General features: G+C 38.0%; 2 pseudogenes; both read right to left on the bottom strand.

Moving 5' to 3' along the window:
- Positions 1–15610: 15610 nt before the first annotated feature.
- Positions 15611–15769, bottom strand: LOC127492506 (U2 spliceosomal RNA; annotated as a pseudogene).
- A 42291-nt stretch (positions 15770–58060) lies between these two features.
- On the bottom strand, positions 58061–121193 carry LOC103349381 (ribosome biogenesis protein BMS1 homolog pseudogene; annotated as a pseudogene).
- Positions 121194–144179: the final 22986 nt, after the last annotated feature.

Below are 144179 nucleotides of genomic sequence, written 5' to 3'. Positions count from 1 at the left end.
TTGAAAAACAGTAATGGCTTGGCTCAGTACCATAGCATTGTTTGAATTGTAGGTAGATTTTGAAAGTAAACGTCAGTGTTAGTATTGCTGTTTTATTGTGTTTTTCTTGTATTTTTCCTCTTGAACAACTGTAAAGGAAGAATTTGCCTTGAACTAAATGAACAAGACTGCAGGAGAAACTGGTTTCCGTGCAGAGAGGATAACAGATAACAGGAGCAGATCTTTTAACTTGTTGATTGGTGGCTGGATACATGAGCCTGAATTATCTCTTTTTCTCTTCTAACAACTCCACAAACTGGGAACTAATATCATACACATTTGCACTTTAAAAGCCAAAATCTGAAAGGGTCAGTAAACTAATATGACTTGAGCCAATTGGTGTTGTATGTGCTGGCTAGTATTTGAAATCAAGGATATTTTACTGATCAGACTGATATTAAGACCTGCACATCATATTGGTTATTACATACTACTATTGAATTGAGAGATATTTTAAGTTTCTTGAATTCAAAGCAGCCAAACATACATCTGCTAGGGGATCTTGGTAGTTTCTTTTATTAGTATTATTAAATAAAAGATTTTATTTTATCTTTTTTTAGAAATGTTTTATTTAGCACATATAAATTTCTTTTTTTTAACTTTTATTTAGTAAATATAAATTTCCAAAGTACAGTTTATGGATTACAATGGCTCCCCCCCGATAACTTCCCTCCCATCCACAACCCTCCCATCTCCTGCTCCCTTTCCCATTCCATTCACATCAAGATTCATTTTCAATTATCTTTATATACAGGAGATCAATTTAGTATATACTAAGTAAAGATTTCAATAGTTTGCACCCACACAGAAACATAAAGTGAAAAATACTGTTTTGAGTACTAGTTATAGCATTAATTCACATTGGACAACACATTAAGGAAAGAGATCCTACATGGGGAGTAAGTGCACAGTGACTCCTGTTGTTGACTTAACAAATTGACACTCTTGTTTATGGCGTCAGTAATCACCCCAGGATCTAGTCATGAGTTTCCAAGGCTATGGAAGCCTTTTGAGTTCGCCAACTTCGATCTTATTTAGAAAAGGTCATAGTCAAAGTGGAAGTTCTCTCCTCCCTTCAGAGAAAGGTACCTCCTTCTTTGATGGCCCGTTCTGTCCACTGGGATCTCACCCACAGAGATCTTTCATTTAGGTCCTCTTTTTTTCCAGAGTGTCTTGCATATAAATTTCATGAGTACATCTTTAGACATACAGTGATTCTTCCCACCATACCCATCCTCCCACCCCCACTCACTTCCCCTTCTTCCTCCTTCTCCCATTCCCAATCCCATTCTCCATTGATTCATTTCAATTAACTTTATACACAGATGCCAACTCTATACTAAGTAAATATTCTATTTGCACACACGCACTCACTAAATATAAAAAACTTCTTGAGAATAAGCTTTACAGTTGAACCTTATAGTATGACTCATTTAGGACAGAGGTCTTGCATGGGGAGTAAGTGCACAGTGATTCCTGCTGTTAATTTAACAATTAACACTTATGTATGATGTCAGTGATCACCAAAGGCTCTTGCCATGAATTGCCGGGATATGGAAGCCTTTTGAGATCACAGTCTCTATCAGTTTTTAGGCAAGGCCAAAGGCAAAGTGTAAGATCTCTCCTCCCTTAAGAGAAAAGTAAGACCTTCTTTCATGGTCCCCTCTTTCCACTGGGGACTCACTCACTGAGATCCTTCATGTAGAACACTTTTTTTTTTTTTTTTGCCAGTGTCTTGACTTTCCATGCCTGAAATGCTCTCATGGGTTTTTCAGCCAGACAAGAATGCCTTAAGGGCTGATTGTAAGGTCAGAGTGTTATTTATAGAGATTATCATTCTATGAGTCTGCTGGGCGGACTGCTTCCCATGTTGGAGCATTCTCTCCTTTTTATTTCTATCTATTCTTATTGTTGGACACTAGATCATACTTATATAATCCCTTTAATCCTTAGTTCTATCTATATGCTCACTTTAATACTTAATTTGGTCACTTTAATACTTGAGATGGCATTTCTAGCACTCAGCTTAATGGGATTTGGGATGCCATGGGAAGTTTTTAAGCTATACACATAAAACAAGTCCATAGGCATGTATGCAAAAATATAAAGCTTTACAGTTACACACTTCCTCCTCCCTCTATTATTCTGACTCTTATTTTTCCCGAGATCTATTTTTCAATTGACTTTATACTAAATATGATTAATTCTATGTTAATAAAGACTTAAACCGATAGTATTCAGAAAGAAAAAAAAGAAAAATATTTCTGTTGCTCAACAGTCACAATAAGGACTGTTCAGGTCAGTGCTTTTTAAAGTGTTCAAAGTGTCAGTTTCACTTCTTTAGGTTTACTTTTGGGTGCTCTATTAGTTCTCGCTGATCAAGGAGAACATATAGCATTTTTCTCTTTGGGACTGCTTTATTTCACTAAGTATGATGTTTTCTAGAATGATCCATTTTGTTGCAAATGCCCCAATTTCATTTTTTACAGCTATGTAGTATTCCATGGTGTACATATCCAATAATTTCTTTATCCAATCTTCATCTGATGGGCATTTAGGTTGATTCCATGTTTTAGCTATTGTGAATTGAGATGCAATAAACATGGGGGTGCAGATAACTCCTTAATTTGCTAATTTCATTTCCCTTGGATAAATTCTCAGGAGTGGGATGGCTGGGTTGTATGGTAAGAGTATATTCAGATTTCTGAGGCATCTAAAAACTGTCTTTCATGGTGGTTTTACCAGTTTATACTCCCATCAACTGTGGATTAGAGTACCTTTCCCCATATCTTTGCCAGCATTTGTTATTTGTTGATTTCTCTATGAAAGCCATTCTAACTAGGCTGAGGTGAAACCTTATTGTGGTTTTGATTTGCATTTCCCTGCTTGCTAATGAACCTGAGCATTTTTTCATGTGTCTGTTGGCCATTTGGATTTCCTCTTTTGAAAAATGTCTGTTTAAGTCCTTTGCCAACTTCTTAATTGGATTATTTGTTTTGTTGTTGTGGAATTTCTTAACCTCTTTGAATATTCTGGATATTAACCCTTTATCTGTTGCATAGTTTGCAAATAATTGCTCCCATTCTGTCAGTTGCCTCCTCACTTTCCTGACTGTTTCTTTTGCAGTACAGAAACCTCAATTTGATGTAATCCCATTTGTCAATTTTGGCTTTGATTGCTTGTGCCTCTGGGGTATTTTCCAAGAAGTCTTTGCCTATGCCAATGTCTTGTAGGGTTTCTCCAATGCTAATAATTTGATGGTATTAGGTCATAGCTTTAGGTCTTTAATCCATTTTGAATGGATTTTTATGTAAGGTGTAAGGTAGGGGTCCTGCTTCATTCTTCTACATATGGAAATCCAGTTTTTTTCAGCACCATTTGTTAAAGAGACTGTCCTTGCTCCAGGGATTGGTTCTAGCTCCTTGGTCAAATATAAGTTGGTTATAGATGCTCTAATTGATTTCTCTAGTTTCTATTCTGTTCCATTGGTTTATCTATCCATTTTTGTACCAGTATAAGGCTGTTTTGATTATAGCTGCCTTGTAATATGTCTTGAAATCTGGTATTGTAATGCCTCCGGCTTTGTTTTTGTGGTATAAGTTTGTTTGAGCTATTCAAGGTCTCCTGTGTTTCCAAGTGAATTTCAGCATGATTTTTTCTAGATCTGAGAAGAATGACTTTGGCATTTTAATTGGTATTGCATTGAATCTGTAAATTGCCCTCAGAATGATCGACAATTTGATAATATTGATTCTTCCAACCTATGAACACGGAAGTTTTTTCCATTTTTTGTTTCTTCTTCTATTTCTTTCTTAAGTGTTTTGTATTTCTCTTCATAAAGATCTTTGACTTCCTTTGTTAAGTTTATTCCTAGGTATCTGATTTTTGTAGCTATTGTGATTGGGATTGATATTAGAAGTCCTTTCTCAGCCATGGCATTGTCTGTATACAAAGGCTGTTGTTTTTTGGGTAGTGATTTAAATTCTGCTACTTTTCCAAACTCTTCTATGAGTTCCAATAGTCTCTTGGTGGAGTCTTTTGGATACCCTATATATGGGGTCATGCCATCTGCACATAGGGATAGTTGGACTTCCTATTTTCCAATTTGAATCTCTTTGATTTCTTTTTCTTTTCTAATGGCTCTGGATAGAACTTCCAGGACTATATTGAATAGTAATGGTGAAATTGTGCATCTTTGTCTGGTTCCAAATCTCAGTGGGAATGTTTCTAACTTTTCCCCATTCAATAGGACACTGGCCTTGACTGTGTTGAGGAATGTTACTTCAAAATCCAATTTACTTAGAGTTTTCATCATGAAAGGATGTTGCATTTTATCAAATGCTTTCTCTGCATCTATTGAAATGATCATATGGTTTTTGTTCTTCAGTTTGTTGATGTGGTGTATCACATTGATTGATTTGTGAATGTTGAAACATTCCTGCATACCAGGCATAAATTTCACTTGGTCTGGATGGATAATCTTTTCCTCTGTGTGTAGCACATCCTTGACCATTTTTTGGGGGGCTAGGAAAGTAGTTATGAATTCTTTCTGTTTATGTTTTTGTGAAAGATCTTTGTTTCTCCTTCATTCATAAAGGAGAGTTCTGCAGGGTACAGTATCCTGGGTTGAAAATTTTTTTCTCTTAACACTTGGAATATATCTCGCCACCCTCTCCTTGCCTGTAGGGTTTCTAATTAGAAGTCAAGAGTGAGTCTAATTGGATTTATCCTGAATGTGGTTTGGCATTTCTCTCGTGCACATTTTAAGATCTTCTCTTTACATTTTACTGTAGAGAGATTTACCACAATCTGTCGTGGTGAAGATCTTTTCTGTGCATGTCTATTGAGAGTTCTCTGTACCTCCTGCACTTGGATGTCTCTTTCTCCATATTGGGGAGGTTTTCTGTAATAATTTCATTAAGAAGTTCTTCTAGTCCTTTCTCTCTTTCCACGCCTCTGGAACTTCCAGGATCTGTATGTTGGGTTGCTTGGTAGTAGCTTGCAAATCTCCAACCATGTTTTTAAGTTTCCTGATTTGTTCTTCTGTTTTATTTTATGACGGTAATATTTCCAGAAATTTGTCTTCTAGTTCTGATATCCTTTCTTCTGTCTTACTTATTCTGCTGTTAAGGCTTTCCACTGTATTTTTTTATTTGATCTATTGAATTTTTCATTTCTAGTATTTCATTCTGACGTTCCTTTCATATCTCAATTTCTTGGGAGCAGTTTCCATTTAGATTGTGAATTTGCTTCTGATTGCTTCTAAGTAATCTGGTGATTAATTTTCTGAATTCTGTTTCAGGCATATCCTCGATTTCTTCATCTCTAGCTTCTATTATTGAAGAGTCGTAGTGTTCCTTTGAAGGGTTCATATTGTCTTCCTTATTCTTATTTTGGATTCTTGCTTTTTTGGCATATGTGTGTATATATATATATATACACACACATAAAATATAATATATATATGTATATATATATATATAAATTTTTCTGGTGAAATTCTCTTGTGAGATTTCTCTGTTATGAGCTGCTATGTGTTTGTGCTTTTCAAGTGGAAGCACAGAGCGCCGTCTCCAGGAGCCCTGTTTACTTTTCAATTGGGATGGGGACAGGTATGAGCTTTGGTACACTTACCCCACCTATTGAGACCCAGTTTGCTTCTCAATGATTGATGAAATGGGCTTGAGTTTCCTTGTTGCACTGCTTGGGTGGTGAAGAGGTTCCTCTGAGATGCTGTGGATCCCACTCCTGAGTGGGAGGTGTGGCGGGGGGGTGGCTCCTGCAGTTGATGTGTGTGTGCTTGGGAGGCCAAGTCCTATGCTGGAGAATGTAAACATTCAAGATGGCTTCTCTTGGCTGGCTGCAACTGCAGGAGAAGGAGGAGAGGGAGACAGTTGGGGAAGTGCGTGATCTCTCTGTTTGCTTTTCTATGCCTTCCCTTTTTTTCTCACGTTGAACTTTTCAAAAGCAGTTCACCTATCTCCCCCTCCTACTGCTACTTGCAGCTCCTTGGACCCCCAATTCCCCATCTAACCTGGTCTGCTGGGGGCTGGCACCCTCTGCCTCGACAATTCATACCTCTTCCATCTCCTCTGCTTCTTCTCCTTATTTGCTCTTTCATTGTGGTCCTGCTCAGTCTGTATTGGCCTCCTGGGTTCCTATCATAAATTTCCCATGACTCTATCTCTGGCATGTAACTTCTCTCTCTTTTAACTATCTATTTTGCCCCACATGACTTGCATCATCCTATTGCTAAGCCAGCATCTTGTGGACCCCTCTTGGTAGTTCTTTGAAGATTCACATTTGTTACTCTTGTGCTTAGGAAAACAATGCATTCATCTCTCAGTTATCTATTTCCAAGTATTCCTAAAATCTCCAGAGATTTCCTACCTCTTCTTCCTGGGTCAGTTAAGGGGATCTGGCATTCTTTCCATCTTTTAACACACTATTTTCACCTGTACAGCATAGGACATTGCATTCCTTTCAGCCCCAAGCCTGTGCAGTACTTTCTGCAGACTATGAATTTGTATTAATAATGTTCTTCCCTGTGATGAGGCGTCATCCTTCTTGATCTTGGCTTTGATTCTTCTCTGTTTTCTCAAAACTTTTCTCTTTTACCATTTTTCTTTGGCTTCTTCTTCTATGTACTTGAATTTTTCCTGTTCCTGAATAAGCCAGAACATTCTTAAAAAATAGCTTTTCTCAAATTCCTTCACTTGAAGGGAGACATCAATTAGTAGTTACAAAACATGTTTTACTCCAAAGCATCTTAGGTTTCAAGTGTAGCCACAGACTTTTTCTCCCCCAGAACTTTCCTTACCCTGTGCCAAGTAAATAGCATGGAGCAGAGGGAGAACACTAGAGAGAAATGGAAGTTAAATGTAGACTGGGTAATCACCCCATCACTAGGGCTTGGGTGCTCTGCAGATGAGTTTCATCTTGATTTAATGGACTAGCCTGGGAAATACAACAACCCATGAATCACTGGAACTAATGATTGTTCTTCCCTCTTTGCCTCTGTGCCACTCTCAGACTTGATTTCTTTGGTACTCAGATGAGCTAGGGGGAAGTACATCCCAGGCTGCAACAAGGAAAGAGTCCGTTAATTCTGGATCCTGAAAGTGCACTGTTAGTTTGGTGCAGATTGTACCAGTAAGCTTTGACTTCTCAGAAATCTCTCTCTCTCTCTCCCCCTCTCTCTTTCTCTCTCTCTCTCTTTCCTCTCTCTCTCCCTCTCTCTTTCTCTCTCTCTCTTTCCTCTCTCTCTCTCTCTCTCTCTCTCTCAGTGAGGCTTCCCAGAAACCCATCCATTCAGCTCACCCCTGAATGCACTTTGAGCAACTGGCTGCCTCTCCCATAAGTACGTTATTAATGGTCTCTTTTCAAAAGCAGAGATAGTGCCTTGGAAAATGCGGTATTGATTTTCCCCTTCTTTCTCACTGTTTCAATCACTGCTCGTTTGAATGGCTTTCATTTTTAGCAACAACGAGAGAATCTTCGAAGAAAAGTGGTTTATAGGATCAGCCTGAAATAAAATCACCGCTCAATTTAAGCTCTGAAAAATACTATTGATATTTTAATAGAAGTTTAGAGAATCTATTGCAAGCTCAATAATAGCTACAAGGAGTTTATACACAGAAATCATACTTAGGGATCGTTTTATTTCTTAGATAGTATGTGTTAACAACAAATAAAGGTTTAAAGCTTCATTCACTTCCATAGTATATATATCAAGAGTCTCAAGGGTGTGGAAATGTTCAGAGTACTTCAGAAGGGGTGAAAATCTTTCTACAACTCAAATGATTTGTCTCTAATTGGCCCTTGTAGAAAGTTTCTGGGGATGGTTTTCTCTAAGTTCTCTACTTGCCTCTTGTGGCAACCAGGAAGTCCAAGCTATCTTACAGCTAAAAGATCTAGAAATCATTTAGTTAAATGAATGTGTTGCTCAAATGAGACAAGTGAAGCCCAGGTTATGATGTGATTTGATAAAGATGGGACAGTCACACACTCCTGTCCAAATGCCTCTCTATGGGTACTTGGGGTCCTTTCCCCTACCTAGACCTTGCTGTCTTCTCTCCTTCTCCAGTTCACTTCCATATTGTTAATAATTCCTATGGATTTTTTTCCATTCTAAATTTTCTGTGCTACACAGACATACTCATTTATGAAGTAGAACAGTGATATTACCATAATAATTGTCTTATTTCTTAGCAAGAGGTGACTGTTAACTTTAATGATGATGTTAAGAACCTCCTCTTCCAGGAAACATGTCCTTTAACTTTAGTCTATATTGATATCTCTCATTTTATTCAATCCTACAAATAATTGAAAATGCATATTAAACTACATCTTTATTTGTCCTTAAGTGTTCTATGTTTATGCCAGGACCTCAAGCGAGGAATTAGAAACCAACGTTGATTAAATGAATAGATATTGACTATGTGACTAATACGTGCGGGAAGCAACCTACCAAATGTTAAGAAGACTATGAATAGAATAAACAATACCATTTTTCTTAGATTATTTGCGGTTAATACAGGCTCTTTTTTTTAAATACTGAAAAAATCTTTTATAGGACAATCATTATATGGAAGAAGTAGTAGAAAGGAAATACAAAAAGATTCAAAAGCATAAGAATGTAGGACTTACTAATGTATTGGTCTTAGGGTGCTTGGAAAATATAGTGAAATTTAGTTCTTTTTTTAAAAAAATTAATTTATTTGTTTGAAAGGCAGAGTACAAGAGAGAGAGGGAGTGGGGAGAGAGAAAGAGAGATAGAGATCCTCTGTCCACTGGTTCACTCCCCAAATGACTGCAACTGCCAGAGCTGTGCTGATCTGAAGCCAGGGGCAAAGAGTTTCCTCTGGGCCTCCCACATGGGTGCAGGGGCCCAAGCACTTGTGCCATCTTCCACTGCCTTCCCAGGCCCATTAGCAGGGAGCTGGATAGCAAGTGAAGCAGCTGGATCTCAGACTGGCAGCCATATGGGATGCCAGTGCTGTGGCAGCTTTACCCACTACACCACAGCACCAGCCAAAAGTTCTTAAATTATGACAAAAGGAGAGGATATACGTTGAAAAATACAATGTCCCAAATTTGAAGAATCAAACATTTTATATTTATTACTCAGACAAGGAAGTGAAACCTTGATTAGAATAGAAAGAAGCATATCCATTCATTGTACAATCAACAAACATTACTTGGCAATTCACTGCAGGTAAAACATTGTTCTAGGCTCCAAGAGACAACTGTGAAATGGTGGTGGAGTAGGAGCTATTGCAATGAATTCCAGACTATCATGATTGCTATGAAAATAGAAAGTAGAGGTCAGATTCAGAAATGTTGGGGAAAGTGTGGCTGATTGAACATGGAAGGCAAGAGAGCCAGTGTAACATAAAGCACTCATTGGGCTGCAATCAATAGGAGGAGAGGAAGTAGGAAGAACTAAGTTGAAGTTTGTGTGGATACAAGAGGAGCACTCATGGATTAGGATTTGGCTACTGATGGACTGTTTGCTGGAAGATTTCTCTTCTGTGCTTGTTCTATTTAGCCCCTCCTCATTACTTCGCCTTCCATAGAGCTGTTTGATTAAATGGGTCTTCAGACACAGAGGTTTCCTGACCTTCTTTGTTCTGGCATGAATACTGTTCAGGCTCTTCAAAGATACAGAGATCATTGTCATCAGAAACCAGGCAAATTTCCATGGGAAATGAAGCCTCTTAGTATCATTACAATGGTTTTTACAAGGTCTACTTGGTCCTCTCTTTTTTTACTAGAACATTCATATTATTTTTAAAAATTATTTATTTGTTTTCATTTACTTGAAAGGGAGAGAGAGAGAGAACCATCTGCTGGTTCATCACTCCCCAATTGCCTGCAAAATAAAGACTGCACCAGGCTGAAGCCAGGAGCCAGAAACTCCAGCCAGCTCTCCGCATGGGTGGCAAGTGTCCAAGCACAGGAGCCTTTACCTGCTTCTTCCCAGGGTGCACCTTAACAGGAAGCTGTATCTGAAGTGCAGCAGGACTTAACTCAGGGAATCTGACACTAAATGTGCATGTGCCAAACAGCACCTTAACTATTGCACCAAAACCTGCTCCCTGAGTCATTGCTTTGCATTTTAAAAATTTTATTTAAGGTATACAACTTTCATGTATTTCTTATAAACAGATTTAGGAACATAGCGATACTTCCCACCCTACCCTCCCTCCCACCCACACTCCCACCCTTCTTTCTCTTCTTCTCCTATTCTCACTTGTAATTTTTACAAAGATCTATTTTCAGTTTACTTTGCACTCATAAGATTAACTCTACACTAAGTAAATTGTTCAATCAATAGTATGGAAAAAAAAAAAACACTGTAACACTTCTCTTCAACAGTAGAGACAAGCAGTGTAAACAAGCATTGGATTTCAAAATATCAATTTCACTCCTATACATTACATTTTAGGTACTCTGTTGGTTACCACAGATCATGGAAAATATGATATTTGTCTTTTGGGGACTGGTTTATTTCACTAAATATAATGGCTTTTAGTTTCTGGTCACCTCTTACCAGGAACCTACACTGGGATTTGTGGGGAAGTTTTATAGTAACAAATGGTGTAGGATTGTCCTACTTTTTTTTCCCTCTGTGTATATATTTTCTGGGAGCCATGAAGGGAAATTGTCTTAGCAGCTGCTATTTTCATTCTTTGCCAAATAGAGGAGAGCTCAATATAATACAGCCATAGATGAAGGGGCCCTGCTTCCTATTTCTATGTGTTTATCATGATGTGATTTAGGACCTAACTAGAGTTCTCTCAAAAATCTCCCACAAATTTATTCTGCATTCTAGATCAATTCATAAAATATAGACAGGTAAAGAGAAAATAAGGCTCCTCAGGGAAAGACATTCCCTTCAGAGAAATATAAGTCACTATTTGAAAAATAATATAGAAAAAAATGAGAATAAAAAGAATAAAGAGGTGATGACCCATTAGAAGAACACATCCATTCTGTTACAAGACTATGGTTGTTGCTTTAAATGTGCAACCTCATTTAATATGTCACATGAAGAAATTAGTGTTCAGCAAAAAACAAACAAACAAACAAAAAACAAAAGCATCACATAACTTGTCAATGTCTAGGATTGATGACTGCATCTCTCTCTCTCTCTCTCTCTCTCTTTCTCTCTCACTCTCTCTCATCATTGTTTTACTATGAAGAAAAAGTAATATTCATCCTAAGTGAAAAGTGCACTGTTGGTGTAACATCCTACAGTGATTGGAAGGAAATTGGCTGACTAGAAACACTGCAATATGTAGAATACTATGATCTCTGTTCTAGGAAGTCCAGCACAAACTACAAATGCTCAGTTCATTAAGGACTTGAAAACAAGCTAGAATAAATATATTTTATGTTCTGCAAACAAACTATGCTACAATTATGAAATAAACCCAAATTACATTTTGTTTTTTTTTTTTTTAAGATTTATTTATTTTATTTGAACAGCAGAGTTACACAGAAAGAGAAAAAGAGACAGGGAGAGAGAGAGAGAGAGAGAGAGAGAGAGGTCTTCCATCTGCTGGTTCACTCCCCAGTTGGCAACAGCCAGAGCTGTGCCAATCCGAAGCCAGGAGCCAGGAGCTTCTTCCGGTTCTCCCATGTGTGTGCAGGGGCCCATGGACTTGGGCCATCTTCTACTGCTTTTTCAGGCCATAGCAGAGAGCTGGATCGGAAGTGGAGCAGCCAGAATTCGAACCAGCACCCATATAGGATGCCAGCTTTACCTGATATGCCACTGTGCTGCCCCCCGCCAAATTACATTTCGTATCTATCTGAGATTAATTGGGTTTGCTATTTTGGATACACATACCATAATATCATTCCTCAGAACAGAGAAATAGAACTTTTGGTGGTGTGAGACTAAAGATGTGAACCCAGGCTGAAGGATTTTGTTGTCATTATTTTTGTTGTTATTACTGTTTTATCTAAGATACAGTCAAGTAGCAGAGTCTTAGAGAATTTTTAAATTCTATTTTCCTTTCTGGGTGTAAAATTTTCCTTAAAAATTAAATTTAAAAAAATTGAAATTAAAAAGATAAAATTAAAAAGAAAAAAAAAGGTTTTACTATTGCCTATAGGACTTTTTACAAATGATTTACTTCACCTGGATGTTGACGGCCTTGTAATATTTAAGCACAATCTGCACTTCCTTTCTTCAGATCAGCAATATTTATTATAGATATAAGTTATGCCAGAGTTTTCCCTCAGTGTTTTGAAAGCCATAAATATCTTTCTTATTCCCATATATCTTTGCAGAACAGTTTTATCTGCAAACATTTATTGAAAATGTTAATTATAAAACTGGCTGTGGGGTACATGGAAACTTGTGACGTGCTTTGTAAATCTAAAAGTATTATAAAATTTAAAGTTTATTAAAGATTAAAATACTCCGTGAAGTATTTTTAACCATGGGAATAATATACTAAGAGTCAGAGATGCAAAGATTATTAGGCTGTGTTATTGAGAGCATCATGAGCAGGCAGAGGGAGCAGCTAAACTAGGATACAAGTACAACAAAGGGTTCATTCACTCTCACACATGCCTTGATGCTAGTAGAGGCACAGGGGCTGAATCTTCATAGCCTCCAATCAACCACTTATTGGATGTGGCTTTTCCTAGGATGGGGTAGTGACCTTGATCAAGACAACCCCCATCAACCAAGGCTGACTGCTGATAAGGACTTCAGCTACAGAGTATTTGTAGCCAATATTCCAACTGCTGAATGGCACACACAGCACCTGTTTTCTTCTAGGTATTTGGCGAATAAAAATTTATCATGATAATTATGCAAGTTACTGCCGTTCCTTCTACTATGGGAGATGAGAGTATTCAAATAAGTAAACAAAAAATGTACAAAACAGTTAAAATAAGCATTTTCACCCAAGAATAAAACACTGTGAATGTACCAAGGTAAGGAACCATATACTGACCGTGAATTATCATACTGTTCCTTCACAAATAACAGGAACTTCATAATCTTTATTTATTGGTGAAGTTTCATGGAACCTAACATCTGGTTAACAATGTAAGAACAATTCACCATCACAAGTAGCTAAAGCAATGATTCTAATAAGCACTTTTTAAAAAGAATTATTTACTTATTTGAAAAGTAGAGCTACAGAGAGAGAGAAGGAAAGACAGGGAGAGAGATCTTCCATTGCTGGCTCACTCCTCAAATGGCTGCAACAGCCAGGGCTGTCTAGGCTGAAACCAGGAGCCAAGAGCTTCTTCCAGGTCTCCCATGTGAGTGCAGGGGTACAGGGACCTTGCCCATCCTCTGCTGCTTTCCCAGGCACATTGGCAGGAAGCTGAATGGAAAGTGGAGCAGCTGGGATCTGAAGCATCACCCATATGGAATGCCCGCACTGCAGGCCACAGCTTAATCAGCTGCACCACAGCACCAGCCCCCCAAAAGCTCTATCTTAATAGAAGCTAGATATTTTCCAAAACATTGACAGTCTGAAGCACATACTCAGAGAAAAAGGCACTAACCAGAAATTGGACTCTCTTATTCTACTGGAAATAGCAAGGACTTAAAGCCAGCCCCAAATGGATTCAAGTTAATGTGCTACACACTATCAATCAGCAATGAAGCCTTAATAGAGTAATGAACATCTCTAAAATAATAGTTTTTCACCGGCAAGCAGTCAAATATTTCTTATGTTTCAGAGTCATTGTAAGCATTATATAAAATAAAGCTAGATTCCAGCAAATGGCAGACAAATTTGACATGGGTCTTGCTGGAGGTACAAACCCCAGCAAGTACACACACAATAATACAAAGTCATGATTAAACTTAAATAATGGGAATTGCTAGGCATCAGAAGGGGGAAATTAAAGCCAAGCATGCTTTAGTAAGTGGCAACTTGTAATTTAATATTTATAGTGGGACATTAAATAAAGTTTCGGGCTTTCATGAACGTGCACAAGTTGAGATACTGGGCACAGCATCCTTTTCATGAAAACAAAATGAAAGAAGTTATTTGAATTAGAAAAAACTATCTGCTGAGGTAAGAAAAAAGTAACTTTGTCTCTGTGTAGGGTTTAAAGTAGGAAAAAAAATAATCTCCCATAAGGCAGCAAATATCCTAGGTTAAACCACAATCCTTACTATGAAGGTATTCCAAATACACATGTTGATGTTAAAACTGGCACAAAAATCAAAACAAGTCCTGGAGTTTCCAGCAGAAGCTAATCACAAATCTCTCTGTGGTACTATATCCATAACCTAGTAAAAGCTTGAGTCCTACTATCTCTGATATAAAAGTAAAAGAATCTCTCAGCCAAATTACATACATGAGGAAATGATCAACGGTATAATGACCAAGATAGACTAGATTAACAAGCAACATCAAACTCAATCTAAAATTTATGAGTCCCCAAAAATCCAGAAGGAAAAACCAAGGAATAATAAAAATGAGTAACAAATTCAAAACACCTGTTAAATGATAGCTATAAAGTCAAGGTTATCTATAATTTCATTTGTGTAAATCAACTGAGTATTCCAATAAATAAAGAGTTTCAAAAACTTCTATTTACAAAAATTAAGTTTTCTATATTTTGATGAAAATTACAGGTGAAATGTTAAGAAAATATATGACATTCTTATGCTAACAACTAATACCAGACACAGTGAGCTTTAATGCAAGTTTTACCAAAGAGAAAGGGATCAATAAACCAGGAAGAATAAAAGAATATTAAAAATAAAATGAAATGAAAAAAGGAGGAAGGAGGGTTGCAGGAAGGGTGGGAAGTATCATTATGTGTTTAAAATTGTATATATGAAATATTTTCTCTTTATATGAATAACAAGAGACTCAAAGTACATATACCAAAAATAGACTAGGAAAATCTAAACTCCAGACCCAGTCTTGGCTTTTCTTAGCATTTGGAAGTGAACCCATAGAAGGAAAGTCTCTCTCTCTCTCTCTCTCTCTTTCTCTCTCTCTTTCTCTTTCTCTTTCTCTTTCTCTTTCTCTTTCTCTTTCTCTTTCTCTTTCTCTTTCTCTTTCTGTCTGCACTAACAAGTAGAAGAAAACAAATAAGTAAGCATAAAAAAAATCTGGTGCCGAAAGGAAATAACACACCTTATGTTATTAGAGGGGAATGTATTGACTTAATCAATGATTCTCAATCAAGGCTAATTTTACCACTAAAAGGACATCTGGAAATATCTGGAGGCAATTTTGGCTGTAATTTGGGGAATGCTAATAGTATGTACTGGTTAAGGCCTGAAATTCTACAATGCATCAAAAATCACCTGAGCCAATATGGAAAGAGCACCAGGGTTGAGTCATCCTACCTTAAATGCAAGCATTAGAAGACAAAAGAAATGAAGGTTGAAAATTGGTGAAAAGAAACAGCAAATCAAACTAAAAGGAAATTAGAATAAAAACTACAGAAATAGGGAAGATTAAGTTGATAAATCAATGAAGTAGAAAGTGGATATATAATACAAAAATTTAGAGTCAACTGTTGAGTTTTGAACTGATTTTAGAGCAACCATGAAGATTCAGCCCAAAAGATAAATTTCAAACATATATTCATAATGTTTGTGTGTGTGTATGAAGGATTCTATACACACTATAGGTAAAACATTACTATGAAGCCTTATACCAATAAACTTAACAGTGTGAATGTAAAGATACTATGCTTGATCTTAGCCAAAAGGCCGAGAAGCGATTGTGTATGAATGTAAAGAAATAATTTTCTCAATGAAACAGCCACTTAAAGATAATAGAAGAGCAAATTAAAAATCATCCAAATAGGTCAATATCATTGGTGGAAAATCAAATAGTGCAGCTTCTAATGAAACCAGCATGGAGGTCCTTTAAAAACAATAATAGAACAACCATATGATGCTGCAGTCCCAGTTGTGAATACATATATACACAAAAGAATTAAAATTAGGGCTTGAATAGCTATTAACACTCTTATGTTCATTATAGTGTTATTAATAATAGCCAAGATATCAAAATAACCTAAATGTCTACTGATAGATGAATGCATAAAGAGATTATAGTATACACTTACAGTGCAACATTATTCAACCTTAAAAACAGAAGAGAATCCTGTCTTATGTAACATAGTGGTTAACCTTGGAGAACATTATGCTAAGTGGAATTAATCAGTTACAGGGGATAAATATTGCATAATTCCATTGACATGAAGTATTGAAAATAGACAAGCCCATAGCCAGATACTTGAAGAGTGGCTGCCAGGGTCTGGGAGTGGGGTGAATATGGAATTGTTGTTCATTGTCATAAAGTTGCAATTAGAAATATGATCTACTAGTGATCTACTATAGTATTATATAAATACATTTTAAATAATGTTTGATATGCTTGAAGCTTTGTATCCAAACATTTACACTTTTACAAAATTTGTATTTAAAACTTCCGAAGACATCAGGCCTAGATAACTTTACTGGTGAATTCTTTCAAAAATTTTAGAAAAAGCATAACCTCTATGTTATATAACTTCTTCAGAGAAGAGGGGAATATATCCCAATTTTATGTCACAAGTACAACCTGAATAACAAATCAGACAGAAATATCAAAAGCAAATCAAAACAAAAGCACAGTTACAGAACAATCTCCAGTCTCCGATCATCATGGATTCAAGCATCTTAAAGATAATTGCTACAGTTTGAACAAAACTTGGCTTCTCAACTCATGCAGATAGTTAATGTCCTAAGCATAAGAAATTAATGGTTAATGGACAAATGGTAGAGACTTAATTCATATGGGACAGCTGAAGGCAGGGCCTTTAGGAAATGATTAGATTGGAATAAAGTGCTAGAATGGAGGTGCTACAATTGAATCATGATAGCTTTAAAAAGAGAAGGTGAGGTGGCGGGGAGGAGAGGGGGTATGCGTTGTGGCATAGTGGGTCAAGCTGCCACCTGTAATGCTGGCATCCCATATGGGCACTGGTTCACGTTCCTGCTATTCTACTTCCTATCCAGTTCCCTGCTGATGGGCCTGGGAAAGCAAAGGAGGATGACCCAAATGCTTGGGCCCCTGCACCCACATGGAAGACCAGGAAGAAGCTTCTGGCTCCTGATTTCAGTCTGGCCCATCCCTGGCTGTTGAAGCTATTTGGAGAGTGAACCAGGGATGGAAGATTCTCTCTATGTGTCTCTCTCTGCTTGCCTTTCACCCTCTCTGTAACAGTGCCTTTCAATAAATAAAATAAATCTTAAAATAAAAATAAAAAGAGAAGTGGGGTGGGAATTGTGGCATAGTAAGTCAAGTCAAAACCTACAATCTCATAAGAGTGCCAGTTTGTATCCTAGCTGCCCCACTTCCAATCCAGCTCCCTAATGGCCTGGGAAAAATAAACCCAAGACAGAGTATATGTTTGGACCACTGCACCCACACAGGAGACTCAGATGAAGCTCCTGGTTCCTGCTTCAGCCTGTCCCAACCCTCGCTGTTGTGGCCATCTGAATAGTGAACCAATAAATGGAAGATCTCTCTCTCTCTCTCTCTCTTTTTCCCTCTCTTATCTCTCTCTATAACTCTACCTTTCAAATAAATAAATATTTTAAATAAGTATTTTAAATAAATAAGTAAGTAAACAAATAAAAAGAGGAAAATAGGAAGAATGAGAATGTTCCCTATCTCTCTGCTTTCTGCCTCATCATGTGTTCTTTCATTGCCAGCCTCCAAAATTATCTAACATCACACCAACAATGCCACACGATTGGACTAGAAACTTCCAAAGTTATGAGTGAAAATAAACCTTTTTTTTATAGGCTAGCTCTTCTCAGTTATTTTATTTGTAGTAATGAAAAGCTGAATAGTACAATAAAATTTTAAAAATCCAAAATGATGTTAAATTGATAATTCATCTTCATCAATTTAGGTTTCTTCAAGAAAATCCAGATATGTTAACATTCAAAGTTATAATATTTCACACATTACTATAAAATCAGAGAATAATTATGTGATGAAATCTATAGATCTGTAACAAAAATATTTAGCTAAATACCTATTCAAGATAAGAAGAAATTTCAGCAAACTAAAAATAGAGATAATTTTATCAAATAATAAAGAATATTTATAAAATCTACCATGGACATATACTTAATTATAAAGTCACAGTGCTGGCACTATGGGGCAGTGGGTTAAGTCGTTGCCTCATTGCCTGCATCTCATTTGCTTGCCAGTTCTAGTTCTGGCTGTCCTACCTTTGATCCAGTTCCCTGTAAATACACCTGATAAAGCAGTGGAAGATGGCCCAAGTACTTGGGCCCTGAACACACCTGGGAAACCTGGATGAAGCTCCTGGCTCCTGGCTTCGGCTTGGTTCAGCCCTAACCATTGCTTCTATATGGGGAGTGAACCAGAAGACAGATCTCTCTCTCTCTCTCTCTCTCTCTCTCTGCCTCTCCCTCTCTCTCTGTAACTCTGTCTTTCAAATAAATAAATAAATATTTTAAAAAATTGTCATAGCTTTCTTCTGGAGATTGGGAATCAGATAGATAGATATAGAGAATAATAAAAGGAGAAAATTACAAACTCATATCTTTCAGCAGAATATACACATAATTCTTAGCAAAATACTAGCAAATTGAATTCAATAATTAAAATAAATACCAAGTAGGTTTCTCACAGAAATTCAAGATTACTTTAAAATTTTGAAAAATCAAGGTATCCCATCACAGTTGTAGACTAAATAAAATGTATGTGCTGTTTTTGATGGATGCAGAAAAAAATTGATAAATTAACAAATTCTTAGCTATCTAGGAATAGAGTGAATTTCATCACTCTGGTAAAGGACATCTATGAAAAACTGGCAGCTTACATCATACTTAATAGTAAAACATTGAGAGTTTCATCCTCAAGATAGAAAATGGGCTGAAGTTCTCACACGCACCAGTTCCAGTGAACATTCAACCTCACCAATAAAATATATCAAGAATAAAGGTTTCTTTTTAAGTTTTAAAGGTTAAAAAGCAAAAGTACAACTAACTGCATTTACATGACAGCCAGTATACAAAAGGTCTTACAACTTAGATATAGATAAAATAAATTAATAAGTCAATCTAGGTATATCAAAAGATATAAGGTCAATATACAAAAATCAATTGTGATTTTAACTGCTAACAGCACAAAAGTTGAGAATAAAATTTAAAAGTCTGTATCCAATAATATAAGAATACATATCAGTACTATAAAAAATTGGTTATAAAGAAAGCTACAAGAAGAAAGGAAGAAAAAATGTAGAAACAAGCAAGAAAAAAAGTTTGAATTTAGCTTAGTAATTTAAAACCCAGCAAAAGCTACTTGAGGATATAAAAGTAAAATAAATACTTTTTTTAAGACAGATGAAAACTGCAGACATCTGGAAAAGGACAATTCTGGAACTGATAATTCATTTTCCATTTAAATTAATGTCTGTGAAAACAATCAGATACTATTAATTTTATATAGTATATGGAAGCATGATAACAAGTTGATATTTGAAATCTGCATGTTGAAAACCATTGTGTTTAATAAGCAAGTAAGAGTATCAGCATGTGTTAAAGAAACAGGATGAAAAGGTGACTGAATAGAGCATGAATGAGAGACACAGGATTTAAGACCCCAGTTCCAGCAGAACTATTCCTTTCCCAGTTAGGACTCTGTCTCTCTCATTCTCTTTTAAAATATTTTTAATTTCATTTTACAATTATTTTTAACATTTTTCTACATTCACTTCAAATGTAGGCATTTTATACATATACAAATATGTTAAATATATTTTTTCTTGATAACAGAGGTATTAATTTAACAGAGTGAAGGACTCACAGTGATCACAATGTGAGAAAAGAAGAATGAATTGTAATTAAAAATGTTAGATCAGGGTGGACTTTGTGGCATAGTGGAATAAGCAGACAGTAGGGACACCTCATCCCCTATCAGATTACTGTTTGAGTCTCTGCTATTCTGCTTCCCGTTCAGTTTCCTGCTAATGCTCCTGGGAAGCAGAGGATGATGGCTCAAGTTCTTGGGTTCCTGCCACCCACGTAGGAGACCAGGATGGAATTCCTGGCTACTGGCTCCAGCCTGGACCAAGCCCAGCTGTTGCAGCCCTCTGGAGAGTGAACCAGAAGGATGGAAGATTACTATCTCTGTCACTGTACCCTTCAAGTAAACAAATAAGTAAAGCTTTGAAAATTAAAAAAAAAAGTATCAACTGGGCTACTATCTCTTGAAATAATAAATAGAAAAATCATTATTATTGTAACTTTGGAACTGATCTTTTTCAAATAATGGAAACTTAGAGTCAAATAAATAAGTAAAATGAAGATAATTGCACTTATTTGTGGGCAGTAGAAACAATACTTGGAAAATGTTACTTAGGTACTCTTTCACAACATCTTTGTACTCAGCAAAAGTCAGACAAAACTGCAACTCTCTTGTCTCCTAATAAATGGGAAGATGAGATGGAGATGTCCTTGGGAATGATCTCAAGTTCTTTTTGTTGCTTTGACTTTGTGGGTATTTTATGGCCTCGCTCTCTTCTTGAATTCAGGATAAAATCTAAGTGCCATTTACTTAGCTCTGCAAATTGCTTAGACTCCAACTATGATATCTCCCAGGAAAAGCTATGTTTCACAGTAGTGCAGAACAAAACAAGTGGGAAATGCACATGTGGGCAGATGGTGGTCCGGATTCCCACTTAGCAATATATGATTCCACACTCAAATTCTAACATTGATTTTACCCCAGATTAAAGTAATTGCCCAATTACCTTCTTTTGCTCCACTCTATATACCATTTTGTTGGTTGTCTAATCAGAACTCTAAAGCCTGTAAAGTAATACAAAAAGCATTTTTAAGGTGCTAAGTCAGTAAAGGAATATTTGCATCTAATGATTGCAGGAATGAAAATATTTTCATGTGCCTCTGTAATAGAAAATAAATCTTTTTTTGAAGATTTATTTCATTTATTTGAAATACAGAGTTATATAGAGAGAGGTAGGGAAAGAGAGAGAGGTCTTCCATCTGCTGGTTCACTCCCCAGATGGCCGCAAATGGCCGGTGCTGTGCTGATCCGAAGCCAGGAGCTTCCTCCATGTCTCCCACATGGGTGCAGTGATCCAGAGGGTGGAAGACTTTTCTCTCTTTCTCTTTCTCTCTGTCTTTCTCTGTCTGTACCTCTCTCACTGTCACTCTGCTTTTCAAATAAATAAAAATAAATAAACTTTAAAAAGAACAGGTTTTTGCAAGAAAGATTTGGATTGAACTTCAATGATGTGGCACCACAGTGTATCAACATCCCCTAAATATGAACCTTGAAGACTCTGAAGCCTGACAATGTAGGTCCTCTCCCCAAGATGTCATGCAGCCCAATTCACAAAGTCTTTGAAGTTGGGTAATCTGAGATTTGATTCATGCCACCCAAGTGGTAATCTTTCCTCTGACATGGCTGAGAAGTGGTCTTTAGGCTTTGCCTTAAATGTCTTCAGCAACAGGCTGCTCATTTAATTGACAAGGCAGATTGTTCCTTGGTTAGACAGCTCTAATTGTTGGAAACTTCTTTCTTAAATTGAAGCAAAATCAGCATCCCTGTAATTTCCACCCAATGATCCTTGTCCTGCCTACCAGTGCCATACAGAATGAATTGACTTCCCCCTTCAAATGACAGCCATCTGCGTGGGCAAGCTGACTCCTTCAATAGACTGTGCAGTGTAGGGGCAATGTAGCACTGTGATGCAGTCTGAAATCCTCGCTTCAGTTTTCCAGGCTCAGTTGTCATTTCCTAAGTGCAAACCACTTATCTGTCTGAGTCTCAGGCTTCAGATGGGTGTAATGGAGGTAAGGCTATGTGTATAGCACTTTTTCTTGGTTTTATATAAAGTATACTAACAAATTTACATGGCTGTACCTTCTTAACTGTAATACATGCTGCAAATACGAGCTAGTGCAAGCAAGTCTTAATACTGAATAATCCACTTTTAAATTTTTCCTTCAGAATTCTGCTTCCATTGTGTCATACTGTTAGATTTTCTCCAGTGAAATATTTCAATGCTGAAGTCAAATTCCCTTTGATTGTCATTGCCATCTTTAATGCAGCTGGCTTTATTTTCGTTAGAGAGCAGGGAAAGCTAAGTTTCATCAAACTAAGTGAAAAATGAAGTATTTTCTCATTTTGTTTACTCACCTAAACTTAAGTGTTCATCTGTACATTATAAAGGCATTATACTTCCATATCCTTAATTGATATTAAAGATTATTTTCAACATAGATGAGTTCATAGCAATATGATATGGATTGCAGGCCAAAGGGAAAAATAATTACCAAGAGTAGGAAGGCATCTGATTGTTGCTTATTTTCTCTAAATCTCTCTGAATTGATTTTTTTCATCAAAAACCATGCCCAAAACTTAAACATAGAAATATCTACCTAGGAAATAGTCAAGGCTACTGTTTAGAGGCCTAATGACAATAATTTCTTAACTGTAAATGATTCAGGACAGTAACTTAATCAACAAGATTTATGATCCATTTAAAACACATGTGGCTTTGTTCAGCATTCTAGGGTAACATGATTATTAAATATGATAGCATTTGCATTGTGAACTACTATAATTTGGTGAAAAATTTCTCCTTTTAATTCTAAAGGGAATTCACTGAAAATACAAATAAATTTAAACTGTCACATATAAGTTACATAACAGGATATATGTGCATAAGATATAACAAAAAGTAAATTGCTTATGTTAAGCATAGGACACATACAAACAGAAAAATTGTTAGTAATAAAAAAGAGAAAATAGTGAAAAACTAAGTTAAGAAGATAAAGTGGGAGAATAAACAACAAATTCAAAAAGTTTGTTGGAGGGCCAGCACAGCCTGCAAGTTACGATGCTGCTTGTGCTGCTGGCATCCCAAGTCAGAGTATTGGTTTGACTTCTGGCATCTCTGCATCATTAGTTCCTTGTTAACGTACCTGGGAAGGCAGCGGATGATGTTCCGAGTCTTGGGCTCTTGCCACCCACGTGGGAGATCACAAGGAGTTCGTGGCTCATGGCTTTGGCCTGGTCCAGTCCTGGTTATTTCGAGCATTTGTGAGTGAACAAGTAGATGAAAGATTTCTTGTTTCTCTCTCTCTCTCTCTCTCTCTCCCTCCCTCCCTCCCTCCCTCCCTCCCTCTCTCTGCCTTTCAAATGTATATACTTATTTTTAAAGTTTGAGGAAATAAGATCTAGAAGTTGCACTTGAGGAACATTAATGTCATGGTCTCAAAGGCCATAGTTTGTAGTGTAGGCTCCAAGGCCATAGTTTGTTACTTTGTGGCACACATTTCAAAGCAGAATAGGATGTGGATTAGAACCATGAAGGCAAGTAAAGAGATGGCATATTATTAATCCTAGAAGTTAGAATGAGTTAGGAAAGAAAAAATTGCAAGCATAAAGGACCAGTGATATCTCAACATTAAAATATCCCTATAGGCAAAAGCCAAAATAAATCCCTTCAGAAACAAGAACATGTAAAAACTGAGTAAAAAAACTGAGAAATAGTCCTGAAAATTCAAATGAGTCAAATCACCTGTGGCAGATAAGAAAAACTTGGGTGCATCATTTAGAATTAGATTCAGCTTTATAGAATAAAATAATATAAAGTACAAAAAGTACTTTAAACATAACAAAAATTTATTTTCATATAATTTTTAGAAAGTTCATATATAGGCAATTCCAGACTATCCATAATCCATGAGTTAGTCACTTGTTCCATGTCAATCTCTCTAGGAAAAGATCATATTAATATTCAAAATGACTGTTTCAGCTTCAGGCATCATGTAAGAATTTCAAAAAGCAAGGTAGAGTACTAATATTCCATAGTGCATGTATACCATATTCTACTATTCAACCATTAAAAAAAGAATGAAATCTTGTCTTTTGCAACAAAATGGATGCACTGAAAACCATTATGCCTAGTGAAATAAGCCACTCCCCAAAAGACAAATGTTATGTTTTCTTTAATATAAGAAAGTGAATATGGAATAAAAAATGTATAGGAATGAAATGGACAATTTGAGATTTGATTTTTTTATTCCTTGATTATACTCTTGTGGAACTCTGGTCTATTTTTTTAATTGTGGATATTATGGTTAGTAGAGCATTAAACCTCTGATTATAGGGTGGATTAAAATTATGTTTTTGTAAAAATTAAAAAAAGAAAGGAAGTAAGAAGGTTTGGGGAGAAGAATGAGGGAGGGAAGTGTTGTTATCTTCTTATAATTGTGTCTATGAAATACATGCAATTTTTTCTCTTTATACTAGTAAAATTAAAAGTACAATTTTCCTCCTCTATTTAAGGACTCATCCCAGAAACCACACAAAACATTTTTAATTTCATTTCATTAGACCAAATATTCTTATATGGTGACATATTTATAAGCAAGCTAGGAAATGTGCTCAGATACATTCAGTGAAAAATGGATAGTAAGCAATTAATCTCTGCCATACATTATGACATATGACTATCAAAATGTATTATTACCTGACATGTGTTAAGTGTTCACTGTGTGTCCAAATCTTGATCAAACTATCATGTGTGGGTTGTCATTGTACAGTAATTCTAACAGTTACGAACTATAATGCATAATAAATCAGGAACTTGGGACAAAAGCATGGAACCTAGTTCAAATGCATACGCTTAACAAAGGGCAAGAGAATATTTAACTTGGGGCTGCCATATTCCAGAGACTGGAAGCATAACACTTACAGTGCCATTTCTCTGAGCATGTGAAAAAGATAGACATTCCCAACAGGCCATCTTTGATAACTGGGGCAAGATTCTTCCTAAGTCAGGTAGCCTATAAACATATTCTATTAATCAGCTAATTTCACCATTATGGCCCTCTCAGAACCTACAGGTTAGGCAGAGTCTGTGTGTATAAAAATAATTGGAGTTGAACCAGTATTCAGTTCTAGAGAAAGGAGAGACCATGAGAGACAAAGGTAGAAGGGGAAGATAGGCAAGAAGGTAGTGAGAAACATGGTATACTTTAAAGACTGAGAAATATGACTGAATTTGGAAGAGGAAGAGGAAGCAATGTGAAAAAAATATATACATTAATACCATTGTGCCAGTAAAGGGATCACTACCTTTAGCCTATTCTCTGTAACTGTCCAAATAGCTAGAGACAGTATTCCTTCATAGGCAACGCATGAGTTTACATAGATAGAAAAGAATTTAAAAGGGAAATGATCATGGAAATTCTGTGAATTTGGAAGAGAAATTTGAAGCCTTTCATCTCTTATGAAAAAGAACATTCCAGCTCCCTAGTCTTGACAGCCAGTGTCTTTGTGTGAGTCTGACCTGGCAGTCAAACAGGTAGTTCAAAAATATGTAGTGGGTGAAAAAATGAAAGAAAGAAAGAGAGAAACTGGGCAATTACATTTATCTCTTGTAAAATCTGTAATAATTTCTGTAATCTAAAAGCTTTTAGGTCCAACCTTTGTTTGATGGTGAGATTCACAATGACAATTGTAAAGAAATGAGAAGTAATACATCCTCCTTCATGGTAATTGTTGGATGCAGAATAAAATTCTCAGATAATTTTAGCACTGCTGGTGCTCAGGCCTTGGGTAAATTAGCTGCCACATCTTAGTCCATTGGAATGATTATAGCTGGCTAAAATACACAGTAATAGTAGGAATAGCTCTGTAAAACTCCTGGGTAATGTTTAGTTATAGGCCACTCTGTAGTACTTAGAAATAATTAAGGGCATTGGTGAGAAAGGACAACTAGTGGTAGGATAGCAACAAATCAGAGGGAGGGTGGATTTCAACAAATGTCAATAATCATATATTCCTAAAGTTATACTTATGAAATGCATGAAGTTTGTATTTCTTAAATACAAGGTTTCTTAGGAAAAAAAAAAATAATACTCAGTTACTGAAAAAAAAATGTCAATGTCAGTGATCCTTAGACTATCACAGAACTACCTTGAAAAACTAAAAAAAAAAAAAATCTTCGTTAGTTGGCAATTTATTTTGAAGAGCTTCAATGAGCAGTTTAAATAAAACTCTTTTTTTCAGATCCTTCCTGAACCAAGCCTTCAGGACATGTAGAAATAAACATAAGATTCCTTAATTCCCTATTAGATGTCTTGTATTCACAAAGGAGTTTAAGACCACGTGATGATGCCCGAGATTTCAGTGGTCAGCAGGATGGACTAACCTCCCATTGTAAGTGCTTGAAGTATGACAAGACTGTTATACTTGAATTCTTACACTCTGGCTTATACATATTTATGTGAGTACTACAAAAGTTAATAATAAAATGGAATTAAATGATCAACTTATTTTGATGCAAAAAATTTGAAAGCCATGTATAAAGTTTTTCATAATACATTTTCCATGACATTTTGGAAGAGCTTTGTATGCATGCATTTCAATATTTTTTTGAAAAATTAATGTATATTTTCACTCCATTTTCCATTAACTTTATGCAGTACACTTGTACTTCATATATATCTATATATACATGGACAGAAAGAATGAGAACATATGACTGTATGCTCAGCCTATAAGGAAAATTTATGAACAAGTGGAGGTTGCTGTCATTCGAATTTTATAGAAGGAATGGAGACTCAAATTCCTCTTGTCTCCAAAGCTGAACAAGGTAAAGTGCTTTTACCATTATTTCATCTACTCTACTGGAAATTACAAGCTCTGTTCAATTTGAGAAACCATTTCTACAAGGTCATCTTCTCCAGTTTATTCTCTATAATATGTTAGAGGCTTGAACCAATAGGAAGAGCTATAATATTTGTAAAAGTTTCTTATTCAGGCAGGCGCCGCGGCTCAATAGGCTAATCCTTCGCCTGCAGCACCGGCACACCGGGTTCTAGTCCCGGTCCAGGCACCGGATTCTGTCTTGGTTGTCCCTCTTCCAGGCCAGCTCTCTGCTGTGACCCAGGAGTGCAGTGGAGGATGGCCCAAGTGCTTGGGCCCTGCACCCGCATGGGAGACCAGGAGAAGCACCTGGCTCCTGGCTTTGGATCAGCGCAGCGCGCTGGCCGCAGTGGCCATTGGAGGGTGAACCAACAGCAAAGGAAGACCTTTCTCTCTGTCTCTCTCTCTCACGGTCCACTCCGCCTGTCAAAAAAACAAAAAGTTTCTTATTCAAAACCTTTTGAAAAACAAAATGACACAGGTACACACAGGTCTACATGGCAAAGACAGCCAGTACTTCAGTTGCAAATGGATCCTAAAACATGTGTTGATTAATAGATGCTAATTACTTATAGTTAGTCGTAAGAAGTTTTGATGTTCTGTTGCACAGTAGCGTGCCTATAGACAATAGCAATTTACTATACATTTCTTTTTTTTTAAAGATCTATTTATTTATTTGAAAGGCAGAGTTACAGAGAGGCAGAAGCAGAGAGAGAAGTCTTCAATCTGCTGGTTCACTCCCCAGATGGCAGCAACAGCTGGAGCTGTGTTGATCCAAAGCCATGAGCCAGGAGCTTCATCTAGGTCTCCCATGAGTGCACAGGGGACCAAGGACTTGGGTCATTCTCTACTGCTTTCCTAAGCCATTGCAGAGAGCTGGATCAGAAGTGGAGCAGCTAGGACTCAAACCGGCACCTATATGGGATGCCGGTACTACAGGTGGTGGTTTTACCCACTATACCACAGTGCCAGCCCTATATATTTCTCTTTAAAAAGAAAAAGGATACTGAATGTTTTCATCATAAATAAATTTTAAATGTTTAAGATTTTCATGTATACTTAGCGCTGTGGTTAGACATTATAGAAACATACAATTATCAGAACATCACATGGTATCCCTTAAACATGTATAATTGTTATGGGTCAGTTAAACATAAAAAGAATTATTAGAGAAAAAAATCTTTAAACTCAAAGTTTCTGGAGAATTTGAATTAATCTCACAACCTACCCCTCACTTTAAGTAGCATGCACATTTCATTGAACACACTGCCAAGAATTTTCTGTTCAAGATTTCAAGCCACTAGTTGGGATTGTTGTCAGAAACCCCAGGCTGTATATCCTAACTGATAACACTACTGCTCAGTAATGTTGGTAGTTGGCTAGAATGACCATGCAGTTCTTCCATGGCTGTCTGACATCATTGCACTCTCCAAAGAAACAGAATTTGCCAAAAGATTCCATTTCCTTGGTGGCAATTTTGTTACCATAGCATCTTCCCATGTCTTTTACCCACTTGACTTTCTTGGATCCTTTAAAATCCCCACTCTCTGCCACTTCTCATCCCTCATCTCCCAATTTCTTGTTCTTGGGAAGACAGCTCACGGTTGTGTAATGGTATCTTTATTTTCCAAAACAAAAACAGAGAAATTGTTTTTAAATGCTCAATAATTCAGGGAACAAATTACTTCCAATAAGTTGTCCTGATAATGCATTCCTTTTTGGAAATTTGGAAACATAAACACAAAGTAGATTTCTCTCTCAGCAGTTTGTCCTGAAAGCCTTCCTAAGATTTTTATCATTTTGTGCACTTTGTTTCTAAATGTGTCTTATTATCACATATTATCAAAGAGCCAATTCAATAAAAAGATACAGACTCAACAATCTCCACATGTCCATTAGAATAAACATGAGGATACATTGCCGGGTATTTTATTAACTACCATTTCTGTGAAGAGCTTACAGAATAGCCAAATCACATTCTTCCTTTTACAGGAGCCTAGAGAAAAAGTCATTTGGAATTTGGAGGAGGTACAAAGATCTTATCATTTGTTCCATCTGGGTACTTTATGGGGATGTTCAGACATTCATTTTTTTAAATTTGTTTAATATTTTCCCTTCCTACTCAGAACTCTATAAATGAAGCCTGCAGCCTGCATAAAATATTTTTGAGACATTATTCTTGAGAAAGATGAGAACTTCGTATAATCATCTTCATGTTTGCATCAATACAAAATCTGAGACATTGTCTGAAGGAAACACAAAAGTAACCAAAATATTCCCTTAGTTGTTTTGAAGTTATAAGTTATTTTATAATTTCCATATTTTTTCTCTATAGATCTCTTTTCAATAATGTATTTGGTAAAAATTGCTTATAACAAGACTCAAAGTGCTCCTTGCAAAATATTATCATAGCTCCTGTATTAGGAATCACATAATAAATATGACTACAAAAGGCTATTGTAATTTTGAGTTGAAATGTGTGTAAGGACAATAGATATTAAAGAATTTTTGTTGGTATCAGTGTATTTAAATTTTTTGGTTAATTCATTTATTATGCTTGAAAGGCAGTGAAGAGAGACAGACCAACAGACACAGAGATGCCCCATTTGCTGGTTCACTCTCCAAATGCTCACAACAGCCAGGGGTTGGTTCAGACTGAGGTTAGGAGCTAGCAACCCAATCCAACTTTCCCACGTGGGAGGTAGGGACCAAATTACTTGAGCCATCACCTGCTACTTCCTAGAATAAGCATTATTGGGACACTAGAATCAGGAGTGAAGCTGAGACTCAAACCCAGGTGTTTGGGATGTGGGCATCAGAAACAGCATCTTACTTCACCAAATTCCCACCCCAATATCAGTGTGTTTAAAGTCTTATAGTTATGGGGTACACTCAAGAAAATAATATAACAACAGCTACCTTAAATGGAAAACAAATAATGTGAATCTAGGTAGATATCTTTATGAACAACAATAAAAAGCTGTTTAAGTTCCTTGAAATAAGTATGGGTGTCTCTATTCACAGTGCAAGTGAAATCAATATTTCATAAAATGGAACTGAAGAAAATACTCATTACAATGAAGTTCAAAGGCAAAAAAAAACCAACAGCCACTCAAAGAAAAGTTTTGGCACATGTAGGTAGGCTGTGGAGCTGCTGTTACTATCGGCATTCTAAGAGAATGCACCCTGATATGTTTTGAACTTTGCCTTTCAAAACCCTTGGAGGCTGTTTCATACACATTGTGAAAATGTTGACATGACCTAACTGTTTTTAGAGGGGGAAGGAAAGAAGAGGAAAATATACATTAGCTCTAAAGAGAAAACCAGCTAGTTTAGTGATTTCAGATTATTCAAAGACTCATTGAGATGAAGACCTTTTATATAGCACCAAAAATGTCAGTTCTTGCTCACTCCAGGCCATCTGTGCATCAAGTGATAAGATCTTAGAAGATGTTAATGGGCTGATGGTAAATTAGAAAAGATAAAGAATCAATTCTCATCCCTACTGAAAGGAGAGGATTCCAAAGAAGTCAGGGAAAATGATGGGCATGTAGCCTCAGGGTAATGATGCCTGCCTTTGTTAAGGAGCTCCCACTCCTGAATGCAGACCCTGGGAGGCAGAGATGATGCCTTAAATAATTACCCATGTGGGAGACCTGGATTAAGTTCCTAGCTCCTGCATACAGCCTGGCCCGTCCTGACTGTTGCGGGTATTTGAGGAGTGAACTAGCAGATGGCAGTTTTCTTTGTCTATCTCTCTGACTTTGAAATAAATTATTTTTGAAAGTTGTGTCCTATAGAATTTACTTCTTAAAATAATAATATAAAGCCTTGAATATTTGATATTTCAGTGTTGAAGGAAGTCCGGCTGTTTAAGGGTTAAATTGGCAGTTATCATTATCTTCATTTTGTAGGTGAAGGAAAAATGAGGACCCGAGTAGTGCTAGGTTTTGTCTGTGATGACACACTCAGTGGGTGCTGAGATTCCAAATGCTATGATTCCTGGCCCAGAGAGCTTTTCAGCCTGAAACCTTATTTTCTCATTTGAAGAAAACAAATTAGAAAGTACTGAAATAAATGTGTCATAATCCCTCAAAAAGTCAACAACAAAAACCCTTAAGATTACAAAATGCCTTTTTGTCCAGTTGGCTGACCTGAAAGGAGAGGAGAAATATTTCCAGAGATAAGAAAGAGAGGAGCAGAGAGGGGAGAGGACAGGAAGTGAGGCGAGGAAAAGAAAAGAGAAACTTACAGAAACAGTTCTCACTAAAATCCACAGGAGGACTTCCTTTGGATTCCATTCACGTCTTTCTGAACACTTCCCTCATCCTAGTCCTCAGACACTCCAGGTATCAAACACTATTTCTCTCCTACAAAATAGTGGGGTCCAGGGGAGGTAATTTTCTTCTAGAATAGGCGAAATGCAAGATGAGCCTGATAATATTGTCTCGTTAAGCAAAGAGGCATGCAAAGTATGCAGTTGTGTCAAAGGACACAGAAATTGACTTGCAGGAACTCTCAGTGTCCAAAGCTAGGGCAATATAACCATCATCATCATCATCATCCTAACTTCAATAGGAACACATCAAAAAATTAAAAATATTAGAGTGTCATTTGGTAAAGTCAACAACAGGAGTCACTGTGCACTTACTCCTCATGTAGGATCTCTATCCTTAATGTGCTGTACATTGAGATTTAATGCTATAACGAGTACTCAAACAATATATTTCACTTTGTGTTTCTATGGGGGTGCAAACTGTTGAAATCCTTACTTAATGCATACTAAACTGATCCTCTGTAAAAAAAAAAAAAAAAAAAAAAAGAAATTATCAATTCCCAACTTGACTCTCACTGGGATTAAACATGACAATAGGTCTGCTCTGATTTCATCATCATTTTAAAAAATCATCTATTATTTTTCACTTTATGTTTCTGTGTGGGAGCAAACTGTTGAAATCCATACTTAATGTATACTAAGCTGATCTTCTGTATATTAAGATAATCGAAAATGAATCTTGATGTGAATGGAAGGGGAGAGGGAGTGGGAAAGGGGAGGGTTGTGGGTGGGAGGGACGGTACGGGGGGAAAGCCATTGTAATCCATAAGTCGTACTTTGGAAATTTATATGCATTAAATAAAAGTTTAAAAAAAATATTAGAGTGTCATGATTTTTAAAAAAATCTCACTTATTAATATTGGAGTTTGCCTACACATCAACTCATTGATCTAAAATCAAAAATAAAGCAGAATATTATGGATGTACCTTCTTAGGACTGCATCTCAGTGTAACCAGAGAAGTGATAGGGGAAAGTTCTTCTTTGGAGCAAAAAATACAACTTTTAATTGAAGAAGAATTAATATATCCTTGCATTTTCCCATATGAAACAATGGACTCAGGTAGTATTCATGAATGGTTGCTTAACCCCTTTAGATGGAACTTTGAGAACTTCATAAAGAATGGATTGTATTTACATAATTGGAACCCACTGATCAATCTCAATGTTATAAAAGGTAGTAAGATCAGATATTTGGTTTTGTTTATAATGCAATATTAACCACCCATGCCTTACTCTAGCTGGAGAAAAAATAATAATCTTTAACCTAACTAAGCCTGTAGAGCCAACTGCCAGTTTTCAAGATAAATAGAGCCTATGAAAACATGTTAAATGATATCACAAGGACAGAGTTCATCAAATAAAATGTGGGAAATTCTATAGGATAAATGACCCAGCTTTTTCAAGAAATAAATGGAATTCAAAATAAAAGAATACAGAAGAGAGTTTGTTTTGGCTTGCTATAAATTAAAAGAAACTTTAGGGTCATATCAAAAAAATTATGATGTATAAAATTTTATTTAAATAAACATTTTTGTGAGGCCAAGTAAAATTTAGTACAAATTTTTATTAGGTGATTTTAAGATATTTTGAACTTGTGTTTTTTGAAAAGCTTTCCCTGTTAGAGATATATGATGAAAAAAAAAAAAAAAGAGAGAGATATGATGAAGTATTTAAGTATTTGGGCAGAGATACGTGGCAATTCACCATATCAAAATTTATGTAACATTTCTCTTTTGACAGTGATCAAAAGTGTTCCCAAATCCTTACTATTATAAATAACACTATAATATCCATATGGATGCCTTCAGAATGTTTACTTCCTTAAATTATTCTCCTGAAAGACATGTTCAGATATGGCTACCAGTCCAAAATATATAAAAATGTATTTATTTTCTATATCATTTTATATGATATTTTCCAAAAAGTTGATTATCCACAACACAATGCATTAAAATAGTATTATCTTCCCATCTCATATCCAGATAAACGAAGCTTAGGGAAGAATTTATTGTTGTCTGAGGGTCAGGCAGTGAAAAATAGAATCCAAGTGCAGAAGAGACAGGCATGTGACTTGGAGTGTGTGATTGCCATTAAACAGTACTGTTTCATCAAAGGTTATACCAGGACAAAGAGTACAACCAAAGCTGCATTTTTTGGCAGTGGTTTAAAAAACATTGTGTATTCTCATGAAAGCTATATCAGAAATAATGATAAAAATACTTGTCTGGAACCCCAAACACTTATTAAATCAGCAGTCACTGAAATGAAACAACCCAAGACAGGTGCACCTGGATAGACCCTGAGAGACCATGAAGCCCTGCATTAAGGCAAGATAAAAAATGTAAGCATGTGTTTTACTACAGTAGGGTTAATTTTCTCATTCTCAGGACAATGATTTCCTTTTTATTAAGAGGATCCAAGTTTCTACATGCTAAAGGGTGTCTGGTTATTCAATTTCTAATACACTGCTGAGCTTTATTTGATTACTTAGGATTTTTTTTCATTTATGCTTATTTGTGAAATTATTAGAAAATTACTAGCTTTATATGTCACTGCCTTTCCCTTCTGATTTGGTTTATAATTGCCTGTTTTATGGGCTTCAATTCATTAATTTCGCTTCAATATATTGTTTCTTTGATTGGAAATATTTTTTACAAGGTGTAAATGTAAGTTATTTAATTTTTTTATTATTTTGGGGCAAACTTATCCTATGATATTTTATAAATTAATTTAGGAGCAGGCATTTGATCTGGGCGTTCTGATGCTGGTTAAGACATGCTTGCCCCATATTACAGTGGCTGGATTTGATACCTCGCTCTGCTCCAGACTCCAGCTTCCTGCTATAGTGCACCCTGTAAAACAGCAGTGATGCCTCACATGTTTGGATTCCTGCTATCCACACTGGAGAACTGGATGGAGTTCCTAGCTCCCAGCTTCAGCTCAGCAGAGCCCCAGCTGTTGTATTTGTGGAGTAGACCACTGAATGAGTACTCACTTTCTTCTCTCTCTCTGTCTTCCATATAAATAAATAAAAGTTTTTTTAAAATTAACTTAAGGTATTTACATTCATTTAATAGCTTTTACTGAAAAATTTTAGACTATCTTATTTTTGATTTTTATATTCATCTTCTTGAATCCATTTTGTCTTCCTTCTTTATTTTTAATTGATTAAAATTTTTCCTTATTTCCTCACTTACCTCATTTTTTAATAGTGATATTTATTTATCTTTTTAAAAAAGTGATAAAACACACACAGAATTTTTTTTATTTTTATTTATTTAAACTTTTATTTAATGAATATAAATTTCCAAAGTACGATTTATGGATTACAATGGCTTCCCCCACATACCGTCCCTCCCACCCACAACCCTCCCCTTTCCCACTCCCTCTCCCCTTCCATTCACATCAAGATTCATTTTCGATTATCTTAATATACAGAAGATCAGCTTAGTATACATTAAGTAAGGATTTCAACAGTTTGCTCCCACACAGAAACATAAAGTGAAAAATAATAGATGATTTTTTTTAAATGATGATGAAATCAGATCAGACCTATTGTCATGTTTAATCCCAGTGAGAGTCAAGTTGGGAGTTGATAATTTCTTTTTTTTTTTTTTTATGGAGGATCAGTTTAGTATACATTAAGTAAAGATTTCAACAGTTTGCGCCCCCATAGAAACACAAAGTGAAATATATTATTTGAGTACTTGTTATAGCATTAAATCTCAATACACAGCACATTAAGGACAGAGATCCTACATGAGGAGTAAGTGCACAGTGACTCCTGTTGTTGACTTTACCAATTGACACTCCTGTCTATGGCATCAGTAATCTCCCTATGCTCCAGTCATGAGTTTCCAAGGCTATGGAAGCCCTCTGAGTTTTCTGATTCTTATCTTGTTTAGACACGGTCATAGTCAAAGTGGAGGTTCTCTCCTCCCTTCAGAGAAAGGCACCTCCCTCTTTGAAGACCTGTTCTTTCCACTGGGATCTCACTCGCAGAGATCTTTTGCCAGAGTGTCTTGGCTTTCCATGCCTGAAATACTCTCATGGGCTTTTCAGCCAGATCCGAATGCCTTTAGGGCTGATTCTGAGGCCAGAGTGCTGTTTAGGACATCCACCATTCTATGAGTCTGCTGAGTATCTCACTTCCCATGTTGGATCACTCTCCCCTTTATTTATTCTATCGGTTAGTGTTAGCAGGTACTAGACTTGTTTATGTGCTCCCTTTGACTCTTAGTCCTTTCATTATGATCAATTGTGAACTGAAATTGATCACTTGGACTAGTGAGATGGCATTGGTACATGCCACCTTGATGGGATTGAATTGGAATCCCCTGGTATGTTTCTAACTCTACCATTTGGGGCAAGTCAGCTTGAACATGTCCCAAATTATACATCTCTTCCCTCTCTTATTTCCACTCTTATGTTTAACAGGGATCACATTTCAGTTAATTTTCAACACTTAAGAATAACTGTGTATTAATTACAGAATTAAACCAGTCATATTAAGTAGAACAGACAAAAAAAACTACTAAGAGGGATAATGTATTAAGTTGTTCATTAACAGTCAGGGCTATGCTGATCAAGCCACCGTTTCCCATAGTGTCCACCTCACTCCAACAGGTTTCCCTCTTGGTGTTCAGTCAGTCGTCACCGATCAGGGAGAACATATGGTATTTGTCCCTTTGGGACTGGCTTATTTCACTCAGCATGATGTGTTCCAGATTCCTCCATTTTGTTGCAAATGACTGGATTTCGTTGTTTCTTACTGCGGTATAGTATTCTAAAGAGTACATATCCCATAATTTCTTTATCCAGTCTACCGTTGATGGGCATTTAGGTTGGTTCCAGGTCTTAGCTATTGTGAATTGAGCTGCAATAAACATTAGGGTGCAGACCGCTTTTTTGTTTGCCAATTTAAATTCCTTTGGGTAAATTCCAAGGAGTGGGATGGCTGGGTCGAACGGTAGGGTTATCTTCAGGTTTCTGAGGAATCTCCAGACTGACTTCCATAGTGGCTTGACCAGTTTGCATTCCCACCAACAGTGGGTTAGTATCCCTTTTTCCCCACATCCTCGCCAGCATCTGTTGTTGGTAGATTTCTGAACACACAGAATATTTTTTAAAAATCACAGATAACATTACAATACTTACAAATTGTGCTATGCATGTCGACTATTTCATTTGACATTAATATTGCTTCTGTCGCTTTTTATAATGTTTGATACATTTCTCACGTTCATCATTTAAATTTTCTAAATGTTTATATTTTAGAGGTGTATAAAAAAGCAAATATTTGAACTTTTAGCTTCAGCTAGAGCAGTTGGTGCACTTGTAATTTTATAATTCCTCATGCATTTTGAGTTAATTTGTTTATTTTGTGTTTTCTATTTGTGTGTTTTTATCTGATTTATTACCTTCTCTCGGATTGATTATTTGAATCAGAGCTCTGTTTTTCCTTCAATTAATTTGGAAGCAATAATACAACGCTTAATTTAAACTTAATTTATCAATGACATGATCTTCCTCTCAGAATATATGTGACTCTCTTTTCATTAACTCCTTTCATCAATTGCTTATCTGTGTTTTAATTTAATCCTACTTTAGCACAATTAAGACAAGATTACAATTGTTTTACACAGTTAATTTTTGTTTATGTAAATCTGCAAATTTGCCCCTTTATATATTATGTACTGTTCCTTGTTTCTCACATCTGACATTTAGAACACTCTATCTTTTCTTGAAAAATATATTCATTTTACACTTATCTTGGAAGTACACGCTGCTGAACATCAAATTCTAGGTTCTCAGATACATTCAGGAAACCACAAAGAACATTCATCTGTCTTCTGCTTTCCACCAAGAACCTTGAGAGCTGAGCTACAGGCCTCAATGCTATTCCTTTAAGAGGTATCTTTTTCTTCTTTCTTGTTCTCTAGCTGTTTTTAAGATCTCCTCTTCATCTTTGGGGTTCTTGAAGTTTATTGTAATGACTTTTTTGCTCTTCTCTGAGAGAGAGCTTCTCTAATATGTGGATCAGTATCTTTTATCAGTTCTAGGAAGTTCTTAATCATTATTCTTTCACAAATTAGCTTTACCACATTCTCTCCTTTGTCTATTTTGTTGGAACATTTATTCAACAACTGTAAGTTCTTAGTCTATTTCTCTTAGCCCTCTTTTTTTCCCATTTTACACCCATCTTTATTACTTTAAAAATTGTTTCTTCTGACTTTTTCCCAAGTCTCTCTTTAAGTAAATCAAGTCAGCAGTTAAATGCAATTATTGAGTCTGAAACATTCTTACGTATTTATAGTCATTTCCGCTAAAACCCCACCCCAGGCCACGAGTGATCAGATTTCCATTTTATTGATTTTATGTTGTCTTTTCCAGAACTTACAAAAACGGACTCATTCACTATTTTCACCTTGTAGTCTGGCTTCCCCTTTTCAGTATAATGTTTTTGAGATTCATCCATGTTCTTTCATGTATTTATAGTTTATTCCTTTTAATTAAATAGGATTATATTATATGACTATAACATACTTTTAAATTTATTCTCCTGTTAAGAGGCTTTAAGGCTGTTTTCAGATTGGGGATATAAGGGGAATTCTTATACATGCTAAATATCCAAGATTAGAATTTCCCAGTTATTTAGTCACCAAATGTTTAACCTCATAAAGAACTTCCTAAATAAATTCAAAAGTAGCTGTTCAATTTTATAGTTTTGGAGTGAGAATTTGATGCAGTGGTTAACGTTACCCCTTGGGGCACTTGTGTCTCGTATTGGAGTGCCTGGGTTCAAGTCCTCATCTGTCTCTTAAATCCAGATTCTTGCTAATGAGCACTCTTGGAAGCAGCAGGTGATACCTTGAGTACCTGTGTCCATGCCACTCATGTGGGGTATTCAGATTGAGTTCCAGGCTCCCTGAGTCAGACTGACCCAACCCCAGCTGTTAGAGACATTTTCAGAGTAAACAAATGAAGGGAAGATCTCTCTCTGTTAGTCTTTGTCTCTACCCATCAGTTAAATGAATAAAAAACCTTTAAAATCAATTTTACATCTCCACTGGCAATGTATGTTCTCTAATGTTCCATTATATCACTTTCATTTTGTATTACCAGGTTGTTTTTTAAAAAATTATTCTTCTCAATTAAATATATGGCTATTGGTCAGCTTTTCATCACTTTAACAAATACCTGAGAGAAGCTAGCTATGAAGGAAGCTTATTCCAGCTTTCAGTTCTGGAGTTCACAGCCCATGATAGAGTAGATTCCATCTGAAGAGGCCAAAGAATGGCAATGGTGGAGCATTGGCAGCAGAGGGATCACACAGTAAGCCACTCAGACTCACAAAACCAATTCTCTCCTGAGAATTACCTTCTGAAGGTGCACCTCAGTGCTCTAACGATCTGCTGCTAAATTCAGCTCCTAAACATAATTGAATCAAGTATATATATACCTACTAGAATCACCAACTCATGACCCTCACCTTTAAAGTTCCACATGACTTTAGGAGTGTCCCAATTATAGAAATGGTAGAATTCCTATATGGCATTTATTTGCATTTTCCTGATGCAAATTGTTGATGCATATTGTTGCACATATCTGCCTCGGGTATTCATTTATCTTCTTTTATGAAATGTTGATTCAAATCATTTGCCCACATTGTTTATAATAGCCAATATTGTTAAAATGACAGTTTCCTCTAATTGCCCTATATATTTTATGTAATTACAATTGTAGCCAGTACCCTGGTAGGCTATTTTGTTTTATTGACAGTTTAAAATATTATTATTAAATTAATATGGAAACACTAAAGATACAGAATAACAAAATTAGTGGAGGAGGCACTTTCAAAATTCAATTCAAGAAGACAATTAGGTCATTTTAAAATATGCAAAGATTTGAAAGACACATGACCGAAAATAAACAAATGGCAAAGAGGTATGTCAAAAGATGTAATTCATTATTACCCATGAAACAAATGTAAGAAAATGAGCTTTGCTACATATTACTAGCAAGAACATGATCATACCCAAGGCAATGAGTATAAAACTGTTAGGGTGAGGCCCGCGCTGTGGCTCACTTGGCTAATCCTTCACCTGTGGCACAGGCACCCCGGGTTCTAGTTCTGGTTGGGGCACTGGGTGCTAGTCCTGGTTGCTCCTCTTCCAGTCCAGCTCTCTGCTGTGGCCCAGGAAGGCAGTGGAGGATGGCCCAAGTGCTTGGGTCCCTAAACCCGCATGGGAGACCGAGCGGGAGGAAGCACCCGTCTCCTGGCTTCGGATCGGCGCAGCGCTGGCACGGACCGTAGCAACCATTAGGGGAGTGAACCAACAGAAGGAAGACCTTTCTCTCTGTCTCTCTCTCAATGTATCTCTCTCTCTCTCTCTCTCTCTAACTGTCTAACTCTGCCTGGCAAAAAAAAAAAAAAAAAAAAAAAAAACCTGTTAGGGTGAGACTTTAAGAAAGGGAAAACATTTAAGGAGTTCTCAGAATCTCTATGATCCAGCATTCAGTAACCAAATAATCACTTCTGGAAGTCAAATAAAAATTAGTAGGCATAAAAAGAACAGGAAGCATCTCCATAACCAGGAGAAACCTAGTTAACTGAAACACAGAAATGAAAGTGCTGATAGAATTAAAAGGCATAGATATTAAAATGCCTGTAATGAAAACGATCAATGCCCTGATTGTTCCTCTTGGAGATGGTGCAGATCCACAAACAGGGTCCACAAGAGGTCTATCATAGGCTCACTGTGAAGCATGTTCATGTCTTCCTGCTTCTTGAAAAACTCAACTCCCTCAAGTCCTCCCAGAAATAGTTCACTGACAATTTGTTTAAACTTCCTGATAAGCAAATGCTACCCTCCACCATCTGCTGGCTTCTAGTAGTGAGCTTAGCTTTGGATTTCAGCTTTGTAAACCATATTTCAGTCTCATTTCCCACAAATGAAGAATTCCTGGTCATTTCTGTCTGTGTTCATGAATCAGATCCCGCCAGAATCACAGTTCTAACCTTGATTATTAATTTGTGGTTGTTTCATTTCTTTTCTTTTTTAAGATTTATATTTATTTGAAAGGCAAAGAGAGAGAGAGACAGAGAGAGAGAGAGAAATCTTCCAATTGCTGGTGCACTCCCCAAATGGCTACAATGACCAGGGCTGGGCCCTCCCAAGCCAGGACCATCATTCAGTTCACCCTAGATTAGAAGGAATCGGACACAGAGAAAAGAAAGTACAATTTTTCAGTCTATTATTTTGTGGAGAGAAGAAATGATCGAATATATGTGAATCCTTCTACCAACCCCAAGATAAGGAAAGAGATCAATGAATAGATAGGAATATACAAAAGAGTTCTTGCTTGGCACTCCAACTAGAGTCCTTAGAGAATTCTCCATAGCAGGCAGTGCTACATCAGGTTAGAGAAGCCCAAGAACAGCCCAAGACGAGAGAGCAACATGGCCAGATGAAAAGTAAGGTACATGTGTGCTTACAAGGTTGGCTTATTTTTCCATGTGGCGCTGATACTGAGTTGAGAGACAAGGTGCATGCAATTAGGTCTGCTCTGGGAAGAAGGATGCAAGTTCATCCTGCCACAGTAATGAAGGCTGAGTCAGTGATTCAAGAGTAAGTGTGGTACCCACAAGAACAGAGAGGAGATGAGGTAGTCAGCAGTGAAATCAACAAGCACCTTTTTTTGGCAGAACGTGCATACTAGCATACCATCCAGAGATGTGAGGACAAAAACCACTCATCAGAAGACTCATTATCAGACCAGAAGTCCTCTTCCTCTCAAACTAATGAAGCTGTCAAATATGGAGGACCTTCCAAAAATTCATTAAAAGCACATTTTTATAAAAAAAACTATGCATGAATTTCAATTTTTGAACCAAATGTCTTTTTTTGAAGATTTTATTTATTTATTCAAAAGGCAGAGTTGCAGGGGGAGAGAGAGAGAGAGAGAGAAAGAGAGAGAGAGAGATCTTCCACCTGCTGGTTCACTCCCCAGATGGCTATAAAGGCCAGTGTTGGGCCATCTGAAATCAGGAGTCAGGAGTTTCCTCCAAGTCTCCAACATGGATGTAGGAGCCCAAGGACTTGGGCCATTTTCCACTGCTTCCCCAGGCCCATTAGCAGAGAGCCGGATTGGAAGTGGAGCAACTGGGACTCAAACTGGCACTCCCAATGGATGCAGGCACTGCAGACAGTGGCTTAACCCATTGCTCCACAGTGCCAGCTCCCTAACAAACATGATTTTTTTAATTCCATTTTTCCATGAACTTTTGAGAACAGTCTCATATAGTTTCCTGTTACTTCAATGAGCTACATTTGGTTTTGCACTTTCACCCATCATTATTATTATGTACGTATACATGCACATGTATACACATACAAGAAACAAAGGAAAAGAGAATGTTTTAGGATTGGTTTTGTTAGAAAAATCAGGTTTTATGTCAGTAAATATCTAATACTTTTCTGTGTCTTTACTAAAAGCATGAGCTCCTTGTCCAGAGAATTTCATTCAGTGTTACACATAAAAGGAAAATTAAAAGTGATCAATAAATATTTGTCAAATGAACATTAGAAATTGCCACTTCCTTCAGTCTTCAATTTACAAATTACATACTTATGTCAAAGCATGCTCTATAATTACTGGTAGAACAAGAAAAAAATTCATAACTACTGAATTTCTGTTAAAGATGACTATGTTTTGCTTTTTTAAAAAAGATTTATTTATTTATTTTGAAGGCAGAGAGGAAGAGAGAGAGAGGGAGAGAGTTAGCAAAATATGTTTTGCTTTAATGCATCATCTCATTTTATCCTCACAACTATCTAATGATGTATACATCATACTTATTTTTCAAAGAAGCCACTGATCCCTTCCTTATTCCATGTGAGATCATAACAGTTTGACAAAATGAACAGTTCAATTCATATATCTAATGTCACAGAGAGCAAAAAGCCAATAAAAATGATAAAATATGTGTTAGTGTGGATTTAATCTGCAGTCAGGTGTTTTCATATGTAATATAATATCCTCACTAGATGATTTTTAAAATTATGCAAGATGTTAATGTAGGGGCTGACATTGTTGCACAGCAGGTTAAGCCACCAACTGAGATGATAGGATCTTATATCAGAGCTCTGGTTCAAGACCTGAGTGTTCCACTTCTGATCCAGCTCGCAGCTAATGCTCTTGGGAAAGCAGCTAAAGATGGTCCAAGTGCCTGTCACACTGATCTGGGAAGACCCAGATGGCAATCTTGGCTCTCTGCATTGGCTTAGTCCAGACCTGGGCTCTGCAGCCACCTAGGGAATCAACCAGTAAATGGAAGATATCTCTCCATCCCTCTCTCTCTCTCTTCCTCTCTCCCTCCCTACCTCCCTCCTACCCTCAGTCTCTGTCATTTAGCCTTTCAAGTAATTAAATGCACCTTTAAAAAAAAGATGTCACTGTAGAGAATTTACCAGAGTAACTAGCACATCAGAAACAACCAAAATTGCTATCTATATACTTCTTAATGATTGTTCATTTCCTATCTGTTAAATTCTGATTATTCAATCTTAAGCCAGATACATCTTGGATATGCAACCATTGCTGCACACATCTCACTACTAGAATGTCTGGATCTTGAGTGGCATCAAAGTCTGGAATATAGTCACAAACCTCATTGGCACTTCCTGGCTCAATAAATGCACAGTATATCATGCAAATTGATGAGGAGGGAAGCCAAGGCCGAGTGAAATGATGAAAGACCTAGGGAAGGAAAGCTAATTTGCCACTAATTTCTAAAATATTGGCTAGAGATTTGTTCAGCTTCGCAGGGACACTACAGGGATTCAGGCATCACCAAGTCATTCTTCAGGGAAGATTAGAGATTCCTGGATGATTTTCTTCTTTATTTCTGTATAGCCAGGAGAATAGAAACAAACTGAAAAAACTAATAGTAATTGTCTTGATAAAGTTTGTTCTACAAAGACAAATGATGCAGAATCGTAGAAAATAAAATTAAGAGACAAAAGCACTATGGGGCTATCTTTATCAAATACACATACTAAGAAGGGCAAGGTGCCAGGTCGGTCGCATCACAGACTATGCACACCTCACTACTGTGATCAAGGGAAATCTGTAAACAGTTGACATCAAGAACAGCCATGGGAGGAAAACAAATAAAAAAGGTTAATGAGACATGGAATCCTGAGTGAGAGAGAGAAGGGGCAGCAATGCCTTCCATGCCACCTAACTGTGTGGAAGTTTTCAGTCCACTTGAAGTTTCTATCACTTCCTCACTTCCACTATGATTTGTCCCCCTACAAGAAGACTCCCTTACTTTTCTAAAGGATTCAAAGCACATTAGGTGGGTTGTCAACATAAGAATGAAATAGAGAGAAGGAAATATGTTACAGATTGCTTTCAATCAGTCTGCTGTTTTTGTGCCCAAATATTTCCTACACCAAGTTTAAATTCATTTTAGACATTTTCCTATGCAGACACTGCTATCAATGTTAACACAATCTGCACATCTTTACTGAGAAACTCTCCACAGAGCATTGAAGGGAGTGTGAACGTGCTTCTCAGCTGTGGGTAGAAAGCCAGCAGAGCATTGGAAAGACAGCTTTGATGACATTGTTTTTCATCTCACAGAGGACGACTCATGTTTCTCTCCTTAAATATACACTGCAAGCCACGAGAGATGGCAGCTGTCTAATTAAACCTGATAAAGCCTCTTTAAAAATGAGACTTTGGGAAACATCATTTCAATTGTAGAGCTGCCCAATTTCCCCTGGAACCCAGTGGGAGCTGTGTACTGTTCGGGAGGGACAGAGCATGAGACCTGAGGGAGAGAAGGCAAAATTACTGGCACCATCAAGTTGTTGGTGTGAAATAACAGAACATACACGATACATGTTTAATGCAAACTAGATAACTTTACTTTACAAAACATGCAAGAGGATAACCTCATCTACCATTAAAACAGCCACTGATGAAAGCTTTGATAATATACCAAATCCCTTCTTAAATTATGAAGATTTAATGGGAACAGTTTATGTTCTCCAGAAGGCTCTACTGGCAAGAGAAGCTGGGAAATTGAAACAGGGATGTGATCATTGTGTGTAAGTCTTTGGGACAATCCAAGACGCAGCCTCCCTTTATCTCTTCAAACCTATATCATACAGAGTCCAAGCTCACTTGGGTTTTATATACAGACATGTGGTGTTGCAGATGGTTCTCTATTCAAGTATCTAAAAGCATATGGAGAGAATAGCCTCACAGATGCTGCATCCATTGTTTTCTAACTTTATCAGCTTTTTAAGAATTATTTCTAATACTCTTCACCAATTCTTCCAGAGGCCATGGTTTTTAACCCTGAAACATTGTCAGAGATAATACATGCCATTTCACAATTGTGGCTTACCAGAGATACCCTACATATTATGAGTGAGATACTCAACCAATAATGTGAACCCTCCAGACTATCATAAAAGAAAGGCCGAAAGCATGGAGCTTGAGCTCCTGTGGTCTGGGAGAACCCCCAGAGCTGTGAAATGTTCACATGGCTGGCCGTCAGGTCAGGCTCCTGTCTCAGAAACACAGAAGGAGTGAGAGAGCCAGAAACACAGCATATAATCTCCTCTCATGCATTTTCTGCACACAGCTTAATTTCTGGCAAACAGTAACTTAAGTGAAAGTAAATATAAATCTAGTTGGAGTCATCATGGGTGACTTGTGCCCAGATTCATTTATGAATGAGTCTGTATTAATATCTTTTAGCATCTTCTAGTTCATTCCTCCAACTAAGATTCTCAATTGCCAGCTCCAACCTCATCTAGAAAATTTAACTTACTCTTCTCATTCTTATTTTGTTGCTCTCCTTTCTAAATTCCAATAATACTGTCAACTGTATCAGTAGAGGGTATCACTCACTTTTATTTTCTTCTTGATGTCTATACAACTACGTATCATTTTAAGGTGAGAGTTATCGCTTCTACTTCTTTTTATCACTCGTAGACTTGGCCCTAGAGATTGTTATTCTGCAACTTTCATCTCATGAAAAGGAATTCAGAAAATTTTTCTGGAAACCAAAATTCAAAGTTAAAGTGGTTATCAGGCCATCCCCTGTGTTGTTCTGTCAAAAAGTCTTTAGGAAGAAGTTGGTGAGAGTGGATAGAAATATTATCTTCCAGACATAGGTGTAGCATCATACTGAAAAGCCTTTTTCACATTGTGTTCCATAGAATCCTAGTCCATGGAATTATAATTGGAAATATACACAAAAAGGATTCTGAAATTAAATTAGTTTAGGACAACAAGCAAGGTTAAACAAAGTTTAACAGGTTATTTTGCTGCAAAGCTTGGCAGAATATTTAATAGCTAAAATGCACGAGATGAAATTCCAAGAGGAGAGAGTATAGGCAGAGTTCCTAAAAATATTTCCAAAAGCAGAGAGCTTTTAAAGGGAGCTTTATATGAGGCTAGAAGTACATCTTCTAAGGTTAGACCTCCCCTTAGAAACATGTCTGTGATCCACAACCTTTTTCGTTTTCCAGGGGGTATTTCATGATGAACAAACAGTACAGCCTAACTCTAATGTCCTCTGCATTGCCTCTTATCTGCCAAACACACCACTAATCTTGGCAGTCCCAGCAGAACATCTCCTTCTTAAGACAGGGTGTCAGGAAACAATGAGCCTATTAAAAGACAGGCCAATACACTATCATTTCATAATTTTGGGAATGCAGGAATTCAATAAATTTAACCTGCAGATAAGGAAATAATTATATATATATGGAGGTAGCATAAAATGTTACATGTGTGATTATAGAACTCTGAAGAATAGTCAGAGCATTCAGGAAAAGACAGAGAAAGTAGTGGATAAAAAGGTTATTGAGATCAGGGAAAGTTCCCTGAAGTAGGTGGCATGTTTATTAATAACTTACGGAAGTCAGTGAGCAGAGAATGGCAGAGGGAGTGAATCCCAGGAAGATGACAGCAGATGGCATTGTCCTGGCTGTTTTCATTACACTAAACCACTGACAAAGTCATTATTTCTACTTAAATATAATTACATGTGTAATATTTTTTCATATTGTGAAGTTATCTCCTAAAATATACTACTTGGGTGACAAATTCTACTTTCAGTCTATCATATCCCTGCCTGAACAAACTTACAAACTTCTTTTGAATGGAGCCATACTCATTCTTTCTTCTTCATTAAAATAAATTATTTATTTATTCGAAAGTCTGTGGTGGCCGGATGTAGACCCAGACCTTCTACTTCTTTACTTTCTAAATGATAACAATAGCTGGGGATGGACCAGGTCAAAGCCAGGAGCCAGGAAGTTCATCCTGGTCTCTTGCATGGGTGTCAGGGGCCTTCTCAGGCACATCAGCAAGAAGCTAGATCAGAAGCTGAGTGACCTGAAATTAAACAGGCACTCGGATATATCATGTGAGTGTCACAAGTGGTAACTCCACCCACAGGGTCACAGCACTTGCTGGGTTCTTTCTTTTAAATCTATAGAGAACTAAGGCACAAACTGAATATTTGAAAATGTACAATAAAATACATAATTTTCTCAAAACTGAGATAACAATGTGAGGGTTTAAGTAAACAGTTTGAATTTGAGAATACAAGAATTTAATTTCCTCAATCAGCTATGTGATTTGTCTCATTTTCTCCTGGAATCAGGTAATTAAATTCAGTGTCCCAGGAGCCATATAGAAGGACCCAAGCACCTCCTGCATCACTGAACATGGTTCACCTTCATTAGAATTGGAAACTGAAGTAGACTTGGCCTTCATTAAGTCACCAGGTACCTCAAGAGTTGATCTGCCCAGAGTGTATGATTTCCTGCATCTGTGAATCTGACCAAAAGCCCTTTTCCTGGAAGGTATAAAAAAAGGAAAAAAAAAAAAAAACAATATTAGATTACCATGGCAGTGAGCACCCAAATGCAGAAAGCATAGATAAACAAAACCTCTGACGTACAACACTAGGTGTTTTATTCTTTCTCCAATCCCAATCAACAGCATTCTGGTCTTTCCATTCCAGAATTCTAGTCTACTATGTTCTAATTGCCTGTTTATTCTGACTCAGCTCAGTGACTTTTTAAAACATGTTCTTAAAAATAATGTGGTAAGACTCTGCCCAAGGAAACCATCTTAATTTACTTCTTTTATGCACAGGGGAGAAGATAATTCAAGTCTGAGCAGTTACCAAAGAGCTGCAGGATGATATCTTTGTAGACCCAACTCAAGTACAGACAAAGAGGCCCAACAGCCAAGATCTTTACTTGTCATGTGAGCAGAAATTCTGGAAATATTTGGCTAAGTGAGGAATGGGTCAACATTTTTTATTTTTCAAATATCATTTTCCCCATAATCCATTTTTCCTGAACGTACCTAAGGAAGAGTCAGCAGGCACAGCTTAATTGGTAATTGCAGCATTCATTGGCATGAATGTAAAATTTTCTGCTATTTTGTATGATCAATACAACTGAAGACTGAACTGTTCTTTTGCATTTACTTGGTGGTATGTACTTACTTTTTATTATATAATTTCATCTTATTTAAATTAGGAACCTGAGTTCAGAGCTTCAAGGGTGTGTAGAAAGGAATTAGTCAGGGCCGAAACTGCAGCTCAATAGGCTAATCCTCTGCCTTGCGGCACTGGCACACGGGGTTCTAGTCCCGGTCGGGGCGCTGGATTCTGTCCCAGTTGCCCCTCTTCCAGGCCAGCTCTCTGCTGTGGCCAGGGAGTGCAGTGGAGGATGGCCCAAGTCCTTGGGCCCTGCACCCCATGGGAGACCAGGATAAGTACCTGGCGCCTGCCTTCTGATCAGCGTGGTGCACCGGCCTCAGAGCTCCGGCCGCGGCAGCCATTGGAGGGCGAACCAACGGCAAAAAGGAAGACCTTTCTCTCTGTCTCTCTCTCTCACTGTCCACTCTGCCTGTCAAAAAAAAAGGGGGGGTGGAATTAGAGGTAGAATGGAGCCACTGGACCTGCCTATCATTCTTCCTAAGGATGGCCAGAGCACTGAGGTCCAACGTGCCTCTGCCTGATGGTCCTCCTCAGGTGAGGACAATGAAGAGTGTTGTGACACACAGATGTTGTAGGTGGTAATAAAATGAGTTTATTAGGGGATTCTCTTGGTGCCAGTGCTGCAGAAAAGAAAAGAAAGAACTGGAGTTGGGTAGAAGCAAGCATCAGATTTCAACGTGAAAAACTGATGGCCTTGTCCAGTCCCATATGAAGTCTGATGACACTTTAGAATTGTTCCCTATTTGGTTGAGGTGAACAAGTCTTTGATATTTCTGCATTGATCTGTCATTGGATTTTGGCCACCCTCAGAAGGAATATAAATATTGGACAAGTTGGTTCTCTGCAGTTAAGTCAATACCTGAAGATTTGCAAAATTGATATGGTTTTCCAGGGTGCATCCCTCCTAATGCAAAGTTGAGAAAAGAACAACAAGCCCAAGAACTGATAGCCCATTGGAAATCCCTCAGGGATCTGAAATCAATCAGAAAATATCAATGCAAGTGAAAAAAAGCAAGCAGGCTCCTTGAGTGTGCTTTAGTGATGCTACACCAAGAAAGAGCAGTCTGGTTCAGTTTACAGTAAAAACTGATGAAAAGTTAATGCATTAAAATAATAATTAAGGTTTAAAAGAATAACCATTCTTATTTGTGTGCTTTAAAACACATTTATTACACTGTCACATTTGATATTAGTACCAACCCCTTGCAATAGACAGGGAAAGGACCTACAAACATTATAATCCACAAAACTCTTTACTCTTTTAATTCGAATCTAATGGAATTCCTCACTACAGGAGCCTATCCCAGTCTAGGGCCTTATCTGAGTCCAGGGAGCCCCATGTCTTGGTGAAAATGGGATTCCCAGGGACTCTGCTATTGGATCTGCAAACTCACATAGCTCACACATTCTTACTGTTCTCTCATTTCTCCCCTTTAGACCATCATAGTCTCATCTGTCCCTAATTGGTTATAATTTTATCATATGCCAAAAGCATTCTTTAAGCAGCTATACCTTAAGTAGCACTTACCCAAAATGTTTGGAACAAGAAGTGTTTCAGATTTTTTATCTTTCTCAGACTGGAATGTTTGCAAGTATATGATGAGATATTTTGGGAATGAGACCCAAATCTCAATATGAGATTCATTTGTTTCATGTTTACCTTATACACATATTCTCAATGTAATTTATGCAGTATTTTTCATCTTCACTTTGACTGTGACTTTTCACATGAGGTCAGTGGTGGAATTTTCCACTCTTGGCATCACATTAGGGCTCAAAAATTTCAGATTTTGGAGCAATTCAGATTTTAGATTTTCAGATGGGAGATGCTCAACCTCTGCTGAATTCACAGCCTTGCTCCCCAACTGAAAGTTGAGATATCTGGATTCTGTAGCATGACCTTGCACAAAGCACTTTTTCATGCCTGGAGATCAATGTCCTCCTTATAATAAAATTTGTTGAGCTGGATGATGTCTATAGATCCTTTTAGGTTTGAAATGCAGACTATGGATGTAGATGCAGGCTGTGGAATAATGCTCTTTAGGTATTATTAGTAACAATTTCTATTGCCTTCTCATGGCTCTCAATATTGAAACACAAATACCAGTACCTCAGAGAGGCAGGCCTTTTCCCTATCCCCAATATTTTATGCATTATTTGTCCATAAAAGCTGTGAGAAATTAACTCCTACTAAATAATAATGAATCTGAAAGTTCTATGCTTTACTCCTCTGCCAGGGTTTGTTTTATAGTAATAAAGAACCAGGAGGTGGGGTAATTTTTTACATCAAAGACTTTAGTCTCTAAAATTGGAATTTCAATGCTGTGACAGAGGAGGGATGAATGTGTCTGTCTGGACACAGTCTCCCCAGTGACTCTCTAATTGCAGTGTGGAGGTGCAATTGCACCTTCCCAACAAGGAACAAAGCCATGCCTCGTGGTGAGTTTTGAGAAAATGCCAATGTACTTTTCGAATTTGAACTCTTTTTTTGGTATTGAAAGCACAATGTTCCTCTAGTCAACGTTGATATTAATCTACAAAAAAGGCTGTAATTCAGTCATTACATGCAACCTGGCCAGGCTTTTTACCTTGAGATAATTTGTCTTTGCCTTGAAACTGTGGAACACAGTGTTTTTCTTTTCATTTCCAGTTTCCCTGAAGATATTTTTATGTGAAAAAAAAAAACAAGAGCAAACTTATACTCGAATTCTTATTTGCACAAAATATCCACAAAATTAGGGCGAAACCTAACACCAAGCATTCTCTGCCTCCCCCGCCTAACTGTCCATCAAGACACAAAAACTCGAGCTGAGCAATTGAATCTTACATTTATATCTACATGACATTTAGGAAAATTGAAGACTGGAAGCTACACATACAAGTAAAACCAGTGATTAGAGACAATGAGATTCAGACTGAAGAAGAAAAAAAAAAAAACAGTGATATTATTAAAGAGACTCTGACAAGTCCTTCAGACCCCAAATATAGAGTGTACCAAAGAGCTTAACAGTTGTAGAATCCATCACAAATGAAAGCGTGGGTTTCTTTTAACATCAATAAAAACATGTTTTCCCCACTGTTGCGCATTTCGTCAGAAACATTTGGAACTCATATATTTTTAATAAAATTTGAAACATTTTCCCAGTGTAATTTACTTAGAGGCAAAAGAAGAATCATGGAGACACAAGTCTTAGAGGCTCTGTCACCAGGTAGGAGGCCTTGCAATGTATTTGATTTCTCTGAGCCTCAGAGTCCACTTACATGAACAGGGGCTCTTTCTACTTACAATACACCATTGTTGAGAAGCTTGAAGTCAGTATGTCACACAGGACCTGGCAGATATAAGTCTTCAGTAAATACCAGGTATTATATTACATTAGGATCACTACTGCTCAAGTCAATAGCTGTTTCACTTCTACAATACAGTGAGCATTGAGCTGATGAGGACTTGCACCTCTAGGAAATAGGGATGCAGTGGGAATTGGAATGGTGTTGACATATTTTGAAAAGGGTGTAATGCCAGACTTGATTCTAAAATGAGACAACCTTTAGGGGCAGCCACAAAAAGTGTAGAACAAATGTGAAAATGTAGTAAAAAAAAAAAGAAGGGGATCCCAAAAAACTGACAACATAAAAGGAACAATCACCCAAACTAAAGAAAGTTAAGGTTCCTTGGTGGAGCAACAGAAGATGTCGACAATTAGGACGACTTGGGTAGACACCTTACCAGCAGGCAAGGCCAAGTATGACAGACCACAGAGCATGGATTTGTGACTATTTATTTGCAAAATTGGCACGTATTCTGTCAGGGAAAATGATGTGAATATGACAACAACTCAAGGTAGTATATAAAATAAATGAAATCAAAGTTCATTGTGAGTCAAAATATGTATATATGAGGCAGGAACTTAGCGTAGCAGTTAAGATGGCTGTGTCACACATCAGAAAGTCTAGGTCTAATTCCTGACTCTGGTTCATGACTCCAACTTCCTGTCAAGCACTGATGAGTCAAGGAATCAGATTCTTGCCTTGGATTGCATTCTCACCTCCAGCTTTAGCCCCAGCCCAGTCCTGGCTTGTTGAGGGAATTTAGGGAGTGAAACAGTAAATGGGAACTCAGTTCTTGCTCTCTCTCTCTCTCTCTCTCTTTCTCTTTCTCTCTCTTTCTTTAACACCTCTCAAGTAAATAAATTTTAAAAATTTAAGAATAAGTATACAGGGAAAACATTATTGGAAAAGTAGTAGGACACACATAGACAAGATTCATGGAAGGGATACTGTCATTTAAATGTGGGCAGTACTGTGATGAAAATTATTATGAGGATGAAATTTAATGAAATACTGCCTACTTTGTTCTTTATAATTCTCCTGCTTAGTGTTGTATATATACCAATGACCCTGTGACTTAGGCAGCATTATTATCCCTATTTCTAGATGAGTAAATATTGGGGCACATAAAGATAAAATAATTTCCTAATATATGAACACAGTGAGAGGAAATTATAGATGAAGAGAAGAACATGAGCAAAGGCAAAGAACTGGAAATGGGCAGTTTTCAACAAAAGTAGAGTAGTTGGTCTGACTGGTGCTTAGATTAAACACAGGAGAATAGTCGGAGATGAGTTTGGACAGAAAGGTTACAGAGAGCCTTGAACTTCAGATTTGATGTAATTGGCTACAGAGAGTCATTGAGGATATCAAAGAAATGAAGTGATAACATAAAGCTCCACTTTAAGAAGTTTGATATGACAGGAGAATATAGAATGCATTAGAGTGTAGGAAGAGAGCTATAAAGAGCTTAGAGGTTATTGAAAAAACTGTATCAAAGTAATAGTAATATTTCCCAGTTACCCTTCAAACCTTTCAAAGCAGAAAATTGACCTCAAAATAACTTTATTTTGTAGTCCTGGCTACTGCAACTGCAGAGATTCTCTATTTCTGGAAATCAGGATATACTGGAGATTCATGGTCTAGGAAGGAGACAAGTGAGAACAGCAAGATTGAAATCAGGTTATTCTCTCCTAGCTGACAAACCTATTCAGCTGTGAAGAGGGAAAATTCATTTCTATCTCAAAGAGGTTTTTTTTTTTCTTTTTTTACATACTGATTACAAATTATCCATCCATAGAGAGACTTAAATGAATACTTTTTGGACTTTTATTCTTACAGTTGATTATAGCCTAAATCAATGAGGGCAAAGTTTCTCATTAAGAATCTCTTAGCCTCCCTATTAGCTGTCCTGAGGAAAGAGAGAACATTTGTAAGAGTTTACCCTTAGCTATAGAAGTGAGAAAATTATGAGGATGACAGGTGAGTAGAAAGAAAAAAATAGCGTTAGATGACATCCTTCAAAAAATAGAGGGGAAGACCTGAAAAAATAATCTACAACTCAATATGAGTAAACTTTAACTCTACTTTTGGGGTAGTCCATGAATTATGACTGTTAGATGAAAAAGTAAATTAGAAAATTCATATGAAACTCACAGTATTGTCTATTTGCATGTTGCCTATAGCCCAAACTACAAACAAACCTTGATGTTTCATGAAATGCTGCATAAAAAATCAAAGGTAGCCGGCGCCGCGGCTCACTAGGCTAATCCTCCGTCTAGCGGCGCCGGCACACCGGATTCTGTCCCGGTTGCCCCTCTTCCAGGCCAGCTCTCTGCTGTGGCCAGGGAGTGCAGTGGAGTGCTTGGGCCCTGCACCCCATGGGAGACCAGGAAAAGCACCTGGCTCCTGGCTCCTGCCATCGGATCAGCGCGGTGCGCCGGCCGCAGCGCGCCGGCCGCGGCGGCCATTGGAGGGTGAACCAACGGCAAAGGAAGACCTTTCTCTCTGTCTCTCTCTCTCACTGTCCACTCTATCAAAAAAAAAAAAAATCAAAGGTAAAATGTCTTGTTCATAGAATTGTATGGCCTGATGATGTGATGAAGGAGTCTCAAGTGTGCACCTTGCCAGACCTTTCTTTTCCATTGCTCCAACACAGTCTTGTAGAAAAAGATCATTCAAAGTAATTTCAGTTTGGCTTAAAATTTATCTGTATTCTGCAATTCTCCTGCCCCTTTTCCTCCCTCCCATGACAGTTACACAATAATACTGTATAAGTGCAGTAAAGAAGGAGAAGAAAATCAATTTCTGAAGTTACACCCTCAACTTTTCCAAAGCAGCTTGGTTCTCCCATTTCCTTTGCATTTTATACAAAATGTTCTACATTATTTCTAAATGCAAAATGGATCAATGTAACCAGTTAGACTCAAGAAGTTGTCAGGTTGAAGGAAAATGAAAAGATCATAGGAATATTAACAATTAGCTTTGTGTAAAGATAGCTAATTTAAAGCCAGACAACTTGAGATAAAATCCAGTAATTGTGTGTCTACGCATTTGATATTTCATATTTCTGACCTCAATTTCCTCATCTGTAAAATAGGAGAGATGAAAAAAAGAATGAGTGAACTCTTTCCAGATGGAACATTCCAGGCCAGCATTGAGGTGCAGTTGTCACCTGTGAAACCAGCATCCCTTAGGGGGGTGTTTTCATGTCAGTGGCTCCACTTCTGATTCAGTTCCTGGTTAATGGCCTGGGAAAGGCAGCAGAAGATAGCCCAAGGATGTGGGCCCCTACCACCCATGTGAGACTGAGATGGAGCTACTGGCTTGGGCTGTTTCTGCTCTCTTTTGCATGCTCGCTCTCTCTCTCTCTCTCTCTCTCTCTCCGATCTCTTTCTCTCTGTGTCTCTCCTTTTCTTCTCTCTTAACTCTTTCAAATAAATAAATAAATCTTAAAAATAAAAAGGTGTAACATTCCATGAGTCAAAATCTCTTAAAGAAATATTCAGTAAACTGAGACTCCCAAAGCAGATGGCCAAGGTGGCAACATCCAGAACGTGACAGCTTCTTGGTTACCCAATTACACCTTTCAAAGGAAAATAGGAAGTATCCAACTGCTTCCAATTATAATATGTGCTGTGTGGGAGAACGACAAAGTCAAATGTGTTAAAGTCCTAATGAGGTGTGTGGAAGCAACCTCCCTCTGCAGTTTGCAGGGTTTTCACATTGTTAGTTCTCACTGCCCCACCAGCAGGCATGGAGGGAGAGTCCAAGTGAAATGCTTTCTGGTGCGTGCAGATGACACAAAGAAAGATACACCAATGCCTTGATGCTACTATTTTCATACAAACTTGACAGAGGATTCCTAAATATTGATTTGCTCTCAGCATTAATATCCTGGTAGGAGAAATGCCAGGTATGTCGGAAATAGAGGCTAATAAATTCCCTAGAGAGCTTTACAGTGTGATCAACTTTCAAGAACTCTGGGTTAAGTTCACATGGAATTGTCACTGTTGCTTTCCTCAAAGCTGAAACGACACACCTCGATATAAGGCTAGACAAGACAGAATACTGAGCATTCCACGAGAGTATGTTTGCCACAAGAAGTGTACCTTGGTTTACCACACCCATGGTTAACAATCATTCAACTTTGAAAGTTTACTTATTTCTAGAGATATGCAAACTAATCCCTGCTTATTAGGTCCAATAGGATTATGAGAACTGATTGTGAAACATGGAATTTATTGTGTATTACAAGTTCAGTTCCTATTGAATGATCATAATGTTTTTTTCAGAATTATCTTTTTTAGTTTATTTTTTATCTTTGAGATGACCTAAGATGACATATTTTTGATTTACATTATAATCAAAGGCTTATTAGCTCCACTAAATGAAGTGTTCAACAAATAAAAAGTAAAAAGACCATAATTTACCAGGAATATAATAAAGGTCTATAAATAATAATCAAACAAAAAGAAAGCAAAGACGTTCAACTTTACTTACCTAAACTTTAAAATACTCACAAGATCATTAAAACTGAAGAAGTATATAATTTTTTTAAGATGTATTTATTTATTTGAAAGGCAGAGTTACACAGTGGGAGAGAGAGATCCCCTGGTTCACTCCCCAGATGGCTGCAATGGTCAGAGATGAGCTGATCTGAAGCCAGGAGCCAGGAGTTTCTTCCGGGTCTCCCATGTGGGTGCAGGGGTGCAAGCACTTGGGCCATCTTCTACTGCTCTCCCTGGCCATTAGCAGAGAGCAGGATTGGAAATGGAGCAGGCAGAGCTCGAACTGGCTCACATATGGGATGCCAGTGCCACAGGCACTGGCTTAATCTACTACACCACAGTGCTGGCCAAGTGTGTAATTCTTAACAATTTAGTTGACAAAGATTTAAAGTCAAGTTTGACAGAACACATGGGTGTGGTAAACCAAATGCACACAGGCATTTCTTTCTCTTTTTTAAATTTTTAAATTTTTTTCTGAGGCTATAAAATGCTTAGGCTGGAAAAAATATCAAGAAAATTTTATCTCCCCCCAGGTTGATGTTTATAAATGGTTTTATCTTAAAGCTTTCTCTCCAGATATAAATGCTACAATCTTCTTTATTAGCCCAAATCTTTGTTTCACAATATTTTTGTTTATAAGTACTAGAACTCATTTTGCCTACAATTCTATTTTCAGTCATTCCTCTTTTAACCAAAGCCTTTAATTGTCTTACTGAGAATGGCTCAATAATTGGGTTGTAGATTGAAGACCATACAAATGATATATTTTAATAAAGTTCATTTATGGATCTCACAAAGTTTTTTTAATGAATTCTGATTGAGCATTACAATTATAATTTTGTCTACTTAGATTAGCAAATCAAATATGACTGAGCGATCACTGGTGTCTTGGCCACATGGTTTGAAAAATCAATGTACAAAAGAAAACGTATCCTCTCTTCAATTACATCTCAAAATTAATTTTAAAGAACTTAGTTTCACTACCTAAAGTAAGTAGACTCTAGCTAATAGTCTTGGCGTTTTCGGTATGCGATATAAACTTTTTCCCCACTTATCTAAAGTTAATACATCCACACATTAATACATCCCCCAATGATCATTTTCTAATCATTTGTGACTGTGAGCTTTTGAAGAAAATATTACCCACTGCGACAAAGAGAAAACAAATTAGAGCCCCAAATTACTTCATCATTCTTACAACCCTAAAGGAGCAACACGAAACCATCACTTCTGAACATAGCACTTTATGCTATGTATTCAAGAAGCATTATTGTTAGGATACAAGGGTACCTCAAACTGTTTGAGGAAAAACATAATCAAAAGATAAATTCATCTTGGTGAAAATAATTGAAATCCATGAATAGTTTTTTCATAATATGCATTTCCATGACATTTTAAAAGACCTTTCATATGATTTCAATTTTTATTTTTTACCAGAATAAACACCCATTCATTCAATTTACCCACAATCATTTGGAAGTGCTCACATGTTATTTGCTTTGGACTAGATACAGAAGATTATGTGAAACCACCATGAAACTAATTCCATACCATCCAATACTCCTTATTTTTGATTATATATATATATATATATTATTTGAAAGACAAATATTTTAATTTGATATATATATAAGCATATATATATATATTAATTATTTGAAAGGCAAAGAGAGAAAGTGAGATCTATTTTCCATTCACTGGTACATTCTCCAATGCTCACACCAGCTAGGCCAAGCAGAGTCAGGAGCCAGAATCTACACTTCGGTCTCCCACATGGATGGCAAGAACCCAAGTACTTGACCCATCACCATTGATTCATTAGCACCAACTTGGATTGAAGGTGGAACACCCAGGACTCTAAATAGAGGCTTAAATGTTACACTACATGCCTGCCAATAAAACATCTTTATTTTTCATATTATCCACTTTAATGCTGAAATCTCTTTATTGTATTAAGAGGTGAGTTTTCTGTCATGAGTGATGAAGCCATCAAGGTTCTTCTAATATGTTATAAGAAACCAAATTTAGGAATAGTCACATTTTCACTTTTTCAGACCAAAACCAACCTATGTCCAATATGTAAAGGAACCATAATTTCCCTTCTTTATCTCAATCCATCCCTCTCTCCACTCCCTACTGTGACCCTTAATTCTAACATGTCACTCAAGCTTGCCAGTACAGTGTACTCAGATAATACTTGTGCCCTCCTTTCCAGAAACCAACACATGTTAAGGCATGCCATGGGTTTTTGAGATGTTGCAGGACAACAGATGGCAGAGGAACTTCTCAGCTTAGAGAACGAATCTCTGGCAAGATGACTTCATTCTGAGGACTGAGGACATACATCTCTCCTGCCTTTGGGGGTGGTGGTGCAAGGGCCTTATATTTCAAAATTCCCATTAATCGTATTTGTTTCAGGTGATCTTCTATGTATATTATTGATAAGGCTTCAGGGAACCCCATTTAAAAAGTAACCCTTCCCAAATTTTCATGAAATTTTAATTCCATTCTGAATTTTATTATTTAGGCATTTGAAAAGAAAAGTAACTCATGTAACTCATGTTGCTCATGCTACAGGTCCTTCTGCCGCTTCAGCTTCTCCTCTTCCTCCTGCTGCTTCACTCGGAGGTGCTCTTTGTTGTGCAGGTGCCGCTGCTCCTTGGCCTTCCTCATCTTCTGACTGTGCACCGCACTCAGAGTGTCCAGCAGCGCCAGGATCTTCCTCTCATGAGGCTCCCGGATGACGGCTGGTCTCTCTCGGTCCTTTGGCACCTTGACTGCCTTTGCCTGAGTCTTGGGCTTATTCTTAAATGGCAGGGCCTTCTGCAAGGCTTTTGGAATGTGCAGTGAATTGAAATGCTTCCTTTGCCTCAGGATTGGCTTATACAGGGAGTCCTTGATCGGCTTCAGCTTGATGCCCTGCGCAAGCCTGAGTTGACCTGTGGTCGGCATTCCTGACCATGCAGCTTTCCCGCCCAGTGGTTTTAACAAAGATGTTACGGGGTTGTAGAAGGCTGGAATGGAGACAGGATACCAAGTTCGCATGAAGAGGATATCACTCATCAGCAACTTATCCTCAAAGCTGACCCGGAAAGCTCCCTCTGGAGCCTGGAGCGCCTTCTTTATCTGTCCCCTGATCCCACTGACAGTTCAAATCACAAAACCTTCAAATTTGGCCACTTCCAAAGCTGAATTAAACATTCCCTTAATAAATGAAGTATTCTTGAAAATTTTATATGAAATCCAGTTAGATTTAATTTCCTCACAATCTTTATGGATGTACCCAGGTCAAGGACACCTGTTGCAGCGATTCAGAAATCAGGCATTATGCCACTGACAGACTGCACTGCCAAGAAGCCAGGTCCCTGTGGAGTGATAGGACCTGAGAAGGTCGCTCCACAGTGCATGTGCTGTGAGGTGTACTTCAGAAGTCTCTGTCTTCCGTTGTGGTCTTCAATATAATAAAGTGGGATGGTCTGAAATAGGCTCCACCCCACAGAAAAAATGATTGGATCTCGGGACTTGAAGATCTTCTTATACCAACGATGTTTCTTGAGACGCATCTGCACGTATTCACTGTTGCCCTCACCATTGCCCAAACCACCCAGAATAACTGGGTAATGAGGGTCAAAGTTGAGCACAAATTCACAGGGAACATTTTCAAGCTCAATTCAAACATACATCCCAGGTCGAAAACCTTCATACTGGACTCTGGCTTCATCATCTTGGTCTTCAAATTCTGCCCGGTTAAGCTGTGCTTGTTTCTGCATTTCTCCTTTGAGATCATCGAAATACGTGCTTTCTCCTTCATCATCTTCTGCATCAAACAGCTCTTTCAATTTTCTCTTCTTATCCAAATGCCTTTTTTTGGGGGGGGGGCAGTTTCCTCTGCACTGGGGTCAAGTTCTTCCTTTTCTTCTGCTACATCTTCAGTCTGAGTATCTGGGCCTGATTTCCCTTCGTGCACACCCCCTGTTTCCAGGTCTTCAAAGTCACCATAGAGCTCCTCATCTTCTGCTAAGATCTTGGCAGCACCTTTGTCTTCCTCCCACTTGCCAGTCACGAAGCGATCTCTGATGCTGTTCATAACCTCCTCTAAATCCCAGTCGTCGGGTGCCTCCACGGGAAACCTGGAGCCGTCCAAGGAATCAGCCTTGTGCTTGCACCCTCTGTCAGGCTAGCTGACGCGGAACAACCCGCCGAGCTCTTCTCGGGGATCGCCCTCTTCCTCTTCATTATCCTCCATCACTGTCCCATAAATAAGCTTCTGAAGATTTGCAGCCGCTTGCTGCTGCCTCAAAAAGGCCTCCGCTGCCTTTCTAGAAAGGTCTTCTTTCCACTCGAGGTCCCCTGAAGTTTCTGTGGAATAGCTATTTTCTTCTGTGTACTCTTCCTCCTCCTTTAGTATTTCCTCTATGTCGCTGGTCTCGCTAGTTAAGTTCTCTGAGCCTGGTTTCCGACCCCTGCCCGCTTGGGAAGGTTCTGAAGGTTTTTCCCTAGGAACCTCCTCATTTTCTGAGCCCTCCTCCTCGGAACTGAGCGAGGAGCCTTCTTCAGATTCATCCTCAGAGCCGAACGCCTCCTCAGCAGTGCATTGGCCAGTGCAGCTTTCTTCGTCTGCAAAGGCTTCCCCCGGTTCAAGTGGTCACTGCCGGGATTCGTTGCCGCCAGTCCTACTTTACTACCTGCTCCAACAGGCTTTGGATCTGAAACGGACCTCGCTCCCCCCGCCGCGGAGGCCTCATCACTGCTCTCATGGGCTTCCCCTGTTAACACTGACCACCATAGAGTGATAGGCCTATATTTTATAATTTTAGAATTCTGTAGTTTTATTATTATACCTTAGAGGAAAATAAAATATATGAGAATAATTGTATATTGTGGAAATGAATAAGCTCTCTGGATTCCCAAGACAAACAGCAAGAAGCAGGTGTAGTAAGGACGGAAAAACAAAGATTTCACTATCCAAAACAGCTTTGTCAACTTCATGTTTTACACAAAGTCAGCTCTCCCTCAGTGCAATGAATAATTTAAGTACAAGAAATTTCAGAAGTTAGTCCATAGCATATGATAAAAAATAAGAAATTTAGCCTCCGAACTTTGATGTTGATTTGAAAGTTTTGCTTAAAGACAATTGCAAATTCAAGATCAATAAAAAATATCAGGAGAAAGGGTTTAAATAATTATTCTAATCAACTTTGGTGCCAGTAGATTTGATATCAAATGAATAAGGCAAAGATAAAAAACCAACCAGACATGTTAAAATGTCTCTAGTTTATTTCCTCAGAATATAGTGTTGTTTCTCACCTCTCTCCACCAGAGTGGTTTCTGACCTCAATTTAATTTAACAGTGAGGGTGATTCTTCTAATCCCTGAAGAATTACCCTGAACTCCACCAGACCTCATTGTCTTCCCTTAAGTCAGCTTATTTCCACTGGCACATTAGTCATCTATCAACTGTGAACTTGAGCTAGTCAGGGCTTCTTGAGGGAGGGAGTTGCAACCTCTTTGCTATCCACATCTCATCCCTGATCTTCCAAGTGAGAAGAGACAATTAGATACTATGACATACATTTAAAAATAGTAAAAATAAATTCCAAGTATTTCCAGTTTCAGTTTCTCTCAATATCTGTTATTTTACATTTATTTGTGGGGACATGCAAAAATAGGGCCATTCATGAAGCACAGTGCAGTAATCAGTGCTGTAATTTGCCTTAGTGACTACTGCAGAATTCTTCTATAATAATTTTCAAAAGTCTAGACAAGCAAAATGAAGAGAAATACCCAGAGCAGGTGGGTGCTTAATAGTGACTTATTACTCTAGTGATTCAGATTCCATGGGTACCTCAATGGACAGGATGATTTTATCTGCCAGTGACATTATTATGAAACTGCTATCATTCTGTCATGAATAATTGATCATCACAGTATTCAGGAAAAAACAACAGATGTGATAAACAATGCAACAAATGTGAAAAAAGAGGGAGCTTATAGTTTATTATTTTACTGCCTGTTATTTTGGCATTTGTGAAGATGCCATGGTCAAAGTCACCCAATCCCTGCATGAATGTATAAACTGCATGACAAGTAAAAGCTTGTAATTAAGTGATTTAACCCCGACTATCCAATGGTCCCTTTGGTTTTCGTGGAAAAGCCTGTTTCTAAAAGAATGCACAACAGTGAAGGCTCTTTTTAGAACTACATAGTTAGCACAGTTTCTCTTTGGTCCTTTCCCCTTCCATTTCTGCTTTCTTCTCATAGTTGATGTCCTCTGCACTCTAAGAGCCCACTAGCTTGGACAACCTTCAATACAGATCAAGGCTGTAAATGCGAGGGTTCCATTCAGCCATTTACCCAGCATAATCAAAATATATCCTTTTTTTCCACTGACAAAATTGTATTCTCTCTTCCTATTCTATTGTGCTAGGAGAAAAGTAATATGATTAAAATAAATCAAATGAAATCCCGAATCATGATGGCTTGTATCTTTCTACTGACCTAGATAATTGATAGACTCTTTTTTTTTCTAGAAATAAATCTACAATGTAACCAAAAGCTTGCAAGCATCATTAAACCCACCTACTTATCTAATGTCTCTTGAAAATCATATCATACATAACAAGATTTCTAATAAGTTGAAGTTCTAGGTAAGAAATGTTGAAGATATATAAGATAAGCCTAGATAGTTTTCATTTATTTCTACAAATATAAAAGAAAAAAGATACAACAAAAAGGATGAAAATATAATGAAAAGGTATATCCTAGGGAAATAAAAAATTCCTATAGTTTTGAATTTATGATATAACAGGAAATAGAAGAAACAAATTGGTAGATAAAATTCAAAATACATATGTTAAAGAAAGTGGCTTGTGTAGAAAATAAAAGAAGTCATAGACAGAAAGTAAAAAATTAAGGGAGCAAAACATTGAGGAGGAAAATGAAAGAAAGAGAAGCAACAGTCAAGGATTCTCAGAAGATGTCTGATAAGGCATGATCTACCCAATGGTGCTCAACCAACTCATCAAGTGGACTCTAGGAACATTGTAAATCTCAGTTATGAGAACTAGGTCTATTTTCTAGAAATCACATGGTATAGTTTTCGTAGTATTTAATAGTCATTGAACCAAACTGTATGTGGTGCCTACCATATGTGACACCTTCTTTTAGGTATCAAGTCTGCAACATTAAAGAAAAGTAAATAAGGATCTTTGCTCTCCCAGTCTTTTCATGCAGTCTACTGTAGGAAACAAATAATACCTAAGATAAAAGTAAATTTTATTATGTTAGAGAGTGGATAACACCATAGAAAAACAGAGAGCATAGGCCGGCGCCGCGGCTCACTAGGCTAATCCTCCGCCTAGCGGCGCCGGCACACCGGGTTCTAGTCCCGGTCGGGGCGCCGGATTCTGTCCCGGTTGCCCCTCTTCCAGGCCAACCCTCTGCTGTGGCCAGGGAGTGCAGTGGAGGATGGCACAGGTGCTTGGGCCCTGCACCCCATGGGGAGACCAGGAAAAGCACCTGGCTCCTGGCTCCTGCCATCGGATCAGCGCGGTGCGCCGGCCGCAGCACGTCGGCCGCGGCGGCCATTGGAGGGTGAACCAATGGCAAAAGGAAGACCTTTCTCTCTGTCTCTCTCTCTCTCTCACTATCCACTCTGTCTGAAAAAAAAAAAAAACAAACAAACAAAAAAAAAAACCAAAAAAAAAAAAACAGAGAGCATAGTGAATACAAATAAATAACGGGATGTGTGACAATTTTAAAATCTTGGTAGTAAGGCAAAGAAAGTTTATAGCAAGAAGCTAGTGGGAAAATAAGCCATTTCTTTTGAGGGAAAAAGCATTCCAGATAGAAGAATAAAATGCAAAAGCCCTGTGACATAAGCTGTTCTGATACATTAAAGGTACTGTTAGGAGGCCAGTTTACCAGCCTGGTAGTGAACACAGAGAGGAGTCCAGTGAGTTAAGGAGAGTGTATGGAAACAGTTGGGGGCAGAGCACATGGGGCTTCCTGATTGTTGAATGGACTTTGGCTTTTTCCTGTCAAGGAGAAAAAACATGGAGAATATTTATCAAAGGGCTAATATAATGACTTCCACCTCTTCAACAGATTCATACCAACTACTGAATAAAGACTGAACATTTGAGAACAGAAACGGAGTCCCATCAGGAAGGAGGCTTTAAAATCATAGAAACAAGAAAGGATGGTAGCTTGGACTACACTGGAGAAATGTAGTGAGTTAAAAGAGATTATTTCTTGATTGATATTAAATGGTGACAGAACAAATTCTCTTGAAGTGTTCAAAAAGAGTAGAGCTAACAATGACTTCAAAAATCATGAGAAACTGAAGGAGTGGACTTATCCTAGCATGATAAGGAAACAAATAAGTCACAGGTTTTGTGGCAAGAGATTGAGCCATCCTCTTTGGGACATGTTAAATTGATGATAACTATTCAATGACTAACAATTGATTAAAAATTTCAGTGACTTACAACAATGTAGATTTATGTTCTGCTCAAGTTACAAATGTTCTTCCATTTTCTTCTTTATGGGACCAAAGTTCATGGGAAGCTTTTAACTGGAATGTTTCCAGTCATTGTAGTAAATGAAAAAGAAATCCACACATTGGATCTCAAAATATGCTTAAACTGCACATGTCACATTCTGTTGGCCAAAAGAAGTCATAGACAGTATAATTCTTGGCTAGGAAGATCGCTAATTACAATGATAATGATGGTAATGATGACAATGACAATGATGGTGATAATAATAGTAATAACAATAATAATCACAACATCCAAGTAGAGATGCTGAGTAGGGAGTTGGAGATATGCATCTGGTATTCAGACTGATTAATTATCAAATATAACGACATGGCCATTACTGAAGGTCTTGCTAAAAATGAAGTGTGGAGAGAAGTCTTCATAGTAATGAATTCAAAGGAAATGGAATTAGAGGTAGATGTATACAGATTCGATTCATGAAGACATATTGTAAGTGAAAGAGAAAAATGTGGCAATTGATGGAAAGATAAGTGAGCTCAATGTCTTATTTCTTCAAGATGAGAAAAATAATTTGTATGTCTGCTGATAAAAATGATTCAGGAAGACAGAATGTATAGAAGGTTGACTTCCAAAATGGGACTGTGAGGAATTCTGTGAGCATTCTCCAGAGAAACTGATGAAAATTATATAAAACAGCTATTAGAATTGGCCCTAAGGGCATTCAGAAAAGAAGAAATATCTATTCAAGGATGTCTACTAAAATTAAGTGAGAAAGTGAGAATATGTGGTGCTTGAACTAGTCTGTCCACATCTTCCATTTCCATCTGAGTAAGGTGCAGATTACATTTCAGACTAGTGCAGTAAAAAGCACTGTGGTCCCTCTGTATCAGCTTCAAGGGAGATTCTGTCTTCCAGAGATGTATAGGATACCAGTATTTCTCATCCTGCCACCACTTTATCTAATGCCAAAGCAAAGTTCTGTGTGAGTGTGGTCAAGATATGAGGTCTTTCTTCTTCTAAACAATGCCCATTTATGAAATGGAGTTTGTAACTTGTGTGCAACACCGTTGGGTACATAAAAACAATGATCTAGGTGCCCTGGCTCATATGATTGGTTTTATCCCAGGTGAGGCAAGCCAAGAGGATTTGAGGCCACTACCCTTTCTCCACACATCCTTTATTTCCTCAAGTAGGGGTGTAACTCAGAGACATACCATTATCCCCATTCTCAACTCCAGAGTTACAGTACAAATTAGATCTTAGTACTACTCATAATTTCCTTGTAAAAGAACTGACTTAGTTTGCAACAAAATATTGAAAAGTTCAAGACTAAGGGAACTAATAAATTCAGTGGAGACTGTGGAGAACAGCAACTGGAAGGAAATTAGTAGATTCTTTGAAGACATAGGCTAAACCGTAGGCTGGTTAGTTTGCTTAAGGCAGGGGTAGGGAACCTCATTTCTGCCAAAAGCCATTGGATATTTGGAGTTCCACTCACAGTTGCCTTGGCAGGGCCAGATCAAATGATTTTATGGGCCTTATAAAAAGCCATGGGCCTCACATTCCCCAACCTATGGTTTAAGGGAACCTGGATATGAGACAAATATAAGGGACCCTCCTGTGGCCACAGAAAATATTAAAAACTGCCTTGGAAGCTACTTCTTCAGGGGCCTTTAGGTTTGATTGGATTAGTTTGTAGAGCAATTTATGCCCCCAGAGCATTGTTGAAAACAATTAGGTAATTTGCAAATAAATAATGGAACTTAAATAGCGAGTATGGTCAGGGAAAGTGACAGTGAAGAGAGCCTTGCCAAAACCTCTGTAATCCAGAGCAACCCAGGCATACCCAAGGCTGCTGCCTCCTGAGTAGCAACACCAAAGGCCTTCACTTTGAGGTCAGATTTCACTAAATTCACCCCACCAGTTACCAAACAAATAAAGACAAATAACAACAATTTCTGGAAGGGTAGTGTAAACCTAGAGTTGCTACCATATTAACTGAATTGTTCAATTCTCAACGAAATTATTTACAAAAAATTCCAAGAAACATGGCCTACACACAGGGAGAACATAGAGCCAACAGACTCTTCTTGTATGAGAGCCTAGATGTCAGATTTAACAGGACAAAATTTCAAAGAAGCCATTATAAACCAATTCAAAGAAATAAAAGAAATCATGATTAAAGAAGTAAAAGAAGAAAGGTAACAATGCTATCTCAAATACAGAATTTCAAGAAAGAGATAGGAATTACAAGAAAGAACAGAATGAAAGTTACAGAGGTGTCAAGCATAAAACTGAAATAAAAAATCACTAGGATTCAGCAGTAGATTTGAATTGGCATAAGAAGGAATTAGCGGCCGGCGCCGCGGCTCACTAGGCTAATCCTCCGCCTTGCAGCGCCGCCACACCGGGTTCTAGTCCTGGTCGGGGTGCCGGATTCTGTCCCGGTTGCTCCTCTTCCAGGCCAGCTCTCTGCTGTGGCCAGGGAGTGCAGTGGAGGATGGCCCAAGTACTTGGGCCCTGCACCCACATGGGAGACCAGGATAAGTACCTGGCTCCTGCCATCGGATCAGCGCGGTGCGCCAACCGCAGCACGCCGGCCACGGTGGCCATTAGAGGGTGAACCAACGGCAAAGGAAGACCTTTCTCTCTGTCTCACTCCCTCACTGACCACTCTGCCTGTCAAAAAAAAAAAAAAAAAAAAAGAAAAAAACCAGAGTGATCCATAGACAGACACACTGTAGTGATGAAAGCTAAAAGCAAAAGGCAAGGATAAATTTTACAAGCAGTGAGAGAAAAATGATTTATTACTCATAAGGGAACACCAATAAGATTAGCAGATGACTTATCAAAAACAATGGAGAGTAGAAGTCAGTGGGATAACATATTCAAAGTGCTAAAAAAAGCTAATCATAAATTCTATATCTATCATCAAAGCTATCTTTCAAATACGAAGGTAGAATGAAGACATTCCCATATGAATAAAAACTGACAGCATTTTTCTCTATTATTAGTACATGCTTTAGAAAAAATACTAAAAGTTATTCAGAATAAATCAAGTGATCCCAAATTACTATTCAATCACACACACACACACACACACACAAAGGGAGAAAGAGAGAGAGAGAGGGAAGGAGAAAGGGAGAGAATATCAGTAAAAGTGACTATATTATTACAAAAAGAACATAATGCATAATTCTCTCTCTCTCTCTCTCTCTCCCCTTCCCTCTCTCTCTCCCCCTCCCTCTCTCTCTCCCTCTCCCTCTCTCTCTCCCTTAAAAATATATTTGATTTATTTGAAAGGCAAAGTTACAGAAAGAGAGGGAGAGACAGAGAAAGAGGTCTTCCATCTGCTGGTTCTCTCCTCAAAATGGCCTCAATAGCCAGAGCTGCTCCAGGCCAAAGCCAAGAGCCAGGAGCCTCGTCCAGGTCTCCCAAGGGGATGCAGAGGCCCAAGGACTTGGGCCAGCCTTTGCAGATTTACTAGGCACATTAGCAAGGAATTGGATCAGAAGTGAAGCATTTGAAACTCAAACTGGCACCCATATGGGATGCCGGTGCCACAAGCGGTGGATATATCAGCCATGCCACAATGTCTGCCACATCTCTTGGATCTCTTAAATGACTGAAAAGAGTAATTCTATGAAGTGGATCTGTAACATATAAAAATGTAATGTATTTTTCAATGCCAGATAAAGATGTGACTGGGAACAAGGCTGTACTGAGCTAAGGAAATGATTCTAGAAGATACCTACAAAGATAGATGAAAAGAATCAGAAATGGTAAATAAGATTAACATAACCAAAGCTTCAAATATATACATATTTTCATTTCTGCTTTTAGCTTCTTTAATTTCACAAACTTTGTAATCATTTTAATCATATATTTTGAATCTGTAGCACCTATAGATATACCATGTACAACAATTATATCACAAAAAAGGAGGAAGGGAACACAGCTCTGTAGAAGCAATGTATCTAAGTCTCACTAGAATCAAGCTATAATCCATCTGAGGCTGATTCTTGCAATAAGTTAAGGTGTTTATAGGAAGCACTTCAGCAGCATCTAAAGGAAAATGCAAAAAATCCAATTCAAGAAATGGTAAATGGTACATTAGAAATGCTTAGTTAATTTTTTAAAGATTTATTTATTTATTTGAAAGTTAGAGTTGTAGAGAGAGGGGGAGACACACATACACATACACACACACACACACAGAGAGAGAGAGAGAGAGAGAGAGAGAGAGAAAGAGAGAGATATCTTTCATTGTCTGGTTCACTCCCCAGATGGTTACAACAGTCGGAGCTGTGCCAGATCAAAGCCAGAAGCCAGGAGTTTATACAGGTCTCCCTCGTGGTTGGCAGGGGCACAAGTACTTGGGCCCTCTATCACTGCTTTTACCAGGCCCTTAGCAGGGAACTGGATCAGAAGTAGAGCAGCCACTTTACCTACAATGTTACAATGCCAGCACCTCACTTAATTTTTTAAAAGGTAACAAAGAAGGCCGGCACCGCAGCTCAATAGGCAAATCCTCCACCTGCAGCACTGGCACACCGGGTTCTAGTCCCTGTTGGGGCGCCGGATTCTGTCCCAGTTGCCCCTCTTCCAGTCCAGCTTTCTGCTATGGCCCGGGAGTGCAATGGAGGATAGCCCAAGTCCTTGGGTCCTGCACCCACATGGGAGACCAGGAGAAGCACCTGGCTCCTGGCTTCGGATCAGTGCGGTGCGCTGGCCGCAGCGGCCATTGGAGGGTGAACCAACGGTAAAGGAAGACCTTTCTCTCTATCTCTCTCTCTCACTGTCCACTCTGCCTGTCAAAAATAAAAAATTATAGAAAATTTTAAAAAAGGTAACAAAGAAGTAATAAATGAACAAAAAAAGTAAGTGCACACAAATAAACTACCTCAGTAATATCATTAAATGTGAAAGGGTTAAAAACCCAAATAATAGATAGGAAAATATCAGACTGTATGAAACCAAACATGACTCAATTATATGTTGTCAAACAGTGACATAATTTAAATTAGAATATGAGTCCTTTCATATTTCTAGAATATTCTCAATTTCCAGAATATTCTCAAGGATAGGATATCTGATAAAATAAACCTAATTTCAAAAGCTTTAAATCATAAAAGGACAACATAGATAAATTTAAGAAAATCACAAACATGTGGAAAGGAAACAGCACTTTCCTTAATAAAAAGTGGGAGGAAAGTATCAAAGAACAAATCGAAATCAGAAAATATTTGAAATTAATGAAAACAAAGACACTATATACCAAAATGAATGTGATGCAGCTAAACTGTGCTTATTGAGAAAGTGAAAGCTGGAAATGCCTATCTTAAAAATCAAAGGTCTGTAGCTAGTAACCTAAGCTTCTAGCTTAAGTTACCAGAAAAAAGAAGAGCAATTAAACCTCCTGCAAGTAGAAAGAAGACAATTAAAAAAATTAATAAGATAGAGTACAAACAATTCAAGCAAATAGACTCAAGGCCCAGGAAGACTTCTTTCTGTGAAGTTTAAATTAAATTGTATATATATAGAATTTGAAAGAGCTCATGGCCCACTAAAAGTAGACAAAAGATATGTTTGCTGATATTACTTCAATAACAATAATTAAGGAGTGATGAATAATCAGTGGAAATCTTGTGAGTTATTTCTAACTATGATGTACAATGTATGTTATTTTATGACTCTATGTCTCAAGGCTCAAACATTGGCCTTCACCTTTATAATAATTGTACATTATTATATAAAATATTAAAATAATTCTGGATTAAGTTCAGAGACCTCACATAACTAGAGTGTGTACTTAACATATTATATCAGCCAGGTTCATCTGGTTATCAACAGACCACATGGCATAAAAAACAAGTTTAAAGTTAAGAGGATTATATTGTGATTTTGAAATGCAATCACAAGATTGAAACTTGTCAACAACATGCAATAGTAGAAAAGCAATGAATTTGTTGGCAGGTGTATGGGCGTGGATTCTGTCTTTACTGGTTACAAAGTGTAAAATTTGGGCAATTTAATTTATGTGGCTTATTCGCCTGTAAAGGAAGTGTAACTAGAAAAGCAAATTACCTCCATCAATTTCTGGGGGCTGCTTACACAGATGTTGCTTCCTTTTTCACTGAAAACAACAATACTGCTACTAGTAGTAATAGTAATTGCTATATATGTCACAAGTTCATTTAGTTGAAAGTAACAGAAAACTCAAATACAGCCAAGACATGCCAGGGGTCCTCCCAAAGTTCATAAAAATTTATATTATGAAAAAACTATGCATGGATTTCAATTTTTTTGCACAAAAGTGAAATCTTTGTAATTCTGTTTCCATGAATTTTTGAAGTGTCCATGTATATATTATCTATTTTACAGGATAAGAATTCCAGGAGCAGGTCAGCCAGAGATGTTTCTGTGCTTCAATCATGTTGTTAAGACATGGGTTCCTTCTAACCTCCCCTCTGCCAACTCTAGTAAGTGGCTTTCACGTACTTGGCCAGAAGACACATGCTGTGCCTCCAGGCATCAATCTACATCCCAGGCAGGAAGAAGGGAGGGGCAAAAGGAGAAGCAGGGCATTCAAACCTGTCCATTTTAAAGAGTTGGCACGAGAACCCAGTGACCTGCCCTTTCAGTGACTAGGCAAAACTGCGTAACCAGAATATCAGCTAAGCAGGGTAAGGATATTATAGGAACTTAGAGAGGAGCTGTTGCATCAGCCACCCAACAATGAGTGCTTCAGTACTAAGCAGTACTAAGCATTCCATGCATAATAATTCTCTTAATTGTCATAAAATCTCTATTTAACAAATGAGGAAACTGAGTCACAGAGAACTTGCTTATCATGGATACCCTCAGGAAAAATGTTAGTGGTTACAACGCCTTTGTCCAAGTTCCAAAAACAAGCATCTTCCTTTAATTACCAAAAGATGAGCCTTCTTTGCTGAGCCAGTCTTCCATCAAAGTGATGGCTCCAGGATTTGAATGTAGACTATCTTTCCCTTTCATTTGCACTCGGCTTGGGAACTTTTGTGCAGGATACAACCTGAGCGACTGCACAAGGAGACCTTGGTCACATAACTGGTGGCCAGTGGAGTACAGACTTACATGAAGGATTGGACACCTAAACCACCCTCTTTAGTGACATAGATTAGCTGCCATTCTATGGTTTTTATGAGGAACTGGGTGGGGTGCACTGCCTAGAGATGTTATCTGGACTAAGGAATGGAAAAAATTCTTTTGAAACTTCTGCTGCCTCTTAGTATGCTTATCACCATATGGTGATCATACTCTGGACATAATTTTGAATACAAGTTCACCTGGGAGAAATTCTAGAAGCTAGAGGCTGTACAACACTTTGAACTGAAATTTATATGCATAATAACATAAATCAACAACAGTGCTCTTATAAACAGAACGTGTTGTGGTTAAGGTTGTCCTCTTTCAGAATGTGAGGATAGCTTCTCTTGCTTTAGAGTTAGCATAACTGTCTTTAGAACGTATGAGAGCTTCAGGAGGTGTAGGAGCCTAGCCTTGTAAGATGTGGTAGGAATACATGCAGAGCTGAGTTCAAGGGCTGTGGCTTACTACCTGCAAGGCAATCCTAGAAACGCATCTGAGCTCCATATCTAAGCCAGTATGCAACAGAAACATAAAGTAATCACAGAATGATCCTTCAGAAGAGCCGATTCCCGTAGCCAGAGATGACAGGAAGACCTTAAGATGCCCAGGGACACACATCAAGCTTTGAGCAAGGCATTGAACCTGCAGAACTTGAAACAGGGAGACCAATCCATTACAAAACTGCATGAAAGCATTTCCAAGAAAGAGAGTCACAGATGACATCTGGGTGACCTAGATGTAGCAATTATGCCTGTGCCTAAGATTACCTTGAGAATCAACCAACATAAGGATACTTAACATGTTTTCTAAACACTAAATTGCCAGATAGGTGTTAATCACTATTGTTGCTTTCATTGTTCACTTTATATTATTAATCTACAAGCATGTTGCTCAGAGCCTTGCATATTGTAATTTCTGTGCATTTATTGACTGGCTGATTACAAACTGAACTATCTCCTCTCTCCAGTCCCCCTCTCAACTCCCAGCCCCTGGAGGAGAACCAAAAATTGACACAGGCAATTCCCAGAAGATGAAATTTGCTGAAGGAACAGTAGGTAGATAAACGCAAAAGGAGGGCTTCCGAGCAGCTTGAAGGGGCTCCCTCCGTCTGTTTACAAGGAGAGCATGCATCCTGATTGCAATAACTGAGCGTGGAGGGCTAGACAGCCTCTTTAATCTCAGAAATGACACTGTGAACTCCAGTTCACCTGCTCGATTTATTTACATTGCTTTTTCCTGCTAACAAATCCAACTCTCCAGCAGATTAATCAACATTTATCAGCCAGCGGCAGGAGCATCATTTCATAACGTAAGTAAAATAGAGAGGGAGTGAAATGGAATAGCGAGAGAATAAAACTCCCATTACTCTGTGGCTATTTTATTCTCTATGTATTTTATTCACGTAATGAATGATGTACTTCTCACATTAACAGCAAAGTAACCCTGGGTTCTGTTCATTTAATGTTTCCCCACCAGGCACTGCACAGTTCAGTTGAACAAGCACAGCAGAGAAGAGGAGGAGAATGGGCAAGTCTGTGTTTGCTTGTTTTTTTTTTTTTTTTAAGACTTATTAATTTATTTAAAGTCAGAGTTACACAGAGAGAGGAGAGGCAGAAAAAGAGAGAGGTCTTCTATCCGCTGGTTCACTCCCCAATTGTCCCCAGTTGGCCAGAGGGCCAGAGCTGCACCAATCCAAAGCCAGGAGCCAGGAGCTTCTTCCAGGTCTCCCACATCAGTGCAGGGGCCCAGGGACTTGGACCATCTTCGACTGCTTTCCCAGGCCATAGCAGAGAGCTGGATCGGAAGTGAAGCAGCCGAGACTAGAACCAGCACCCATATAGGATGCTGGCACTGAAGCTATGCCACAGCGCCAACCCTTGGTTTAGGGTTTGAAATGGTCCAATAAACTAAAGGTGGGCAACTTTCAACTTGTCCAGAGTCTGGGATATTAGTTCAAGTAAATTATCACCAGTGAACATAATTTGTCCATGTGGTGTGTCACTGGTCATTCACATAAAGTAATCGTGCATTTGTTCACCCATCAGCAATTATTGAGTACTAGCCCCATGCTGGGCACTATTATAGATACTAAATATGTTCCAATGAATAGAGCACAGTTCCTGGAACCTGAGAGTTTGCTTTTGAGGAGGAATATAGATCATAGCATGGAAACCCACAAGAAAATACCATGTAATATTGTTATAAAGAAAAATAAAATAGGCTTAAGGCAATAGACACAAAGGTTGCGACTTTGGGTAGGTAATCAATAAGGCCTCTCTGGATGATCTTGGAAGAGAAATATGAATAAAATAAAAGAGGCGGGAATGCAGACATGTGAATGCAGGACCTTCAGACAGAAGGGAAACAAAGACTGTGTGAGGAACAGGTGGGAGGCCAGTATTGCTAGAGAGGAGTGAACATGGAATGGGGGTAAGAAATTTATAAGACTTTATCACAGGTACTCTATTTAACTGTAGGAATTTGAATGTGACAGGAAGTGGGTGGGGACTACATTTTTATTTTGTTTCTGATGATACTATCAAAGGATAAAAACTCAGTTTTGTAACAATTCCTTTTCCTTTTTTTTTAAGGATTTATTTTTATTTGAAAGGCAGTTACACAGAAAAGATAGAGATTTTCCATGTGCTGGTTCACTCTTAAAGTGTCCAAAAGGTCTAGAGCTGGGCCAGGTTCCGGGAACCAGGAATTTCATCAGAGGTCCAAGAACTTGGTCCATCTTCCACTGCTTTCCCAGGAGCATTAGCAGGGGGCTGGATTGGATGTGGAGCAGCTGGGACTCAAACTGGCATCCATATGGGATGCCAGCATTGTAGGAGGTGGCTTTAACCCACTGCAACACAACACTGGTCCCTATTTATTTTTCAAATCAATCATAAAGAATAGTCATATCATCAGTTTGCAATGATGTTCATGAGTCTAATATATTAAGGTATTTGTCAATTGACTAGTTAGTCCAGAATGACCAAAGCAGTAACAAGCTTCTGAAAAATTGGTTTTCATCTATTGTTTTACTCTTTTTAGTAAACTCTTTTAGTAACTCTTTTTTAGTAAACTCTTTTTAGTTTAAATATAACAAAGAGACAAGTGTATGACTCACTTGGGAATGGCTCAATGAATCACACCAAGTGAAATACTCCCCCTCCCACCAAGAATTGAACATTATCAACATGGGAACTTCTCTTTCTCTCAAAATCACAACTGATTTTTCCCAGAAGAAAACACTGTCTGACATCTAATGACATCGATCAGGTTTACCTATTTTTTTAACTTTTCTACAGATGAAGGATTTATCTTTTTCTTTTTTGGTCTATAGTATTATCTCTTTATTCTTAATGCTATTTAGAAATCAACTATAGGCCGGCGCCAGGGCTCACTAGGCTTATCTTCCACCTTGCAGCGCCGGCACACCAGGTTCTAGTCCCGGTCGGGGCACCGGATTCTGTCCTGGTTGCTCCTCTTCCAGGCCAGCTCTCTGCTGTGGCCCGGGAGTGCAGTGGAGGATGGCCCAAGTCCTTGGGCCCTGCACCCCATGGGAGACCAGGATAAGTACCTGGCTCCTGCCATCAGTTCAGCGCGGTGCACCGGTGGCCGCGGCGGCCATTGGAGGGTGAACCAACGGCAAAGGAAGACCTTTCTCTTTGTCTCTCTCTCTCACTGTCCACTCTGCCTGTCAAAAAGAAAAAAGAAAAGAAAGAAATCAACTATAAATGTTTCAATTTATTTATCTATTACACTCAATAAATATTAGAGGTGTTTCCAGTTTGAGAATATTAAGCATTATGCTACTATGAATATTACTATGAATATTCTTGTGAACTTATCTATTCTGCACTTGAGCACATTTGATATATAAATGGAAGAACAAGACATAACTGGATCATAGCTTACATGTCTATGTTCATATTTATTACAAAATATTAACAGTTTTACAAAATTAATGTGCCAATTTATACTTCTACCAGCCATCTTGATAAATACATCAGAGTATCTCATTGTAATTTTAATTTGCATTTTTCTATTGACTAATGATTTGAAGCAATATGTCATATGTTTATTGACTCTTCACTTACCCTCTCTTACAAAGTTCCTAATTCTGTTGCTCTTGTTTTTCCTAGAGTGGCTGTCTTTTTATTTTTTATGGGAAGAATTTCTTTGTATATTTTTAAATTGTGTTGCACTTGATCTTAGCCAAAAGGCTGAGAAGCGATAATTGTGTTGCTAAATAACTTTTCTTGCTTGGCTTTTTTTCATTTTTTAAGTTATCTTCTAATGACCAGAGATTTTGAATTTTAAGTTAATTTTCTTTGGTATTCTTTCCTTTATCATTAGAGTTTATTACAATATGTTTGAAAAACCCATAGCTAACCAAGTTAGTGAAGTTATTCTCCTGTATTATCTTACAAAATACTTTTTTGTTAAATTTTTACCTAGCTTTATTTAACTTGCTAATATTTTACTGAGAAGTTTTATGTCTGATATATTTTGGTTTATAATTTTCTGTTCTTACATACCTTGGTCTGATTTCAGTATTTCAGTTTTCTAGCTTTTATATAATAATCATTTAGGGGGTATTCCTTCTCTTTCTATCTCCTGGAACAGATTTTAGAGAACTGGCATAATTTTTATGTTTGATAGAATTTACCTTTGTGTTTAATGGTTTCTTTCTTTTAGGTTGTTATAAATTATTGATTCAATTTCTTGATAGATATTGATCTATTTAGATTATCTACTTCTTATGTGAGTTTGATGTGAGATGATGTATTTAAAAGAAATGGTCTATTTCATGTTGATTATCAAATATATGGCATGGAATTGCTCCTAATACTAATTTATTACCCTTTTAATAACCATGAAAACTGCAGTGATGTCCTCTTTCATTTGTGATATGGATAACTGTGCCTTATCTTTCTTTTATTTTCTTTTAGCCTTGCTATGGGATTATTAGTTTCATTTACTTGTTCAAAAAACAAGTTCTGGCTTGTTTATTTTCTCTATGGATTGCCTATTTTCAATTTTATAGATTCTTATTCTAATTTTGTACTAATTCTCTTATTCTGTTTGCTTGTGACTTAATTTTCTCTTATCTTTCTAGTTTGCAAAGGTAGAAACTCAGATTATCAGTTTTATATTTCTTCTTTTCTGGCATTTACACATTCAGTGTTATAAATTTTCCTCTAATTACTGATTTCACTGCATACAACACATTTCCCTAGATAGTGCATTCATTTCTATTTAGTTCAAAATATTTTTAAAATTTCTCTTGAGATTTCTTCTCTGATCTATGTATTTTTTTTTTTTTTTGACAGGCAGAGTGGACAGTGAGAGAGAGAGAGAGAAAGGTCTTCCTTTGCCGTTGGTTCACCCTCCAATGGCCGCCGCGGCCGGCGTGCTGCGGCCGGCGCACAGGAGCCAGGAGCCAGGTGCTTTTCCTGGTCTCCCATGGGGTGCAGGGCCCAAGCACCTGGGCCATCCTCCACTGCACTCCCTGGCCACAGCAGAGGGCTGGCCTGGAAGAGGGGCAACTGGGACAGAATCCGGCGCCCCGACCGGGACTAGAACCCGGTGTGCCAGCGCCGCTAGGCGGAGGATTAGCCTAGTGAGCCACGGCGCCGGCCTCTGATCTATGTATTATTTAAAAGCTTGTTCTTTAATCTGCAAGTGTTTTGGAATTTTTCAAGTATCTTCTTTTTTTACTTTAAGTTTAATTCTATCATTGTCTGAGATCAGACATTGTATGATTTCCACTCTTTTAAATGAGTTAACATATTTTTATGAACCAGAAGATGGTCTACCTTAGCAAATTTTCCATGTGAGCTGGAGAATATGTTAGCAATGCAGATATTTGTGACTATATTTCCTCTCCTTTAGTAGTGCATCAGTAATATTTATTTTTGCATTTGTCTTTTAGTGGTGGCCCTAGAATTTACAATATACATTTCTAACTATGCCAAGTCCACTTTCAAATAAGACCGTATCATACCACAATTAGTTCAAATATAACAACAAAGCAATACTAATTCTGTCTTCAATTTCTTGTGTCATTGTTGTCATTTATATTACTTATGCATAACATGTATATACATACATTTATATGTAGAAATATGTTGTTGGGATGCCAATGTTGTGGTGTAGGGGTAAAGTTTCCATATACAATGCTGGCATCCCATATGGGTGCTGATTTATGTCTTAGCTGCTCTATTTCCATCCGTCTCCCTGCTAATGGCCTGGGAAAAGCAGCAGAGAATGGCCCAAGTGTGTGGGCCCCTACCACTCATGTGGGAGACCCAAAGGAATCTCCTGACTCCTGGCTTCAGCCTGGCCTACCTCCAATCATTGCAACTGTGTGAGTGAACCAGATAATGAAAGATCATTCTCTCCCTCTCTCTTCTTTCTCTCTTCCTCCATCTCTCTGTGTAAATCTGACTTCCAAATAAATATTTTAAAAGAAATATATTATTGCTATTATTTTGAATAAACTTTGTTAGATGAATTATGAATAAAAATTAAAAGCTTTTATTTTGCCTTTGTTTACTCCTTTTTCTGATACCCTTTCTTTATGTAGATCCAAGTTTTAACATAAATTTCTTCTCTCTGAAGAACTCCTTTTAACATTTCTGCAAAATAGGTCTGTAGTAGAAAATTCTTTCACAATTTTAAGAAAATTTTTATTTCCCTTTCACTTTTCAAAATAAAATATATCTTTGCTTTTATTTATTTGAAAAGAAGAGAAACAGAGAGGAAAAAAGAGACAGGTGCAGAGATTGAGGGAAATCATCCATCCACTTGTTCACTCTCCAAATGGCCACAACAACCAGGCCTGGGTAAAACAGATGCCATTAGCCTGAGACTCCATCCAGGTCTCCCATGAGGATGGCAGGAGCCCAAGTTCTTGTGCCATCCTCCACTGTTTTCCCAAGCACATTAGCAGGGAGGCAGACTGGAAGCAGAGCAGCTGGAACTTGAAATGGTACTCCAATATGGGGGGCCAGCTTTGGAAGTAGCAGCTTAACCTGCTGTGTCAAAACACTGGCCCCTGATTTATTCTTTACTTCTGATATTTTGAACTTTGAATGTGACATGACTGGATAAAACCTACTTGATGTTCTTTGATCTTTCTGTATCTGTGGTTTGGTGTCTGAATTAGTCAGTTTGGGCTACAACTGGGTTGTTAAAACATTCAAAAAATGTATTTCTCACAGAAAAGAAGACTGGAGGTCTGAGATCAAGGCGCCATATTATTGAGATGTTGAGGGCACTCATACTGATTTAGCCACTGTCACTTGTTCAGTTTATCTTCACATGGTGGAGTGCAGAGTGTCAAAGCAAATTCTTTTGTTTTGGGTCCCTTTTCAGAGGCTGTTTTGAAGAGGTTTTGAAGGGTCCATCCTGGTAACTTAATTATCTTCCAAAGGACCCATCCCTAATTTTATGAGAGATTAGACTGCAAATATGAATGTGAGGGCTGGGTGTTGTACAGACATTCAGTGCATAGCAGTGGCTGACAGTAATCTCGGCACATTCCCAGTTATTGTTGCTTCAAATATCTCATCTGTTAGTTATCACATAACATAACATATAAATGTATGTATATACATGTTAATTATCACACAGTTCCTGGATATTCTGGTTTTTATTTTCCATCCTTTGTCTCTTTATTTATTTTTGTTTGTTTGTTTGGAAGAGTCTATTGACATATCCTCAAGCTCCAAGACTCTTTCCTCTGTCATGTCCCTCTAATGAAACCATCAAAGAAAGTCTTCTTTTCCCTTACAATGCTTTTGGTCTCTAGAAATTTCTTTTGCTCTCCCCAGAAGTTCTGTCTATGTGCTCACAAAGCTCATCTATTCTTTCATGAACTCTGTTTTTTTTTCCTTTAGAGTCCCTAGTGTATTAACCAAAGATGTTCTAACATCCCTGACCTATTAGAGTCTGATTCTGATATCTTCCAAGTGTGCATCTTGCCTTTTAGTATGACTTGTCATTTTTTCATGGTGTTTGACATAGTGTGCTGGATAACAGGAACTGAGGCAAACGATGATACAGTAAAGTGTAAAGGGAGGGAAAGTGCCCTTTAGCTCTAAGATTTGATCTTAGCCTTTAATGAGCCTGGGTCTCAGGACTTGTCCTTTCACATGGGCTTTCTAGTATTCTCCTTTAGGTGGAACTGGAAGGACACATGCAATTTGTTTTCTCCTGGTTGGTTAGACTCTGAAAGAACTAGTATTTAAGGGTCTGGTAAAATAGTTGCTATTGAGGGTGAGCCTTGCTTGGAAGAACAGAATGCTCTAGCAGTGTTTTAAAGTGGTTCCTACTACACCGCGCGGGTTCATGTCCCGGCTGCTCTTCTTCTGATCCAACTCTCTGCTTGTGGCCTGGGAAAGCAGTAGAGGGTGGCACAAGTGCTTTGGCCCCTGCACCCACATGGTAGACCTGGAGGAAGCTCTTGGCTCCTAGCTTCAGATCCTCCCAGCTCCAAGCACTACCGCGTTTGCAGAGTGAACCAGCGGATGGAATGCCTTTTTTCTCTGTCTCTCCTATTGCTTTGCTTTTACATTGCCAGAAGCATAGGGGAGTTTTTGCAGTCTTCACAGTGAGTACCTTGTAGAGTTCCTGGAAATAAAAAATCGCAAAAGAGTGGGCATCTGCCCTGATGACTGTGTTCCCTGGAGTTTGCATCTCTCTGATTCATCCACTCTGAGCCAAAGGAGATCATCCATCCACTTGTTCACACCCTAAATGGCCACAACAACTGGGCCTGGGCCAGGCAGGTGCCAGGAGCCTGGGACTCCATCCAGGTCTACCAGGTGGATGGCAGGAGCCCAGGTTCTGGTGCCATAGTCAGTTATATTTTCATCAATTGTAGCCCAGATTTTTGCACCCTGGCTCTGGGTTCTATGGAGGTTTCTATTCATGAATTTTTCCTCTGGTAAGTTGTAATTTCTGTGTGCAGCCTGTCTCTAGAATTCTGGGGAGCAACAATTTGTGCTGGGTTTCAATGTATTTGTTTCTCTCTTAAGAAGGGTAGGACCACTGAACAATAAAATGATGATGATGATAATAATAATAATAATAATATAGACTTCTTAAGAGATATGTTTAAAATCATTATTAAATCCTAAAAATTTGATAACATGCTACTGATTTTTCCTGTTATTTTTACAACTAATAACTATATTTCAGCTCCTTTTTCAGTTGAGGTGATAATACTTTTTCATTGATGTTAACAGCTCTTTGTGTCCCTTAGATAATAACCTTTTATCTATAAAATATGTGGGAAATAATTTCTCTATTTTATTGTTAGCAAAGTTGTAAGTTCATAAATACAATTTTATTTCCTTTAAAATATTCCCATATCAACTACTGACATGTCCAATTTAGAAGTCTGAATTTTTGGTTGCATTATTCAAAAAATTGTCAGTTTTTCTTACAGCATATAAACCTTATTTCCTGTAAATGAATAGAATTCCTTGATTATATTTTCATCTGTTAGATTAAAGGACAATTGATATCTCACTTGGAAGAATCTTTGGGGACTAGTCAGGCATATCGCCCTTCTTAGACAAATTAAAGCTCAGGGAAAGGAGTGACTGTATCCACTTGATATAGCAACTGAGGCACAGAGCTGAAAATGGGCACAAGATTTTCTTATCAAGTCAAGCCAGGGGACAGTTCATAAAGAGGCCTTTTAGTGGGCCTGCTCATATGCTTGCTTGAAATAAAAATAAATGCTTATGGACTTTTTAGTTGCCAAGTGAAATAAACCTATGTATGATACTCTTTAGATCTGAATGAGTGAATGGCATATCCATGTTAGGAAATGGAGGAGGTGGGCCTAATTGCTAATTGTGTGTCAATGATAAACAATGTTGTGTAAATGTATTAGGATGAGCTTACAGCTGGGCTTTAAGACACGGCCACCAAGGAGAGGAAAATAGCAGGGACTAATATGTTGGAATGAAACAAACCACATGGCTCCAACACACACATGTTGCACTGTACTGCATTAATCATTCCTTTAGCTTTCATTTTGAGTGGGTACCCTGGCCCATCAATGTAATGGGTAGTGGAAGAAATTACATGTTATGCTTAATTGTCACATTGAGCAGCACTGCAATGTAAGCTTTCTTAGAATTTTAATAGGGTGACCTGACTGGCTTGCCAGCTAATATAAAATCAGTCTCCTAACTGCTTTCTTTACTGCTGTCTTGACGACCTCAACTGATAAACTCTTATGACCTTTCTCAATTTAATTCAATTTGGTAGACATTTTAAATGATTTTTTATAACAACCACCCCTCCCTGTTTCCTCCAGGAAAGATTATAATAGATGAATTAAAATATAATTGACTATGGAACCTATGTTGTGGTGCAGCAAGTACAGCTGCAGCTTACAATGCTAGCATCCCATGTCAGAATGCTGGTTTGAATCCCTACTATGCCACTTCTGATCCAGCACCCTGAGGATGCACCTAGGAAGACAGCCCAAGTTCTTGGGCCCCTGCCATCGATGTGGGAGGCCCAGATAGAATATTTGGTTCCCAACTTCAGGTTGGCCAAAACTTGGCTGTTGTGGCCATTTAGGAAGCAAGCAAACAGATGGAAGATACCCTCTCTTCCTCTCTCTCTCCATCACTTTACATTTCAAATAAAATAACTGAGTAAATCTTTTAAAAACATTTATGTATTTATTGATATAACTAGCTAAAATTTCATAAATATTCAAGCATGCAAGTCAGCATGCCATTTCATAGTGTAAAACATTTCACAAACTTGTTCTGAGGTGAGAAACTTAACAAATCTCAAGTTTATTCTTTTGTTTAGTGAAAGAATAAACTTTACATTTAATAATATAGCCTTTCAGAAAAGATAGGCATAATTTTGGGTGTATTACACACTATGTTCTAGAAATGTTGTTCAACTTCTTTGAATGCAGTTTTCTTAATATAAAATGAGATTCTTAATGCCTATCTCAAATAATTATTGGAAGAATCAAATGAGAAAATGTACATTAAGCACTTAGGATGGTCCCTGGCACTTAGGAGCTGCTCAATAACTGACTCATATTTCAGTTTTTCACTAGCATGTCCCATCAGAGTTGCTTCCCAGAATCTGACCCCCCTGCCCTACCAAGGTTCTCCATTTCTGCCAGATGACCCCAGGTAACATTGGTTTACATCAGTCAGGCAGGGAGAGGTTCAAATCATACAGCACTCCTGCATTTTACAGGGGTAAAATTACTGTAGTTTTGCAGGTCTCCAATTCTGAATGCTGTTGCCAAATTCACCAGTCTTAGGGTTTCCAATTTCATTTCTTTTTGTAAAATTAAAAGCGGGACCAGCTGTATCTCTGGCTGCAGTTACCAGGATAGCCATGGGCTGTGCCTTTCAATGGTGGTGTTCTGAACACTGAGAGAGAATGTTGGGCCTACTTGATTCCTCATTTATAAATCAAGCAAGACCATGTGGTAAATCTTGTCACTCTGCAGGTAAAAAGAAATCATTGGCAAGTAACTTTGTTCATAGCCTCTTCATGCTAGCCAAATTACTGTACCCTAACAAGCAGTTCACATTATGAGTGTTCCTTCTTCATGTAAAACATAAATTTTGAAGGAGAAAGCTTAGTTTAAAAGAGTCGAGTCTTGGGGCCAGTGTTGTGGTGTAGCAAGTGAAGCTACCACCTGCAATGCCAGCATCCCATATAGGTGCTGGTTCATGTCCCGGCTACTCCATTTCTGACTCAGTTCTCTGCTAATGACCTGGGAAAAGCAGCAGGAGATGACCCAAGTGCTCGGATCCCTGCCACACAAGTGGGAGACCCAGATAGAGCTACTGACTCCTGGCTTTGGCCTGGTTCAGCTCTGGCCATTGCAGCCACTTAAGGAATGAACAAGCAGGTGGGAGATTCTCTCTCTCTCTCTCTCTCTCTCTCTCTCTCTCTCTCTCTTTTCTTTCTGTAATTCTGACTTCCAAATAAATAAATCCATCTTTAAATAATAAGAAGAATTAAAATAAAAAGCATTTTTTAAAATGAGTCTTAAATTGACTGAGGCTTACTTACATACTTCATATTTACCTATTTGTCTTGGACCATAGTAGTCAAATGGGAAAACTATAAGATACAAGATATTACAAGCATCATCAACTTTTTTATAAACTTGATCATCATCACGTTTCTTCACCACATCCCACATACTTCCCCTATTTCTCCAATATCATCCTTTGCTTAAACACATCTATGCTAAGCCCAGTGAATACCTCAGACATGAAACAAGCCAGTGCTACTAGTGTCTGTTTTCTACACTAAAAATAACAAACACATAAACTCCCTCATTCTCCACCACAACTAATGGAATTCCAGCCTCAAAGATTTTAACAGTTATCACTTCTGCAACCCAAGTTGCTGAAATGTCCCCTGCTCTGCCAAGCTCAGGTGTCATTATTTGGGAAGTATTACTTCTCAACATTTTCTTTTTCTAGTTGTTTGCTTTTTCCATTATTTGCAGTTCAGCAGCTATTAAGATCCAGTGCTGCGGAAAACAACAAAACAACAAAAGAGCTGCTTAATAACTAAACTTAAAAACCAAACTAGTCAGCAGCGAACAATGCCTTGTCAACATTTCTAAATGGAGCAGAAAGAAGACGAGCCAAAAGGACAGAGAGAGGGCAAAAGAGAGAAAGGGATGCTTCCTGATGATGGGTATGCGTAAGTGCTTCGGATAATTGCTACGAGGTACAGTCTGAGGCACATTAAAGAGGGGGAGGAGGAGAAAAAAAAGCAAACCTCAGAACTGGGTCTCAGGCAGAGATGGGCAAATGCAGACCCAGGTGAAAGCTGAAGTTGATAAGATCTTCCTGGGGTGCTTCCTTACAACCAAAACCTACTTAAAGACCCTTGATCAGTTTCACCACCTCACTTCAGTGTTCTATCCCCACAGGGCTTTGCCCTCAGCTAAAAGAAACAAGTCCCCCAGCTGATGAGAGTTTAATATCTTTTCCTTCCCCCAAGGTATTCACAGAAGCAACAGAAACTCTTGGAATCCCCAAAGCCTTCACGCTCCAGAGTAAAGTGCAACAGATTTCAAGGAGAGTGAGATATTCTGAGTTTGAAGAATTTTCCAGTCCCTGTCAAATGACTCCCTGTAGGCATCTGTCTAATAGGCAATATTTGTAACCCCTGTAATGTCACTTCCAGAATTAGGATCAACTCTCTAATTCCCTCCAAAAAGTGGAAAAGCAAAACCAAACCTTCCTCTGGTTCTCTGGCTGGCTTTCAGAGCTCATCAGATTGAGCATGCCAAGCAGACAGACCACCCACAGCTGCAATAAATAACAACAGTCTCTTCTCTGAGTCAGTTTTCCACTGTATGCCCAAGGCAAGTGATTAGAAATTGCAATTCCTTTCACATAATAAGGGTGCTGTCAAACTTCAACCTCTCACTGTAGTTTCACAAGGCCATGTTGAAAGGCCAAAGTTCCATGTATTGAGTTTAGTTTCCCCATCACTAGCCTGAAGTTACCAGATCAGTGCAGAGATGGAAATGTATAGAAATTATTCCCCTGCACAGACTTATGTTTATCTGCTGACATTGTCTAATATGTTGAATTGAATCTCAGCACTTTTTTTTTTATTACAAGAGCTACCACTGAAAGACTTACCCAGGCTTTTGCTCCCTCATGATAAATTCTCACAATTTAAACTGAATTACCATTCTAGTATCATTTACCAATTATACCACTGATTAAAAAGCACCACATCAGAAAATAATTCTTAACACTTCTGCAGGACTCCTCCCTTACACTCTCAATTAAACCTTATCTTTGTGACTGCCTTTGGGACTGAGTTTCTTCCTAGCAATGTGCAGTTGATCCTTCCTATGACATTTTAGAATTATCTAATAAAAATTTTGAGCATATCATTAAAAAACTACTCACTGTATCCTAAGTGGAATCCCATGACCCCATTCATTTGAAGCTCATGAACAGGCAAAAAGCAGCCTCCAACTGGAAAATGATGCTTGCTAATGGGTGTGGGATGGAAATGGACTGGGTAAAAAATCCACCATTCACTCTTTCACTAAGGACCAAATTTCAGAGTCATTTTTGACTGACCTTTTTAAACCAATCTACTGGCAAATCCTTCTGATTCCAACTTTAAAATGTAATTGAAAAAATATTGTTTAAGTTTTGCCTTACCACTATTCTAAGCCAAGTTGCTATCAGTAATACTTTGGACCACTGAAAATCTCCTAACTGATCTCTTTGCTTTAATTCTTGCCATCAATAACCAGTTCCTCACTCAAGCCCATAGTCTAGTCTATATGCAACAGCAATATTGAATCATGTAGAAGATAAATCAGATAATGGTTCTCTCCTGTCCCTCAATGGCTTCTCATCACTTTTAGAATGAAATCAAAATCAGAATATATATTTTGATTACTAGGTACTAAATCATCTGAAGCCTGCCAGACTCTCCACATTCTTTTTTACCTCTTTCTCCACTTTAACCACAGTATTCTACCAAGCATATCTCCACCAGTCTGCCTACAGCACACTTCCTCAGATAATAACAACTCTCTCTTACTTCAAACAAGGCTAATCTAATCTTACCTTTGAAGAGAGATCTTCTCAACAACTTCTCCTTAATTGGTAACATCTCTATCTTTTTCTCTTTCTTATTCTACATCATGTTGTAATAGCATTCATAATTCCCTGACATTTATTATTTATTGTTTTCTGTACTTATGTATAATGCCCATGAGGTCAAACATTTATTTTAATGCAATATTATTTTTACAACTCCCATACACTGGGACACTACAGTGGTTAAAAAAAAGTTTTAAGTCAATAAATATATCAAAAAATGTTATTCAGGGGCTGGCATTGTGGCATAGTGGGTAAAATTGTTACCTGTGATGCCAGCATCCAACATGAGTATTGGTTCATGACCTGGCTGCTCTGCTTCCAATCCAGATCCCCGTTAATGGCCTGAAAAAAGCATTGGAAAATGGCCCAAGTGCTTGAGCCCCTGCACCCACGTGGGAAACCTGGATGCATCTCTTGGTACTTGGCTTCAGCTTGGCCCAACCCTGACCATTACAACTATCTGGGGCATAAACCATCTGATGGAAGGTTTCTGCCTGTATGTCTCTCCCTCTTTCTCTGTAACTCTGACTTTCTAATAAATAAATAAATAAATTTTTTTAACAAAATGCTATTCATTAATGATTTTAACTCTCTGTAAGAGAGAATATAAATAGTCAACATCAATTCCCTCCCTCCATATCTTGCTCCTTTTCATAACAAAAGATTATCTATCTATCTATCTATCTACCCATCTACGTATCTATCTATCTACTTTAATTTGATTTGAAAGGCAAAGAGACAAAGACAGACAGATATCTGCCATCCACTGGTCCATTCCTTAAATGCCTTCATCAGCCAAAGGTGGGCCAAGCTGAAGTCAAGAGCCAGGAACTCAATCCAGGTCTCCCACGTGGGTGGTAGAGATAAGAGTACCTGAACCATCACTTGCTGCCTCACAGGATGTGCTTGAGAAGGATTCTATATCAGAAGCAGAGTAGCCAGGACTTGGCCCAGACACTGCAATATAGGATGCGGGCTTCACAAGTGATGACTTAACCACTGTGCCAAATCCACCCCACCCCCCCGACAAAAAAGCAATTTAATCTCCATCCATTTAAGCTATTTTGGCTTTAGTGACTTGAATTGCCATAAATAGATTGTGGTATAAATTAAGTCCTGGGATTTCTAATGGCATGTCATAAGTCTTGCAGCTTCCATCTGAATATCTTGGAACCAACTCCTTTACTTTTCTTCTGGGAACCTAGATGCTATACTAAAGAGCAAGCTACCCAGACAGGCTGCATGTAAGCCTCCTGTTGACAGACTAGTTGACCTTTCAGCTGACAGAAATAATCAACTGACAACTGTGAGTGCCATTTTGAATGCTCAGCTAAGTCAAAGTTTTGGATAACTCTATGCCAAGATACAATTAAATGACCTCTATGAGGAATTCCGAGCAACAGTTTTACAGCTGAGCCCAGTCAACCCACAGTATCATGAGAAATAAGTTATTTTGTTACTATATTTTGAGAATTTTTGCCATGCAGCAAGGCATATCAGGTGCTCTTTATGTTATACTCTTAACTCTATTCAATCTCTCAGTACGTCTCATAACTGTATCTAATTTATCTAATATATAGATGTATCTAATGTATCTCAATATACAGATAAATTAACTCAGTATTTTTCTTCATGCTTCAAATGATGTTTATAAATGTCAATCACTAAATAAATCAAATGCACATCTGTGCACTTCCACAAATACCAGGAAGTATGTATTACAATATCTTAATAGGTTATAATAATTTTCATATTCTTTCTGCATCAGATGCAAGCTTATCCACTGAATCATATAACCAAGTCCCTTACTCCAACCTCACCATGTTCTGTCAACGCTCTTTGTCTTTGATCACATTGTACCCTGTATTTACATCCTATTTGTATTTAAGTAAATTTCTTCAAAGACTCAGCTCAAGTACTTAATAAATGACGATGGAATATTTCAACTTTGGTTTGTCATTAATTTGTCAATATTTATTTATTAAGCCATAAATATTTATCCAGAAATATGTAAGTCTTTGGATATGAAAGAGAAAATGAAAAAAAAAAACTTTGTTCTAAATTCAATGACTTTTAATTCAAATGTGAGAATAAAATATCTAAAATTCATTTAGAATCATGCAAACATTATGTAATGTTAAGATGATCAGTGCAGAGGGAAATTGCTCATGGGAGCCAGACAGGGATGACCCACTAAGGTTGTCCTTAGACTTCTTAGGAACCTATGGGGAAGTTCCCTGACAGGTTTCTGAAACCATAAATTTAATGTCTAAAATAGACAAAAAGCAACCAGTACTTGGGCACTTGGCTCTTGATTTTAAAAGCCAAGCCTATTTACATGTGTCCCATCCCTCTCGACTGCTATTTCTTGTCATAAATCCTAGCTATGGGCACTGCACTATACCTGGGTCACTGTGGAGCACTCATTGGAAACTCTAGCTGGCTGAATGGCTCATATGTCAGTAAGATCTCTTAGAGTGACTGCCCCATGCCATCATTATTCCTTTTTGAAAAAGTTAAGCAAAAAGTAAAAAGAAAAACACACAATGAAAAAGCCTAAATTTACATTATATGGTTTGAAAACTTTACAACATGGTTAAGTGCCTCCTTAACCTATTAAGTCAAAAGTTTGAAATTCTGCAAATACTTCAGTAACATATCATTTGTTTCATATTTAACATAAATAGTATATGTATTGCTTAATTTAAGTCATGTAGGTGTCTACAAAAAGGACAATGGGACATAATTAGCTGCTTCGGGTCATTACCACCATACCAGCTTTATGACTTCCAACGGTCTGGCTTACTGAATATCCTTGCCCTACTATAGACCTCCTGACAAAAAGTGAAACAAGCCAACAACAGCAAATGTTCACATCGGTCCTTCTAAAAAGGTTCAGGAAAATTTTGTAGAAAAGTAAAGAACAATTATTGCATTTCTGCTCCACAACACAGATACTTCTGGAAAAATTTCAGTATTGCTTTATAAGTATTCCTTTGGAAACAATTTTAATGATTGTTGCTGTTAGGGTGTGATATTATGGTATAATAAGAAATATATATATGTTATCTCTACTACAATTCTTTCCATAGAGCTCCCAAAACCCTTGTAATTTCCTGGATGATAGGAGTACCTTTTGTCCCAATGAGGTAACTTTTAATGTGATGTGGCTGGTCACAAGAATGGCCAAGAAATGTTTCAAATCATGGCACTTGAAGCATCACCCCATTTTATCCCCATCTCCTGAGTATAGAACAGCTAGCAACTGAGTTAATAATTCATCTTGTCCACATAATAAAGCCTCTATAAAAAAATCACTGAACTATGGAGTCTGAAGAACTTGTAGGTTGCAGAACACATGGAGGGTGGCACATCCAGAGAGGCAATGGTAGCTTGCATCAACTCACTGGACTTCATGGTAATTGTGATTCTCACATTCCATGTAAAGTTCAGAGAGAGTGGTTTGATGTTCCACATTCTGCATTGTTATCAGCATCTTGGCTGTTCACACTATAAGGTTTTTTTAATCACCTCCCTGCTTTCAACTTTATGCAGCTGTTTCTTACTGATTAGAAACATTGGTGTTTATTCCCACAGCCTCCTTCTGGCCCTGAATGTTATTGGGATCATACTAATAGGACAATCTACTGGCTAGACAGCTATAGGAACTTCCCAACATGGAGAAAGCTTTCTATGGATGTTATAGCTGGTGGAGAATTGAATCTTTCTGGTATACATCACTGATATTGGTTTTGTTGGGGCAAAGTAGAAACCACAGATCCATGCTGGAGAAAGGAGGGAGTTGTGTTGGGAGGGTGAGCTTTCTATCCTGCTGAGTAAGAGAATGTAGACACTTTGGTTATGCTCCTGTCTGCCTTGACTCTTGGTGCTCTTCACATTGCTGATTTTCTGTCTTCTTACTCTGAATATACTTAGGGTAAGAATTGAAGTCTCATGGAAATTTTTCTGCTTTCAGTTGACAGAGTTCCTGTGCTGTATCATGTAAAATGGAGGAGGAATGCAGGTAGAGGTAGAATCAGTTGAAAGCAGGGGCTTCAGGGTGATAGTAGGTAGACTTTCATCTCAGATATCCTGTAGCACAAGAAAAAACAGGTGGCCATTATCTCATATTTTTACCCCTAAATGTAATCTGGATAGTTTCCCACTTGTAATACATGGACAACATTCATTCTTTTTCCTCTGTGTCCTTGTAGTCAGGGCTAACTTCACATATTTCAATTATCTTTGTCAATGGTCTTGAGGAGTCAGTGGTTGTCAATATGAGTCTACTCTTCAGTGAAGATCACTGGGAGGCCATATACTATGCTGGAATTACCATTCTTGGAGGAAAGGTGTCTCAAAGGCAGCTTAAAACTGAAAAGTAGAAAGAAATTTGTCAGAATCACCTCAAAAGAAAATCAGATCCAAAGTCCATCTAATAACTGACCATTATAAAGGCATCAAAGTCAATACCAAAAATATGACAAAAATAATGCTAACAAACTAAATGTATAAAAACAACCAAAAAGAGAGAAAGAGTTGTAAAAAACTGATTTAAAAATGAGAATGAAGAAAATTCGCTATGATCTTTTGCTTTAAAAATTAACATATCCAAAAATTAAGAAAAAATAGGATAAAGATAAATAAACATGAAATGAATAATAAATTAATGAAGAAGAAAGATAAGGAGGAAGAAAACATAGTTGAGTAAAAAACAGACAAACAAAATAGGCAAAAACTGAGGAGGGTATAATGTGATTTTAGTCAAGTCCCTCAGGTCATCAAAAATCAACTTCTTGAGTTAGAAGGATAAAAAAATTATGTTCAGCCAGAGACTTATGTCCAGATCAGAGTCCCATAACAACGACTACTTTTGAGGCCATAACAAAGATAGGATTTAATATGGCTGGGATTGACCCACTGTGCTTTCTTAACTTCCTAGTCTCAAGAAAACTTACTCTTTACAAAGAGAGAAAAAAAGATTCCAAGGATCCAAGAAGTTTTTGGTGCATGTGAGTTATAGCAATAGATATGTACTTTTCAAGAAATTAAAACCAATAGAATAATTTCTAAATGGGAGGAGGGCTCATTGTGGCCAATTTTTTTTAACTTTTATTTAATGAATATAAATTTCCAAAGTACAGAATATGGATTACAATGGCTTCCCCCCCATAACGTCCCTCCAACCCGCAACCCTCCCCTTATCCACTCCCTCTCCCCTTCCATTCACATCAAGATTCATTTTCGATTCTCTTTATATACAAAAGATCAGTTTAGCTTACATTAAGTAAAGATTTCAACAGTTTGCTCCCACACAGAAACATAAAGTGAACAATACTGTTTGAGTACTAGTTATAGCATTAAATCTCAATGTACAGCACACTAAGGACAAAGATCCTACATGAGGAGTAAGAGCAGAGTGACTCCTGTTGTTGACTTAACAAATTGACACTCTTGTTTATGGCATCAGTAATCACCCCAGGCTCTTGTCATGAGTTGCCAAGGCTATGGAAGCCCCCTGAGTTCACTGGCTCTGATAATTTTTAGACAAGGCCATGGTCAAAGTGGAAGTTCTCTCCTCCCTTCAGAGAAAGGTACCTTCTTCTTTGATGACCCATTCTTTCCACTGGGATCTCACTCGCAGAGATCTTTCATTTAGGGTTTTTTTTTTTTTTTTTTTTTTTTTTTTTTTTTTCCAGAGTGTCTTGGCTTTCCATGCCTGAAATACTCTCATGGGCATTTCAGCCAGATCCGCATGCCTTAAGGGCTGATTATGAGGCCAGAGTGGACATTTGCCATTCTATGGGTCTGCTGGGTATCTCACTTCCCATGTTAGATCATTCTCTCCCTTTTTGATTCTATCAGCTAGTATTTGCAGACACTAGTCTTGTTTATGTGATCCCTTTGGTTCTTAGTCCTATCATTACGATCAATTGTGAACAGAAATTGATCACTTGGACTAGTGAGATGGCATTGGTACATGCCACCTCGATGGGATTGAATTGGAATCCCCTGGTATGTTTCTAACTCTACCATTTGAGGTAAGTCAGCTTGAGCACGTCCCGAATTGCACATCTCTTCCCTCTCTTATTCCCACTCTTATATTTAACAGCGATCACTTTTCATTTAAGTTTCAGCACTTAAGAAGAATTGTGTATTGATTACAGTATTCAACCAAAAGTATTAAGTAGAACAGACAAAAAAAATACTAAGAGGGATAATATATTAAGCTGCTCATCAATTTTTAAAAAGAATTATTTATTTCAAAATTCAGAGTTACAGAGAGAGAGAGAGACAATAAGAGAGAGAGAATCTTCCATTCACTTGTTCACTCCCCAGATGGCTGCAATGGCCAGCTTTGGGCTAGGCCAAAGCCAGAAGCCAGGTCTCCCCCATGGGTGACAGGAGCCCAAGCACTTAAACAATCTTCCACTGCTTTTCCTAGGTCATTAGAAAGGAGCTGAATCAGAGGTAGAGCAGCCAGGCCACGAACTGGCACTCACATGGAATGCCAACATTGCAGGCAGCAGGTTACTGGCTATGCCACAGCAGCATCCCTGCCCATTTGGTTCTGACAGCACTTAGAACATCAACACACCATACTAGAGTGCCAGTTAGTGTCCTGGTTACTACAACTGCCATTCAGTTTCCTGCTAATGCACCTGGGAGGCAGCAGATTATGGGCGAAATAGTAAGGCTCCTGTCACTCACATTGGAGACCTGGATCTTGGCTTTTGCCTGTCCCAACCCTGGCTGTTGTGAGTATGTGGGTATGTGGGGAAAGAACCACCAGATAGAAGATCTTTCTTTGTCTTCCTCTTTTCCTATCTCTTCCTCCCTCCCCTTGCCTATCTATCACTCTGCAGTTCAAATATTAATGTTAAAAAAAGAAGAATGAAAGCTAGAAATGTGAAAGTAGTTTAGTGGAGAGAGAAGTCTGTCTTGGCTACAAATTTTTAAGAAAGCCATTTGAAAGAATTGAGCCCCATGACAGTTCTTGAAGAATGGGTAATATTCAATTAGTCAAAACAAGTGCAAAGAGTATTTGAGGCAATGTCTGAAAAACATGTAGATTGAGTCAATGACAGCTGTAAGACATTTTTACTTGTTGAAGCATAGTGTAGGGCTGGAGAGTAACAGAAGATGAGGTTGGAAAGGTGACTCGATGTTTAATTATAGAATAGTAATGTGTTCCTCTCACAACAGTATGATTATATTTAGCCAACATTAGAGTCAATGTAAGAGACTGATTAAGCATATCTGTCCCAAAACCAGACTGTAGATTCAAACCAAAATTTCCATTCTTGGTAGCCATCCAAAGCAGTGTAACTTTGGACAAGTCCCTTAACCTCTCTGTGTTTCAGTTCATTGTCTCTAGGAACGAGAGGATTAAGAATGACCTTCTAAGGTTATTTTGGGATTACATGCAATCTATCTACATCAGTCTAAAGCAACTCCTGGAACATCGTGAATACTTGATGAAGCTTAATTAATATCATTAATATGTTCATCCTCCCTTACCCATAGTTTCATTTTCTGTGGTTTTAGTTACTTGAGGTCAACCATGATTCAAAACATTAAAAATAAAAACCCCAGAAATAAGCAATTCTTAAATTTTAAATAATGTTCATTGTGGAATATTGTTATTTATTCTTTTTTATTGGCATTGTTCTTCTCTCGCTGTGCTTAATTTATAAACATTATAGATATATATGTATAGGAAAAACATATATAAGTTGTACTACCCATGCCTGAAGGCATCCATTGGAAGTCTTTAAATGACCCCCCCAAACAATGTTGGGGGATAGAGAATACTACACTGTGTAGAGGAGGAAAATCTTCCAATGAAATAGCCATTTTCTCTCTAAAACATATTCTTAAGTTTGTTGTTTATTTTTTACTAAAACATTTTGCATTGTTCAAGGAACTTGCAATATCATCTTTGCTTATTGAGTTAATAATTTTGATAACTAGATAATTCAGTCTCACTGACCACCTTAATTGTAAAAAATACCACTAGATAACCATTCATTTTGTTTTATTTTACTATGGATGCTTAAAGCTAGAATTTATGAGTATTACTGCACACTAGGAATTGCTCTTTACATGTATCTCATGTTCTTCACAATGATTTCACGAGCTGCACAAATGGAAAGTCAAGTTTTATCTGGTAATTCAAGCTGTGCAAGTACCAACAATACTTAGTATTATCAAAAATCAATAGAAACAGAAACAGGTTCCAAACTCTTATTTTCTACTATCTGATTCTTAGGCTGGAGAGTCAGAACTCTCCAACTCGACATCTTTATTTTAGGGATGAGTAAACAGAGGTTCATGAATTTAGCCAATGTCAAATGCTCTTACAACTTCCCAGCTTTGCTATTAGAATGTATTTTATGACTTAGAAGATAAGAAGATGGTTTATCTGGTATCTGGAGATAATGCACCTTAATGAGGTCAATAAAGACTTGTCTCAACAGATCCTACAACCCTGAACAGTCTCTACTGTCATCTTACTGTCTCCTTAAGCCCCTTACCATTTCCTCTTATGTCCGCTCCTAAACAGATGATGTAAGGATTAAATAAGTATCACATATAAAGTGTGTAAGATCATGGGTAGAAAAATTTCACAAATACAATTAGAAAGCAAGAAACTCAGATCAACTTCACAATTTCAACCATTGTCAGCTGCCAACAACATTACAGCCATTCACCTTACAATTGTGCAGATTATTCCCAATATGATTCCCATGTATGTTTTCTCACTTACTAATATTAGTTCCCTTAAACTTAAGTCACATCAATTAAAGTGATTGAAGCATTATCACTTGACCATACTTTTTACCTTGCCATTTCCGTTAACTGTTCTGCTTCTACCTAAAATATCCTCTGATTTTTTTTTTTCCCTCTGGTGATTTAAATCACTCTCATCTCAATGTCATCAAAATGGTCTGACTTTTACCAAATTAATATATACCATAGTTCAGACAGGGACATAAAAATTTCACATGCACTGAACAAGCTGGGTGATTAGTAGTTTAAACCTTGCAATGTTTTGTAGCTTTTGATACTCCCAGGTAAGGAAGTGGGGAAATAGAAAAAAGCCATGCTTTCCACAAGCAAGTATTAAACATTGAGGGAGGCTCTGGGAATACAGTGATGAGCAAAGTAGACTCTCTCTCTGACCTTATAGCACTTATAATGGACTTGTAGGACAGACAATCAATGCTTGTAGCAAAACAAATCAAAGTTTAGTATTGTAATAAGTGTAAGAAAGGAGAGAATATAGTGTTGTAATAGCCGAAACCTGGGAACAGAGGGTGGCTCTGACTTGTTCAAGGAAGTCAATGGATACGAGAACTGAAATATAACTGCAAGGTGGTTAAGTATGTGTGTTGGAAGAGATAAAAGAATACAGTAGGAGACACAGATAATTTAGAAGACACTTTGAGTGGGTGGGTTGGGAGGGGGAGACTTGTTCTGAGGGAAAGTGAAAGGAAATCTAGTGATAAACTTTACAAAAACAAAGAATAAGGGATGCTTGAAAAGACCTTGGAAAAATTTGACAGCAGCTCACAAGAGTATATTTTCCATACAATAAATCCACAAATTCCACTATTATGTGCAAAATATCAGTATTTTATCCCAGTTCTATCATCAACCATGGAGAGATCATAAATATTCAATTGGCATATTTGGGTGGAGCAACTCTCCAGGAGGTGACAATCATAACACTATGGTATTGGTAATTTCTTCATATTGGTAATTCTTTTTTTAAAACTTTTATTTAGTAGATATAAATTTCCAAAGTACAGCTTATGGGTTACAATGGATTCCCCCGCCCATAACTTCTCTCCCACCCGCAACCCTCCCATCTCCCGCTCCCTCTCCCATTCCATTCACATCAAGATTCATTTTCAATTCTCTTTATATACAGAAGATCAATTAGCATATATTAAGTAAAGATTTCAATAGTTTGCACCCACACAGAGCACAGGTGCAAAATACTGTTTGAGCACTAGCCATAGCATTAATTCACATTGAACTACACATTAAGGACAGAGATCCTACATGAGGAGTAAGTGCAGAGTGACTCCTGTTGTTGACTTAACAAATTGACACTCTTGTTTAAGGCATCAGCAATCTCCCCAGGCTCTAATCATGAGTTACAAAGGCCATGGAAGCCCCCTGAGCTCGCTGACTTTGATCTTATTTCGACAAGCCCATAGTCAAAGTGGAAGTTCTCTCCTCCCTTCAGAGAAAGGTACCTCCTTCTTTGATGGCCCGTTCTTTCCACTGGGATCCTCCTTTTTTTTTTTTTTTTTGGCAGAGTGTCTTGGCTTTCCATGCCTGAAATACTCTTATGGGATTTTCAGCCGGATCCACATGCCTTAAGGGCAGATTCTGAGGCCAGAGTGCTGTTTAGGACATGCACCATTCTATGAGTCTGCTGTGTATCCCACTTCCATGTTGGATTGTTCTCTCCCTTTTTAATTCTATCAGTTAGTATTAGCAGACACTAGTCTTGTTTGTGTGATCCCTTTGACTCTTAGACCTGTCAGTATGATCAATTGTGAACTGAAATTGATCACTTGGACTAGTGAGATGGCATTGGTACATGCCACCTTGATGGGATTGAATTGGAATTCCCTGGCACACTTCTAACTCCACCACTTGGGGCAAGTCAGCTTGAACGTGTCCCAAATTGTACATCTCCTCCCTCTCTTATTCCCACTCTTATATTTAACAGAGATCACTTTTCAGTTAACTTTAAACACCTAAGAATAATTGTGTGTTAATTGCAAAGTTCAACCAATAGTATTAAGTAGAACAAAAAAAAATACTAAAAGGGATAAAGTATTAAATTGTACATCAACAGTGATGACAAGGGCTGATCAAGTTACTGTTTGTCATGGTATCCATTTCACCTCACCAGGTTTCCTTTTTGATGCTCGGTTAGTTGTCACCGATCAGGGAGAAAATATGATATTTGTCCCTCTGGGACTGGTTTAATTCATTAAAGGTGCAGACCGCATTTTGTTTGCCAATTTAATTTCCTTTGGGTAAATTCCAAGGAGTGGGATGGCTGAGTTGAATATTGGAAATTCTTAAATTTGTAAAATTATATATTAAAGTTTTGGTTTTCTACATGAAGAATGAGTGCATACTCACAAATATATATATATATATATATATAAAGAGAATATATAAAATGAAAAGGTGAATACATATATGCAGAAAATATATGGCATATATGGCAGAAAATATAATTAAATATTTAATTAAAAAGATTTTGAAATTTATGAATAATTTTTTCTTGAACTTTCTGAAAATCCCTTTAGATTGTGTATTTCCAAAGTTTGTGCAACAAAATGAACTTATCTTTTATTTCTAATTTCTCCAAAATTTTTAAATTACCTTTATATATGAGGGAGTATCACAAAGCTTGTGGGAAAATGGAATGAAAAGGTAATTTGGAGACAGGTATTTGGTTAGCAGCTAAGGTGCCAGTTAAGACATCATGTTCCATATCAGAGTAGATGGATTTGATCTCACCTCCACTATTGACTCTAGCTTCCTGCTAATGGGTACCCTGGTATGCAGCAGTGATGGTTCAAGAGCCTGTGCTCCTGCTTCCCATTTGGAAGATCTGGACTGAATTTTTGGCTTCTGGCTTCTGGCTTCTGGCTTTTGGCTTCAGCCTCAGTTCAGCCCCAAACATCATGGGTATTTGAGGAATTAACCAGTGGGTGGAAATCTTTCTCTACCTCTCAAAATAAACTTCAAATTCTTTTTTTTAAATATAGTACAAATTTTCCATGAATGTTTTGAAGATCTTGCACATATTCAGGCTTAGAGTAGAAAATACAAACTTTTAAGATTTCAAGAGAAAGGGGAGGGTTGTGGGTGGGAGGGACGTTATGGTAGGGGGAAGCCATTGTAATCCATAAGCTGTACTTTGGAAATTTATATTCATTAAATTTTTAAATAAAAAAATGTTAAAAAAAAGATTTCAAGAGAACTGTTTTTCTAAAGGACCCGTGGGGATATTTAAGATATGATTAATAATAAAGTTCTACAGAAATTTAGTTATCAATTGTAATTAAGAAAACCGAGACTTGCTGATGGGCATACATCTAGTTAGTGGCAAAAGGGAAGTAAAAACCTAGACTCATGACCCTCAACAATTGTTGATTCTCCTGGAAACAAAGTTGTGGAAGCCTGTCTGTGTTCTCTTCCCTAAATGACAGTCCAGAAATCCTACAGTCATTCTACTGAGACCACTGGATTAAGAAACCCAAACAAAGCTTTGATCACCTAATTTCCTCTTTAAATATTTCCTAAGGCAATAATTTTCAACTACCCACAAGCATGTATGCACACACACACACAGACACACACCCCACAATAAGGTATTTGTGCACCCAGCACAGCACATGCTACAGCCTGGATAAAGAGACTAAGAGTACTATGAACATCTCTGTGCTAACAGGATTAAACTTTTTCTGTCTCTCCTATAAAAGCATAACAGAATCCACATCAGTAGTGATGCTACAAGAGAAACAACCTTGGATTCACTCTGCTATATTTTAAGAGTAAATAACAAAATATGTAGTGTGTTATTAATGGCAAGTTATTTCTGCCACACCTCACAACATGTTAACAGTGCTTCAGTGTGTCCTGCAAACCAAATTTCAAACTCTTCTCTTTTAAAGACTGTTTCTTATTTAGACTCCCACCCCAAATTCCCACTCTTTCTCTCCTATGTTCTGTCTCTGAAGAAGAGTCCACCCTTCAGAATTATGTCCTGTCTATCATGGGAAAAGGATGGAAGAGCCAAGTTTTCAGAAAAACACTTGTTTCTCTCTTAGAAATGGACACACAGATACCAGATAGACAGCCTGAGAGGAGCAAGTCACTGGAAACCTTAGAAAAAATGTAACTCTCCAATGAGCCAGTGGCACATGCACACCCACTAAAACTGATGCCAGCTAAATAAACTCCCACCAACCCACCTTTCTGGTGAGGGAGCCCTTTTGAAAAGCCCTTTTCAAGCATTGAAAAGGTGAGCCAGGGGACAGGCAGTCAGGAAAAGGTTATTTTGAGAGTTGGTTTAATTTATAGGGTTTATTTGTATCCTACATTGTTCAGCAGGAAACCTTGTAAATGATATTTGCATGGACTAAACTGTGATAACTGAACTGATGAGTTAAAGACTTGACTGAACATTTAATGTTGCTTATTAAATAATTATGACGAGATTTGATGAATGGCTCTGATTCCTGAACTTCCAACTGAGATTTTCAGCATGAGTTTCATTAGACAGACATGGATAGGGCCTGCTGCAACCCAGCTGCAAGTGAGCTTGCAAAACATTTGAACTGGAAACCTTCAAATGTGAATAATTCAACTGTCTTGCTCTATCTTTTTTGATCCCCAAACTAGTATTTCAATTTCATTTCATGATGAAGTGGAAGTGAATTATCCTGTGTCAATGAAGCTTTATAAAGTTTCATTGCAAGATACATCCATATGTATTTAATGAAAAATTAATCTTTATTCTTTGTGAAAGAAAAAAATAAAATTTAACTTAAAAATAAAAGTCTTAATCAGAACTGTCAACCAGCTTTCTTCCAGAATTCTGGAGTAATGTGTACCCAATGCATGTGTGAGATAAGAAAGAGTAATTTTTTATAGATTTATATATTTATTTGAAAGGCAAAGTTACAAAGAGGCCAAGGCAAAGAGAAAGAGATATCTTCTATTTACTATTCACTCTCCAAACGGTTGCAACGGCTGGAGCTGGGCCAATCTGAAGCCACACAAGTGCAAAGGTTCAAGGACTTCGGCTATCTTCCACTGCTTTCCCAGGCCATAGCATAGAGCTGGATCAGAAGTGGAGCAGCCAGGACAAGATGCCCATGCTGCAGGAGGTGGCTTTACCCACTACACCACAACACTGGCCCCAAGAAAGAGTACAGGTTTTTTTTTTTTTTTTAAGCCAGAAAACTTGTTCAGGATCTGAACCAGATTCATTTGTTGTAATGGCATGTCATTCATTTTGAAAACACCTCCATTCACTGGTATAAGTGTTCATTAGACCATCCAAGGTTATAATTTCAAGTAAGAAAGCATTACAGATCTGGAATTTATATTTGCATCCTTCATTAAAATCTTGTTTTTATTTATTTGAAAGGAAGAGAGAATGAGAGGAGAGAGAGAGAGAGAGAGAGAGAGAGAGAGAGTACTCCCATTTGCTGGTTCATTGCACAACTGCCCACAACAACTGGGCTTGGCTGAGGCTGAAGCTGGGAGCTACAAACTCAATTGAAATCCACACATGGGTGTCAGGAACCCAATTATTTGAGCCATCCCCACTGCTTCCCAGCCTCCATTCTAGCAAGAAGCTAGAATCACTTGCCAAGCTGGGAATTGCTTTTGAATATTTGACTATGAGATTTGGGCTTCTTAACCAGCATTTTTACTACTAGGACAAATGCCCACCCCTGGCTTATATTTAGTTCTTTTTCAGTAAATGTGTCTATTTTGGATAATGGATTCAATTTATATATTCACTGATGATTAACAAGTGTTTTTTTTTTTTAATTGTTGATGACTTTTAGTAAAGAATCGACTCTACAACCACAAAAATAAGTGGTAGTAAAGGCAGCCCTGGGATCTGACCAGCAGTCGAAGGCAGCCATTAAGAGAACAGAACACAGAGCCAACCCTGTCTCCACTAGCTGTGCAGGAAAGTGTAGGACTGGCAACAAGGGTTCCCAGAATACTAGTAATGCATACAATTGGCTCATGTAGTATCTAGAAATTTTTTGAAATTTTCAAATTTCAGTTTGAAGCTGTTTATATTAAAAATGGATGATTTGGCAAACAGTTTTCTAGAATTAATATCATTTTTAGTTACTTAAGGTTATTTGTTGGCCTTTTTTTTTAGCTAACATCAAATCAAGAAGAATGGAAGTTTTCAAAGTGAAGGCAATGTTGCATCACAGGGGAACAAATGATGGCATGAGCTTGGATTAAACATAAGCAACAATAATAAAATTCTTGTCCAAAAGTCAGTGTGTGACATCCACATGGGCATGACAGCAAGGAAATCAAGAAGAAGCTGGAATGAGTCATTAGGACGCTGAGATTTCTTAAAGTCCTGAGTCAAATTTCAACTGCCTTTGTGGAAAGTGAGCCAGCAATGCCTTTGAAAAAAGCAAGCTATCAATCTTGCAAAATGCCAAGGCAATGAATAGTGAGAACAAATCAAACTTCCATCCCTTTCCACTACCTTCCAAAAAACTGAGCATATTGTATAAGAAAAGTGCCATAAACCAAATAATTTCCCATTGAGTTCTTATCTGGGAGATAAGAAACATTGTTAGAACTTGTTGGTTACAAAATGAGAAATGAAAATGATCAGTTAAAATAAAGAGACCAAATGATGCCAGAATATTGTTCCAAGAAAAATTGTGACACTTCAGTTGCTGCAAAAATTCTGACATACAATAGATAACAACAAAGAAGTTCCAAGTTTAATTTCTATCCAAGATTCTAGGGTGAGTACTTTGGTCTTTTAGGCAATCAATAAACACATGCTTTCACTAGCATTAAAATCACAGTTTTCCCCATTTTCAAGTATGTTGGGTGCATGATAATCTGGTGTATAAAAGAATAGTTCAAAAAGTTTAATACACAGTTATTCTTAAGTGTTAAAAATTAACTGAAATGTGATCCCTGTTAAACATAAGAGTGGGAATAAGAGAGGGAAGAGATGTATAATTTGGGACATACTCAAGCTGACTTGCCCCAAATGGTAGAGTTAAAAACATGCCAGGGGATTCCAATTCAATCCCATCAAGGTGGCATGTACCAATGCCATCTCACTATTCCAAGTGATCAATTTCAGTTCACAATTGATCATAATGAAAGGACTAAAAGTCAAAGGGAGCACATAAACAAGTCTAGTACCTGCTAACACTAACCGATGGAATAAATAAAGGGGAGAGTGATCCAACATGGGAAGTGAGATACTCAGCAGACTCATAGAATGGCAGATGTCCTAAATAGCACTCTGGCCTCAGAATCAGCCCTAAAGGCATTCGGATCTGGCTGAAAAGCCCACGAGAGTATTTCAGGCATGGAAAGCCAAGACACTCTGGCAAAAGATCTCTGCGAGTGAGATCCCAGTGGAAAGAACAGGTCTTCAAAGAAGGAGGTACCTTTCTCTGAAGGGAGGAGAGAACCTCCACTTTGACTATGACCTTGTCTAAACAAGATAAGAATCGGAGAACTCAGAGGGCTTCCATAGCCTTGGAAACTCATGACTGGAGCATAGGGAGACTACTGATGCCACAGACAGGAGTGTCAATTGGTAAAGTCAACAACAGGAGTCACTGTGCACTTACTCCTCATGTAGGATCTCTGTCCTTAATGTGCTATGTATTGAGATTTAATGCTATAACGAGTACTCAAACAATATATTTCACTTTGTGTTTCTATGGGGGTGCAAACTGTTGAAATCTTTACTTAATGTATACTAAACTGATCCTCTATAAAAAAAAAAAATTATCAACTCCCAACTTGACTCTCACTGGGATTAAACATGACAATAGGTCTGATCTGATTTCATCATCATTTAAAAAAAATCATCTATTATTTTTCACTTTATGTTTCTGTGTGAGAGCAAACTGTTGAAATCCTTATTTAATGTATACTAAGCTGATCTTCTGTATATTAAGATAATCGAAAATGAATCTTGATGTGAATGGAGGGGAGAGGGAGTGGGAAAGGGGAGGGTAGTGGGTGGGAGGGACGGTATGGGGGGGAAGCCATTGTAATCCATAAATCGTACTTTGGAAATTTATATTCATTAAATAAAAGTTAAAAAAAAAGGAGAAGAAAAATTGAAGAGAATAAAGGAAAAAAAAAAGTTTGTGGACAATTCATATTTTGAAAAAACTGTAGATGGATGTCATAAGTTTTTGCATCAAAATAAGCTTATCTTTTGATTCCATTTTTTTCATTAACTTTTTTAAGTACTCTCATACTGTACATGAAGATTTGGGGGGAAGGAGAGGGAGAGGAGAAGAGGGGCAATGAGTTTTGTATTCCAAACATAAAATATCACATTTAAACCAGGATGGATGAATGCCTTGCACAGCACACTCCATTAGCAGCCAGCCAGCCCAGGCCTTGTGTCAGCAAGGTGAACTAAGGGCAGCAAAAGTGCTTTGACCACCACTGCAGATACAAGAGCTGCAGGACAGGCCAAATGCCTAACTCCAAGTCATGAGCTCATAGTTCTGCATTACGGGCAGGCAGCAAAAAATTTTCAATCATTAAAGAAGGGAAAATATAATTTCTTTCTCCTTCAGTGGCAATGATTTATCGTATTTTGGCTTTGAAGGTTTTTAGGTTCAGGCATTTTCGTTGTTGACTCCAGTCTGTGGCCAAGATCCAGACTGGCAAGAGCTGCAGAGCCTGGAAACATGGGAAGGCAGCCCAGAGATCAGAGATCAAAAACAAAAGAAGTCTGAGGTCTAACCCAGAAAGAAATAAACTTGTGTTCCATCCTAGTCCAACTCTTTCATTTGGGGTAATACAGCTTCCAGAGTTCCTGGGAACTGGTCAAACCCCAAGTTCCTTCCCTTGCCACAAGTTCGGCTAGCTGAGGCTGAATAGTCCTGTTTCTCTGGCCCAAGAATTAGGATTGTTCTGTGGTTTTATTCCCTCTTGGTTAGCATTTTCCTTTCAAAATCAGCCCTGTGCTTAACCTAACTGATTTATGAACACAAAACCATCACACTGAACTCAGTCCCAGTCAATAAGATGGTTTCTCTTTCAGTTATCTCAAAATATTGTTCTCACAAAGAAGGTAGTCATAGTCTAATTGGTGTAAGAGATATAAATTAGTGTGTAGATGAATACTTGCTGTTGCATTATATACTGATATGTATAAACTGCCTCTGTGTTTTCTTTCTAAGTAATTCAATGCATCTATTTAATGTAATGTTAATATAAGGAATGTGCCAATAAACATATCTTTTTAAATTTATAAAATATTTTACCTCACCTCCTCTATATACACATTGATACTTTGTGATTTGGATATTGGTTGCAGTGTTCTTCAAAGGCCCATGATTAAGGGCTTGGTTCCCAGGATGGCACTCTTGGGTTGTGGTGGAAATATTAGGAGGTAGATGCTGGTGGGAAGTCCTTCTATCATTGAAGGCAGGCTTTCAGAAGCGTTGTAGAACCTCAGACTCTCTCTCTCTTGGACTTCCTGTATGTTTTTTTTTTTACATACACTTGTTCTTCCTGTTATGTGTCACCACACACTACCCTCACTAGAGGCCAAGCATCAAGTCTCTGCTTCCATGAACTTAATTCCACAGTAAAACTCCAGTTCAATTCAGTCAAATGTTTGGTGGGTACCCAGCCTTTGGAGGTGCTATGGTAAAAACTTTCCAGGAAAGAAACAAGGCAAGGTATTTGCCACTGGCAAATGTACAATTCTGTAACAGAAGCAAGATTTATTATCTTGCATATAAAACTCAAAGACACAATGGAAAAAACAACACAGGAAAAATATGGTTAATAAATGATATTACAAAATGAGAATAAAGACTATAAATAGAATAATAAAAAGTCCCTAGTGAAAGGGCATGCGTGGACTGGAAATCTCACATTCTTTGAACCAAGAGAAACAATAAAGGTTAGTTAACACAAGGGAAAATTGTGGTATCGAATTTCCTTTTCCTCCTTACTCTAAACCTCCACCAAATGGAGCAACATGACTTTCTGATTTCTCTGTACATAATATTATTAGAGTGCACTACCTCTTCTGATTTAAAGTGTAGTTCAGAGAAAAGTGTACGAGAGATAATCTGCCAACAGAATGAAAGAGTTAAGTAGACTTTGAACTGAATTTAAACGATGAGACAGAACTGATGCACGTCCTTTGATTGTTCAAAAGCCAATAGAATCCCCTGATCAGTTCCATTACATTCATTCCTGTCTTGCTGAGCTAAAGGATAGAGAGGACCTTTCTTACAGTTCCATTACATTCATTCCTGTCTTGCTGAGCTAAAGGATAGAGAGGACCTTTCTTACTCTATTAAGTGAATGGCCCCGCCTCCCTCATTGCGGCTGCATCTTTGCTGACCTATATTTCTTGCATATGGATGGATCACCACTAGCTAGTTCGACAGACGTTATAATATCATTATGCAAATTTAAGTTCACTGCCACGCAGGAATCCTGTGAACTGATCGCTTCATTATCAGCCTTATCAGAAAATACAAGAGAATTGTGTCCCATACTCAGTGAGATGAGATCATAATTTAAATGAAGTGGTTTACTATCTGGATACTCTAATGGCTCAGGGGGAATGAAGAGAGCTGGTTTCAAAAGCCTGGATATCAACAGAGACTGTGCATCAGAGGGACTGTCAGAGCTGGCTTCCTGTGCTCTCTCTCTTCTTTCCTCCAGATAAGGATCTATGTTAAGATGCTGTGCAGCATTTGATTTGTTCACCTGCTGTCATATGTCCGTGAAGAGTGTCTGCCTTAGAATAAAAGCAGTTTAGCACCTTGTCTAGGGAGGCACATTGTTTGGTGAAAGTCTCTTAAAACTTAGAAAATCTGGATCCTATGCAAGGTTCATAGTGTGACCTTGAACATTTATAGGAGTTTGTATTATTCAAAGTCACTTGACCTCTCCAGAGCTCTTATCTACAAAATCATCAAGTTAGTGAAGACTCCCTTTTAGCAGCAGTGTTTCCCATCTTTACCTGAAATTTTAATCTATTTTTGAAGTTTTAATCTATAAAATTAAGTATGACTATCGATGCTTATCCCAGTTATAACTCATTCATGTAATAGATTATAAAGTATAATGTGGCATCCTTGTTACCAATGAGACTAATGGATTAGGGACTGGTGACATGGATTCAGGATCTGACACAGACAGTGAAGTCTTAGGGTCAGCTAACCCAGGTGCTCAGCTCCTGACTTTATAGCTACCCCAGAATTCACCAGCATATATCTCCTCCTAGGAAGTTCTTGTTTGAACAAAATATAGCAGTCGTTTGTCACCTTTTCCATCAAATGTTTCCTCTGCATCCTTCTAACCCTCTGTTCAGATTTTATCACAGCACCACTCCTGTGGTAATATGGTTGCTTACTTACATTTTTCTCTATTTCTGGCTGTCAGATTCTTGAAGATATTTATATTCACCTGTCATCTTGGTGACACATAGTAGGTCTCAGTAAATATTTGATCAATACAAGTCAAAGTGGGCCAAACTCAGGAAGGGCTGAAAACAGAATCTTGTGAGAAGATGGTTGACAGATAATGCCCCAGACACAGTGCCTGGGAGAGTGGACGTATTTCCTTATGACACAAAGGGAGGAGTCCTAGAGTGATGCCTCCTAGAAACCCCTTGAGACTGATCTAGAAGAAATGGACTTGTTAACCTGTATCAAGCAGGTATCAAGTCAACATCTGCACTCCAGAGTCCTTCTCTGACTCCTAGACATATTGTCTCTAGAATGACTCCAAGCAGAAGGATTTTACAGAAATAAAGGAACAATTTTGAGTGGAATGTGGCAGTCTAGGGTCCGAACCTCACCTTTCATCTGTGACAGATCTACCTCTAAAACAATCCGATTGTCCTCTAAGTCCCAGAAATAAGCAGGGAGTAACACACACTGCCTTCCAGCCAGGGAATGTCAGAAAGCTGTTAGAAATTCTGGGAGAAAAATTCCTCCATATAAGCTGTAGATTAGTATCGAAGTGGCATAATAGACACTGAAGTTCACTAATTCTACCAGCTTTGTGGGTTTGTTTTTATTTTTGTTTTTGTTTTTGTTTTTATCTTGACAGGCAGAGTGGACAGTGAGAGAGAGACAGAGAGAAAGGTCTTTCTTTTGCCGTTGGTTCACCCTCCAATGGCCGCCGCGGCCGGCGCGCTGCGGCTGGCGCACTGCACCTATCCGAAGGCAGGAGCCAGGTGCTTCTCCTGGTCTCCCATGGGTGCAGGGCCCAAGCACTTGGGCCATCCTCCACTGTACTCCCTGGCCACAGCAGAGAACCAGCTTTGTTTGTAAGGGTGATAAAGCTGAAACTCAGGTAGACGCAAAATATTTTAATAAAAAATGAATGAATGAATGAATGAATGAATATATATCCCAACTCATCATTGAGTATCTCATTAAATATTTGAAGTTGAAGGGACATTAGAATAGCCCTGTGTCGCCATTCGTTTGTCAAAGGAAGCTAAAAAATTAGAAATACTGGAAAAATTTTCCTAGAGTCCCTAATTAATCAGTGACCACAGTTCTTTCAGCTTCCAGTCTGTCCAAAACCACCAACTCTGGGATCTTCTGCTTTGCTTGACCTTCTGGCTTCAACCACCAATGGCAAAATTTCTAGAGCTGACTGAGATCCCCTTATAATCTGTTCACATTCTCTTAGGAAATCACTCACAAAGGTTCAAAGAATTCTTTTGCACCACAGATAATTATTGCAATCCAGTTGTTTTCCAGGCATTGCGGTCAAACAAATTGACATTGACAATGAATATGCTGTGCTTCCTGTCTTAGGGATACATATAATTTCACAAACAGTGTAAAATATAAACCAATATTCCTCTTTCCTCACCCTCTAACTGCCTGAATTAGTTGGCTACATCCCAACAAGCAGAAGATATATGGATCACTCTGTGGGAACTTAGGGGAGAAAATAATATGTTCATTTTCAACTGATAAACTACCAAGGGAATGCTTAAGGGGGAAATGGGTATTTTTAAATCATAATGTGGATGTTTCTGGGAGAGTAAGGCTCATGAAAGCACCTTGTGTCAGTGGTACATGAAGGAATTGTGCAATGTTACTAAGATGGAAAGAATAGAAAATAAAAGATATTACCACATCAGTTTCCTCTGATCTCTGGGGGTATTCAGGAAGATGAACCTGCTTCTTATAACCCAAGGGAATAGGTACAGTGGCTAACCAAAGCAGAGGACATAAAGGAATCATTGTTCTGGTATGGACAAAAGGGAAACTCAGCCACTACTTCAGCATCCTCCTTGAGAGAATCCAGGATAAAGTTGAATAAGACCTACATAACCCACCACTTCCATAATAATTATTTCTTTCCCTGTTGTCAAGGGCCATATACAGTTGCACAAAATTCCCTAGCTAATAGAAGTAGAAATGGAAGAAGAGAAAGGTAAAGGTAAAGAAAGGATAAGGGGAAGAAGTTAGTTTGAAATTATATATTAATTATCAATAACCAAATTAGACTGCAAGTCACTGTTAAATTGATTTCACAAGAACAGCATAAATTATCTAAGTAAACTGAGTCAGAGATAAAAGATCTGTAGTCATAACAGTCTCTTGTTTTTACATGTCTGAATGATGATTGCTTATGCCTATAACAGAGAAAATTGTCTTAGCCTGAAATGTCAGCAAATCATACCAATTCAGAGAGCTTTAAGACAAGAGTAAAGTAAATGAGATAGTTGGAAAGAGTGGAAGGAAAACTAGGAAAAGTTCATTAAGGAAGTCATCTTTGAACCAACCCTTGTAGACAGAGTAGCAGTTCACTTGCCATAACAACTAGGGTTTACTTTTCCTGAACGTGGATAGTATATTTTGTGATACATAATTACATATGCTCTATACAACTAGAGCATATGGAAGCCACAAAGGCAGGTTCACCAGCTTCAGAAGGAACAATCACAGGCTGAAATACTGAGATGTTTAAGGAACAGAGAGGCAATAAATATCTGCTCAAGCCATATTCTGAAGAGTATGTTGAGTCAAACAGAAAACAGAAAGTGAATGTTGCAGGTATGACAATACCAAGATTTCCCGAATGCCTTGTGCCTGGCAAACATTTCACATATACTATTTCACTTAAGCTAACCACCTTATGAGGGAAGTATTAGTACTACCTTCACTTGCACATTGAGAAATTGAGACAAAGAAAAGGTAAGTAATTTAAATTCATGGAATTTTTAAGGTATACATTTTGTATTGGAACCCAGGCTATATGACCCAGAGTCCACATTCCTAACTGTTAATGACACTTAAATAGATAATCTGATAGATAAATTTATGAATTAGTGGATGGTTTAGATACATAAGTGGTTAGATACAAAGATAAATGATGGAAAGATTCTTCAGAAAATATAATTACCTTCTCTGCCTAGGTTCTTTATTTCTCACTCAATTTCTGCATTTGGTTCCTGATCTTTTGTCTTTGAACAAACCTTACAATAAACTTTTGACTACTTATCTCCAACTTTGATCAATGGTTCTTACAACCGGAAGTCTGCTTAGTGTTTAGGGCCATTAACATGCAAAGAAGGAAATATTTCTGGATAGGTAAGAGCCACTGGTGGTCCTCAAATTGCCCTTCATCGAAGGTTGAAAAAGCCTTTTCCAAACTCATATCCCTAGGAGTATTTGGTGAAATACCATGTTAGTAAACCACAAGGAAATTTCTCAAAATTAAATTCCAGATGAGCATATATCAAGCTATTTCACACTGAGTCTGAACTGCAGAGAATACTCAATCAGATTCCACTTCACAAGAGTGGTAGATTCCATGGGGTTTATGAAAAATGAAAATTCCTGGGGCCAGTGCTATGGCATAGCAGGTAAAGCTGTGCCTGCAGTGCTGGCATCCTTTATGGGTGCCAGTTTGAATTCCAGCTGCTCCACTTCTGATCCAGCTCTGTGCTGTGGCCTGGGAAAACAGTAGAAGATGGCACAAGTGCTTGGGTCCCTGCACTTGTGGGGAGACCAGGAAGAAGCTCCTGATTTCCGGCTTCAGATTGGCACAGCTCAGGCTGTTGTAGCCATTTGGGGAGTGAACCAGTGGATGGAAGACAATTTCTCTCTCTCTCTCTCTCTCTCTCTCTCTCTGCCTCTCTATAAATCTGCCTTTAAAATACATAAATACATCTTTAAAAAAATGAAAATTCCTGAGACTCATCTCACAAATTCTGAGTCAGAAAAGGTGGTGCTCATTCATTAATTTTTTATAAATTTCCTGTCTCCATCCAATCTTATGCATCCTAAAATCTGACCACAAAATACATCTACCATCATGATGTGGTATACATATTCACAAAAATATTAACTGAAACAAAATTTCATGAAATGTTACCCATCCTTACCATACACAATTTATTGTTTTCTATTTTTTTTCATATACTTTAAGTCAAAACTCATAGTTTGAAAAATACTGGTCTGGAGGATGATACTACAAAAATCAAATCACTATGCAGAGGTTCCTTTTCCAGTTCTGTGTCATCCTCATGGTGTATCTCTGTGAGTCTGTTTCCACCTACACTCCCCTCTCTTCTTTCAAAATTTCCTTTCCTTCCAAATTCCCAGTGCTAGGATAACAAAATCCTCTAGGTTATAGTGAGCTTGCCTGATCAAGTAGTCTGAACGCATATGTTACCTGCGCCTATTAATATTTGCACTTAAATACAAAGAATGCTTACACATTATTCTAGAAAGACAACTGCAGTTTATTAGAAAAGACTATATGCTCTGCACAGCATAATCTGTAAGCAAGAGTGTTTATGTCTCAGTGTGGAAGAAGCTCTAATTGATCTTCTATATGGCCCTACTTATCCCATGTCCCAGCTTGGGCAAATCTCTAATATCTTATCACTCTAAATTCCTCACCTATGTTTCAGGAAGATAATAAAGTACTGAAGATAATAAAGTTCTAAAGATTCAGTAAAACAAAATGCATGTAAGAATGACTATTCCAGTGGCTGCTACATAGAAAATGCTCTGTGCAGTAATTGAAATTCCTGTCCTCAACTCTTCTATTCCTTAAGTTTTCTCACCTCCTCTTATATTCTTTTCATGTCTTTCTTCGTTTACTCTGCCAGAATGAGTATCACCCTTTATCCTTTCAACATGCATATCCAGCTTGTCAAGATAAACCTTGTGTGTTATTCCTGGGGTCATTTCCCCTGGTACTTTCTGGTGTCCCCAGAACCTTTTGAATTCAATTCATCCTTGCCTCAATTGACAAGGGCATTGCTCTATACTGCCATTCTCAAGGATAACAACATAATAAAGGATAATAACAGAATAAAATGTGAATAACAATGGCTTACTAACACTCCAATGATAGTTGCTTTTTCTTAAAGGACTACTTGTCTAAGAAGATACAGATTGACTGTTCCTTTAATGACAGAATTGCAGGAGGTTTTAGGCCACTTGGGGATTTTGGAGAGAAAGAGGACCAGAGGACTGCTTAGGAATGCCCCTCGACAAGTAGCGTAAGCCTAGACCTATGCTCTGCTCCTCTGTGGTCTCAATATTAATGAGCCAACTTCATGGGGGTCAGCTTAGAGAAAGGGATGACAAATTGCTATCCGCTTCTGATTTCATTTGTTGTCAAGAGCCCTTTGATCCGTGACTGCTTAGCAGAGATTGCATGGCATCAAACACAATTACAGCTGGTCAGCCTGACCAGCATTGCAAACAAGAGGTCAGGCAGCCACTTGCCTTTCTAGCTGGTGAAGTATTGGTGACGGCCGTCATCCCACCTCCAGAATATCTTCACTATCTGACAGTCTCAGTGCTACACATCCTGAACACAGAATAGGATGGTGTGGGTGCCTCTAGGAAGCAATAAGGAGACAGAAAAGAGCACAGAGTAGGTGCTAGAGTTAGTTTCTGCAGTTTTTTTCATTCAATCCATTTTCATATATTTACTGACCAAATACTAAGTTGATGTCAATAATAAGAAAGAAGGGAAAAGAGAAAACATTGGCTAAAAGAGGGAGTAAGGGTTACAGTTCTAAAATGTAAATGAAAAAACTAATTCATTAGTGTAGACCATTCATGCAACCCCAGAGGAGCATGACTTATTGCAGATGTAATTTTGCAAGCTTTACTACAAGTATCTTGACTATGTATATATTCTTGGATTGTGAAGAAAAGACTCAAGCTAATAATAAATCATTTTTATCCACATTTTTAGCCTGGACTGACTTTCCAAACAAGCAGTAAATTATCTATGTTCCATGGCTCAAGATTTGAGAACACTCACTGGCCTGTGATAGGCATTTCTGTAATGTTCTATCAATGTGATGAAAGCCCCTGCTGGTGCTAGTTCTCTCCTGGGTATTTCAGCTTTCCATTTCCTTGGAGATTCCCAGATTGATCCATCCTAACAGAATCAGACATATACTGCTTAAAGGCAGGATGAGGGAGCATACTATAAGAGCATGTGATGGCCAGCGCCGTGGCTCACTAGGCTAATCCTCTGCCTTGCAGCGCCGGCACACCGGGTTCTAGTCCTGGTCAGGGCACCAGATTCTGTCCTGGTTGCCCCTCTTCCAGGCCAGTTCTCTGCTATGGCCTGGGAGTGCAGTGGAGGATGGCCCAAGTGCTTGGGCCCTGCACCTGCATGGGAGACCAGGAGAAGCACCTGGCTCCTGGCTTTTGATCAGCGCGATGCGCCGGCCACAGTGTGCCGGCCGTGGCAGCCATTGGAGGGTGAACCAACGAAAAAGGAAGACCTTTCTCTCTGTCTGTCTCTCTCTCTCTCACTGTACACTCTGCCTGTCAAAAAAAAAAAAAATAGGAGCATGTGATGACAGAGACAAAGACTGGAGAGATACTGCTACCCACCAAGGAATTGGAGGAGCTTCTAGGAGCTGGGAGAGTCAGGGAAGAATTTCCCATTAGAGCCTGTAGAAGGAGTACTGGCACACTTCTTGCTTCTAAACTATATACAAAAAGGGTGCATGAGAAAAAGCAGCCAGGATACCATGTCTGAAACATCTTCTTGAAGTTGGTTCCTAACATGGTTTGGCATGGTGCTACTGATGACCCCTCCCAACAACCCTTCTAGACGTGAACAAAACAGCTATTTTTACATGGAGAGTCTAGCAATTTTAGAACTACTACCATGGCACATTCTATGAGGATAGAGTAAACAAACCCAAAACCATCAGGTGCAAAAATCAAGAACCAGGGCTGGCATTGTAGCATAGTGGACAAAGGCTCCACCTGCTGCCCCAGTGTCCCATACAGGTGCCAGTTCATGTCCCGGCTGCTCCTCTTCTCATCCAGCTTTCTTCTTGTAGCCTGAGAAAACAGTAGAAGATGGCCCAAGTGTTTAGGCCCCTGTGCCTGAATGGGAGACCCAGAAGAAGCTTCTGGCTCCTGGCTTTGGATTGGTCCAGCTCGAGCCATTGTGGCCCTTTGGGAAATGAATCAGTGGATGAAAGACTTCTCTCTCTCTTCTCTCTCTCTCTCTCAACTCTACCTCCCAAATAAGTAAAATCAAATCATCAAAAAACCAAGAACTGGGCGGAGCCAACATGGTGGAATAGTGAGGGCGCGCACCGATAGTCCAGGAAAAGATAGTTTAATAAAAGTGGAGTTATTGTAGCCTCAGGAAAAGGCTCAGGAAAAAATTGCAGAGGAAACTCTTCCGGATCTAGTGGATATGACATTGAGGACCTACGGGGAGACCAAGGTCGCCCACCAAGTGGAAGCCCAGCTGCAGAGTCTGCACGCCAGCACTGGAAGGGGAGGTGAGACAAAAACCTCAGTAACCTGAGACATTGGTGGAGAAAGGCAGAAAGAGCCTAGAGGGAATGAGTCCTGAAGATCCACTGGGGAAAGTTCACCAGGCTGACTGGAGGAGAGAAAAAACGAATAAATAAGGGGAACCGGCACGGACACTAGCCTTTCTCTCCACTCACCTTACAAAGCTGAGCAAGAGAAAGAACAGGCACCATTTTGGACATACGTAAAGCAGTGCCCGCCACCAGCCAAGCAGAAAAACCTGACTCTAGTGGGGAGAAATAACAGGAGGTTAGGACCTAGTGAAAGTGTGGAAATAATGAACTGAGACTGTGAAAATCTGAGGGGGGCGGCGAGAGAACTCACTGAGACACAAACTCGGTAACCTTGGCAACCCGGTGAGAGACGGCGGAGAAATTTGAGACCACACTGAGGACTGCGTAAACTCTTTGTGTGGTCCCAGGGGTAGAGCAGACGAATACCCACAGGGGCCAGATTTCATACATCAACTACCCTCAATTCCACTCCTGAGTCAAAAAAGAGAGAGAGAGAGAGAGAGAGAGAGAGAGAGAGAGAGAGAGAACAATCTGGGTGAGTCACCTTTGGCACATCCTTAACCCAGAACGAAACAGAGCTATCCAGCCACACCCATCACAGCCTCTAAGGATCCATCAAAAGCAGACAGTCCACTTAATCTGGAGTCATATTATAATGAGAAAAATCACCACAGCGAAGAAACCAAAGAATATCTCCACAACACCAAACAACAAATGCAAAAACCAAGGTAACAAGAACAAGGAAGACACTATGATGCCCCCAAATGAAAAAGACACCCCAATTCAAGATTATGAAGATGATGAGATATAAGAAATGCAAGAAGCAGATCTCAAAAAATTGATAAGAACATTAAGAAGTCCTCCAAAACAAATTCTTGAACTACAGAAATCCTTAATGGACAAGATAGAAAATCTCTCTGGTGAAAATAAAATATTAAGGAGGAATCAAAATGATGAAACAACTAGTAGAAAAGGAAACTGTGATAGTGACGAGAAATCATAATGAAGTGAAGAATTCAATAGATCAAATGACAAACACATTAGAGAGCCTTAAAAACAGAATGGGTGAAGCAGAAGAGAGAATATCGGACTTAGAAGACAGAGAACAGGAAAGGATACAGTCAAACCAAAGAAAAGAAGAGTAAATTAGAAATCTAAAAAATATTGTTGGGAATCTACAGGATACTATTAAAAAACCCAACATTCGGGTTCTAGGAGTTCCTGAAGGCATGGAGAGGGAGAAAGGATTAGAAGGCCTTTTTAGTGAGATACTAGCAGAAAATTTCCCATGTTTGGAGAAGGACAGAGACATCCTAGTAGAGGAAGCTCATAGAACCCCTAATAAACATGACCAAAAGAGATCCTCACCACGACACGTTGTAATTAAACTCACCACAGTGAAACATAAAGAAAAGATCCTAAAATGTGCAAGAGAGAAACGTCACATTACTCTCAGAGGATCTCCAATTAGACTCACAGCTGACTTCTCATCAGAAACCCTACAAGCTAGGAGAGAATGGCGAGATATAGCCCAGGTACTAAGAGAGAAAAAACAGACAGCCCATAATATTATATCCTGCAAAGCTCTCATTTGTTAATGAAGGTGAAATAAAGACTTTTCATAGCAAACAGAAAATTGAAAGATTTGCCACTCGTCCAGCACTGCAAAAAATGCTTAAAGATGTGCTACACACAGAAACACAGAAACACAGCCATCAATATGAAAGAAGGTAAAGGAAGAAAATCTACCAGTAAAAGATCATAGGAAGCTCAAAGCATATACTAGAAAATATCTTTGGGAAAATGGTAGGGCAAAGTCACTACTTATCAATAGTCACATTGAACGATAATGGACTCAACTCTACAGTTAAAAGGCACAGACTGGCTGAATGGATTAATGAACAAAACCCATCAATTTGCTGCCTACAAGAAACACATCTTTCGAACAAAGATGCATACAGACTGAAAGTGAAAGGTTGGAAAAAGATATTCCATGCCAACAGAAATGAAAAAAGCAGGTGTAGCCATATTAATATCAGACAAAATAAACTTTAACACAAAAATTGTTAAGAGAAACAAAGAGGAACATTATATAATGATTAAGGGTTCAACTATTATAAATGTATAAGCACCTAATTACAGGGCACTGGTTTATTTAAAAGGTATGTTAAGGGACATAAAGGGAGACTTAGATTCTAATACAATAGTCCTGGAGGACTTCAACACTCCACTTTCATAAATAGACAGATCAACCAGGCAGAATTTAATAAGGAAACAGCAGATTTAATATACACTATTGCCCAAATGGATCTAAATGATATCTACAGAACTTTCAATCCTATATTTTAAAGATTTTACATTCTTCTCAGCAGTGCATAGAACCTTCTCTAGGATTGACCACATACTAGGCCATAAAAAAAGCCTCAGCAAATTTAAAAGAATTAGAATAATACCATGCAGCTTCTCAGACCACAGTGGAATGGAGCTGGAAATTAGCAACTCAGGAGTCCCGAGAGAGTATGCAAACAAATGGAGACTGAACAACATGCTCCTGAATGAACAGTGGGTCATAGAAGAAATCAAAAGAGAAATCAAAAACTTTCTGGAAGGAAATGAGGATAACAGCACAACATATCAAAACTTATGGAATATGGCAATAGCAGTGTTGAGAGGAAAGTTTATAGCAATAGGTGCCTACATCAAGAAATTGGTAAGGTACCAAATAAATGAGCTTTCAGCGCATCTCAAGGGTCTAGAAAAACTGAAGCAAACCAGACCCAAATCTAGTAGGAGAAGAGAAATAATTAAAATCAGAGAAGATATCAACAGGATTGAATCCAAAAAGACATCACAAAAAATAAGCCACACGAAGAGCTGGTTTTTTGAAAAAATAAACAAAATTGACACCCCATTGCCCCAACTAACTAAAAAAAAGAAGAGAAAAGACCCAAATCAATAAAATCAGAGAAAAAGGAGATGTAACAACAGATACCATAGAAATTAAAAGAATCATCAGAAATTACTACAAGAACTTGTATGCCAGCAAACACGGAAATCTATCAGAAAAGGATAGATTCCTGGACACATGCAATCTACCTAAATTGAACCATGAAGCATAGAAAAGCTAAATAGACCCATAACTGAGAAAGAAATTGAAACAGTAGTAAAGGCCCTCCCAACAAAGAAAAGCCCAGGACCAGATGGATTCACTGCTGAATTCTACCAGACATTTAAAGAAGAACTAACTCCAATTCCTCTCAAACTATTCAGAACAATTGAAAAAGATGGAAACCTCCCAAAGGGAAGTTTGTCCTAAAGGGACAAATATCATATGTTCTCCCTGATCGGTGACAACTAACTGAGCACCAAAACGGAAACCTGTTAAAGTGAAATGAACACTATGAGAAATAGTGACTTGATCAGCCATTGCCCTGACTGTTGATGAACAACATAATACTTTATCCCTCTTAGTATTTTTTTGTTTGCTGTGCTTAATACTATTGGTTGAATTCTGTAACTAATACACAGTTATTCTTAAGTGTTGAAACTTAACTGAAAAGTGAACCCTGTTAAATATAAGAGTGGAAATAAGAGAGGGAAGAGATGTACAATTTGGGACATGCTCAAGCTGACTTGCCCCAAACGGTAGAGTTAGAAAAATACCAGGGAATTCCAATTCATTCCCATCAAGGTGGCATGTACCAATGCCATCTCACTAGTCCCAGTGATCAATTTCTGTTCACAATTGATCATAATGATAGGACTAAGAACCAAAGGGATCACATAAACAAGACTAGTGTCTGCAAATACTAACCAATAGAATAAAAAATGGAGAGAATGATCCAACATGGGAAGTGAGATACACAGCAGACCCATAGAATGGCAGATGTCCTAAACAGCACTCTGGCTTCAGAATCAGCCCTTAAGGCATGCGGATCCAGCTGAAAAGCCCATGAGAGTATTTCAGGCATGGAAAGCCAAGACACTCTGGGGAAAAAAAAAAACCTAAATGAAAGATCTCCATGAGTGAGATCCCAGTGGAAAGAATGGACCGTCAAGGAAGGAGGTACCTTTCTCTGAAGGGAGGAGAGAACTTCAGAATCAGCCCTTAAGGCATGCGGATCCAGCTGAAAAGCCCATGAGAGTATTTCAGGCATGGAAAGCCAAGACGCTCTGAAAAAAAAAAAAAAAAAAAAAAAAAAAAAAAAAAAAAAAAAAACCTAAATGAAAGATCTCTGTGAGTGAGATCCCAGTGGAAAGAATGGACCGTCAAGGAAGGAGGTACCTTTCTCTGAAGGGAGGAGAGAACTTCCACTTTGTCTATGGCCTTGTCTACATAATTGGAGTTGGCGAACTCAAAAGGCTTCCATAGCCTTTGAACCTCATGACTGGAGCATAGGGAGATTACTGATGCCATAAACAGGAGTGTCAATTTTGTTAAGTCAACAACAGGAGTACTTACTCCTCATGTGGGATCTCTGCCCTTAATGTGCTGTACATTGTGATTTAATGCTATAACTAGTACTCAAACAGTATTTTTCACTTTGTGTTTCTATGTAGGTGCAAACTGTTGAAATCTTTACTTAATATATGCTAAACTGATCTTCTGTATATAAAGAGAATTGAAAATGAATCGTGATGTGAATGGAAGGGGAGAGGAAGCAGGAAAGGGGATGGTTGCAGGTGGGAGGGAAGTTATCGGGGGGAAGACATTGTAATCCATAAGCTGTACTTTGGAAATTTATATTCATTAAATAAAAGTTAAAAAGAATAATAGAAAATAAAACAAGAACTATCCTCACAAAAGTAGGTAATTTAGAAATTCAAACGGGCACTCAATATGAAGTAAAGTTTATTCGTTGTTCTCTCCAAACCCAGTCTACAGGAATGTCCTAAACCTCAGCTCCAAATGTCCCCAAAGACAGATGATACATTTCTCATTTTTGAAACAACAACAAATCCAAGAAAACAAATATTGTTTTTACAGGTAGGGAAAACAAAACCATGTAAATGGATAAAGGAGGACTTTTTGGCTGAATGGAGGAGACACATGCTGTGATACAGAGCAGATGCAGTCCCAATGGTGGCCTGTAGGACTCAGAAACCTTAGCACCGTCTGGAGGGGCCTGATGGAGACATGGACTCCCTAGGAGGCAGGAAAGGAGGCTTCTTCAGAAAAACTTCTTAGGAGACTGACACTTTTCCCCAAAAGTCAGTTTTGCTGACTTCTCCTGTTTTTCCTTATAAAAACTCGCTGTAACAAATGACTCACCCTTTGCCCATAGTTTACTTTTCTGGTTAGCCTGTGCTTTTGTCTCAGCAACATAGTGTACTGGTCAACACTGTCTATTGTCACATAGTCCTGGGCAGGGCCACTGATCTTTTCTGGTAAGGGAGATCTTCAAACCTGCATCCTCTTCAGGACTGGGATTTCTGAACAGAATATTTTGAGGCCCTCTTTTTCCACATCTGGATCTGAATTTGTGTACTGACCCCACTATGAGGCCTTAACCTTAGGATTCCTGGTTTCCTGCTACACCAGTTCGCTCCCTCTGATTTCCAAGTAATGTAGTTCCCTCAGGAAGAGGTCCTATGCTCTGTTCACACATTCTGGGCTTTGGGCTCTGCATTCATAGAAGACCAGCTAAGTCAGTGGCCCTTCAGAGTTGCAGCCATAAGCCCATACTTTTCCTTCTGACTGGAGTTTTAATTATCCACCATGATGATCTTTTGGCTGTTGTTCCCCTAGGCCGTGCAATCTTGGTGCTTTCTGTGGTGTAGGTGTGTCCCCCACCCCCAGACTAATCAGTAACTCACTTTGACTTTGAAAACTTCCAAGGTCATGAGCTGTCAACATATCTCTGATTTGTGTTCTCAGGCAGTGAATGGTTTCCTTGTATAATTACTCTGGCTTGTTCTCATTACTCTAGTAGGTACGGGGGCTGGGGTTTTTCTGCTCCCCCAAAAGTCAAATGATACAGTGGGGATCCACAGATGGGCCCAGTCTGGCGAGAGAAGGACTTTGTGATGGAAGATAAGGCCATACAAGTACATTCTTCCCTTGACTATGGCCCAGCCCTAGAGGAGTGAAGATCTCCAAGCCAATTCTCACTCTCCTCCCTTTAGACAAACCACAGACCCTCATTCATGCCTGATATGACTTTCTACCTTACATTTATGGGACGTGTATTACTTCCTGTTATTCTTTTTTAGAGGGTAAATCAACATTTTATACCATTTCTTCTCTGAAAAATTCAAAAAGAAGGGCTTTCTGATAGTGACCTTCCAAAGATGTTCTAGCTGATACACTCTCAAGTGTATGCTGTCTCAGGAGGATTCTGCTTCCGAGGCTGCAGCAATGTATAACAAGAATCAGAGACTTTCAGAGTCTACAGCTGGCTCTGAGAGTCAGCTTTTATAGCAGAGAAGTGGCTGAGGGACATGGGACAAGGAAAAGGAAATGAAGAGCTATTACTTCGTGACTCTATTCCTCTAGACCTATACCCAGTAACCCAGTCCTCACAGTCAAAGAAACACAGTATGAGGGAGTTTACACTGCAGGCCTCTACCATCTCTGGATAGATTAGTGTATGAGTTTGGGATAGAAGACCTCTCTCCTGCTCATGTTGTTTCCCTAGAAGGAAAACATTCTAGGAGCTAGTGCTGTGGCATAGCAGGTTAAGCTCCACCTGCAGAGCCCATATTCCATATGCATTCCGGTTCAAGACCCAGCTTCTCTACTTCCAATACATCTCCCTGCTTATGGCCTGGGAAATCAGTGGAAGATGGCCGAAGTGCTTGGGTCCCTGCACCCACATGGGAGGCCTGGAAGAAGCTCCTGGCTTCTAGCTTTGGAATGACCCAGCTCCAGCCAGCACAGCCATTTGGGGAGTGAACCAGCAGATGGAAGACTTCTCTCTCTCTCTCTCTCTCTCTCTCTCTGCCTCTGCCTCTCTATCTTTGTAACTCCAACTTTCAAATAAATAAAGAAATCTTTAAAAAAAAGTTATACTCTTGCCTGACAGGGCTCATTAGAGATGTCTACTTGTGTAAACACAATTTAGTTAGTAAAGTAGGAAGTGGAATAGAAAAATCCATCTACACCAGGGTGGGGGTGGAGATGGTGCTAGGGTTCCCTTTTCTTATTTCTATCTCTTTCTTTCCACCACTGGATTCATTTGGAGAGAGTACAGGAAAATAAAGAGCTCCACAGCAGAAAAGAAGAATATAGTAGATAAATTGACCCAGGAACTTGAACTTCAGTTCATACATAGGACCCTTGCCTGTTTAGGAGGTTGAGCTCTATATCCATCTACAGCAACCCATGGCTGCTGCAGACACAACTGAGTGCAGGGCACTGAGCCTGAGCTCTAGCCTAGAGGACCAGGCCTGCCTCACAGAAACAAGGGGCAACCAGAAATGGCCCTCAGTGTTGGGGGAAGGGACGCAAATTGGAAACTTGATCTCTGGCTCCCCTCCACTGTCCAGAGTGGGAACAGCCCATCCTGGAACACTAGATTCCTCCACTCCTCTCCTGGATTTTCTCTTTACTGACTCCAAACATAAGGCATGTCATTTACACAGTTTGGTATAACTTTTCATTATCCACATACAAATTGGCTCCAGTTTTACTTCTTGGAGCTCTCAGCATTACTGCCAGCTACTCCACAACCCTTGGAATTCAGATTCCCCAGAGATTTTTCAGAAGTGTCAGGACTTTTCCCTTTCAGGATTTCCTCTGTGCTCAACATCAGCTTCTCCATATAACTTGCATATGCATTGTATCAACCCATAGAATTCAGCTTCCCATTTCAACTTTGCCCAAACCAATCCACTTTCATAAAAAACAAAAATGGGCAATGTGGCCCTAATGGAGCTACTTACTGTAAGGATAACAAAATGGGAAAGATGTGCTAACACAATGGTGGAAATTAATGCATTGATTTGATATTTATATTTTTATCATTTAAACTTAGTAATTTATATCTACCAAAGTCTCTTTCAAACTGAGCTGTATCCAATGCATCACAAATCTCCCCTTTCTGCTTGTGTTTGGCTGCCTTACTGATTATTTTCTCCTGAGCCTCCACAATGTTATTTTTCATTATACAGAATATTTCATCTCTTCCAAATCTCTACTTCAACCTGCATTTCCAAATCCAGATACATGTAGAGCTTCTGTGATGCCTTCTATTATGAGAGTTGGAGTTTTAAAAAGTGATGTTTTCGTTATTTTTAAATTACACCTGTAGTTGCATCCTGTAAAGAGTTTCCTGATTTTTACCTTGTGTTACCTAAGTTTATTCCAAAATTTATATTGGCCTTTCACTGACCATCAAAAAAAAATAAATGTGATTTTAACACACACACACACACACACATGAATTAAATATACATATATACACATACTTTGTCATAGACAGATAAAATTTATTTTCCCATATTCAGCATATATGTAACAGTAATGCTGACATCTACATTATTAAAATTATAAAAAGGGGCTGGTGTTGTATCATGACATGTTGTGTTCACTGTTGTTCAGCTGCTCAACTTCCAACCCAGCTACTTGTCAATATGCTCGAGAAAAGAAGCAGATGGCCCAGGTGTTTGGATCTCGGAGGTGTTTGGGTATCTACCATTCATGTAGGAGATCCACATGAAGCTCTTGGCTCCTGGCTTCAGATTGGTCTAGCCCAGGCCACTGAGGTCATCTGAGGAGTGAATTGGTGGATAAAAGACTTCTTTCTCTCTTTCTTTTTCTCTCATTGTCTTTCAGATAAATAAATATTTTTAAAAATTGTAAATAATGGGAATCAAGTACCAGATATTTTTTCTTTGATTTCCTCAAGTTTTTTCTGCCTTGAATGAGTCAGCCTTGTCAGAGGACAAAACAAACCAGTTTGTGAAGGAAAAATAATTCATGCAGCTGTATGGAACTACCTAAAAAGGAAGAGTCAGGGAAGAAAATTAGCCCATCAGAGAGAAAAACAATGACACCTATCTCTCTACTCACCTTACAAAGGTGGGGGGGGGGAAATACAGCAGGCTCCATTTTGGACATAATGTAACAGCTGTGCCAGCTCCGGGCTGTGCCCACCCTTAACCAAGCAAAAAAGCCTGACTCTGGTGGAGAGATATAACAGGAGGTTAAGACCTAGAGAATGTGTGGTGCTTATGAAATGGGACTGTGAAAAAAAAAAAACCGAGGGTGTGTGGGAGAACTCATGGTGTGCATGGGACATCACTTTTGACACACCCTTAACCTTTAAGAACTAAAGACAGGCCGGTGCTGAGGCTCACTAGGTTAATCCTCCACCTTGCGACACCAGCACACTGGGTTCTGGTCCCATCGGGGCGGTGGATTCTGTCCCGGTTGCCCCTCTTCCAGGCCAGCTCTCTGCTGTGGCCAGGGAGTGGAGGATGGCCCAAGTCCTTGGGCCCTGCACCCCATGGGAGACCAGGATAAGTACCTGGCTCCTGCCATCAGATCAGTGTGGTGCGCCGGCCGCACCCCGCTGGCCGCGGCGGCCATTGGAGGGTGAACCAATGGGAAAAGGAAGACCTTTCTGTCTGTCTGTCTCTCACTGTCCACTCTGCCTGTCAAAAAGAAAAAGAACTAAAGAGAGCTCTCTGGCCACGCCCACTACAAGCCTCTAAAGATTCAATAAAAGAAGACAGCCAACTTAATCTAGAGTCATAGTACGAGAAAAGCCACTGCAATAAGGGGAAAAAAAGGAAGAAGAAACCAAATAATATCTCCACAATGCCAAACGACAAATGCAGAAACCTAGGAAACAAGAATAAGGAAGACATTATGTCAGTCCCAAATGAACATGACGCTCCAATATAAGATTACGAAGATGATGAGATAGAAGAAATGCAAGATACGGATTTCAAAAATTTGTGATAAGAACATTTAGAAGTTATCAAAAACAAATTCATGAACTATAGAAATCCATACTGGACAGGACAGAAAATCTCTATCATGAAAATGAAATCTTAAGGAGGAATCAAAATGAAATGAGGAATTTAGTAGAACATGAAATTGTGATATTGAAGGGAAATCAAAATGAAATGAAGAATTCAATAGAACAAATGGCAAATTCAATTGAGAGCCTTAAAAACAAAATCAGTGAGATAGAAGAGAGAACATTGGACTTAGAAGACAGAGCCCAGGAAAGTATACAGTCAAACCAAAGAAAATAAGAGGAAATTCAATCCTCCAATTGCGGAACCAGCACTCCAGGTTCTAGTTCCAGTCGGGGCGTCAGATTCTGCCCCGGTCACTCCTCTTCCAGTCCTGCTCTCTGCTATGGCCCGGGAGTGCAGTGGAGGATGGCCCAAGTTCTTGGGCCCTACACCCGCATGGGAGACCAGGAGAAGCACCTGGCTCCTGGCTTAGGATCAGTGCGGCACGCCAGCCACAGTGGCCACTGGGAGGTGAACCAATGGAAAAGGAAGACCTTTCTCTCTGTCTCTCTCTCTCTCACTGCCCACTCTGCCTGTCAAAAAAAAAAAAAAAAAAGGAAGAGGAAATTAGAAATCTAAAAAATATTGTTGGGAATCTACAGGATACTAGTAAAAAACCCAACATTCAGGTTCTAGGAGTTCGCAAAGACATGGAGAGAGAGAAAGGATTAGAAGGCCTTTTTAGGGAGATACTAGCAGAAAACTTCTCCGGTTTGGAGGAGGACAGAGATATCCAAGTACAGGAAGCACATAGAACTACCAATAAACATGACCAAAAAAGGTCCCCATGATGACACATTGTAATCAAACTCACCACAGTGAAGCATAAAGGAAAGATTCTAAAATGTGCAAGAGAGAAATGTAAGATTATTCTCAGAGGATCTCTAATAAGACTCACAGCAGACTTTTCATCAGAAACCCTACAGGCTAGGAGGGAATGGCGAGATATAGCCCCAGTACTAAGAGAAAAAAAACTGCCAGCCCAGAATATTATATCCTGAAAAGCTCTCATTTATGAATGAAGGTGAAATAATGACCTTTCATAGCAAACACAAATTGAAAGAATTTGTTACCACTTGTCCAGCCCTGCAAAAATGTTTAAAGATGTGTTGCACAAAGAAATACAGAAACATAGCCATCAATATGAAAGAAAGTAAAGGAATAAAATATCTCAGTAAAAGATCACAGGAAGTTGAAAGCATATATTAGAAATATCTTTGGGAAAATGGCAGGGCAAAGTCAATACTTATCAATAGTCACATTGAACGTTAATGGACTCAACTCTACAGTTAAAAGACATAGACTGGATGAATGGATTAAAAAACGAAACCCATCTATTTGCTGCTTACAAGAAATACATCTTATCAACAAAGATACATGCAGACTGAAAGTGAGAGGCTGGAAAAAGATATTCCAGGCCAATGGAAACCAAAAAGGAGCTGGCAGACCCATCTTAATATCAGACAAATAAACTTTAACACAAAAACATTAAGAGAGACAAAGAGGGGCACTACATAATAATTAAGTAATCAATCCAACAGGAACATGTAACTATTATAAATGTATACGCACCTAATTACAAGGCACTGGGTTATTTAAAAGATATGTTAAGGATGGAGGCTGAACAACATGCTCCTTAATGAACACTGGGTCATAGAAGAAATCAAAAACTTTCTGGAAGGAAATGAGGATAACAACACAACATATCAAAACGTATGGATACGGCAAAAGCAGTATTGAGAGGAAAGTTTATAGCAATAGGTGCCTATATCAAGAAATTGGAAAGGTATCAAATAAAGGAGCTTTCAGCACATCTCAAGGATCTAGAAAAACTGCAGCAAACCAGACCCAAATCTAGTAGGAGAAGAGAAATAATTAAAATCAGAGAAGAAATCAACAGGAATCCAAAAAAAAAACATTGCAAAAAATCAGCGATGCGAAGAGCTGTTTTTTTTTTTAAACTTTTATTTAATGAATATAAATTTCCAAAGTACAGCTTATGGATTACAATGGCTTCCCCCCCATAACGTCCCTCCTACCCGCAACCCTCCCCTTTCCCACTCCCTCTCCCCTTCTATTCACATCAAGATTCATTTTTGATTCTCTTTATATACAGAAGATCAGTTTAGCATACATTAAGTAAAGATTTCAACAGTTTGCTCCCACACAGAAACATAATCTGAAAAATACTGTTTGAGTACTAGTCATAGCATTAAATCTCAATGTACAGCACACTAAGGACAAAGATCCTACATGAGGAGTAAGTGCACAGTGACTCCTGTTGTTGACTTAACAAATTGACACTCTTGTTTATGGCATCAGTAATCACCCTAGGCTCTTGTCATGAGTTGCCAAGGCTATGGAAGCCCCCTGAGTTCACTGACTCTGATCATATATAGATAAGGCCATGGTCAAAGTGGAAGTTCTCACCTCCCTTCAGAGAAAGGTACCTCCTTCTTTGATGACCTGTTCTTTCCACTGGAATCTCACTCACAGAGATCTTTCATTTAGGTATTTTATTTTTCCCCAGAGTCTCTTGGCTTTCCATGCCTGAAATACTCTCATGGGCTTTTCAGCCAGATCCGCATGCCTTAAGGGCTGATTCTGAGGCCAGAGTGCTGTTTAGGACATCTGCCATTCTATGGTTCTGCTGTGTATCTCACATCCCATGTTGGATCATTCTCTCCCTTTTTGATTCTATCAGCTAGTATTTGCAGACACTAGTCTTGTTTATGTGATCCCTTTGGTTCTTAGTCCTATCATTATGATCAATTGTGAACAGAAATTGATCACTGGGACTAGTGAGATGGCATTGGTACATGCCACCTTGATGGGATTGAATTGGAATCCCCTGGTATGTTTCTAACTCTACCGTTAGAGGTAAGTCAGCTTGAGCATGTCCCGAATTTGAAAAAATAAAGAAAATAGATACCACATTGGCCCAACTAACTAAAAAAAGAAGAGAAATGACCCAAATCAATAAAATCAGAGATGAAAAAGGAGACGTAACAACAGACACCACAGAAATAAAAAGAATCATAAGAAATTATCACGAAGAATTGTAGGTCAGCAAACAGGAAAATCTATCAGAAATGGATAGATTCCTGGACACATGCAATCTACCTAAGTTGAACCATAAAGACACAGAAAAACTAAACAGATGCATAACTGAGACAGAAATTGAAACAGTAATAAAGGCCCTCCCAACAAAGAAAAGCCCAGGACCAGATGGATTCACTGCTGAATTCTACCAGACATTTAAGGAAGAAATAATTCCATTAACTCTCAAACTATTCAGAACAATCGAAAAAGATGGAATCCTCTCAAATTCTTTCTATGACACCAGCATCACCTTAATCCCTAAGCCAGAGAAAGATGCAGCACTGAAAGAGAATTACAGACCAATATCCCTGATGAACATAGACGAAAAAATCCTCAATAAAATTCTGGCCAATACAATACAACAACACATCAGAAAGATCATCCACCCAGACCCCTAGTGGGATTTATCCCTGGGATGCAGAGATGGTTCAACATTCGCAAATCAATCAATGTGATACACCACATTAACAGACTGCAGAAGAAAAACTATATGATTATCTCAATAGATGCAGAGAAAGCATTCGATAAAATTCAACACCCTTTCATGATGAAAACTCTAAGAAAATTGGGTATAGAAGGAACATTCCTCAATACAATCAAAGCAATTTATGAAAAAAAACCACGGCCAGCATCCTATTCAATGGGGAAAAGTTGGAAGCATTTCCACTGAGACCTGGTACCAGACAGGGATGCCCACTCTCACCACTGCTATGCACTATAGTTCTGGAAGTTCTAGCCAGAGTTATTAGGCAAGAAAAAGAAATTAAAGGGATACAAATTGGGAAGGAAGAAGTCAAACTATCCCTCTTTGCAGATGATATGATTCTTTATTTAGAGGATCCAAAGAACTCTACTAAGAGACTATTGGAACTCATAGAAGAGTTTGGAAAAGTAGCAGGATACAAAATCAATGCACAAAAATCAACAGCCTTTGTATACACAAGCAATGCCATGGCTGAGAAAGAACTGCTAAGATCAATCCCATTCACAATACCTACAAAAACAATCAAATACCTTGGAATAAACTTAACCAAGGACGTTCAAGATCTCTATGATGAGAATTACAAAATCTAAAAGAAAGAAGTGGAAGAGGATACCAAAAAATGGAAAAAATCTTCCATGCTCATGGATTGTAAGATTCAATATCACCAAAATGTCCATTCTACAAAGAGTAATTTATAGATTCAATGAAATACCAAATAAAACACAAAAACATTCTTCTCGGATCAGGAAAAAATGATGCTGAAATTCATATGGAGGCACAGGAGACCTCAAATTGATAAAGCAATCCTGTACAATAGAAGCAAAGCCAGAGGCATCACAACACCAGATTTCAGGACATATTTCAGGGCAGTTATAATAAAAACAGCAGGTACTGGGACAGAAACAAATGGATAGACCAACGGAAGAGAGTAGAAACACCAGAAATCAATCCAAACATCTATAACCAATTTATATTTTATCAAGGATCTAAAACTAATTCCTGGAGCAAGGACGGTCCATTAAAAAAATGGTGCTGGAAAAATTGGATTTCCACGTGCCGAAGCATTAAGAAGACCCCTACCTTACACCTTACACAAAAATGCACTCAACATGGATTAAAGACCTAAATCTACAACCCGACACCATCAAATTATTAGAGAACATTGGAGAAACCCTGCAAGATAGGCATAGGAAAAGACTTCTTGGAAAAGATTCTGGAGGCGCAGGCAGTCAAAGCCAAAATTAACTATTGGGATTGCAGCAAATTGAGAAGTTTCTGTACTGCAAAAGAAACAATCAGGAAAGTGAAGAGGCAACTAACATAATGGAAAAAAATATTTACAACTATGCAACAGATAAAGGGTTAATAACCAGAATCTACAAAGAAATCAAGAAACTCCACAATATCAAAACAAACAAACCACGTAAGAGATGGGCCAAGGACCTCAATAGACATTTTTCAAAAGAGGAAATCCAAATGGGCAACAGACACATGAAAAAATGTTCCGAATCTCTAACAATCAGGAAAATGCAAATCAAAACCAAAATGAAGTTTCACCTCACCCCGGTGAGAATGGCTCACATATGGAAATCTACCAACAACAGATGCTGGAGAGGATATGGGGGAAAAGGGACACTAACCCACTGCTGGTGAGAATACAAACTGGTAAAGCCACTATGGAAGTCAGTCTGGAGATTCCTCAGAAATTTGAATATATCCCTCCCATAAAACCCAGACATCACACTTCTTGTTATTTACCCAAAGGAAATTAAATTGGCAAATAAAAAAGCTGTCTGCACCGCAATGTTTGTTGCAGCTCAATTCACAATAGCTGGAATCAACGTAAATACCCTCAAGTGTGGATTGGCTAAAGAAATTATGTGATATGTACTCAATAGAATACTATACAGCAGTAAAAATCAATGAAATTCTGTCATTTGCAACCAAATGGAGCAATCTAGAAAACATCATGCTGAATGAATTAAGCCAGTCCCAAAGGGACAAATATCATATGTTCTCCCTGATCAGTGACAACTAACCAAGCACCTAAAAGGAAACCACTTGAAGTGAAATGGAGACTATGAGAAATGGTGACTTGATCAGCCCTTGTCCTGACTGTTGAAGAACAATTTACTACTTTATTCCTTTTAGTATTTTTTGTGCTACTTAATACTATTGGTTAAACTCTTTAATTAACACACAATTGTTTTTAGGTGTTTAAATCTAACTGAAAAGTGATCTCTGCTAAATACAAGAGTGGGAATAAGAGAGGGAGTAGATGTACAGTTCGCCACATGCTCAATCGGAATTTCCCATCATGGTAGACTTAGAAACATGCCAGGGGATTCCAATTCAATCCCATCAAGGTGGCATGTACCAATGCCATCTCACTAGTCAAAGTGATCAGTTTCAGTTCACAATTGATCATACTGACAGGTCTAAGAGTCAAAGGGATCACACAAACAAGACTAGTGTCTGCTAATAGTAGCTGATAGAATAAAAAAGGAGAGAACCATCCAACATGGGAAGCAGGATACACAGCAGACTCATAGAATGGTGGATGTCCTAAACAGCACTCTGGCCTCAGAATCTGCCCTTAAGGCATTCAGATCTGGCTAAAAATCCCATGAGAGTATTTCAGGCATGGAAAGTCAAGACACTCTGGCAAAAAAAAAATGACCTAAATGAAAGATCTCTGTGAGTGAGATCCCAGTGAAAAGAATGGACCATCAAGGAAGGAGGTACCTTTCTCTGAAGGGAGGAGAGAACTTCCACTCTGACTATGGCCTTGTCTAAATAATCAGAGTTGGTGAACTCAAAAGGCTTCCATAGCCTTGGCAACTCATGACAAGAGCCTCGGGTGACTACTGAGGCCATAAACAAGAGTGTCAATGGTTAAATCAACAACAGGAGTCACTGTGCACTTACTCCCCATGTAGGATCTCTGTCCTTAATGTGTTGTACTATGTGAATTAATGGTATAATTAGTACTCAAACAGTACTTTACGCTTTGTGTTTCTGTGTGGGTGCGAACTGTTGAAATCTTTACTTAGCATACACTAAATTGATCTTCTGTATATAAAGATAATTGAAAATGAATCTTTATGTGAATGGGGTGGGAGAGGGAGCAGGAGATAGGATGGTTGCGGGTGGGAGGGAGGTTATGGGGGGGGGAAAGCCACTGTAATCCTGTAGCTGTACTTTGGAAATTAATATTTATTAAATAAATGTTAAAAAAAAATTCTGTAAGCTAAAGGACCCTTCAAGAAGCAGCACTACATCTCCTCCTGTCCGGGGTGGCTACTTCTCTTCTGTAAACTTTGTATCTTCTTTCCTATTTATGTGCTGTTTCTTCCTATTTATTCATGTGCCATCTATAGAAAAACTATTTTGTTCCTTTCATAAAATAAGTATCAACAATTCAAAGATTTAAATACCAAGAAAAAAAGATCTTAAAATCAAAGTTGGTAAGTTTTTATAATAGCTCAAAATACATCAACTTACTGATTGGGGAGCTGGCATTGGCGTGAAGTGGGTTAAAGTCACTACTTGCAATGCTGGCAACACAACACATATCAGAGTGACAATTTGAATCCTAGCTGGAACAGTTTTGATCCACCTTCCTACTCTGCACCTGGGAAGACACTGGATGATGGCACAAGTAAGTACTTGGGCCCCTGCCACTCATGTGGAATACTCAGAATTACTTGCTTCAACCTCGTCCAGCTATGGCTGTTGCAGTCATTTGTAGAGGAATCAGTAGATGGAGACATTCTCTCTCTCTCTCTCTCTCTCTTTCTCTCTCTCTCTCTCTTCTCCTCTCTCTCATCTTTCAAATAAATAAATCTTTAAAAAATATTTAATTTCAAAAATATTTAAAAGATTTAAATGAGGCACAGGCATTTGACACAGTGTTTAAGATACTGCTTCGGATGACTGCATCCCATATCCTAGATCTTTGTTCAAGTCCTAGCACCTGTGCTTCCCATTCAACTTCCTGCCAATGTACTCTCTGGGAGGCAACAAGTGTTGGCTCAAGTAATTTAATCTCTGCTATTCATATAGGGGAACCACACTGAATCCTAGGCTCTTGGTTTCAACCTGGCACAACTCTGGTTGTTGCAGGCAGGTGGGGAGTGAATCAGTGAAGGGAAGCTCACTCTCAATCCTGAGCTCAAACAATTGCTGTGTGATAGTGCAAATCAGTATATTATACATTTATTTCAAGAAAAATCACTAAAAGAACAATAGTTTAGCTCACACAAGTACAAAGTCATTGAAATTCACTGTCAAAATAATCTGACACAAAATACATCTAAATATTTCTTGCAAAATATCTGCTGATGAATAATACAGTGAATATTCAGGCTTTCAGCACCTTATTTTTTTACGAGAAACTTTTTTAAATTTTTCAACTCTGCCTTTTCCTGCTTTACGCATATTTCTATTACCTTCCATTGTAAAACATCTTAGCAGATTCCTCTTCATGCTTTACTGAATTACTGCTTTCTTGAGTTCTTTAGAAATAGACTTGCTTGTAAATGCCCCATACAGATGATTCATAGCAATCAATTCTCCAGTCACCTCAAACTTGGCATTTCTCAAACAAATGAATAGTTTTAGAGACATCTGTTCAACTCTTCAAGAACAAAAAAAAAAAATAAAAAATTTTAAAAATAACGTAAAAACACTCCATTATTTTTGTCTTGTTTTTGACTATTGATGTTGCCCTAAATGTCTTAAACACTTTCAGTGACTGAGTTCAACAAAATGAAAATTACTTATGTTTATTTTTTCTGGATATGTTTCTGTGGCTGTTGTAATTTACATGATTTCATGATCTCAGCATCGGTAAATAGTTTTTTCCTGCCTAGGTAACAGATGAGACACTTGAATTTACTTTGGTTCCATTTTTCATTGTTGTGAATAAATTTTTCTGTGATGAGATATTTTATTTTAAAATTTTCTTGTTTTTCTGGCCATTCATTTCCTGTGAGCTATGAATGTTGTGATGGGTGCTTATTCTGGTAATGTCAATATATATTGCATCCTTGTAGTGCTATTGCATAACAAATATAACATTTTGCATGTAATTTAAAAGAACTAAATAATATCCATTGCACACTTTTACCATCAGAGCTACTGTCATGCCCTTTGTAATACTTTTTTTTTTTCATGTTTATAGTTGCAGGTCCAATGAAGTTGATTTAGGCAGAAAGAAGTTTACTACCGAGTACTAAATGAACTTACAAACTTGTAAGCGCTGAGGGATGAGGGAGTAGCTAAAAATAGACTAGAAATTGAGTATTCCAGGAGCAGCTCCCAAGTTTATTTCTATCTCTGTCATGTTCAAAGGCTGCAGGAGTAGGAAGTTGAAGAAACAGCTAACAAACTTTAAGAGAACCACCAAATTGGAAAACCATTACCAAATCATGAAGTCAACACTGATCCCACTGGCTCATAGGCCAGGCCCACAAAATTATTTCTCATACCCTGCCCTCTGCCCAAGTTGCTCTGTTCCAAATATCAATCTCAATCTTATTGGGAGAACCCAAATCATATCTAAAATTCTGAAAGAAATTCACAAGGAATCTGGCAAATGTTTGTCTTTAGTGCCCCAGTTATTTAGGAGAGAGTTATATTGCATACTGAGAGAGCCATTCCACAATTTCACACATCCTTCTCTTGCACAATTTTCAAAATATGTCTATTCCCTCCTAAATATTATAGTAAAGTAAACTCAACTATGTGGTACACAACAGAGAGGTAAATATTGATCATTGATCCTATCTCCCTTGCAAAAAACCTAAAGAGGATCATTTGCAAAAATGACTCCTAAAAATAAAAATCAAGATTCAATTGTACTTTCTTATTTAGAAAGATAGCTAGCTAAATTAACAAAAGTTAGACATATAAGGAAAAATATTGTTTCTCATCTAAATCAAATAAGACAAACTATTACTTTTTTTTTTTTTTTTTTTTTTTTGACAGGCAAAGTTAGACAGTGAGAGAGAGAGACAGAAAGAAAATTGCCACTATGGCTGGCATGCGGGCTGCGCCGATCTGAAGCCAGGAGCCAGGTGCTTCCTCCTGGTCTCCCATGCGGGTGTAGGGCCCAAGCACTTGGGCCATCCTCCACTGCCCTCCTGGGCCACAGCAGAGAGCTGGACTGGAAGAGGAACAACTGGGACAGAATCCGGCACCCCAACCGGGACTAGAACCCGGAGTACTGATGCCGCAGGTGGAAGATTAGCCAAGTGAGCTGTGGCACCGGCGACAAATTATTACTTTTATGGGCTGTAGCCACTCATTTGAGTTAAGTTTCCCTGTTACGAGAAAACGTGGCAACTATGAGATGGAGAAGAAAAGACGCTATGAAAAATTCTTAACCATTTGCACTCTCAGATCTTCTTACCAGGATTCCTTGAAATCCTTTACATCAAAAGAATTAGGCAGAAAAATATGTATTATGTACTAGATGTATTGCCAAGGATTTGTATTTATCCTATGGCTTATAATCAAGGATAGATATATTATTGATATCAATATCATATTATGTTACATTCATTATATTAAGAATTATATTAAATGTAAGTGGAACAAATATTATAAATATATCACAGGTTCATAATAAATTTAACTATTAAATTATTATTGATTTTGGTAAGCATTTATGCTAAACATGAGTAAACTAGGGGAATTGAAATTATTTTTCTCAGTACACACATTTTTTAAGCTATAGAGTCTAACTTTTACTTGTACAGCCTTTTATTTAAAAGAGTATTGAGTCTGTGATTACAAAGAAAATTGAAATTATGTTATTGTGAAGAAATTAAAAGAAAAGAAGGAGGATGGGGGAAGGGAGGGAGGAAGGGGAGAAAAGTATCCTTATATTCTTAGAATTGTATCTATGAAACTGATGAAATCTGTTCAGTATATATTAATAAAAACAAAGAAAATCTAGAAGGCAGAATGTTATAGAGTCATAATTTTTAAAAATATTTTAATTTTTTGGGGGCCAGCGCCATGGCTCACTTGGCTAATCGTATGCCTGTGGCACTGGCATCCCATTTGGGCGCCAGGTTCTGATCCCAGTTGCTCCTTTTCCAGTCCAGCTCTCTGCTGTGGCCTGGGAGGGCAGTGGAGGATGGCCCAAGTGCTTGGGCCCCTGCACCCACATGGGAGACCAGGAAGAAGCACCTGGCTCCTGGCTTCGGATCTGCGCAGCACCGGCTGTAGCGGCCATTTGGGAGTGAACCAACAGAAGGAAGACCTTTCTGTCTCTCTCTCTCTCAGTCTATAACTCTGTCAAATAAAAAAATAATAATTTTAATTTTTATGAAATTAATAAATACACATAATTTTAAATTAATAATATTAAAGGATATCATGAAAAAACACTTCATGCTTCACATACCCCACATCCTAGTCTGACTCCACATTAGCGACTCTTTTTCACCTGATTATGCTTCTTCTTTGATTTTTTTTTTACTTTTCTATATCAAGTAATGTGCAAACATTTCTACTTCTTGATTTATTAACATTACATATCATTGAACACCTCTTGTATAGAAATAAATTACTTTGATGAGCAGTTAAAATTCTCTGTTTCTCATACTTCATCTTTCTGATAGAGTCAGGTTATAATTTCAAACCAATATTTTTCATTACTGCTGAATCATATAACATATTACAATTGCATGTCTGTCCTCGTCAACATTTGGTTTCAACATTTGCTTCTTTTTTATAATGTTTCATTTACTATGTATCACCATTTTTCCTAAATATTGAGAAATCTTGAAAAAGTAAAAAATAATTGATCAGTAATAAATACTAACATTCTACCATATTTGCTTTACTTTTGTGTGCACATATGTTTATAGATTGAGTCATCTGAAAGAAATTACAGAAATTGACAATTCACCACTTGAATATTTGAGTGTGATTTTGTAAATTAAGAGCAATGTTCCACATATTGTTGCAATAGCAGTGTCATACTTAAAGAATTCTAGAATTTCTGACTGATCTAATAGTTTGTCCATATTAAAATTTCACCAGTTATTCCCAAAATGTGATTTATTTTCCTTTTTAACCCACGACACAATCATTTTCATTTATCAAGACAACAGGTCAGTTAAATATAGAGTTCCACGTTTTAGTTATCTGTTTCCTCATAATATTGCTAACTTTACTACAAATCATCTGTATTTTCTTAAAATTGAATTTAGTCTAGAGGCTTGATTAAATCAATGTTGAGCATTATTTGAGGGAGATATTTACAAGTGATGGAAACAACAAACTGCATCAGATCAGGATACATGTATAGAATTGATAATTAATTGCAATACTGTCTGATTTTTGTTAAGAGAAAATCACCAGTTCTCTTCATCCTAAAAGTATCATTTTTGCTTGCAACTAATAAATAATTGGTGATGTGCTACCTTGACATCTTGCAGATTTCTTGCTTTCCACAATCATACTTCTAATCATTTTGTCATCCATTGATGAGTCCTGCCTGAATCAATTATTCCTTTGGAGTTTTCTACAAGGTGATTTTTAATTCTATTATTTAGCTACAATTTCATCTCCTTTAGCAACTCTCATGGTCTGAATATTTGAGCTGCTTGCCAAAGTTCACATGTTGAAATCCTAATACCCAATGTGAATATTTGGAAATGGAGCGTTCAGAAGGTAATTGGGGTTACATGAGTTCATGAGAGTGGAGGGCTTCATTGATGGGATCAGTGCCTTTATAAGAAGAGTCACCAGAGAACTTGGGGTTTCTCTCTCTCTCTCTCTCTCTCTCTCTTTTTCTCCCTGAACAAAGAAGAGATAAGGTGTGTAAACACAAAGAAGTTTGCTATACCTCATCAGACACCTTCACCAGAAACAAATCACTTAGTCACCCTGATCTTAGATTTCCAGCCTCCATGCCATAAGAAAATAAATGAATGTGATTTATTACACAGACTAGATATTTGGTTGTAGCAGCCTAAGCAGTCTAATACAGCAACTAAAGATGAATTTCTATTTCTAAGTTAGATAAATATTTAATTCTCTTTAAAAATATTCTTTCTCCTAGTACTACTATGCCCCATCTCCCTATTCTTCTTCTCAGAAAGAGTTCCTGGAGGACACAGATTGCAGTGCAGCAGGTTAAGCTGCTGCTTGGGACACCAGAGTTTCATACCCGAGTGACTGGGTTGAGATTCCACCACTCCACTTCCAGTTCAGCTTCCTGCCAATTACATCCTGGGGGGCAGCACATGATGACTCAAATGCTTAGGTCCCTGCCACCAATATGGGTGAACTGGATGGATTTTCTGGCTCCTGGCATTTTTTAAAAAAAAAGTTCTTGTAACTACTGCCAATGAGAACAAAAGCTGTTTTTTTTTTTCCTTAATAACCTCTCTCTCCTATCTCTATCTGTTACTAAATAAATCAATTATATATTCAGTGTTGTACAGTCAATTATAGGCAGTTTTTTGTATACCACTTTTTTATTTTCAAATCTGTCCACACCAGCCAATGAGAGCCCTACAAACCATCTTCTCATTCCTTCTGAAATACCCACTGTAGATTCTTTGTGCATGTGTGCATCTTTCCTGTCTGTCACAAGAAAACATTCCAGACTTGTGTTTCCCCAACCCCAGATCTAGTATAAGTCATTTCTCCAAAGATCTATGGCCCTTTTCAAAAAAAAATCAGATGCTAAATGTTTTGGCTGTTACTACTTTATTGTCAAGGATTGTTTGAGCACCCCTCCTACTCACAAGACACCAAGAGTGCTTTCACAGTTGTGACAAAAAGAAATGTCCCCAGACCTTGCCAAATATTGCCTAGAGAGCAAAATTGCCCTCAATTGAGAATCAGCGGCCTTTATGAATGAAAGCATTGTGTGAATTCTCCTCCACATTTGATTTGTTCCTTTACTAAGATACACTGAATATGACTCCAAATCAACACAGAGAGAATCTTCATTATGATTTAAGGTCTCCCTGTACCCTGTTGTGCAGCAGAATCAGAAAGCTAATTTAAATACTGGATAGAAAATAAATTTATGTGGAGGTCATTTCATGCACATTGAAGTGTATCTTAAGGATATATTCTTAGAAGTAGAATTTCTGATTAAAAGGATAAGTATATGTGTAATTTTCTTTTGTATTGTGACAATCTCCTTCATCATATTTCTACTATTTTTCATGTCTTCTAACAATGTGAAAGAGAGTCTGTTTCATAACAACATTTCCAATGCAATTTATTTAATCAGAAGAGTAGAGAATGGGGTAGAAGGTGGATAATAGTGGTTTTGTTAATTTAATAGATGAAAAGTACTATTTCTATGTAATCCTTTGTATTTTCTTATTTAAATGAAATTAGGAGATATGTTTTTTATGTATTTAAGGACCAATGTTTCCCCATGAATTGAATGTTTAAATTTCTTGGCTGCTTTTCACCTAACAAATTTTTAGGCATTGTCATATTTACTTCAGAATGTTGTATATTTTAGGAATATTTCCTTTACCGTAACTTAGAATAATTATTGGATTTGTCATTTATTTTGACTTTCCTCCCAGTAATTTTTCCAATGAACTTTCGTATTACTTTTTTGTATTATAATTTTCCTATATCACTTCTGAATTTTGAGTTATAGTGATAAAAGACTTTCAATACTTGAAGATTTGAAGGAATATAGTTATTATATTGCATTTATATGGTCTCACATTTCATGTATTTTATCTGAAATCCATTTGTAAGTAATTCTGGTATAGGTGAAAAATATTAAAATTTTTGAAAGCCATTTATTAAAAAGCTTGGTGGATTTCAAGATATACTACAAAGCAGCTATAATCAAAACAGCCTGGTACTGGTACAAAAACAGATGGTAGACAAATGGAACAGGATAGAAATGCGAGAAATCAACCCAAGCATCTACAACCAACTTATATTTTACCAAGGAGCTAAAACCAGTCCCTAGAGCAAGGACATTCTCTTCAACAAATGTTGCTGGGAAAGCTGGATTTTCACATGCAAAATTAGGAAGCAAAACCCCTAACTTACACCTTACACAAAAATCCACTCAAAGTGAGTTAAAGATATAAATCCACAAAACAACACCATCAAATTACTAGAGAACATTTGGGAAATCCTGCAAGACATTGGCACAGGCAAAAAGTTCTTGGAAAAGACCCCAGAGGCACACATAGTCAAAGCCAAAATTAACAAATGGGACTGCATCAAATTCAGAAGTTTCTGTACTGAAAAAAAAAAAAAAAAACACAGAAAAATGAAGAGGCAAATAACAGAATGGGAGAAATTGTTTACAAACTATGCAACTGATAAAGGATTAATAACCAGAATCTACAAAGAGATCCAGAAACTCTACAAGAAAAAAACCTAGTTAAGTGATGGGCAAAAAGCTTAAAGACATTTTTCAAAAGAAGAAATCCAAATGGCCAACAGCCATATGAAAAAATGTTCAGGATCACTAGCCATCGGGTAAATGCAAAACAAACCCACAATGAGGTTTTACCTCATCCCACTTAGAATGGCTTTCATACAGAAATCAACAAACAATAAATGCTGGTGAGGATGTGGGGAGAAAGACAACCTATTCCACTGTTGGGGGGAATGTAAACTGGAAAAGACACTATGGAAGACAGTATGGAAATATCCTAAAAATCTGAATATAGACCTACCATATGACCCAGCCATATGGAATATATGGGAATATACCTAAGGGAAATGAAATCAATAAATAAAAAAGTTATCTGTACTCCCATTTATTGCAACTCAATTCACAACAGCTAAGACATGGAATCGATCTAAATGCCCATCAACTGAAGACTGGATAAAGAAATTACAGGATATGTACACTCTGGAATACTACACAGTGGTAAAAATAAATGAAATCCGATCATTTGCAACAAAATCGATGAATATGGAAATCATACTTATTAAAGTAAGCCAGTCTCAAAGGAACAAATACCATACATTCTTCCTGATCTATGAGAACTAATAGAGCACCTAAAATGAAATCTGTAGAAGTGAAATTGTCACTTTGAGAAGGGATGACCTGAGCTGCCCTTTTCTTGAATGCCCTTTTCTTGACTGTTGTTTTTGTTTTTGTTTTGTTTTGTTTTTGCTTTTTTTCTTCCTACTATTTGAATAACTCTTTCCTTAACATAGTTAATCATATGTATATTAAGTCAACTGAGCATGTATCTCAGCAAAAAATAAGAGTGAGAATAAGAGAGAGAGGAGGGAGTTTGTAACTGTAAAGCTGTATAGTTCTGCATACATTCCTACAGACTTACCTCTAAGGGTACAGTTTAAAAACATGTATGGGACCCTAAATCCCATTAAGCTGGGTTATAAAAATGTCATCTGAAGTGTTAAAGTGATTATATTAAGTGTTAAAGTGAACATATAGATAGGATTAAGTGTTAATGTGATCATATAAATAGGATGAATTGTCTGGTAATAAAAATAGAATTAAAATGGAGAGAATGTTCAAACATGGGAATCAGTCCACACAGCAGACTCATAGAATGACAATAGCTTTAAGTAACACTCTGATGTTAGAATCAGCCCTTAAGACTTCCTGATCTGGCTGGAAAGCCTGGGAAAGCATTTCAGGCATGGAAAGCCAAGACACCACAGCAAAAATTTTTCTACATGAAGAATCTCTGTGAGTGGGAACCTAGCAGAAAGAAGTGGCTATCAAAGAAGGATGTAGTTTTCTTTAAATAGAGGAGAGAACTTCTGCTTTGCTCATGGCTTTATCTACATACTGATGTAGTTTGTGTATTCAAAAGTCTTCTATGGCCTAGGCAGCTTATTTCAAGAGCATCAGGTGATCACTGTCATCATATATAAGACTGCTAATTGTTAAATTCATAACAGGGCTGGTGCCACAGCTCACTAGGCTAATCCTCCGCCTTACGGCGCTGGCACACCGGGTTCTAGTCCCGGTCAGGGTGCCAGATCCTGTCCCAGTTGCCCCTCTTCCAGGCCAGCTCTCTGCTGTGGCCAGGGAGTGTAGTGGAGGATGGCCCAAGTACTTGGGCCCTGCACCCCATGGGAGACCAGGAGCAGCACCTGGCTCCTGCCATCAGATCAGCGCAGTGTGCCTGCCGCAGCGCACTGGCCGCAGCGGCCATTGGAGGGTGAACCAATGGCAAAGGAAGACCTTTCTCTCTGTCTCTCTCTCTCACTGTCCACTCTGCCTGTCAAAAAAAAAATTCATAACAGGGGTCATTGTGCACTAATTCCCCATGCAGGACTTCTGTCCTCAATGATTGCTATTACTAGAGTTAACTGTAAAACTAGTTCTCAAACAGTTTTTTTGTGCTGTGCTTGTGTGTGTAAATTGTGAAATCTTTATGTAGTATAGAGATGGTCTTCTGTGTACAAAGTTAATTGAAAATGAATCAATGGAGAATGGGACCGGGAAAAGGAAAGAGAGGAGGACAAGGGGTGAGCATGTGAGTGGGAAGGCGGGGAAGAATAACTATATTTCTAAAGTTGTACTTATAAAATTTGTGTTCTTTAAAAAATGAATTAACAAAAAAAAATTAAAAAGCCTAGTTTTCCCTAGTGATTTGAAATGTCACCATTATCATAGACCAGATTTCCAAATATGCATGAGCTGATTTTTTCGGCATCTTATTTTGCAAAATCTAATGGATTTAACATTTCTTGTCCTGATGTCTCAGTATTTTTTATTTTCTGATTTTTTAAGATTCATTTATTGGTTTGAAAGGCAGAGAAATAGAGAGACAGAAGAGAGAGATCCATCCACTGGTTCACTTTCCAAATGTCTGCAAAAGCCAGAACTGGGCCAGGTAGAAGCCAGGAGCCAGGAACTCCTTTGGGATTTCCCATGTAGGGTGCAGGTAACCTAGTAAGGGTCATCGTACATTGCCTTCTCAAGTGCATTAGTAGGTAGCTGAATCTGAAATGAATGGTCTAGGACAAGAACTGGCACTCTGATCAGGGATGCAGGTGTCCTGCTCAGTGGCTTAACACTCTGGATCAAAATGCCTGCATAATACCAAACTATTTTAGATAGAAATACTCATTTACAATGTATTATCATATATAATGAAGCTTAACATTGACATTACATCTATCCATATTCCTAACCTGTCTTAATTACTTATTTTTCCCATACTTATTTTTCCCACTGATATTTTTAGTAACATGGAATTTTTATATATTCAAGTCTGTGTTTTTTTCAATATATTTCTGTAAATATTTCCTCATACAGGAAACACACTTTTTATGTTTCTTGTTAAATATATACCTGGATATTTCATATTTTCAGTTCTATTATAAATAGGATAGTTCGATGCATTATACTTTATTGAAATTAATAATTTTGATAAGTGTTAAATATCACTTCAAGAAACAACACCAACCTAGATTTAGGAAAAAAAAAAAAAAAAACTCATGACTCTGTGAAATTTAAAGATCCAACAGGCCATCGCCGCGGCTCACTTGGCTAATCCTCCGCCTGCGGTGCTGGCACCCTGGGTTCTAGTCCCAGTTTGGGTGCCAGATTCTGTCCCAGTTGCTCCTCTTCTGGTCCAGCTCTCTGCTGTGACCCGGGAGGGCAGTGTTGGATGGTCCAGGTGCTTGGACCCTGCACTCACATGGGAGACAAGGAGGATGCACCTGGCTCCTGGCTTCAGATCAGCACAGCCTGCACGCTGGCCTTACCGGCCATTTGGGGGGAGGGAGGGTGAACCAACAGAAGGAAGACCTTTCTCTCTGTCTCTCTCTTTCTCACTATCTAACTCTGCCTGTGGAAAATAAAAAATCCAACCAAACTAAAATCTGGAATAAATTTTCTGTAATAAATTAGAAGAGAGTTGACATTTTTTTATTTCACAAATACGTCCTTATGGGCCATCTAGATAATATTCATTAATGATATGTGACCAGATTATTCTGAATATTGATAAAGGTACAAATTCACACAATAAAAATACTGATATGTTAGATTTATGTAGTAGTTTGAAATTGTATATTTTCCAGATAATCACTTACCTTTTTCAAATGCATAAGGGTGTTGAGTAGTTTGCACTAGTGAGGTGATTGGGAAAAAAAGGAATTTAATAACTTTGGATTGACAAAAAGTTTCATTACGAAAATAAAAATACAAGCCACAGATTAGGAGATAAAGTTTGGAAAACACATATCTCATAAAAGATTAGTACACTGATTATATAGAGAATTTCCAAATTCAATAATGAGAAAGCATATAACCCAATTAAGCAATCAAAACAAAAGAAAGAAAAACAAGCCAAATACTTGAACATACACTTTACCAAAGAAAAAATTAGACATATGGATGAGAAGCAAAATCATGAGAAATCCTGTAGAGAAACATGAAACTAAATCACAATGTTGTACAACTTGACACCTGGTTAGAATACCTATAATCAAAGGAAGTCAAAGGACCTTACCTAACTCGGAGTATCACATGCCCAGAAGTTCTACTAGCATTACTTGGTGAGCATCATTGATGATGACCACAGACAGTCTTCAGGGCTCTCTGTTGTCACTCCTCTAACTGCTACTCAACCTTAAATCTAAAACATCTCCCTCTTTCTCTTAGGGCCTGCATCTCCTGGACCTCTGTCCTTCATACTTTTAATGTTATTATTAATCACTGGACGTTCATGCATACAAGTTTCTCTCATTTGAGTTTTTCTCTCTCTCTCTCTCTTTCACTCACTCTAACCCTCCTCCTGCCTTACATCTTCCCTCCCTCCCTGTCTGTTGTTGTTGTCTAGTTCTATATATCTAAAGAAATATTTGAGTTTTAGTTTTCAGGTTAAATTTCACACCTCCTTCAGAATGCCTGTAACAACTGGAATTTAATACTTATTGTGAAAGTATGTGATTAATATTCCCTTAGTCATTAGTGATAAAACTCTTGAGAGGGTGAAGATCACACTTAATTTTATCCCCTCTTATATACCTAGAAGCTGGTGCAACACTGACACATTATAGGTATTCATTCTACCTTGTTGAATCATTGTCTGGATGAATGAATTAAAATATTTGATATAGAAGTAAATAATACATAAGTGATTGAAGTGTCAAAAAAAAACATGAAAATCCAGAAAAGTTGAAAGCAGAATCTTTAAGGAACTGAAAAACATTCAGGCCTTGATAATATGCTTAGATGGAATGCTACTTTTAGAACTCAAGTAAAACAACACTAATTATTATTAAACTCTAAGACAATTTAAAACATATTTGAAATATACTCAAATATCAAATTAATTATTTTATCATGTGTTGTCTCTAAACTGCAAGTTTCTGGAATCATGAAATTCTGTAATGTTACATTTTGAAGAGATTTAAGAGTCTCTCCTTAATCCAGTTCACAAATTCTACAGAAGAGGAAGTTGAACTAGTTACCTGCATTGAAATGACATTGAATATATTTCTTCCTACTTGTATTCCAGTGATGCTGTTTTTTTTTCCCTTTTCTACAAATCTATTTTTCCTCCATTAATGCATTTCTAATTTCCTTTTTTCAAATTGCCCTTTTTTTAAACTTGGAAACCTATGTTAACCAAAACTGACCTCTTGACAATTTACACATCTTATAATTATTCTTTTGTGTGCCCTTACTTAAAATTTTAAAATATCTAGAAGCAAATGTTTTAATACACTGTTGCCTTTTAGAGTGTCAGCAAATTACTAATGGATTAATTTCTCCCCATTGTTTCAGGATTATAGTTTCCAAAGGTGGAAGATCTTCTTGTCACATATTTTCAGACATATAATCTCCAATATTCTGAATTCTGAGTAAAGTATACTTATGGCAGTCACTGTAATTATACACACACACATATACACATGCATATGTGTCCATATGTTTTTTAATCCTCAGCTAGGAAACTACTGTCTTAGAGATTCTCAAATCTTGAGAAACTCTAAAGCCAAGTTTATGAAACATACTTAGCATGATCTACAATCATAATAATACTTGTTGATGTTGAGATAGAGTAATAGAATAAATGGGTTACCTAAGCTTTAAAGTTTTTTCTATTGATGCACATAATTATATGTACATACAAAATTTAGTATAAACTGGGTTGGTTGAACCAATAAAATAATATAGAATGTGAAATGTCTAAGTCCTATGTTATTCAGATTTAGAGAGCACCCT

Source organism: Oryctolagus cuniculus, chromosome 10 (genome assembly GCF_051225735.1).
Source record: "Oryctolagus cuniculus isolate XC-2025 breed Fujian yellow rabbit chromosome 10, ASM5122573v1, whole genome shotgun sequence".
In the NCBI taxonomy this organism is placed as follows: domain Eukaryota; kingdom Metazoa; phylum Chordata; class Mammalia; order Lagomorpha; family Leporidae; genus Oryctolagus; species Oryctolagus cuniculus.
This window is presented reverse-complemented; position numbering and strand designations above follow the sequence as displayed.